At 36.9% G+C, this 144179-nt stretch overlaps 1 pseudogene across 1 annotated transcript; it reads left to right on the top strand.

Moving 5' to 3' along the window:
* Nucleotides 1–20537: 20537 nt before the first annotated feature.
* Nucleotides 20538–23162, top strand: LOC306641006 (UDP-glucose 6-dehydrogenase-like; annotated as a pseudogene). The gene has a single exon. The product of its transcript is annotated as a UDP-glucose 6-dehydrogenase-like (transcript).
* Nucleotides 23163–144179: the final 121017 nt, after the last annotated feature.

A 144179-nucleotide genomic window follows, 5' to 3' on the forward strand; every position in this document is an offset into this window, starting at 1 on the left:
ACCAAGGTAATTTACAAAGAAAAGGGGTTCCCTGGCAAGAACTGACTTAATTACATTCATTGCCTAAGAATTTTTTCTGGGCAATAACTTTTTTCATCTAAAAGACAATTTTGAAAACTAACATGACCCCTATCACCTTCAATTCATTCATTGGTTTATGAATTTAAATTTAACTCGTCAAAAGTTTTATTCTTAATATTTAAAACATATTTAGTTAGCAGAAGTTTAAATAAATCTAATGAGAATTCTAAGCATATAAGCTATTTAATTTTTTAACCCAATATTTGTCTTTACTGGAGGGATTATGGAAAGAAAAACTGATATGAGAAAAAGAATGTTAAGAAACTCTATATGTCAGTCATTCTTGTCATTAGTCATAGTCCTTGTTTTCTTTGACTATGCATAATGAAGAACACACTTTTAAGACTCTATATTTTATTTGTTGGGAATAATGAAATAACTCTCAAAGAACCATATGTAAAAGGTACTGACATAACTTCCCTGAAGAAATTGAGTGTTGTCACCATTTAAGTACAGAATTACATGATCCAAAGAACACTAAATTACAACTTATCTTCTTCCACATTCCTGAGCTCTCTCCAGTGGGGTTGAAATTTTATTAATTTCTTTAAATCTCTTAAGTATTAGTTTTAGGAGGGTATAAACTCTGAGTCTGATGATTTGAGAAATGACACTGGCAAGATCAGATAGAACCTTTCCTTTTTGGATACTAGAAGCATCCTTATTGTGCACTGGAGAAATATTCTTAGTCATACAGTCCTGGATCCTACCTCATTTTCACGGACATTCAAATCATCCAACCATGAAATCGCAAGTGGTATGAACTACATGGTGCAGGTTATTCAAAGTGTCCCTGCTACCTTTTGCCCAATTCTTTTAGCATTCTCAAATCCTCCATATTTTGAGCAGTAGATGGACTATCTGAACTAATCATTCATTCAGAAGGAATATTTATTCCCATGGCCTGCTCAACTTGAATGAGTTTCAAGCTATTTGCCTGGTGTGGTGATATGTATCAGAAATTTATGAGAAATTATTTCTTTAATTTTTGTAAGATACAATGAAGCAATCTCACTTCCTGAGAAACTTAATGGCTAAAACATTTTAATTTGCTTTAGTCAAGCTTCCAATGACTTGGAGAAATTTACTGAAAACCCTGTTTCAAGGGAATTTTGCCACATTCAATTTAATAAAAGTTTTTCATTTGTCTCAACACTGCAATATTACTAGTAACTGCACATAGGCAGCAATGCCTTTATTAGATTATGGATTCTTTTTGGAAAGTTAAAATCTGTGAACAATTCCTGATGGTGCCTAGTGTTAAGGGAACTATAGTAGATGGGAAAACTTGTGTGGCATCACATTTGCCTCATGAACTCAAGATGAAGTAAATTCTCTCAGTAGATAAATGCCAGGAAGCAAAAGGATTGATAGCTGCCTCCCCCTGTAATAGTCACAGCAGTAAGATAAATTATATGTCTCAGCAATCTTTTAGAATGACAACTATATTCAAGTGCTTTCTAGTAAATGCTGAGAGAGGATTTACATTGTCCACTATTGCCAATATTTCTGAAAACAATTAATCAGGGCTCTCTAGAGAAACAGAACCAAGAGGATGATTTCTTATTTATGAATTTATTTATATAAGGAATTGGTTTATGTGAAGTTAAATCCACACCCAGGAGAACTGACGGTATAATTTTAGAACACCAATGACATAAATAATTGAAATTCTCAGATACAGAACATTAAAACAAAGTATGAAATGCTTAAAGGGTTAAACTATGGAATTAAAATGAAAAGACAGTGACTACAAAAGACTAAACTTGAAAAGGAACCAAATAAAACTCTAGAAATGAAAAATACAAATCTGAATTCAATATATAAAGAAACTGCCCAAAAAGACAGGGAAAAAGAAATCATGAGGTATTAAAGAAATAATGAATAGATAAGATTTTATCAGAATCCCCAAAAGAGACAATGCAGGAATGACAATATTTAAACAGATAATGACTATGATTTCCACAGAAAGACAGATGAATGAAGAACAACAGAGACAGGAAGTCCCACAGGTTGGTGAAACCACTGGTATTCTGGTAAACTGACTCTGAAAACTGAAGTTCATATTTGTAGCAGTGCTTTACTAAACAAAATTCTAAACTACACAATAACGGACTGGATGATTATGTTCCCCCAAAGTTCATATGTGGAAATCTTGACACCCAATGTGATGGCATTAGAAAATAAGGTTTGTGAGATGTAATTAGGTCATGATGATGAAACCTTCATGTTTGAGATTGGAACCCTCATGTTTGAGATTAGTGCCCTTGTAAAAGGGACCCCTTATTCACCAGTTGAGTATAGGAGGAAATTGACTGTAATGAAATGGAAGAGGGCCCTCACCAAAACCCAGCTCTGGGACTTCCAGCCTCATTATCTGTTGATTTTGTGTGATACCATCAAAAACTAAGACATGTATGCCAAAAGAGGAGAAAATATTCCAGAAGAAATGCCTAAGTGAAAATAATTGGTGAAGATAGAGATAATTCTAACAAACATTATTTGTATAAAATAATAAATGTTGTATAATTTATGGAGAAATTGAAGGAAAATATCAAGATATTGGGCAAAAAATTGCTTATAATTCAGTAGAATTATTGGAATCAAACTATTCTGAAGTATTATATGGCATAGTAAGAGAATAAAAATGAAAATCTACTACAGTTTTGAAAAAAATGGAATAAGAAAACAGGCAAACTAACCTTAATCAATTTAAGAGGAAGCAAGGAAGAAGGAAAAAATGGGGGACAAATAAAGAGCACAAAGTAAAAAACGATAGAATGCAGTCTATAGGTATCAATAAAAACAATGCTCCAAACTCGTCAGTTAAAAATAAGATTATCGGAGATCCAAGATGGCGGACTAGAGGGTGACTACGTCTCCCGTTGCTCCAGAACTAAGGATTCAAGAAAGGGAGGTAGTGAGAGATTCGAACCAACATAGAGCCGCATGGTGAGTATCTCCAACCAGGTGAAGCTCGGCCCAGGCCACAGGCCCGGACAGGCGGCAGCTTCTCAGAGCAGGGCAGGACAGCAAGAGTCTTCCCCAAACAGACCTGCTCCCTCCTGCAGCAGGTGCGATCCACAGCCAGCTTCTTGGAGCAGACCCGCCAAGTGAGAGCTTTTCCACACAGAGCCAACTCCAAGCCCGGGACCCAGCAGTGGGCCCCGGCCCGCAGGCAGCTTCTGGGACCAGGGCAGGGCAGCCAGAGACTTCCCCAAGCAGTCTTGCTCTCTCTGGAGCAGGCGGGGTCCACAGCCAGCTTCTAGGAACAGGACAGCCAAGTGAAAACTTTTCTGCACAGAGCCAACCCCCAAGACCCAGACCCAGCGGTAGGCTCAGGCCCGCAGGTGGCTTCTGGGACCAAGGCAGGACAGGGAGAGGCTTTCCCCTAGCAGCCTGGCTCCCTCAGGCAGAGGCAGGCCCTGTCTATAGCCAGCTTCTAGGAGCAGGACCACCCAGTGAGAGGATTTCCACGCAGAACCAGCCTCAAGCCCTGGACCCAGTAGCAGGCTAGGGGCAGCTTTCTTCAGAAGCACTGCATTATCAAGTTCCTCCAAGACTTCAGGCTACTGAAGACTGGAAGGTGATATACTGGAAATCTACAGGGACACTATAAGACAATAGAGGAAATATGCAATATCTCAGAGTCCCTCTGATATCTGACCAATAAGAGAAAACAAGGAAATAATGTCCCCAAAAAACCTAGATACTATATCAATATAAAAACCAATAACAGCACAGCAGAAGAAATGTCAGAAAGGGAGTTCAGAATGTACATAATTAAAACAATCAGGGAGCAAACGAAGAGATGAAAGAGCAAATGCAGGCATTGAAGGAAGAGATGAAAAAGCAAATGCAGGCATTAAATGATTGCACCAATCAACCGTTAAAAGAGCAAATACAGGAAGCAAAAGATCATTTCAATAAAGAATTAGAGATATTGAAAAAAAAAACAAAACAGAAATCCTTGAAATGAAGGAAACAATAAACCAAGTTAAAACTCCATAGAAAGCATAAACAATTGGATAGAATACCTGGAAGACAGAACCTCAGACATCGAAAACAAAATATTTAATCTTGAAAACAAAGTTGACCAAACAGAGAAGATGGTAAGAAATCATGAATAGAATCTACAAGAATTATGGGATATCATAAAAAGGCCAAATTTAAGAATTATTGGGACTGAGGAAGGCTTAGAGAAACAAACGAAAGGAATGAACAATCTATTCAACGAAATATCAGAAAATTTCCCAAATCTGAAGAATGAAATGGAAAACCAAGTACAAGAGGCTTATAGGACTCCAAATATACAAAATTACAACAGACCCACACCAAGGCATATTATAATAAAAATACCTAACATACAAAATAAAGACAGAATTTTAAAGGCCGCAAGAGAAAAGAATCAAATTACATTGAGGGGGAAACCAATAAGAATATCAGCAGATTTTTCAATCCAGACCCTAAAAGCTAGAAGGGCCTGGAACAACATTTACCAAGCCCTGAAAGAAAACTAATGCCAACCAAGAATTTTATACCCAGCAAAACTTACTTTCAGATTTGATGATGAAATAAGATCCTTCCATGATAAAGAAAAGCTAAAAGAATTTACAAAAAGAAAGCCAGCATTGCAGAACATTCTCAGCAAAATATTCCATGAGGAAGAGATGAAAAACAACAATGCAAATCAGCAACGGGAGGAACAAGCCTAAAGGAATAGCCAAATAAAGGAGAAACCAAATCATGTCAAAAAACAAAAATAGGTCAAATGACTGGGAATACAAATCATATCCAAATAATAACCCTGAATGTTCATTAACCTGAACTCATCATTCAAAAGACATAGACTGGCAGATTGGATTAAAAAGAAAAATCAAACAATATGCTGCCTGCAAGAGACTCATCTCATAGAAAAAGATACCCAGAGACTAAAGGTGAAAGGATGGGAAAAAACATACCATGCACATGGAAACAGCAAAAAAAGCTGGAGTATTCATCCTCATTTCAGATAATGTGGACTTCAAGCCACAACTAGTCAGAAGGGATAAAGAAGGACATTACATACTGCTTAAGGGAAGCATAAATCAGCAAGACATAACAATCATAAACATCTATGCCCCAAACATTGGCTCATCCATATACGTCAAACAAATCCTTCTCAATTCCAGAGAATTAACCACAATACAATAATACTAGGCAATTTTAACACACCTCTCTCACCACTGGATAGATTTTTCAAACAAAAATTGAATACAGAAACCATAGAGCTCAATAACACAATCAACAATTTAGACTTAATGGACATATAGAGAATATACCATCCAACAAAGAATGAATACACGTTCTTCTCAGCAGCACATGGATCCTTCTCTAAAATAGACCATATTTTATGCCAAAAAGCTACTGTGAGTAAAGACAAGTAGATAGAGATACTACCTTGTATTCTCTCAGATCATAATGGATTGAAATTAGAAATAAATGACAGAATAAAAAACAGAAACTTCTCCAATACCTGGAGATTAAATAATATGCTATTATATGATGAATGGATAACAGAAGACATCAGGAGAGAAATTTCAAAAATTCTTAGAAGTAAACGAGAACGAAGACACATCATACCAAAATCTCTGGGACATTATGAAAGCAGTATTTAGAGGAAGATTTATTTCATGGGGCACATTCAACAAAAGAAGAAAAATCAACAAAAAAACGACTTACCACTATGGCTCAAAGCCCTAGAAAAAGAAGAGCAGACCAACACCAAAAGTAGTAGAAGACAGGAAATAGTTAAAATCAGAGCCAAAATCAATGAAATTGAAACAAAAGGAACAATCAGAAAAATTAACAAAATAAAGAGTTGGTTTTTTGAAAAAATAAACAAAACTGATAAACCCTTAGCCACACTAACGAAGAGAAAGAGGGAGAAAACTCAAATTATTAAAATTCAGAATGAACAAGGAAATATCACAACAGACACAAGTGAAATACAAAACATAATTAGAAGGTGTTTTGAAAATCTATACTCCAACAAAACAGAAAACCTCAAAGACATCAATAAGTTTCTAGAGACATATGAAGTACCTAAACTGAACGAGGAGGACATACACAACTTAAACAAATCAATTTCAAGCAATGAAATAGAAGAGGTCTTCAAAAGCCTACCAACAAAGAAAAGTCCAGGACCAGATGGGTTCTCAGCCGAGTTTTACAAAACCTTTAAAGAAGAGCTCATTCCAATACTCCTCAAAGTATTCCATGAAATAGAACAGGAGGGAACCATCCTAAACTCATTCTATGAAGCTGATATCACCCTGATACCTAAAGCAGACAGAGACACATCGAAGAAAGAAAATTTCAGACCAATGTCCTTAATGAACATTGACACAAAAATTCTCAACAAAATTTTAGCAAATCGCATACAAAAATATATTAAAAAGATAGTGCACCATGATCAAGTGGGTTTTATCCCAGGGATGCAAGGTTGGTTCAACATCCGGAAATCAATAAATGTCATTCACCATATCAACAGACTAAAAGTTAAGAATCACATGATTATTTCAATAGATGTAGAAAAAGCATTTGATAATATACAGCATCCCTTCATTCTCAAAACACTAGAGAAAATTGGGGTAGTGGGAACATTCCTTAACATTGTAAAGGCCATCTACGCCAAGCCCATGGCCAATATCATTCTAAATGGTGAAAAACTGAAAGCACTCCCCCTAAAAACTGGAACAAGGCAGGGATGCCCTCTTTCACCACTTCTATTCAACATTGTTCTTGAGACTCTAGCCAGAGCAATTAGACAAACTAAAGAAATTAAAGGGATACGAATTGGAAAAGAGGAACTCAAACTATCCCTGTTCACTGATGACATGATTATATATTTAGAGGAACCTGGAAATTCCACCAGAAAACTCTTAGAACTCATAAGTGAATTCAGTAAAGTAGCAGGTTACAAGACCAATGCTCATAAATCCAATGCATTTTTATACATAAGTGATGAATCTTCAGAAAGAGAAATTAGGAAAACTATCCCATTCACAATAGCCTCGAAAAAAATAAAATACTTGGGAATCAATCTCACAAAAGAGGTGAAAGACCTCTACAATGAGAACTACAGAACACTAAAGAAAGAAATTAAAGAAAACCTTAGAAGATGGAAAGATCTTCCATGTTCTTGGTTAGGCAGAATTAATATTGTCAAAATGGCCATACTACCAAAAGTGCTATACAGATACAATGCAATTCCAATTAAAATCCCAATGGTGTACCTTACAGAAATCGAGCAAGCAATAATGAAATTCATCCGGAAGAATAAGAAATCCAGAATAGCTAAAGCAATCCTCAGTAGAAACAGCGAAGCAGGGAGTATTGCAATACCAGATCTTCAACTCTGTTACAAAGCAATAGTAACAAAAATGGCATGGTATTGGTACCAAAATAGACAGGTAGATCAATGGTACAGAATAGAGGACATGGACACAAACCCAAATAAATACAATTTTCTCATACTAGACAAAGGGGCCAAAAATATGCAATGGAGAAAAGATAGCCTCTTCAACAAATGGTGCTTGGAAAACTGGAAATCCATATGTAACAGAATGAGACTAAATCCCTATCTCTCACCCTGCATGAAATTCAACTGAAAATGGATCAAGGACCTCAGAATCAGACCAGAGACCCTGCATATTATGGAAGAAAAAGTAGGTCCAAACCTTCAACTTGTTGGCTTAGGATCAGACTTCCTTAACAGGACTCCCATAGCACAAGAAATAAAAGCTAGAATCAACCACTGGGATAGATTCAAACTAAAAAGCTTTCTCTCAGTAATGGAAACTATCAGTAATGTGAAGAGAGAGCCTACAGAGTGGGAGAATATTTTTGCCAATCATACTTCAGATAGAGCGCTAATTTCCAGAATCTATAAAGAACTCAAAAAACTCTACACCAAGAATACAAATAATCCAATCAACAAATGGTCTAGGGAAATGAACAGACACTTCACAGAAGAAGATGTACAAGCAATCAACAGATATATGAAAAAATGTTCAACGTCTCTAGTAATAAGCGAAATGCAAATCAATACTACCCTAAGATTCCATCTCACCCCAATTAGAATGGCGATTATCAAGAATACAAGCAACAATAGGTGTTGGTGAGGATGTGGGGAAAAAGGTACACTCATAGATTGCTGATGGGGTTGCAAATTAGTGCAGCCACTCTGGAAAGCAGTGTGGACATTCCTCAGAAAGCTTGGAATGGAACCACCATTTGACCCAGCTATCCCACTCCTTGACCTATACCCAAAGAATTTAAAATCAGCATACTACAGAGATACAGCCACATCAATGTTCATAGCTGCTCAATTCACAATAGCCAGATTGTGGAACCAACCTAGATGCCCTTCAATTGATGAGTGGATAAAGAAACTGTGGTATATATACACAATGGAATATTACTCTGCCATAAAGAATGATAAAATTATGGCATTTGCAGGCAAATGGATGAAATTGGAGAATATGCTAAGTGAGATAAGTCAATCTCAAAAAACCAAAGGATGAATAATCTCGCTGATAAGCGGATCATTCCGGGGTGACAGGGGTCATTGTTAGGCTTAGAGTTAGGTTTAGGGTTAGGGTTAGGGAGGGTGGCAAGAATGGAGGAAGGAAGGACTGTATAGAGGGAAAAGAGGGTTGGGAAAGGTGGGGCGGATGGGAAAAAATAACAGAATGAATCAAACAACAATACCCTATGTAAATTTATGATTACACAAATGGTATGCCTTTACTCCATGTACAAACAGAGAAACAACATCTATCCCATTTGTTTACAATTAAAAAAATAAGGAAAAAAAATGAGATTATCTGGGGCATGGTGGTACATCTGCAGTCCCAGCAACTCAGGAGGCTGAAGCAAGAGGATCACTTAAACCCAGGAGTTCAAAGCCAGGCTGGGTAACACAGCAAGACCCCACTCAAAAATAAATAAATAAAGACTGTCAATTTGGATTTTTAAAAATCCAGCTGTATCCTCTTTACAAGACACGTGCTGAGAACATAAGGACATTGAATATAAAATGATGGAATATGTGCTCTCGAGTACAGAATGAAGCAAAGCTAGTATGGCAATATTATTGTAAGTTAAAATATATTTTATGTAGAAGCCTCTACGTCTCTAATAATTTGGTGCAAACTCTTTAGAAAGTAATTTAGCATTATCATATACATTTGAATATGCTTTTACCTTATGACTCAGAAATTTCACTCCATTTTCTAGAGGAATTCTTGCTATGTACCTGGTAGAAAAGTATAGAATGTTCATAGCAGCACTTCTCATAAAAGCAACAAACAATAACAAAAACTACCCGAGTGCCCAAATATAAAGGACTGGAGAAATGATACAGCATAGTCAACCAATTACTGTACAAAATAACAATAAACCTCAACTATATGCCACAATACAGATGGATCGCGAAAAAGATTTGGTGTGAAATGAAAAGTCCCTGAAGACTTTATATAAGACAACACCACATTTACAGAGCTCAAAGCAAACTGAACAATATGTTGTTTAGGGCTACATACATATGCAGTAAAATATGTTTTTTAAGAGCACTCATTTTAACTACAAGATTCTGAAGAGTAGTAATTTTAGGGAATGAGTCAGTGGTTTGGGATCTAGAAGATGACAATGGGTAATCAGTGAAGGCAATAATGTTCTATCTGTTAAATAGACAGTGGTTTCAGGAGTGTTCACTTGTTTTGCTTCATAACTTAAATACATTAAACATATTCCCTTATATCAACAGTACATAATAATAAGGGTAGACATTCAGGCATACACTCTTGCTAAAACTCTCTTAAGTACCAACACTCTCAAATACTAGAACAAAATTCAATTGAACCTCAAAAATGGAACACATCAGATATTGAACAATCACTCTCACATAACAGCACTCAAATAGCAGATCTCAACGTGACAACATCTCAGACCTCTTGCTCTTTTCCTTGCTTGGGAATATATCATGTCAAAGGCAAAGTTTCTACCGTAAAGTTTTACTTTCATCTGAAAATCCATTATCCCCATGTTCTAGGTAGAATCATAAAGCTAGATAATTACAGGTGTAGGGAAAATGTGGAACACTCCTCACACACTGGGGGAAATGTGAAGTGATGCAGAAACTTAGGAGAACAATCTGGTGGTTCCTTCAATAATTAAATAGACTTTACACATGACCTGGCAGTCTCTCAGGTGTATACCCAAGAGAAATGAAAATGTGTGTCTACATCAAACTTCTATATGAAAATTTATAGCAACATTATTCATAATAGCCAAAGGTTAAAATTATCCACATGCCAAATCAACAGACTAACAAATAAATACAATGTGAAATACCCATTAATATAATGGAACAGTATTTGGTCATAAAAGGAATGAAATCCTGATACGTACTATAATGTGGATGTACCTCATAAACATTATTTTAAATGAAGAAAGACATTACAGAAGACTGCATATTATGTGAATTTATCCATATGAAAATCCAGAATAGGATGGATCAAGGACCTCAAAATCAGACCAGAGACCTTGCATCTTATAGAAGAAAAAGTAGGTCCGAATCTTCACCTTGTGGGGTTAGGATCAGACTTCCTCAACAGGACTCCCATAGCACAAAAAATAAAAGCAAGAATCAACAACTGGGATAGATTCAAACTAAAAAGCTTTCTCTCAGCAAAGGAAACTATCAGCAATGCAAAGAGAGAGCCTACAGAGTGGGAGAATATCTTTGCCACTCATACTTCAGATAGAGTGCTAATTTCCAGAATCTATAAAGAACTCAAAAAACTCTACACCAAGAATACAAATAATCCAATCAACAAATGGGCTAAGGATATGAACAGACACTTCACAGAAGAAGATCTACAAGCAATCAACAAACATATGAAAAAATGTTCACCATCTTTAGTAATAAGAGAAATGCAAATCAAAACTACACTAAGATTCCATCTCACCCCAATTAGAATGGCGATTATCAAGAATACAAGCAACAATAGGTGTTGGAGAAGATGTGGGGGAAAAGGTACACTCATACATTGCTGGAGGGGCTGCAAATTAGTGCAGCCACTCTGGAAAGCAGTGTGGAGGTTCCTTAGAAAACTTGGAATGGACCCACCATTTGACGCAGCTATCCCACTCCTCAGCCTATACCCAAAGGACTTAAAAGCAGCATACTACAGAGATACAGCCACATCAATGTTCATAGCTGTTCAATTCACAATAGCCAGACTGTGGAACCAACCTAGATGTCCTTCAATTGATGAATGGATAAATAAACTGTGGTATATATGTACAGTGGAATATTACTCAGCTATAAAGAATGATAAAATTATGGCATTTGCAGGCAAATGGATGAAATCGGAGAATATCATGCTAAGCGAGTTAAGCCAATCTCAAAAATCCAAAAGGCAAATGATCTCACTGATAAGTGGATGATGACACATAATGGGGGGTGGGAGGGCGGCAAGAATGGAGGAAGGAGGGACTGTATAGAGGGAAAAGAGGGGTGGGAGTGGTGGGGGTGAAGGAAAAAATAACAGAATGAATCAAACATCATTACCCTATATAAATGTATGATTATGCAAATGGTATGCTGTTACTCCATGTACAAACAGAAACAACATGTATCCCATTTGTTTACAATAAAAATAAATTTAAAAAAAAAAGAAAATCCAGAATAGGAAAATTGATAGAAATAGAAAGTAGATTAGAGCTTCCTAGGGCTGCAGGATAGACTGGAAGGAAGTGATAAAGAGGTGATAGCTAAAGAGTACAGGGTTTCTTTTTGAGGTGATGAAAATGTTCTAAAATCTGTGGTGATAATTGCACATATCTGTGAATATGCAAAAGAATATTATATTGCACAGTTTAAATGGGTGCATTATGTGGCATGTGGATTATATCACAATGAAACTCTTTTTAAAATCCATTATTTACAACTTCCTAAAGGCTACTGGAAAACAAGACTAAAACACAACACAATATCATTATAACTGTTAGACTTTAGCAAACAGCTAATCCATTATCTCAACCAATCACAGTTCCTGCCTCCAAAAATCCCAATCTGAAATGACCCATAAGATGTTAGGAGCATGTAGATTAAGTTTCCAACTAGTAAATAATGTGGGTGCCAATTCTTTGCCTATTTGATCCCATGTTCATTTTGTTCCTTTTCCCTTCTCTTCATTGCAAAGGTCACACCTACGGAATCTATTTTCTAGCATTCAACTGAGTTTGGATGCTGGGAATCACTGTCAAAAGATAGGAAGGTGAAAGAAAGAAAGAACCCAGGATTTTTTTTTTTTTTTTTTTTTTTTTTGCCTCTCTTCTCTGCCTCCATCTGTGTCCACTCTGTAGCTCCGCCTCATTAGACAGACTACATAGTTCAAGTGTTTGCTGCAAACCCTATCCCTGGTTCCCCATAACACATCTCCTCCTTTTGTCCCCTAGCCAAAGAGTAACAGATAGGCTTATGTACTTGCTAATTTCTGGGTTCTTCATCATCACTTTCGTAACTTTTCAGTTTCATGCCTGTGTAACTAATGCTTTATTCTGTTCTCTTGGTTTAAGTTTGTAAGGGAATTTTTTGTTTCCCTGGTTGAGTTTGATATTGCTTGATTCAATACTTCACACGTGTGGTGAAGGAATAATGCACTGGTTTAACTCTGATCATCTCTAGTCCACTGCTTTTACTCTGCAAAACCAAACACTTTCATGGTTGTGGCATTTGGTGGCAATTCTAATTTGGTAAACTTACTGTGAAAAGAGAACTAATATAAAAAACGTAAGTAAAATTTGAAACACTGGATAGGAAAAAAGAATTGGAAGAACAGATGAATTGACCTAGTTTCAGAAAATTCAACAACAAAAAGTCATGGGGGATAAGTTCCATTCTATGTTCACTCAGATGGAAAAGATATATGAAAAGGAATTGTGAAGTATTATGATAGACATGTATGAAATGCCAAGAATTAACATTAAGGAAACTTTTTCTAAATATAATGGAATTTATCCTCAAAAATAGTTGCGATATAATAAATACATAAATTTTAAGCAAAGTCATTAAAGTAACAAATCTTAATTAATTTATATTCTAAATTTTTATCATCTAATAAAAAAGAAAACACTCAATAATAAACTAAATTGCACTTATTTATAAAGATATAAACTCAAGACTAGCAGTTTTCCAGAGGCAAATATAAAGCAAAAACAATCTGTCAGGAAACAAGATTAAATAAGAGAGCAAAGAAAGTTCAAGCAAGTTAACAGTTGATGAGCAGTGTTGTTTGTAAGTGGTACCCCTCATCATCAGTTAATTTGACAGACATCATTGGAGCAGTGGACCCTGCCAGGGATAAGGCTAAGTACTAAAAATACAAAGATGAAGAAGACATCATCTTTGCCCTCAAGGAATTATATTTAACTAGGACGAGAAACACCAAAATGACTATGAAACAATGTGATAAGGGCTGTGACACATTCCATAAGGTGCGAGAGTTTAGTAGAGAGAGCAATTTGTTCTGCTGAGGTCAGTCAAGGAAAGCTACTGAAAAGAGGTGACACTTGAGTCCATTCTTGGGTTCATTAGGCCAAGTAAATGAAGAAAGTTATTCTCTCTTACAACAAGAGGAAGATCAAAAGCACAGCAAAATTAAATTGTATCCTGTGTTTGGGAAACTGTCTAGTGTGTTTAAACTCTAGTGTGTTTGGAGACAAAATAACTGGAAATGAGTCAGAAAAGTAGGCAGAAGATAGATAACAAAGAGCTCTGGATTCTGTTCTGTGCCTCAGCAGTTAAAATTCATGTCAGAGTAGGATCTTCGCAACATGAACAGACTTGTAATTGTTAAATGGTTAGAGAATATTTTCAACAATACTTAGATAGTAAATGTGTTCTTTCTTCAGTCATATATGTACCTATTTATGAGGTAATGTCAGTTGATTATATTAAAGACCTTTTGTATAATGGAACTACATTAGATTCTGAAAAATTTAGGATCAAGACCACTAATTTCTATACAAATAATGTTGGTCAAGGGATTTATACTCCCTGAACTTCACTTTTGTCATACGTAGAGACATAATACCTACTCTTTCTATCTCACAGGATTATCACAATAACCGAATCTAGTTGTGATCATAATTGTAAAACTGTAAAGCAACTGTGAGTCATTGTTATTTTCAAAGCAATATTTCCATTTAACACCTTCAGCAGATGAGTCCTCCTGAAATAATATATTAAAGAGATGACATTTAAAAGTGCAAACACACAGAAAAGCTTTTACACAGAATTTCATGTATTCCTCAAATATTCACAATCACAAACAAGACCTCTTCTCAGTGGACACAAATTTTTGAGAGTTCATGCTAACTGCCTTCATTGTGCCTGATAAATATTTGTGGAAATGAAATAAATGAATAAATAACATTGTTATTTGGGGACTTGATTTCATTGAATCTCCCAAATAAGGAGGAAATCCAGTAGCTGAACCAATAGGAAACACCTTCAGATGTCAAAAGATGGTCCCCATCCTAACCTCCATGGACAGGTTGCAATCTCCTCTCTCCCTGACCCAGGGACTTCTGATTGATTTGAACTTCTGACAACACTCACATCAGTCATTCTTCTACCTAGCCACCTTTTAGAATGTGATGTATCATGTGGCAGCTGCCGTCCTGAGTGCTGGGAATGTAGAAGTGACTACAAACTACTTACTTTTGTTCTAGTTGGGGAGGTAGACAGGAAAATAAAGGGAAATAGTAAAGTATAACGTAGCAGACCAGCAACAAATATTGCCATTTCCTAAAGGTTTCCTGCAGGGTGTAGGACCCACTGATCCCCTGCTGTTAAGCGTGCACTCTTTATGTCTGATTTCTTTCCCTGTGTCACTTCCTCACTCCTCTCTCAGGGTCCCCGGCACATCTCAAATAAACTACTGTACTTACACTTGAATCCATCTTTCAGAGGTCTGCTTTTGAGGAATGCAAATGAAATAATGTCATTCCTAAAAATGGAAACAAGCACAGGGTTTCAGGGGATAAAATGAAATTATCTAAATAAAAGAATGATCAGGGAAGACCTCTTAGAGAAAGTGACATGAGCAACTCTTGAAGAAATAGGCCTGGCAGAGAGTGAAGGGGCTGACCCAGATAGACTAAAAGCAATTCCAAAAGCTCTGAAGTACTAAACAGATGTATTCGGAGAATTACAGGTTGTTTCTGTGACTGGAATGAAGTGTGTTTGTTGTTGGTGAAATGACGAATGATGAAGCCAGAGAGGCAAACTCAGGTCACAGTCTGAGGTCACCTCATGAATTATCTTGTGTGCTAAGCCAAGAAGTCTGGTTATTATCTTAGAATACAAGGGAGAGACACTGGAGGATTTTAAGGATGGGAGTCATACAATCAGATTTGTGTTTGAGAAAGATTACTTTGGCAGCAAAGTAGAAGTGAGATTAGAAGAAAGACAGGAGGAGGCAGGGAAACTAGGAAAGTACTTTCAACAATTCTCATGTTGAGAATTGAGGATAAAGTTGAAAATAGAGAATATTGTTTAATGGTGAACAGAGTTTCAATCCTGGCTCCATCTATTGCCTGCTATGTGACCTTTGAAGAATTGTTTTACTTACTTGTGCCTTAGTTTCTTCATAGGTAACATAAGAATAATATAATTTTCCTTCAGTGTTTTGTGAAAACTAAATAAAAATATATGTGAGAAGTCTAGCATAGTTCCTGGAAAACAGTAGCTCTTATTTTCTGAACATCATTATTACTAAGGCACTGCAATTCATGTTGGAGAAAGCAGGGCAACCAACAGATTTTCAACAGGATTTACTAATAAAGGATGTACATTGTGAGTTTGAGAAGATCCATACAATTTGTAGGATTTGGGCCTGGGATGACTAAATAGATGATGAAATAATTCATCAAGTTAAAAAATAACTAGGTTTTGAGCACGCATTCCTCACTTATCCAGGTGAACAGTAGATAAAAAGAGAGCAATCTGATCAGGATATATCCACTCAGGGGTCATCATTGTGCTGGTAGTTGGTGAAATCATGGCTATGGATGGGTAAGGAATGAGGGCTGAAGAGGGAGGTTGGGTAAATAGGATAATTAGGAGGTAAGAGAAGAAAGAACAGCTTGAAATTCAGGCTCTCATTTTGTGTTGGTGCCCTAGGAAAAGTAACACCGAATAATATTCAACTGGAGGAAAGTTCTGTGGTTTCACATGTAGGGGAGTCACAAGAAATAGATGTACAAGAAGTAGGAAGAAGTAGCTTGAAAGATGCTGTTTGCATAAAACCACTCATTTGTCTGACTCTCCAGAACATGAATAATAACCTAAATAAGGTCAATGAAATAAGCCATGTTCTAGAAAGCAAAAGAATATAGCCAGGAAGCACTGTAGATTAACTAGTTTCCTTATGCCCTGTACCTGGACACTCCGGGAAGACTTGTGTTCACTCCACGAAAGTACTTTCTAAAAGTATAAGTCTGTAACAATGAATGGATTGCCTTTTAAGATAGTGAGCCAGTAGTCTTTGGAAAAAGTATGGACTGAAAAGTCTTTCTCAAGGAGATAGGTAAAGGTGCTGTGTTCAACCCAATTAGGAGTTAGATCACAACTACTAATTAAAAGATTGCAAGAGATCTTTGAGATGATTTTTCTATCAAAGTATTTAAATTTGCAATCAACTAGAACACTTTATTTCAATAACCCCAAATCTATCTTTCTCAATACTTTGAAAATGTTGTAATAATGTTATTATTGCGAACAATCCAAGGGCATGATGCTGCTTCCAAGGGGGACGTTTTAGAAATTTGTATGGTGTTTTTGCACATCACAAAGTTTGGAAAGGCGCTACTGGCTTTAGTCATTAGGTGCCATGGATGTGTGAAGTCTTACACTGCATAATAGCTCAAGTGGTTGCAAAATGTGGTAAAGAATATGATTTTGTAGAAAAATCATCATATCAACTTTAAGAGAAGTAGTGGGAACGATTATGTAAAAACATAAATAACATGTCTTTTCTATACCAATGAACAATGATGACAGTATTTCAAAAAGAATCAATCATTTGGTAAACAGAAAATGAGCAACCAATTAAATTTTCATTTCAACAGGATAAATATGTGTTTGTAATAATAAAACTTTACTCCTCACATGTTGGTTTTCTTCAAGGAATAAAGAACTATTGAGGTGGTGCTATTTTCAAAATTACTGGAAACGGATACATAAAAAAGTCATCAAAAACAAGATGCTTGGGCTGGGGTTGTGGCTCAGTGGTAGAGCACTTGCCTAGCAAGTGTGAGGCACTGGGTTTGATCATGAGCACCACATAAAAATAAATGAATAAAATAAATGTCTATCAGCATTTTAAAAAATGTATTAAAAAAACCAAGATGCTTGAAACTCTTAACAGTTCTTCCATAGAAAAAATTCTTTATCTAATTCCTGTATAAAAGAAAAGTATATGGAGTGCCAGCAATAGTTAGCAATGTAGGTGTATTGCCAACTTTGAAGAAGTAGCACTAAGCATCTTAGAAATTCAGTGCATTATTCTTTGATCACATTTTAGTCACCAAATATCTTAATTGAAACTTTTGCAAATTAGTGCTATTCAGTGCTATTAGTTCAGTTAAGGGTAGGCTCTAAAACTATGCAAGAACAATGAAGACTTTGAATATTACATCTAAAGGAAATTATTTAAAAATATTTTGTTTACTATTTGATACTACTGTGTGTTTATGTTTGAACAATGAAAATTCTTTAAAATTGAGATAGTATAACATAATATGCATCTTTCATACATATTTGAAAAGTTAATATGGTTCTTATTAAGATGAAAGGATCAAATCAATCTCTATAAAGTTATCAGCATTATGGGATTTAATCACAGACATTATTTATTACTTTATATAGAATTCTTTTCCATCCTTGTAGTTATTAAATTTAAAAAACAAAGCTTAAAGAAACTTATTTGAAAATATATTCCTTTTGCAATGATCAGAAGATTTGTTCCCTCCCTGCCCTGGCTCTCCCTCCCTGCAAACACGTATGCTAAAATCCTAATGCCCCATGTAATGGCATGGTGGGGGAGGTTTGAGAGGTAATTAGGTCATGCAGGCTGAGCCCTCATGAGTTGTTTATAAGCCACCCAGCCTATGGTATTTTGCCATAGTATCCTGAACTAAGACAGCTCTCATTTGAATAGTTTTAAAAGTCATTATATAGTCCCTGTCACCTATAACAAATATAGTCTCTCCTGCCAGGGTCCCAACCAGTCTAAATAGATGGCACACTCAAATTGAGTAATATAAAAATCTTTCAAGAAACTATTTTTTTTCTCTCATAAAACTTCTGTTTTAATGTGTCTCGAAATTCTGTGACAGATTTTTGGTCAAGTTGTTTCCACTAAAAAGTACTGGTTTTAAAAACTAATAACGTAAAACTGCCACACACAAAAAACAATGGTCCACAAAACATTCTCCTTTCCTTCTGAAGTTTTTACGATGCACTGTTATCATTAACCAGTCTTTGACTATTAAACTTAAATGGCCAATTTAGACAAACAGTACTGAGATCGTTCTTCCACCACTGATTAAGACTGGGGTGGCAGGTGTTAGGGGTAATATTCATTTAGCCTTCTGAGCTTCATGGGCAGATTTGGTGACCTTCCAGTCTCCAGCATCCTTCTTGTCTACTGCCTTGATGCCACCCACAGCAATTGTCTGCCTCATATCACGAACAGCAAAACAACCCAGAGGTAGATAGTCAGAAACTCTCAACACACATGGGCTTCCTGGAACCATATCAACAATGGAAGCATCACCAGATTTCAATAATTTAGGACCATCTTCCTGCTTCTTATCAGAACAGTGATCAATCTTTTCTTTCAGCTCAGCAAACTTGCAAGCAATGTGAACTGTGTGACAATTCAGTACAGGAGCCTGCACTGATTTGGTCTGTGTGGTTCAGAATAATCACCTGAGCAGTGAAACCAGATGCTTCCATTGGTGGGTTGTTTTTGCTGTTACCAGCAACTTTGCCACTACAAACATCTATGACAGACACGTTCTTGACATTGAAGCCCACATTGTCTCCGGGAAGAGCTTCACTCAGAGATTCATGGTGCATTTCAATGGACTTTACTTCAGTTGTGACATTGACTGGAGCAAAGGTGACCACCATGCCAGGCTTGAGAACTCCAGTCTCCACTTGACCCACAGGGACAGTACCAATATCACTAATTACCACTGGAGGGGTAAATGCAAAGGCTTGTCAGTTGGACAAGTTGGTGGCAGGATGCAACTAAAGCTTCGAGCAGTGTGGTTCCACTGGCACTGCCATCTTTACGGGTGACTTTCCATCCCTTGAACAAAGATTAGCGCTTGGCTCTAATCAGAAATTGGCACAAATACTACTCTGTCAGGGTTGTAGCCAATTTTCTTTTCTCAGTGTGAGATGTGCCTGTAATCATGTTTTTGATGAAGTCTTTTCCTGGGGCATCAGTGATAGTCACATAATACTTTCTGGTCTCAAATTTCCACAGGGAGATGTCAATGATGATGCCAGGCTCACGCTCAGCTTTCAGTTTAATCCAAGACCCAGGCATAGTTGAAGAAGACCTTACCCATCTCAGCAGCTTCCTTCTCAAATTTTTCAATGGTTCATTTGTCTATCTCACCACATTTGTAGATCAGACAACCAGTAGGAGTAGTCTTGCACAAATCTACATGTCCAATGACAACAATGTTGATATGAGTTTTTCCTCTCCCATTTTGGCTTTGATTTAGCAGTGGTTTTTATGACACCTGTGTGATGGTGGCAAACCCATTGCAAAAAAGCAAGAAACTATTTTCTAAGACATGAGAGCACCAGCAACTAACCCCATAATCATTGCCATTGCAGTTGTTGACTTAGTGATTAAGGGACTTAGTGACTAAGTCAACCCTGCCTTGCCTTCCATCCCATGCCCCACCAATGACAATGAAGTGAACATGACATCCCAAGACCACATTACCCCACGTAGGGAGATTTTCTCTGAGTTCTTAAAGGTATGAGCAATCCACTGCCAGGATCCCGTTTTGAAGGTGTGCTTCATAAACCCATTTTGAGTATCAAATATTCCATTATTCAGTGCCCCATTGAAGAATAAATAGTGTCCTCAGATTGGATACTTGAGGAGAAGGTAGAGGAATGATTCTTAAAGACTTGGGGCGGCGGGAGGTGGAGCAGACGAGCGGCTGAGGGTAGAGTCCAGTAGGGCCTGGCTCCGGGGGAATGAAGCCTCCGCCTTCTTGGGCAGAAGCCTTTAAATACGGGCCCTGGCCCGGGACTCTGGGTGCAGCGGCTGGCAGCCTGAGGGAGGGGTGTGCGGTGGAAGGAGATCAGGCGGAGTAGGGCACCGTGCAGAAGCTGCTGCAGCGGGGTCGGGAGGAAGGTGCTGTCCGAGCGTTCGGAATAGAAGCGTCCGCGGAGCTCGGGGCTTGGAAGCGAACAGTCATGTTTCAAATTAAGAAGATCTGCTGCATCGGTGCTGGCTATGTTGGAGGACCCACATGTAGTGTCATTGCTCACATGTGCCCCGAAAACAGGGTAACAGTTGTTGATGTCAATGAATCAAGAATCAACGCATGGAATTCTCCTACTCTTCCTATTTATGAGCCAGGACTAAAAGAAGTGGTAGAATCCTGTCGAGGAAAAAATCTATTTTTTTCTACAAACATCGATGATGCCATCAAAGAAGCTGATCTGGTATTCATATCTGTGAACACGCCAACAAAAACCTATGGAATGGGGCAAGGCCGGGCAGCAGATCTGAAGTATATTGAGGCTTGTGCTAGACGCATTGTGTAAAACTCAAATGGGTACAAAATTGTGACTGAGAAAAGCACAGTCCCAGTGCGAGCAGCAGAAAGTATTCGTCGCATCTTTGACGCGAACACAAAACCCAACCTGAATTTACAGGTGCTGTCCAACCCCGAGTTCTTGGCAGAAGGAACCGCAATCAAGGACCTAAAGAACCCAGATAGAGTACTAATCGGAGGGGATGAGACCCCAGAAGGCCAGAGAGCTGTGCAGGCGCTGTGTGCTGTGTATGAGCACTGGGTTCCCAGGGAAAAGATTCTCACCACCAATACTTGGTCTTCAGAGCTTTCGAAGCTGGCAGCAAATGCTTTTCTTGCTCAGAGAATCAGCAGCATTAACTCCATAAGAGCTCTGTGTGAAGCAACAGGAGCTGATGTGAAAGAGGTAGCAACAGCCATTGGAATGGACCAGCGAATTGGAAATAAGTTTCTAAAAGCCAGTGTTGGTTTTGGTGGGAGCTGCTTCCAAAAGGATGTTCTAAATTTGGTTTATCTCTGTGAGGCTCTGAATTTGCCAGAAGTAGCTCGTTATTGGCAGCAGGTCATAGACATGAATGACTACCAGAGGAGGAGGTTTGCTTCTCGGATCATAGTCTGTTTAATACAGTGACTGATAAGAAGATAGCAATTTTGGGGTTTGCATTCAAAAAGGACATTGGTGATACAAGAGAATCCTCCAGTATATATATTAGTAAATATCTGATGGATGAAGGTGCACATCTCCATATCTATGATCCAAAAGTACCCAGGGAACAAATAGTTGTGGATCTTTCTCACCCAGGTGTTTCAGAGGATGATCAAGTGTCTCGACTTGTGACCATTTCCAAGGATCCATATGAAGCGTGTGATGGTGCCCATGCTGTTGTTATTTGCACTGAGTGGGACATGTTTAAGGAATTGGATTATGAACGCATTCATAAAAAAAATGCTGAAGCCTGCCTTTATCTTTGATGGACGACGTGATGGACGACGTGTCCTGGATGGGCTGCACAATGAACTACAAACCATTGGCTTCCAGATTGAAACAATTGGCAAGAAGGTATCTTCAAAGAGAATTCCATATGCTCCTTCTGGTGAAATTCCAAAGTTTAGTCTTCAGGATCCACCTAACAAGAAACCTAAAGTGTAGACATTGCCATTTTTATTTGTGATTATTTTGGTACTTCAGGATAGCAAATATCTGATATTAAATGGTAAATGAATCAAGTGTTTTTAGGGAAACAAACTTATTTTTTTAATCATCAAATTTATACTAGTCGTATGAGTATTAGCATATCTGGTAATTATGAATCTATAATATTTTTTACATATTTTTATATTGTTAGCTCAGTTATTGGATGAATGGAGAATAATCATGTTGGTTTTAATGGTGTCAATTTTTGTAAAATAAAAATTAAACTTCAAACACCTTTTATTTTACAGATTGTCCACAGGCATTGTAAAGGGAAAGACACCCTAGTTTTCCTGGGCATTGGTTTATGTGCTTATCATTGTGTATTGTGAAGCCATGAAATTACTGTGCTAAGCAGCCTTGATGATTATGGTCTGTTTTAAAGTTCTTTGTTCCTTTTGTTTTAATGAGACATGTCATTTTTTTTTTCACCCAATGCTATTCATTTCCATACACTCTTTAACTCGAGGAGGTCTCTCTCTCTCTTTTAAATTTAACATGATGAGAAAATCAGTAGTATGGTCTATTCCTATTTGTCAGATTGCCTCATTGATATTACTTTGGTAGTATAAAAGTCAAAAGTGTTTGTTACCTTTATTTTTGCATTTTTCTATTCTTAATTCTAATTTCCCTTTTTTCCTTTAAGAAAACCAGTATAATCTCATATATAAATGAAAAGATTTTACAAATTACAAATAGCATCATTCAAAAACAAGAATTTTTGTATGTATTCCTGTCCGATTTTATCCTCTGTCTCTTGATGACTTTTATATTTGCAATGGTTGTTTTGGCTTATGTTTGATCATTATTGAAGTGTGTCATATGTCCATTTGATGCTCATGCTCTGCTGAGAGTGTACAAACTGTGTTAAACATAATAGGTCTCAACCATTTTGTAATTCGATAAGAGGGAGTCAAATATAAAGATGAGGACAGAGACATCTGTACAGATAATAAATATATAAATCAGACATTCTACATCCAAAAAAAAAAAAAAAAGACTTGGGAAAGATGCAGAAAACCAGAACAAATAGAGTAGTACTTGAGATTTTATAACTTATTCCCCAGGCCTGAAGTAGGAAAGGTAAGAAAAAACCAATCTCACTTATGGGACTAGTAAACATACCTTTTATTCTCCCACTTTGAAATCTGTAATTAGTTTTGGCCTATGATTTTCTTTTCATCCTATGTACAAATAAATCTGGCCAATTACAAACCCAGTTTCATTTTCTTCTCCCCATGTGTCTATGTTCTTCTTGCCTGAATTTCTTTGGTATGACTTCTGATCTTTCTATTCTCTGAAGTTCACAAGTAAGTAAAAGCATTTGACCACTTCATTGTAGTTCAGATCTGCCTAAACATTAAAATCACCACTTTAACTTAGACATTTTAAAGTCTATAAGTATATGATTATGATTTTCATTTATGTGTATATGGTTTTCATTTCAAGACTACAGTATTATAAAGGACTCATGAATGACCTGGTAATGTTGAGATTCAGTGTTATGATCTACCAGCAATCAGATACAATGTGGCTTAGAAACTGAGGGGATTGTGAGAAGGTACATATCTTGCACTTCTCTGGGCAAATGAAATCAGTATAGGCAAGGTATCTATTAAATTTGCCTGTCGGACATTCCTTTTTCGATTCTTAACACTTTTTATTAATCCACCTTTGACTGAAATAAACAATCATTTTAAGCCTTTTAAAAACCAACAAATTAAGAAACTCAAAACCAAGAACAGAGTGCAACAGTTCACAATTTAGCAGATCAGAATGTAAGAGTAAAGGAAGTTCTTCTTTATAATAATCACAAAATCATAAATACACAGACGTAAACTGAAGGAGAAATATGTATATTATTTATATTAAAGAGACCACAGAACTTCAAGGGGGGGGGCTAAAACCAAACCTAAATAAATGGAAAATTAAAATGTGTTGCTTGATGGTAGGACTCAATGTAGTACATCTGACAATGTTATTTCCTGTCAAATATATTTATGATAATGCAAATCCAATCCATACACTTAGTGTATGATTGAGAAAAATATAAACACAAACAAAGAGAAATGTCTTTAAAACATAGGGAGGCAGAGGGATTTGCACTACCAGGCATTTATTCCCAATACTTTGAGTTACCTACTACGTATCATGTTCTATAATTAGTAGGTGCCAACTACAACGTTCATATTTTCATTCACTCTTGCACACTTCTCCTTTAGAAGTATAGAAAAGGTTTAGAAATAATCAAACATACAATAATATGCAATTGGGTAAATGATTTTAGTGAATTCATAAGATATATTGCTGTGAAACCATGAATAATGAACATTTTGAAAGAATTTTAAATGTGGGAAATATTCATGGGACAATGGGCGTTAAAATGTACAAAAAGTAAACTTTATGTCTAATATGATCCCAGGTCTATAAATACAAATGACTAGGTGAACCTATATCAAATCATTTAAAATGATGTGATCTCAGAGAAGCATATTTATTTCTCTTCTTTAATCTTTTTTTAAAAATGACATTTTTGCCATCAGAAACATGTTAAAGCTATTTAAAAGCATCACTTGGGTACTGTTGTTACAACACTGAGCAAAAGCTGTCTTAATAGACCCTCCAGTCTCTCTCCAAACAGTCAGCTGCTCCCACTCATACTGAGGACTCAATCTCCAAGACCTCCAGCATCAGTGCTCCAACAGTGGAGTAATGTTTACCAAGCCTGTTTACGCCAGTCAAATTTATTATTGTTAGTCTGTAATTTGATTGACTAGTATGTAAATAGATGGAAGAGGAGCAGGGAAACAAAGAGAGCTGTTGTTTCTAAGAACCAGTTGAGGATTTTGAAGACTCCATGAAGTCCAGCCAATTAATAAGAAAGAGATGAGAGACAGACACAGGAGAGCAAGAGGGGTGGGGAGGATAAGAAGGGGGGGGGGGAGAGAAGAAAAATGGAGTGGGGGAGGAGAAAAAAGGCAAGGAGGGAGGAAGACTGAAAGAAAGATTTGCCTGAGTATGTGTGGGCCTAAGCAATGTTTAAATGAAGAAGGGGAATGATAAAAATCTAAAAAAGTTCAGCACTCAGATTACTTAGCAAGTATGCTGAAATCTCTAATAAGCTAAAGAAATTGACACTGGCAAGAGTAAGTAATATGCATTAGTGTAGTTTATGCAAAATAATAACAATGATAATATTTAAGCCAATCAATGGGCACATTTAAAATCATTGTTCGATTTTTGAGAATCTTATCTACTCTAAGTTAAATCTGATCTGAAACTATTTTATTTTTAAAGAGTTTAACACAAATGAAATCCAAATCCAGATATGTTACCAAATTGCTTTGGTATACTAAAAAAGTCTTCCAGGCATAACTTACCAAGAAAAAAGATGTTATCACTTTTTCCCCACCCAATCCAACACGAGGGACATGAAACCAGCAAAATTCTGAACAATTAAGGAGTCTGCAGGAACATTTTTCATAAATCAACAATTAACTATTATAAACCTGACAAGGAAGTCATAATGCCTATAGTGACCTCTCTGTTCACAGGCCCACAAGTCACAGAGAACTGCAATTAAAATTCCTGACTTGTTTTTAAGAACTCTACATCCTGCTGAGTTGTACATTCACAGCAACAGAGGATTAAAAGATCCATCCTTAATTAGTTTAAATATTCTGGAGGGAAAAAATTATCCAAATATCTCTACAATATCCAAATATCTCTACAACCAAGTCATATCCCATATAAGAAGTCAAGCAAAAGGAAGTTACTCAACCAACTGATCTGCAACTTTATTCAGAGTCAAGTTTAGACTTACAACTGAAGAGGCAAAGAAAAACATATTGTATGTAAAATCATATCCGAACATTTTGATAAATTCAGCTTATCAGGATCCTTAAAGTAGGAACCAGTGAAAATATTATATGGAAAGACACATAAAATGATATGCATTTCTTTTCATGCCTGAACTTTTTGTTGGCTTTTTATTTATACATAACATAAGAATTCATGTTAACATAATTATAAAAGCATGGAATATAATTTGTTCTAATTCAGTCCCCAGTACTTCCCGTTTCCCCCCTCCTCCCTCCCCCTTTCCCTACCCTCTCCTCTACTGATATTTCTGCTATTTATTTGTAGTTTTATTTTTTAAATTCACATTTTTGAACATACATGATAGTGAGAGTCACTGTAGTATATTCGTATATGCACGTGAGAAAGTTAGGTCAGATTCATTCCACTGTTCTTCAGTACCATCCCTCCTCCCTTCCCCTCAATCCCCTTCATCTAATCCACTGATCTTTATTCTACTTTTATGAAATCCCCCATGCTCCTCTTCTCTCTCTCTCTCTCTCTCTCTCTCTCTCTCTCTCTCTCTCTCTCTCTCTCTCTCTCTCTCTCTCTCTCCCTTTCATTTCTTTTTCTCCTTATTTTGGACTAGCTTTCATATATTAGAGAAAACATTCAACCTTTGACTTTTGGGGTCTGGCTTATTTCAGTTACCACGATAGTCTACAGTTTCATCTATTTACTGGCAAATGCCATAATATCATTCTTCTTTATGACTGAGTAATATTCCATTATGTGTATATATATACTATGAAGAAATCCAAATGGCCAACAAATACATGAAAAATGTTCTAAATTTTCAAAATAGTTTTTAATGATTCTCTGGATTTCAAGAGGCAAAGAAAACATATTGCATGTAAAATCAAATCCAAACATTTTGATAAATTCAGTTTATCAGGATCCTTAAAGTAGGAACCGATGAAAATATTATATGAAAAGAGACATAAAATGATATGGATGATTCTCTGGATTCTCTAGATTTCAGAGAATCATTAAAATCATTGTGGTGATATTCATCTCTAATTCTGTTAATTTGAGTCTTCTTTCTTTTTCTTTTGGCTAGTTTGGCTAAGGGTTTATTAATCTTGTTTTTCCTTTCAAAAAACTAACTGTTTCATTGATCTTTTGTATTTTTTTTAAAATCTCAATTTCATTGATTTTGGCTCTGATTTTAAATATTCCTGTTTTCTACTGATTTTGTTGTTTGTTTTTTTCCTAGGGCCTTGAGATATACTGTTAGATTATTTACTTGGTATTTTTTTTTTTACAGAATGCATTTTGATTCATTGTACACAAATGAGGTACATCATTTTGTCTCTATGGTTGTACACAATATGGATTCATACCATTTGTGTAATCATACATGTACATAGGGTAATGATGTCTGTCTCGTTCCACCATTTTTCATATCCCCCTCCCTCTCATTTTCCTCTACATAATCTAAAGTTCCTCCATTCTTCTCTCGCCCCCGATCCCATCATATATCATCATCCACTTACCAGGGAAAACATTCAGTCTTTGGTTTTTTGGGATGTGGGCACACTTACATTGCTGGTAGAGTTGCAAATCGGTGCAGTCACTTTGGAAAGCAGTGTGGAGAATCCTCAGAACACTTGGAATGGACCCACCTTTTGACCCAGTTATCCCATTCCTTGGTTTATACCCAAAGGACTTAAAATTAGCTCACTACAGTAATGCAGCCACATCAATGTTTATAGCGGCTCAAGTAGGTAGATTGTGGAACCAAGCTAGATGCCCTTCAACAAATCAACGGATAAAGAAACTGTGGTATCTATCCATGGAATATTATTCAGCTATAAAGATGAATAATATTATGGCATTTGCAGAGAAATGAATGGAATTAGAGATTATCATGCTAAGTGAAATATTTAGTATCTTTCTATTCTTTTAATGTAGGAGCTCAATGCTATGAACTTTCTTCTTAGAACTGCCTTCATACTGTCCCAGATATTTTGATACATTGTATTACTATTCTCATTTACTTAGGAGTTTGTTTTTTTTTTTTTTCATTTCTCCCCTGATTTCTTCTGCTATCCATTCATCATTCAAAAGTGTATTATTTAGGGCTGGGATTGTGGCTCAGTGTTAGAGCTCTTGCCTCACACATGTGAGGCACTGGGTTCAATCCTGAGCACCACATAAAAATAAATAAAGGTATTGTGTCCATCTACAACTAAAAGTATTTTTTAAAGTGTATTATTTAATCTCCAGGTGTTAGAATAGTTTATATATTTTATCTTATCGTTGATTTCTAATTTCATTCTTCTATTATGATCTGATAGAATGCAAGGGATTATCTCCACTTTTTATATTTGCTAAGATTTGCTTTACGACCTAAAATATGATCTATTTTAGAAAATGTTCCATGCTTTGCTGAGAAGAAAGTGAATTTAGCCACTGGCGAATGAAATATTCTATAGATGTCTGTTAGGTTCATTTGATTAATAATATTTTTTTAGATCTGAAAAATCTTTACTTAATTTATGTTTGGATGACCTACCTAGTAGTGAGAGGTGTGTTGAAGTCACCCAGTATTGTTGTACTGTCATCTATTTGATTCGTTTTTTTTTTATTGTAAACAAATGGGATACATGTTGTTTCTCTGTTTGTACATGGAGTAAAGGCATACCATTTGTGTAATCATACATTTACATAGGGCAATGTTGTTTGATTCATTCTGTTATTTTTTCACTTCCCCCCACCCCTCCCACCCCTCTTTTCCCTCTATACAGTTCTTCCTTCCTCCATTCTTGCCCCCCTCCCTAACCCTAACCCTAACACTAACCCCTCCCACCCCCCATGATGATTCTTTTTTTTTTTACAATTATATGCATTTTTTATTAAAAATCATAAATTTACATAGGGCAATATTGCTTGATTCATTCTGTTATTTTTTCCCTTCCCCCCACCCCTCACACCCCTCTTTTCCCTCTATACAGTCCTTCCTTCTTCCATTCTTACCACCTTCCTTATCCCTAACCCTAACCCTAACGCTAAACCCTCCTATCCCCCATTATATGTCCTCATCCGCTTATCAGCGAGATCATTCGTCCTTTGGTTTTTTGAGATTGGCTTATCTCACTTAGCATGATATTCTCCCATTTCATCCATTTGCAGGCAAATGCCATAATTTTATTATTCTTCATGGCGGAGTAATATTCCACTGTATATATATGCCACAGTTTCTTTATCCATTCATCAACTTAAGGGCAAGTAGGTTGGTTCCACAATCTGGCTATGGTGAATTGAGCAGCTATGAACATTGATGTGGCTGCATCTCTGTAGTATGCTGCTTTTAAGTCCTTTGGGTATAGACCAAGGAGTGGGATAGCTGGGTCAAATGGTGGTTCCATTCCAAGCTTTCTGAGGAATCTCCATACTGCTTTCCAGAGTGGCTGCACTAATTTGCATCCCCACCAGCAATGTATGAGTGTACCTTTTTCCCCACATCCTCGCCAACACCTAGTGTTGCTTGTGTTCTTGATAATCGCCATTCTAATTGGGGTGAGATGAAATCTTAGGGTAGTTTTGATTTGCATTTCTCTTATTACTAGAGATGTTGAACATTTTTTCATATATCTGTTGATTGCTTGTAGATCTTCTTCTGTGAAGTGTCTGTTCATTTCCTTAGCCCATTTGTTGATTGGATTATTTGTATTCTTGGTGTAGAATTTTTTGAGTTCTTTATATATTTTGGAAATTAGTGCTCTATCTGAAGTATGAGTGGCAAAGATATTCTCCCACTCTGTAGGCTCTCTCTTCACATTACTTATAGTTTCCTTTGCTGAGAGAAAGCTTTTTAGTTTGAATCTATCCCAGTGGTTGATTCTTGCTTCTTAATATTGAGAGTGTTAATCCTAACTTTTTTTTATTTTCACATATCTCTTTAATCATCTTTGTACCCTGTATTTGGAAGAGATGGCAGCCACAGTGGAAAAACATGGGGATAACAAAGTAAGGGTTTGAGTATTGTTTATTTATTTTGGGTAAATTACTTAACCTATCAGAATTCCACTTGCTTATAAAGAAAATGGATATTTTTGGTCCATATTTTGCCAATGTTATAGCAAGGACTGAAGAATTCACATGAGATTTGTGCTATGTAATTTGTAATTTTCAAGATTATAACCCTGCCATCTTATATATCTTAGTATCATTTAGAGAAGAAACAGTTTCCTATCATTTGTGCCTCCATTTGATTGTGTACTTACCAACATGGTGAATCTGCACTTTGATAGATTTATTAGCGCATAAACACTCGCTCCATCTGGATTAGCCCCATTCTATGTCTCCTCGTCTCCCCACCAAAACTTAACTCTTGCCTGAAACTGGTGATACTTATCTCTTCCTTTCTATTTTTAACGTCATTTTAATCAAGTATATATTTCATGGAAGGATATTGTTTAAGGCTTCAAAATGATGGATTAGAGAAGATCATGTTACAGGTCGCTCTATGATATGAAGCCAAGAATTCAGACACAGCTTCTCAGCAAGGTGAGAGAGGGGAACTTTTCTGGAAATTGACTCTGGACATTCGAAACAGATGGGGGAATTAGGCTATTGAATATAACAAAATAAAGAAATCCTCAGCACTGCTGAGGTCGGCAGGTGTGAGCGTCCCTGCCCTGAAATAGTGGAGCAATACATCAGTTAAAGGAACCCCCAATTTAGGAGGTCTAAAGTATGTATGGATACAGAGAAACCAGAGATCAATGACACTGAAGGAAAGGTGTCATTGCACAATAATACTGTACAGAGGGATAGAAAAAAAGAAATCACCTCTATCCCAGGAAATATTTTGCACTTCCAGCATGGGGGAAAGGCAGCCAGGTTATCCAAATAGTGACAAATGTGCCTAACCTGAAAAACAAGTTTGGCAAACACACAACACATGGCATAGTGTGTGTTTAAGACACCAGAGGAAGCAAAAGTGGAGCAGAGTTTATAGGAAAACCAGCCGGGAAAATACACCTGGCTTCCCCCTTCCCCTCCAGAACCGCCGCTTGTAAGATCAGCCACTTGAGAGTCGGCTGGGAAAGTTGCACCCAGTTAAGAATTCGAAAGAGCAGGAGAGGAATTGAGTGAGTTCAAGACTGAACCTGAGAGTCCTAAAAAACCCAAAGGCCACACATGTTTGAAGGGAAAAAGAATTGGCCCCTCCACCACCTGAGAGAAACCCAGGAGTTTTTTCTCAGGAACAGTCTCCCAGCATAGCCCAGCAACTGCCTGGCCTAGGAGGTGCACTGACTTAGAATCTTCAGACCAATCCAAGGAAGAACTTGGGGACTAACCAAGCCCTAACCAAACCCAAACCCCACCCCAGGAGTCCTGCATATGGGTCTCCCGTCACTCCAGCAACTCCACCAAACATACCTGAGAAGAATATTTGGAACTCCAATAAAACGATTCCCTAACTTTTCATCAACATCCTCTGCTTTATTTGAGTTTTGTTTCTATTTTCTATTCACTATTTGTGAACGGAATGGCTCGTGGACATTCGTACATACTCATACCAGGTTTTTATTTGGGTTTTTTTGTTTGTTTCTTCATCATTGCTAGCATTTTAAGGCTATTTCTTGTTGGTCAATATTTTGATGACAAGATGTATGATTAGAATATATGTTTTGTACTTTTACTCTTATTTTTTATATTGATTTATTATATTTATTTAGTTTTATTTTCACTATTAATTTTTATTTATTTTTATTAAAAATCATAAATTTACATAGGGCAATCTTCTTTGATTCATTCTGTTATTTTTTTCCCTTCCCCCCCACCCCTCCCACAGTCCTTCCTTCCTCCATTCTTATCACCCTCCTTATCCCTAACCCTAACACTAACCCCTACTACCCCCCATTATATGTCCTCATCGGCTTATCAGCGAGATCATTCGTCCTTTAGTTTTTTTGAGATTGGCTTATCTCACTTAGCATGATATTCTCCAATTTCATCCATTTGCAGGCAAATGCCATAATTTTATCATTCTTCATGGCGGAGTAATATTCCATTGTATATATATATGCCACAGTTTCTTTATCCATTCATCAACTGAAGGGCAAGTAGGTTGGTTTCACAATCTGGCTCTAGTGAACTGAGCAGCTATGAACATTGATGTGGCTGTATCTCTGTAGTATGCTGCTTTTAAGTCCTTTGGGTATAGGCCAAGGAGTGGGATAGCTGGGTCAAATGGTGGTTCCATTCCAAGCTTTCTGAGGAATCTCCATACTGCTTTCCAGAGTGGCTGCACTAATTTGCATCCCCACCAGCAATGTATAAGTGCACCTTTTCCCCCACATCCTCGCCAACACCTATTGTTGCTTGTGTTCTTGAAAATCGCCATTCTAATTGGGGTGAGATGAAATCTTAGGGTAGTATTGATTTGCATTTCTCTTATTACTAGAGATGTTGAACATTTTTTCATATATCTGTTGATTGCTTGTACAACTTCTTCTGTGAAGTGTCTGTTCATTTCCTTAGCCCATTTGTTGATTGCATTATTTGTATTCTTGGTGGAGAGTTTTTTTGAGTTCTTTATATATTCTGGAAATTAGCGCTCTATCTGAAGTATGAGTGGCAAAGATTTTCTCCCACTCTGTAGGCTCTCTCTTCACATTACGGATAGTTTCCTTTGCTGAGAGAAAGCTTTTTAGTTTGAATCTATCCCAGTGGTTGATTCTTGCTTTTATTTCTTGTGCTATGGGAGTCCTGTTAAGGAAGTCTGATCCTAAGCCAACAAGTTGAAGATTTGGACCTACTTTTTCTTCTATAAGATGCAGGGTCTCTGGTCTGATTCCGAGGTCCTTGATCCATTGTGAGTTGAGTTTTGTGCAGGGTAGAGATAGGGGTTTATTTTCATTCTGTTGCATATGGATTTCCAGTTTTCCCAGCACCATTTGTTGAAGAGGCTATCTTTTTTCCATTGCATATTTTTGGCACCTTTGTCCAGTATGAGAAAATTGTATTTATTTGGGTTTGTGTCCATGTCCTCCATTCTGTACCATTGATCTACCTGTCTATTTTGGTACCAATACCATGCCATTTTTGTTACTATTGCTTTGTAACAGAGTTGAAGATCTGGTATTGCGATACTCCCTGCTTCGCTCTTTCTACTGAGAATTGCTTTAGCTATTCTGGGTTTTTTATTCTTCCAGATGAATTTCATAATTGCTTGCTCTATTTCTCTAAGGTACATCATTGGGATTTTAATTGGAATTGCATTGAATCTGTATAGCACATTTGGTAGTATGGCCATTTTGACAATATTAATTCTGCCTATCCAAGAACATGGGAGATCTTTCCATCTTCTAAGGTTTTCTGTAATTTCTTTCTTTAGTGTTCTGTAGTTCTCATTGTAGAGGTCTTTCACCTCTTTTGTGAGATTGATTCCCAAGTATTTTATTTTTTTCGAGGCTATTGTGAATGGGGTAGTTTTCCTAATTTCTCTTTCTGAAGATTCATCACTTATGTATAAAAACGCATTGGATTTATGAGCATTTATCTAGTAACCTGCTACTTTACTGAATTCACTTATGAGTTCTAAGAGTTTTCTGGTGGAATTTCCGGGTTCCTCTAAATATATAATCATGTCATCAGCGAATAGGGATATTTTGAGTTCCTCTTTTCCAATTCGTATCCCTTTAATTTCTTTGGTTTGTCTAATTGCTCTGGCTAGAGTCTCAAGAACGATGTTGAATAGAAGTGGTGAAAGAGGGCATCCCTGTCTTGTTCCAGTTTTTAGGGGGAATGCTTTCAGTTTTTCACCATTGAGAATGATATTGGCCATGGGCTTGGCGTAGATGGCCTTTACAATGTTAAGGAATGTTCCCACTACCCCAATTTTCTCTAGTGTTTTGAGAATGAAGGGATGCTGTATATTATCAAATGCTTTTTCTACATCTATTGAAATAATCATGTGATTCTTAACTTTTAGTCTGTTGATATGGTGAATGACATTTATTGATTTCCGGATGTTGAACCAACCTTGCATCCCTGGGATAAAACCCACTTGATCGTGGTGCACTATCTTTTTAATATATTTTTGTATGCGATTTGCTAAAATTTTGTTGAGAATTTTTGCGTCGATGTTCATTAAGGGCATTGGTCTGAAATTTTCTTTCTTTGATATGTCTCTGTCTGTTTTAGGTATCAGGGTGATATTGGCTTCATAGAATGAGTTTGGGAGGGTTCCCTCCTCTTCTATTTCATGGAATACTTTGAGGAGTATTGGAATGAGCTCTTCTTTAAAAGTTTTGTAGAACTCGGCTGAGAACCCATCTGGTCCCAGACTTTTCTTTGTTGGTAGGCTTATGATGACCTCTTCTATTTCATTGCTTGAAATTTATTTATTTAAGTTGTGTATGTCCTCCTGGTTCAGTTTAGGTAATTCATATGTCTCTAGAAACTTGTTGATGTCCTCAAGGTTTTCTGTTTTGTTGGAGTATAGATTTTCAAAATAGCTTCTAATTATGTTTTGTATTTCACTCGTGTCTGTTGTGATATTTCCTTGTTCCTTCCGAAATTTAGTAATTTGAGTTTTCTCCCTCTTTCTCTTTGTTAGTGTGGCTAAGGGTTTAACAATTTTTTTTATTTTTTCAAAGAACCAATTATTTATTTTGTTAATTTTTCTGATTGTTTCTTTTGTTTCAATTCCATTGATTTCAGCTATGATTTTAACTATTTCCTGTCTTCTACTACTTTTGGTGTTGGTCTGCTCTTCTTTTTCTAGGGCTTTGAGCCATAGTGTTAAGTCGTTTATTTGTTGATTTCTACTTCTTTTGTTGAATGCGCCCCATGAAATAAGTTTTCCTCTAAGTACTGCTTTCATAGTGTCCCAGAGATTTTGATATGATGTGTCTTTGTTCTCATTTACTTCTAAAAATTTTTTTATTTCCCTCCTGACATTTTCTTTTATCCATTCATCATATAATAGTGTATTACTTAATCTCCAGGTACTGGAGAAGTTTCTGTTTTTTATTCTGTCATTTATTTCTAATTTCAATCCATTATGGTCTGATGGAGTACAAGGTAGTATCTCTATGTTCTTGTATTTGCTAACAGTAGCTTTGTGGCATAAGACATGGTCTATTTTAGAGAAGGATCCATGTGCTGCTGAGAAGAAAGTGTATTTGTTCTTTTTTTGGATGGTATATTCTATATCAGTCGGTTAAGTCTAAATTGTTGATTGTGTTATTGAGATCTATGGTTTCTTTATTCAATTTTTGTTTGGATGATCTATACAGCGGTGAGAGAGGTGTCTTAAAATCGCCTAGTATTATTGTGTTGTGGTCTATTTGATTTCTGGAACTGAGAAGGATTTGTTTGATGTACATGGATGAGCCAATGTTCGGGGCATAGATATTTATGATTGTTATGTCTTGCTGATTTATGCTTCCCTTAAGCAGTATGTAATGTCCTTCTTTATTCCTTCTGACTAGTTTTGGCTTGAAGTCCACTTTATCTGAAATGAGGATGGATACTCCAGCCTTTTTGCTGTGTCTGTGTGCATGGTATGTTTTTTCCCATCCTTTCACCTTTAGTCTATGGGTATCTCTTTCTATGAGATGAGTCTCTTGCAGGCAGCATATTGTTGGATTTTTCTTTTTAATCCATTCTGCCAGTCTATGTCTTTTGATTGATGAGTTCAGGCCATTAACATTCAGGGTTATTATTTGGATATGATTTTTATTCCCAGTCATTTGACCCATTTTTGTTTTTTGACATGATTTGGTTTCCCTTTTATTTGGCTATTCCTTTAGGCTAGTTCCTCCCGTTGCTGATTTGCATCATTGTTTTTCATCTGTTCCTCATGGAATATTTTGCTGAGAATGTTCTCCAATGCCGGCTTTCTTTTTGTAAATTCTTTTAGCTTTTGTTTATCATGGAAGGATCTTATTTTGTCTTCAAATCTGAAAGTAAGTTTTGCTGGGAATAAGATTCTTGGTTGGCATCCATTTTCTTTCAGGGCTTGGTAAATGTTGTTCCAGGCCCTTCTAGCTTTTAGGGTCTGGATTGAAAAATCTGCTGATATTCTTATTGGTTTGCCCCTGAATGTAATTTGATTCTTTTCTCTCACAGCCTTTAAAATTCTGTCTTTATTTTGTATGTTAGGTATTTTCATTATAATGTGCCTTTGTGTGGGTCTGTTGTAATTTTGTATATTTAGAGTCCTATAAGCCTCTTGTACTTGGTTTTCCATTTCATTCTTCAGATTTGGGAAATTTTCTGATATTATTTCATTGAATAGATTGTTCATTCCTTTGGTTTGTTTCTCTAAGCCTTCCTCAGTCCCAATAATTCTTAAATTTGACCTTTTCATGATATCCCATAATTCTTGTAGATTCTGTTCATGATTTCTTACCATCTTCTCTGTTTGGTCAACTTTGTTTTCAAGATTAAATATTTTGTCTTCAGTATCTGAGGGTCTGTCTTCCAGGTGTTCTATCCTATTGGTTATGCTTTCTATGGAGTTTTTATCTTGGTTTATTGTTTCCTTCATTTCAAGGATTTCTGTTTGGTTTTCTTTCAGTATCTCTAACTCTTTATTGAAATGACCTTTTGCTTCCTGTGTTTGCTCTTTTAACTGTTGATTGTTGCGATCATTTAATGCCTGCATTTGCTCTTTCATCTCCTCCTTCAATGCCTGCATTTGCTCTTTCATCTATCGTTTGCTTCCCTGATTGTTTTAATTGTGTACATTCTGAACTCCCTTTCTGACATTACTTTTGCTGTGCTGTCATTGGGTTTTATTGATATAGTATCTAGGTTTCGGACATTTTCTTCCCTTGTTTTCTCATATTGGTCAGATGTCAGTGGGACTTTGTGATATTGCAGAATTCTTCTATTGGCTTATATTGTCCCTGTAGATTTCCAGTGTATCACCTCCCAGCCTTCAGTAGCCTGAAGTCTTGGAGTAACTTGATAATGCAGTGCTTCCAAGGAAAGCTGCCCCTAGCCCGCTTCTGGTTCCAGGACTTGGAGCTGGCTCTGTGTGGATAGGCTCTCACTGGAGGGTCTGTCCAGATTCTAGCCTGGAAAGGTGCTTCCCGCCAGAAGGGGCCGGGCTGCGGGCTGCTTGCGGAAGTCCCTGGCTGCCCTGTCCTGGTCCTTGAAGCAACCTGCGGGCTGGAACTCACCGCCCTGGTTCAGCGACTTGAAGCTTGGTTCTGTGCCGAAAGGCTCTCACTGGGGGGCCTGCTCCGAGATGCTGGAGAATCTGGCCCTGTGGGAGGAGCCCACTCCCAGAGTGCTCAGGGCTGCCTGGGGAAGACTTTAGCTGCCCTACCCTATTCTAATAAGCCACCCGAATCTGGGCCTGCCGGCCGGGGCAGTGCTTCACCGGGTGGGGGAGACTCACCCCGAGGCTCTATTTTAATCTGAGTCTCTCAATGCCTCCCCTTCTTGAATCCTGGGTTTCGGAGCGACTGGAGATGCAGTCACCCTCTAGTCCGCCATCTTGGATCACCCCATGGAAAAATCCTGCGGCAAGGGGGGCTGGGGGGAAGGTCCGCCTGTAGAGGTCTCTGGCTGCCTTGCCCTGGTCCCAGAGGCTGCTTGCAGGCCGGAGGTCACCGCTGGCTTGGGGACTTGTGGCTGGCTCTGTGTGGAAAGACTCTCACTGGGCGCTCTGCTCTGAGAAGCTAGCCTGGAAAGGCGCTTCCCTCCGGAGGGGGCTGGGCTGCGGGCTGCTTGGGGAAGTCCCTGGCTGCCCTTTCCTGGTCCCTGAAGCAAACTGCGGGCAGGAACTCACCGCCCTGGTTCAGGGACTTTAAGCTTGGTTCTGTGCAGAAAGGCTCTCACTGGGGGGCCTGCTCCAAGATGCTGGAGAATTTGGCTCTGTGGGAAGAGCCACCGCTGGAGTGGGCAGGGCTGCCTGGGGAGTACTCTAGCTGCTCTGCCCTACTCTAATAAGCCACCTGAATCCAGGTGTGCTGCCCAGGCAGCGCTTCACCGGGTGGGGGAGACTCACCCCGTGGCTCTATTTTAGTCCGAGTCTCTCAATGCCTCCCCTTCTTGAATCCTGGGTTCTGGAATGACTGGAGATGCAGTCACCCTCTAGTCCGCCATCTTGGATCGCTCCACTATTAAATTTTTAATTTTTATTCTATGTACTCTTCTCTCACTTATCTGTTTTCCCAGATGCTTTCTCTCATCCTCTGCTTAACAGCCAACCTTTATTGATCTCCCTATCACTCATCCTGTTTTCTACTTCTATTTTCTCTCCTCTTCCCACACAAATAACACATCCTACATTACTTCTTTTCTATACCTGTTCACAACTTAAAATTATAAATCCATATGTAAACTTACTGTTTTGACTGTGGGTAATAACTAATCATATCATATCAGTTTATTGTGATGATTAACAAAGCAGATGCCAAAACTGAATGCATTCAGTTAAGAGAGAAATTAATTTTCTTAAAATGACTTAATAAACCAATTTTACAAGAAAATTTTAGAGTTATTTCTATTAAATTTAAAAATAAGACAAGAATGCCATTATCTTCACTGCTACTGTAAGCATGGTTTTGGAAATACAAACAATAAAATTAGACAAAGAGGGTAACTAGTCTTGTAAAAATTGATGCTGTAAATTGTTTGCACTGGATGTTATTACTATCTCTCTTCCCCTAAACTGTGAAGGACTGGAAACCTTCAGAGTCCCTAGAAGTTCACAGGGTAGAATCTCTACTGCCTCAAAACCATACTGTCATATGGGCAGATACACAAACAACATGAAAAAGCAAGGGAACAAATCACCTCAAAGAAACCAATATAATACAACAGAATCCATCAGTGGAAGAAATGACAGAGAAGAAGTTTAGAATGTTCATAGTTAAATTGATCTATGAGGTAAAAGACAATGTAAAGGAGAAAACACAGGAAGCAAAAATCGCTTCAATAATAAAAGATGGTGACTCTAAAGTAAAAAAAGCAGAAGTCCTCAAAATGAAGGAATCAATAAAGCAAATTAAAAATTCATTGGAAGGCATCACCAGCAGACTAGACTAATTGGAAGATGGAATTTCAGGCAATGAAGACAAAGTATATTTATAAATGCAGACAAAAATTAACTCCTCAATGGACAGCTTACTCCCCCAAATTATTACAATTTTCATTTAGTATTTGATGTTCTACCATAAGAAGTTCATCAGTTATTATATTTATTACAAAGTAAATTTCACCCCTTTCTCCACAGGGCAGGGCAGGTATTTTCTTCGGCTGGCTCCCATAGTATACAGGACATTGCACATTGGTAGATGCTCAAAAAACATTATTTTGCAAACTTGGTAATCTCCATTCACTCAGCCCTGTTGCCTTTTCCAAATGATGAGAACATGGAATTTAAAAACTTAAATTTCAAACAAAGAACAATGACTCAACAGTTCAAATGCATAGACACAGCACACAAGGGAGTAATCTTTGAACAAAGGCAGAATACCCAAGCTTCCCTACGAGTAGGTTTATTTTCTGGTAGTATTTACACCATGTGGCTTTTTTAAAAATCGCTCTTTTTACATATACATGACAGTAGAGTGTGTTTGGGCATATTATACATATTTAGAGTATAACTTCTCCATGTAGCTTTTTGTCTGAATATGAACAGTATGGGTAACTTGAGAATCTGAATTACAACTGGAATCTATTGGGAAGTAATCTGCCAAATGGATCAGAATATTTTTAGATTAAATGAAAGCTAACTGAAAGTACATGGATTCTTCTCTAGCCAATAATTGTTATTATGAAAAAATTCCAAAAGGCAGCAGATGTATCAAGATGCCTAGTAAAGATATGCCCATGTATTCATAATTAACTATATGGATACTTTTTTTCCTTAGAGTAGAAGTAGATAAAATAAACTTTTAACAAATCACCTTAAAGGGATAATTCTTTTGTATTTTCTGCAATGTAAGTATAAACCAGTCTATAACCTCCAGAGGGATAAATAATACAAAAGAAATAGCCCTAGAATTAACCAACTAGACACATCCAGTTCATCCTGTATTGAGGTGTTCTTGATATCACAGAAAGGGTAGAAATACTGCTTCCATTTTATTTTAGATAAAGTCATTTTGGGGAATTACAAGTCTTTGGGACCATTCTAATTATAACATTCTCTAGTTACAAACAGAATTGAGACAGAGATATCATTCAAAGACCTGGCCCAGGAAGCATCCTTTGTAGATCATAGACTTTTTAAGAACACTCACTTCTGACTAGTCAGATGTTGTATTAACTAGAATTTTCTCTTTTAATTAGATATATGGCTGCTGCGACATAACACTGAATAGAAAGTAAGTTAAGTAGTTTTTATTAGATCAATTTTGGGTTCTCAATTCTGATTCACCCAAGGAAATAGGCTATTGCCTTCTTAAATTATTGGACATCCTCTCATAATGATGAACAATCACACCCCTTTATCCCAGCACACCCAAATCTAAGTATATGCCTGAGGGAAATTCTAGCACACATGCAAGATGTGTCCAAAATGCTGCTAACAACACTTTTCATGCTAGTAAAAAGGTGAAAACTCATGTTGCAAAAGTCTATTGACAGAAGAAGAAATAAATAAGTTGTGGCTTATTGGGCCAGGGGAATATTACACAATGAATTACTGCTGCAGGCTGTAACATAGATTAATGCTGAGTGAAAAAAAAGCACATTTTTGCAGACTTTATATAGCATGGTCCACCTTTTATAAAGCTCAAAAGCAAGCAAAGCTAAACACCATATCCTTTACACGTGCATATGTATAAAATGAGAATATAAATGATAAAAGGAGGCTGGTAGGTGAGTGAAGAGTAGGTAGGAGTTATTAGTAATGATCTAAAATCTGATTTGGATGGCATGTCATGATTAGTTATTATACCATGCTTTGTTTAACTTAACAATACTTTAGTATCTATCAATATTATATTAAAAAGAAAAATAAATATAATTTTAAAATGTGATCAAAAATTTACTAAGCACTATGAATGATCCAGTAAATATTATTTTTTTCTAACATTTTAAGCATGTCCCACTCACTCATTCATTTACTCATTCTTAACCTAGTGAGGATATACAATGCATCTGACACTAGCCAGGTACTAGAGATGAACGAGATAACCCTTAAAGAGTTTACAATCTAGGAATAATTTTAATGTGATCATAATTCTCTATTGAGAAATAGGAAAGAAAAATAACTAAAATGTTATATTAAAAACACCTAGCACACAGCAAGCACTTGAAAAGCATGCTTATTATTATTATTATTATTATTATTATTATTATTATCATCACTATTGTTATTTGAACTGGGGAAAAAATAGCCTTGAGATTGTAGACACTGAGCTCCAAGGGAGCATTTTCTTTCTTCTTAAACCATTGTGTACACAATAATGGATGTTTCTGTTTCACATGGCGCCTCTGGGTAAGTAGAGCTTGAAAGGTAAGAGAACAAAGCAAACCAAATACTATTTAATCTAAGCTCTACACCATACTGCCTGTTCTTTTAATATTTACTCTCTTTATAAATGTTTGCCCTTCACTTCAGTCTAATAATTCTAAGAATGCAATTTCCTCACAGCGTTCAACTTATCTTTAGAAAATGAAAACTAGGAATATTTAACGGGACAAACAGAAAAGCTAAAAAGCAACACATAACATAAGAGACTTGCAACTCTGCTAATTGAGTCAAATGGCCATTGAAATTCAAGGGTCCACCTTTGAAAATTGGGGGTAAAGTGAGATAACCTATGAAAAGATAGTAACAAATCAATTGGTGATGCTTCAGTCTCAAATTAAAATCAAGATATAAGTACAATCTGTTAACTACAAAGTATTAAAGCTAAAAAGAAATTAAATTTAGCAGAGCGAACAACACATTTCTATACCTGTCAGCAGAAAAATCACTATTGTATAGACAAACTTCAAAGTAACTTCTGGAATCTTCATTCATGGCCAAAAATATTTTATTCAGAGCTTGATGGAATAATACACAAAGCCTAAAATTGTATAAAGCCAAGACTTGAGATGCAAAATGCCCCACACAAGCCATGCAGTTTTCAAATTAAATCCTCAACCTAGTAATGCTCACCACAGGAAATTCCAAAAATATCTCCACCAAATGGGTAATTAGAAAAGAGAAACAAACGCAGCCCTTGGCATAGGTTCCCCCATGAACAGAACCCTGTGGGCACACTTCACACCAGGCCATCTGCTGTTGCATGATGGCATGTTAATGGATGGTTGAGACAAGTGACTAATTTCACTGTGGAGAGCAACTCGTTAATCAAAGCACCCTCACAGAGTGAATTTCTAACTGAACTGTGCATTTTATTAGAGTCAGGGGAGAGGAAGGACTTATTTAATCATTTGCTTTGCTTATTACAAATTGCCAAAAATTAAAGTGAATCCTTCTAATCCTTCTAGTGGTAAAAATAGATCAATAGCAAAGCACAGATCAAGATGGCCAGGCTAAAGTTATTTGATATGGATTTGAAAAAGGTAGGAAACTTTCAAAACCATGAGATGAACAAGCAGGAAATTCATGCTAGTAATTATAATTGCCAGATAAAATGGAGAGGTCCATTAATTATGAATTTCAGATCAACAGTGATTTTTTTTCTTTTCTTTCTCCAATACTTAGTTAGCCTAAAAATTTTCCATTAGGGAACACCAAGAGGATGGATTACCATACCAGTTGAGATGTTAAGATAGGGTTCTCCATCAAGCATATGCAGTACTGACTTTGGATAGATGAGAAAATAGCACTCAGTCATCAAAATATTTCATTGCCTTATGCCAAAACTCATCATAACATTGAGTGCCGGCCTCTAAAGTTGTGCAGTATACAATCTGGCTATCTCTGTGTGGTAGTACTGCTGGTCTCCTTTATATTCCAAATATTGTATGATCGATGAAATATTTTAGATGTACTAAAATATTAGTTCTTATTTATCTGAAACTCAAAAGTAACTGGGCATCCTTTGTTTTATCTGCTAAATCTGCAGACCTACTAGTAATGGATCTCAAAAATTCTAGCAGCAGTGACTAGACTCAAAATAGAAATATAATGATCACCACACAGTGAACAGCAACCTATGCCTCCCAAAAATAATACAGTACACAATAATATACAGTGGATATGACCATGAAGACATGGTCTAAATTCATGGACCATAGAATTTATTTGGTTAAATTATAGGTTGAAACTTGGAAAGTTATAGGATAAGCTTATATATTGAAATATTCCATCATTTCACTTGCTAACATATTCAAATAACTTTTCAACATATAGCCGTTAGCCACGTGCCATTTATTATTTTCACTAATGTATTCATTTTAATGCACTATTCCAGGTACTTTTTTCAGCACTGGAAAAATAAAACTAAACAAAATAAGACTATACCCTCAAGGAGATTACCTTTTGAGGGAAGAAGACCATATTAGTCTTCCTCTGCAGAAGGACAGAATCAGAATACATATAATTTTATATATATATAATTTTTATATGTGTATAATTTTATATATATATATATAATTATAAGAGGAAATGTCTTAGATCATCTCAGACAATCAAAGGCTGGATAGTTTCATGATGAACATCTGCAGACTGGAGAGCTGGGGAAACCAGTAGCTGTTCATCCAAGAAGTTGAAAGCTTCAGAAAAAGAAGGACCAATGATGCAGCCTCAGTTCAAGGTGGAAGACCTGGGAGTCTGCTGAGGAGTCACAAGTGTAAGTCTGTGTTCAAAGGCTAAAAGGTCCTGAAATGCAATGTCTATGGATGGCATCAGTAGCAAAAATGTAGCCGCCCTAGAAGGGTCAAGCTTGAGCACACATGAGCCTCCCCCTTCTTCACATTTCATCTCCTCTGGACCCCCAGTCTGTCGGATGGTGATGCCCACATTCAGGGTGAATCTTCTCCACTCAGTTTACTGACCCTCATGCCCATCTCCTCTGGAAGCACCCTCATGGACACACCCAAAAGTGTGCTTTACCAATTTTCTAGGCATTTCTCAATCCCGCCAAACTGACAACCAAGATTAACCAGCACAAAAACAGAAAATGAATTAACAGATGGAAATATGATGCATCAGATATTAAGTGAAGTAATAAAAATAAAGCCAAGTAAGGAAGACAGAAGGTGTTGGGAAATGGGGTGAATAATAGTATTTACATAGGGTAGAAGGGAAAACCCTTTCTGATAAGGTGACAATTTGAGCAGAGATCTGAAAAATACGAGGGAGCAAGTTCTATAAGTAAAAACATCCCAAGAATGATAAATTTCTGGTGCAGCTCACACACAGCAGGAGACCAGTGTGGTCAGAGTTGAGTGACTGAGGGAAAGTGGTAGGAAATGAGGTCAGGAGGCTGATGTCAGAAGCAGTCCTTAAAATGACTTGGAATTTTATATGAAGGGAAAAAATAATTACTGAAGTTTGGAATTCTGTCCAGAATTCCATCACTCTTCAGTTTGATATTGTCCCCTAGCCTCTGTGCAGGATAAACTACAGGCTGGCAAGAAGAGAGAGAGCTGTCGGGAGGTAGTGCCATTATCCAGGCAACAGAAAATGGAATCAGGTGGAGGATGGTAGCAGTGAGATCATGACAAGTAATTGGATATGAATACACTTGGAATGTAGCATCAAAAAAGAAGGAAAAGGAACATAATTCCTGCCCTCAAGGATTTTTCTCTACCAATAGCTGACATTCATTGAGTATCTGTGTGTCATCAATTATAGATACACAAGTCAAATTCTTTACATGCGTAATCTCACTAGTCTTTTCAACAATTCCATGAGGAAACTGAGGCTAAGGGAAGTTATTTTCCCCAGGCCATATAGTTAATAAGTAAAAACAGAGGAAGAACTCAATTTTAAAAAATCTTCATTATTCTAAATGTTAACTTATATTAATTGCATAAATTAATGAGTTTAACTGTGACATGTCCATATACACATACACCATGCTTTAATGGAAATCTATACTCCCTCCTAACCTTTCTTACTCTGCCCTCTCTTTCTCCTCAAGTCCCCTCCCCCTTCCCTAATAGTCTTACCTACTTTTCAGTAATCTTTTTTTTCCTTCAGTTTCCACATATGAGATAAAGCACATAATACTTGACTTTCTGTGTCTGACTTTATTTCACTTAACATGATGTCCACCAATTCCACCCATTTCCTGCAAGTGACATGATTTCTTCTTTACAATGGAATAATATTCCACTGTGTTTATGTACCGTATTTCCTTATACATTCACAATGATGGGCACTTAGGCTGATTCTATAACTTAAGCATTGTGACTAGTGCTGCAGTAAAGATAGGCATGCAGATATCTCTTATATACACTGAACATCATTTCCTTTGACTATACCTCCAGGACTGTATGGCTATATCATATATTTGTTCTATTCTTAGTTTTTTGAGAAACCTCCATACTGTGTTCCATAGTGGGTATTCTATACATACATAGCAATAGTGTATAAGTGTTCCTTTTTCTCCACATCCTCACCAACATTTTTCTTTTTGTTTTTGCTTGTTTTATTTTGTTTTGTTTTGGTAATAGCCATTTTGACTGGGGAGAGGTGTAATCTCAATGTGGTTTTTATTTGCATTTCCCTGATGGTTAAAAATATTTCATATTTTTTGCAAATATTTACTGGCCATTTGTACTTCTTTTAAAAGTGTGTCTTCAAATCATTTGTCCTTTTATTTATTGGATTACTTATTCTTTTGATGTTGTTTTTTGAGTTTTTAAGATATATTTTGGATATTAATCCTTTGTCAGCTAAACAGCCTACAAAGATTTTCTTTCATTCTGCAGATTGTCTCTTTACTCTGTTCATTGTTTCTTATGCTGCGCAGGAGCTTCTTAATTTGATGTAATCCCATTTGTCAATTCTTGCTGTTATCTCCCAAGTTGTTGGAGTCCTATTGCATTCTATTCAGGAATTTGTTGCCTGTGCCTATATCTTGAAGTATTTCCCCCTAATAGACTCAAAGTTTCAGGTCTTACAGTAAGTTCTTTGATCTATTTTGAGTTGATTTTTATACCAGGTAAGAGATAGGAACCTAATTCTAATCTTCTACATGTGGATATTGAATTTTCCTCACAACACTTATTCCTGGGGGTTGCCTTTTCTCCAACAGTGTTCTTGGCACCTTTGTTGAGGATCTGATAGCTATAGATGCACAGATTTATTTCTGAGTCCTCGGTTCTAGTCCATTGGTCTATATGTCTGTACTTATGACAATGCCATGCTGAATTTGTTAATTTAGTTCTGTAGTATGTTTTGAAATCAGGTACTATGAGGGCTCCAGCATTGCTTTCTTTTTTCTCAGAATTGCTTTGTCTACTTGGGGGTCTTAGTGCTTCCATAACACTTTTATGATTGTTTTCTCTAGTTCAGTGAAAAATGATGTCCCTTTGAAGGCAAGTGCATTCAATCTGTACATTAGTTTCAGTATTATTTCTTCCAAATCATTAGCATGGCAGGTCTTACCATCTTCCTATGTCTAAGCTTTCTTTTTTCAGCATTCTGTAATTTTCACTGTAGAGGTCGTTTACCTCCTTGTTTAGGTTTATTCTTGAGGTTGGTTGGATGGTTGTTTTGTTTAGGCTATTGTGAATGGGATTATTTTCCTGATTTCTTTATCAGCACGTTCATTATTGGTGTGTAAAAAAATTAGTGATTTTGTACATTAATTTTGTATTTTACTACTTTGCTGATTTGTTTATCAATTCTAAGAGTCTTCTGGTGGAGTCTTCAGGGTCTTCTAAATATAGAATCTTATCATCTGCAAACAGGGATAATATGACTTCTTCATTTCCTATTTCTATCCCCTTTATTTTTTTTTATTTTGTCTAACAGCTCTGGCAAAATTTCAAATTCTGTATAGAATAAAAGTGTTAGGAATGAATGATATACTGAATAAGAGGGTTGAATATGAACACCCTTGTCTCATTCCTGATATTAGAAGAAATGCTTGAAGCAGCTTCTGGGACCAGGGCAAGGCAGCCAGAGACCTCTCCAGGTGGCCCTGCCACCTCCGGCCGCAGGCTTTTTCCACAGGGCAATCCAAGATGGCGGACTAGAGGGTGACTGCATCTCCAGTCGCTCCAGAACCCAGGATTCAAGAAGAGGAGGCATTGAGAGACTCGACTAAAATATAGCCACAGGGTGAGTGTCCCCCACCCGGTGAAGCTCAGCCTGGGTAGCAGGCCCGGATAGGGGCAGCTTATCAGAGTAGGGCAGGGCAGCTAGAGTCTTCCCCAGGCAGCCCTGAGCACTCCAGCAGTGGGCTCCTCCCACATGGCCAGCTTCCGGAAGCAGGCCAACCAGTGAGAGCCTTTCCACACAGAGCCAAATCCAAGCCCTGGAACCAGTAGCGGGCTAGGGGCAGCTTTCTTCAGAAGCACTGCATTATCAAGTTCCTCCAAGACTTCAGGCAACTGAAGTTGGGGAGTTGATACACCAGAAATCTACAGGGACACTATAAGCCAATAGAGGAAATCTGCAATATCACAGAGTCCCACTGACACCTGACCAATATGAGAAAACAAGGGAAGAAAATGTCCCAAACAAACCTAGATACTATATCAATAAAACCCAATGACACCACAGCAGAAGAAATGTTAGAAAGGGAGTTCAGAATGTACATAATTAAAACAATCAGGGAAGCCAACGAGGAGATGAAAGAGCAAATGCAGGCATTAAATGATCACACCAATCAACAGTTAGAAGACCAAATATGGAAGCAAGAGATCATTTCAATAAAGAGTTAGAGATACTGAAAGAAAGCCAAACAAAAATCCTTGAAATGAAGGAAACAATAACCCAAGTTAAAAACTCCATAGAAAGCATAACCAGTAGGACAGAATACCTGGAAGACAAAACCTCAGACATAGAAGACAAAATATTTAATCTTGGAAACAAAGTTGACAAACAGAAAAGATGGTAAGAAATCATGAACAGAATCTACAAGAATTATGGGATATCATGAAAAGGCCAAATTTAAGAATTATTGGGATTGAGGAAGGCTTAGGGAAACAAACCAAAGGAATGAACAATCGATTCAATGAAATAATATCAGAAAATTTCCCAAATCTGAAGAATGAAATGGAAAACCAAGTACAAGAGGCTTATAGGACTCTAAATATACAAAATTACAACAGACCCACACCAAGGCACATTATTATGAAAATACTTAACATACAAAATAAAGACAGAATTTTAAAGGCTGTGAGAGAAAAGAAAGAAATTACATTCAGGGGGAAATCAATACGGATATCAGCAGATTTTTCAATCCAGACCCTAAAAGCCAGAAGGGCCTGGAACAACATTTTTCAAACCCTGAAAGAAAACAGATGCCAACCAAGAATTTTATACCCAGCAAAACTTACTTTCAGATTTGAAGACAAAATAAGATCCTTCCATGATAAACAAAAGCTAAAAGAATTTACAAAAGAAAGCCAGCATTACAGAACATTCTCAGCAAAATATTCCATGAGGAAGAGATGAAAAACAACAATGCAAATCAGGAACAGGAGGAACTACCCTAAAGGAATAGCCAAATAAAGGAGAAACCAAATCATGTCAAAAAACAAAAATGAGTCAAATGACTGGGAATAAAAATCATATCCAAATAATAACCCTGAATGTTAATGGCCTGAACTCATCAATCAAAAGACATAGACTGGCAGAATGGATTAAAAAGAAAAATCCAACAATATGCTTCCTGCAAGAGACTCATCTCACAGAAAGAGATACCCATAGACTAAAGGTGAAAGGATGGGAAAAAACATACCATGCACACAGACACAGCAAAAAGGCTGGAGTATCCATCCTCATTTCAGATAAAGTGGACTTCAAGCCAAAACTAGTCAGAAGGAATAAAGAAGGACATTACATACTGCTTAAGGGAAGCATAAATCAGCAAGACATAACAATCATAAATATCTATGCCCCGAACATTGGCTCATCCATGTACATCAAACAAATCCTTCTCAGTTCCAGAAATCAAATAGACCACAACACAATAATACTAGGCAATTTTAAGACACCTCTCTCACCGCTGTATAGATCATCCAGACAAAAATTAAATAAAGAAACCATAGATCTCAATAACACAAACAACAATTTAGACTTAACCGACTGATATAGAATATACCATCCAAAAAAGAACAAATACACTTTCTTCTCAGCAGCACATGGATCCTTCTCTAAAATAGACCATGTCTTATGCCACAAAGCTACTGTTAGCAAATACAAGAAGATAGAGATACTACCTTGTACTCTATCAGATCATAATGGATTGAAATTAGAAATAAATGACAGAATAAAAAACAGAAACTTCTCCAATACCTGAAGATTAAATAATACACTATTATAAGATGAATGGATAACAGAAGACATCAGGAGGGAAATAAAAAAATTCTTAGAAGTAAACGAGAACAAAGACACATCATATCAAAATCTCTGGGACACAATGAAAGTAATACTTAGAGGAAGATTTATTTCATGGGGCGCATTCAACAAAAGAAGTAGAAATCAACAAATAAATATCTTAACACTACCGCTCAAAGCCCTAAAAAAAGAAGAGCAGACCAACACCAAAAGTAGAAGAAGACAGGAAATAGTTAAAATCAGAGCTGAAATCAACAAAATCGAAACAAAAAAGAAACAATGGGAAATATTAACAAAATAAATAGTTGGTTCTTTGAAAAAATAAACAAAATTGATAAACCCTTAGCGACACTAACAAAGAGAAAACTCAAATTACTAAAATTCAGAATGAACAAGGAAATATCAAAACAGACACGAGTGAAATACAAAACATAATTAGAAGCTATTTTGAAAATCTATACTCCAACAAAACAGAAAACCTTGAGGACATCAACAAGTTTCTGGAGACATATGAATTACCTAAACTGAACCAGGAGGACATACACAACTTAAATAAATCAATTCCAAGGAATGAAATAGAAGAGGTCATCAAAAGCCTACCAACAAAGAAAAGTCTGGAACCAGATGGGTTCTCAGCCGAGTTCTACAAAACCTTTAAAGAAGAGCTCATTCCAATACTCCTCAAAGTATTCCATGAAATAGAAGAGGAGGGAACCCTCCCAAACTCATTCTATGAAGCCAATATCACCCTGATACCTAACCAAGACAGAGACACACTGAAGAAAGAAAATTTCAGACCAATGCCCTTAATGAACATCGACGCAAAAATTTTCAACAAAATTTTAGCAAATCGCATACAAAAATATAATAAAAAGATAGTGCACCACGATCAAGTGGGTTTTATCCCAGGGATGGAAGGTTGGTTCAACATCCGGAAATCAATAAATGTCATTCACCATATCAACAGACTAAAAGTTAAGAATCACATGATTATTTCAATACATGCAGAAAAAGCATTCGATAAAATACAGCATCCCTTCATGTTCAAAACACTAGAGAAAATTGGGGTAGTGGGAACATTCCTTAACATTGTAAAGGCCATCTACGCTAAGCCCATGGCCAATATCATTCTCAATGGTGAAAAACTGAAAGCATTCCCCTTAAAAACTGGAATAAAGCAGGGATGCCCTCTTTCACCACTTCTATTCAACATCGTTCTTGAGACTCTAGCCAGAGCAATTAGACAAACCAAAGAAATTAAAGGGATATGCATTGGAAAAGAGGAACTCAAACTATCCCTGTTCGCTGATGACATGATTATATATTTAGAGGAACCTGGAAATTCCACCAGAAAACTCTTAGAACTCATGAGTGAATTCAGTAAAGTAGCAGGTTACAAGATCAATGCTCATAAATCCAATGCATTTTTATACATAAGTGATGAATCTTTGGAAAGAGAAATTAGGAAAACTACCCCATTCACAATAGCATTGAAAAAAATAAAATACTTGGGAATCAATCTCACAAAAGAGGTGAAAGACCTCGACGATGAGAACTACAGAACACTAAAGAAAGAAATTGAAGAAAACCTTAGAAGATGGAAAGATCTCCCATGTTCCTGGATATGCAGAATTAATATTGTCAAAATGGCCATACTACCTAAAGTGCTATTTAGATTCAATGCAATTCCAATTAAAATCACAATGATGTACCTTACAGAAATAGAGCAAGCAATTATGAAATTCATCTGGAAGAATAAAAAACCCAGAATAGCTAAAGCAATCCTCAGCAGAAAGAGGGAAGCAGGGGATATCGCAATACCAGATCTTCAACTCTACTGCAAAGCAATAGTAACAAAAACGGCATGGTATTGGTACCAAAATGGACAGGTAGATCAATGGTACAGAATGGAGGACATGGACACAAACCCAAATAAATACAATTTTCTCATACTGTACAAAGGTGCCAAAAATATGCAATGGAAAAAAGATAGCCTCTTCAACAAATGGTGCTGGGAAAACTGGAAATCCATATGCAACAGAATGAAAATAAACCCCTATCTCTACCCTGCACAAAACTCAACTCAAAATGGATCAAGGACCTCAGAATCAGACCAGAGACCCTGCATCTTATAGAAGAAAAAGTAGGTCCAAATCTTCAACTTGTTGGCTTAGGATCAGACTTCCTTAACAGGACTCCCATAGCACAAGAAATAAAAGCAAGAATCAACAACTGGGATAGATGCAAACTAAAAAGCTTTCTCTCAGCAAAGGAAACTATCCGTAATGTGAAGAGAGAGCCTACAGAGTGGGAGAATATCTTTGCCACTCATACTTCAGTTAGAGCACTAATTTCCAGAATATATAAAGAACTCAAAAAACTCTACTCCAAGAATACAAATAATCCAACCAACAAATGGGCTAAGGAAATGAACAGACAATTGACAGAAGAAGATGTACAAGCAATCAACAGATATGAAAGAATGTTCAACATCTCAGTAATAAGAGAAATGCAAATCAAAACCACCCTAAGATTCCATCTCACCCCAATTAGAATGGCAGTTATCAAGAACACAAGCAACAATAGGTGTTGGCAAAGATGTGGGGAGAAAGGTACACTCATACATTGCTGGTGGGGCTGCAAATTAGTGCAGCCACTCTGGAAAGCAGTGTGGAGATTCCTCAGAAAGCTTGGAATGGAACCACCATTTGACCCAGCTATCCCACTCCTTGGCCTGTACCCAAAGGACTTAAAATCAGCATACTACAGAGATACAGCCACATCAATGTCCATAGCTGCTCAATTCACAATAGCCAGATTGTGGAACCAACCTAGATGCCCTTCAGTTGATGAATGGATAAAGAAACTGTGGTATATATATACAATGGAATATTACTCAGCCATAAAGAATGATAAAATTATGGCATTTGCAGGCAAATGGATGAAATTGGAGAATATCATGCTAAGTGAGATAAGCCAATCTCAAAAAACTAAAGGATAAATGATCTCGCTGATAAGCCGATGAGGACATATAATGCAGGGTAGGAGGGGTTAGTGTTAGGGTTAGGGTTAGGTTTAGGGTTAGGGATAAGGAGGGTGGTAAGAATGGAGGAAGGAAGGACTGTATAGAGGGAAAAGAGGGGTGTGAGGGGTGGGGGGGGAAGGGAAAAAAATAACAGAATGAATCAAACAACATTGCCCTATGTAAATTTATGATTATACAAATGGTATGCCTTTACTCCATGTACAAATAGAGAAAAAACATGTATCCCATTTGTTTAAATTATTAAAAAAAATGTAAAAAAATTAAATAAAAAAAAGAAGAAAGGCTTTCAGTTTTTCCCCATTCTATATGATATTGGCTATGGGCTTGTCATATATAGATTCTATTATGTAGAGGTATATTTCCTCTATACCTAATTTATTCAGGGCTTTTATCATGTAAGAATGTTGAATTTAATCACAGACTTTTGCTTTATCTATTGAGGTGATCACATGATTTTTTTTTATCCTTGATTCGGTTTTTGTTCTGTGTTGCATTTTTCAATTTCCATATGTTGAACCACCCTGGCATCCCTGGAATGAAAATAATGAAAGTAACTTGATCATGGTGCATGATCTTTTTTTTTTTTTAATTTTTTTTATTGTAAACAAATGGGATACATGTTGTTTCTCTGTACATGGCGTAAAGGCATACCATTTGTGTAATCATAAATTTACATAGGGTAATGTTGTTTGATTCATTCTGTTATTTTTTTCCCTTTCCCCCACCCCTCCCACCCCTCTTTACCCTCTACACAGTACTTCCTTCCTCCATACTTGCCCCCTCCCTAACCCTAACTCTAACCCTAACACTAACCCTTCCCTCCCCCCCATTATGTGTCATCCTCCACTTATTAGCGATATCATTCTTCCTTTGGGTTTTTGAGATTGGCTTATCTCACTTAGCATGATATTCTCCAATTTCATCCATTTGCCTGCAAATGCCATAATTTTATCATTCTTTATGGCTGAGTAATATTCCATTGTATATATGTACCACAGTTTCTTTATCCACTCATCAATTGAAGGGAATCTAGGTTGGTTCCACAGTCTGCCTATTGTGAATTGAGCAGCTATGAACATTGATGTGGCTGTATCTCTGTAGTATGCTGATTTGAAGTCCTTTGGGTACAGGCCAAGGAGTGGGATAGCTGGGTCAAATGGAGGGTCCATTCCAAGTTTTCTAAGGAATCTCCACACTGCTTTCCAGAGTGGCTGCACTAATTTGGAGCCCCACCAGCAATGTATGAGTGTACCTTTCTCCCCACATCCTCGCCAACACCTGTTGTTGCTCGTATTCTTGATAATCGCCATTCTAATTGGGGTGAGATGGAATCTTAGGGTGGTTTTGATTTGCATTTCTCTTATTACTAGAGATGTTGAACATTTTTCCATATGTTTGTTGATTGCTTGTAGATCTTCTTCTGTGAAGTGTCTATTCATTTCCTTAGCCCATTTGTTGACTGGATTATTTGAATTCTTGGAGTAGAGTTTTTTGAGTTCTTTATAGATTCTGGAGATTAGTGCTCTATCTGAAGTATGATTGGCAAAATATTCTCCCACTCTGTAGGCTCTTTCTTCACATTGCTGATAGTTTCCTATGCTGAGAGAAAGCTTTTTAGTTTGAATCTATCCCAGTGGTTGATTCTAGCTTTTATTTCTTGTGCTATGGGAGTCCTGTTAAGGAAGTCTGATCCTAAGCCAACAAGGTGAAGATTTGGACCTACTTTTTCTTCTATAATCTGCAGGGTCTCTCGTCTGATTCCGAGGTCCTTAATCCATTTTGAGTTTAGTTTCGTGCATGGTGATAGATATGGGTTTATTTTCATTCTGTTGCATATGGATTTCCAATTCTCCCAGCACCATTTGTTGAAGAGGCTATCTTTTCTCCATTGCATATTTTTGGCCCCTTTGTCTAGTATGAGAAAATTGTATTTATTTTGGTTTGTGTCCGTGTCCTCTATTCTGTACCATTGATCTACCTTTCTATTTTGGTACCAATACCATGCCGTTTTTGTTACTATTGCTTTGTAGTAGAGTTGAAGATCTGGTATTGCAATACCCCCTGTTTCACTCTTCCTCCTAAGGATTGCTTTAGTTATTCTGGGTTTCTTATTCTTCCAGATGAATTTCATAATTGCTTGCTCTATTTCTGTAAGGTATGTCATTGGGATTTTGGTTGGAATTGCATTGAATTTGTATAGCACTTTAGGTAGTATAGCCATTTTGACAATATTAATTCTGCCTATCCAAGAACATGGAAGATCTTTCCATCTTCTAAGGTGTTCTTTAATTTCTTTCTTTAGTGTTCTGTAGTTCTCATTGTAGAGGTCTTTCACCTCTTTTGTGAGATTGATTCCCAAGTATTTTATTTTTTTCGAGGCTATTGTGAATGGGGTAGTTTTCCTAATTTCTCTTTCTGAAGATTCATCACTTATGTATAAAAATGTGTTGGATTTATGGGCATTGATCTTGTAACCTGCTACTTTACTGAATTCACTTATGAGTTCTAAGAGTTTTCTGGTGGAATTTCCAGGTTCCTCTAAATATATAATCATGTCATCAGCGAACAGGGATAGTTTGAGTTCCTCTTTTCCAATTCGTATCCCTTTAATTTCTTTGGTTTGTCTAATTGCTCTGGCCAGAGTCTCAAGAACGATGTTGAATAGAAGTGGTGAAAGAGGGCATCCCTGCCTTGTTCCAGTTTTTAGGGGGGATGCTTTCAGTTTTTCACCATTGAGAATGATATTAGCCGTGGGCTTAGCATAAATGGCCTTTACAATGTTAAGGAATGTTCCCACTATCCCTATTTTTTCTAGTGTTTTGAGCATGAAGGGGTGCTGTATTTTATCAAATGCTTTTTCTGCATCTATTGAAATAATCATGTGATTCTTGACTTTAAGTCTATTAATATGGTGAATTACGTTTATTGATTTCCTGATGTTGAACCAACCTTGCATCCCTGGGATGAAACCCACTTGATCATGGTGCACTATCTTTTTAATATGTTTTTGTATGCGATTTGCTAAAATTTTGTTGAGAATTTTTGCATCGATGTTCATTAAGGATATTGGTCTGAAATTTTCTTTCCTTGATGAGTCTCTGTCTGGTTTAGGTATCAGTGTGATATTGGCTTCATAGAATGAGTTTGGGAAGGTTCCTTCCTCTTCTATTTTATGGAATACTTTGAGAAGTATTGGAATGAGCTCTTCTTTAAAGGTTTTGTAGAACTCGGCTGAGAACCCATCTGGTCCTGGAATTTTCTTTGTTGGTAGGCTTTTGATGACTTCTTCTATTTCAGTACTTGAAATTGGTCTATTTAAATTGTGTATGTCCTCCTCGTTCAGTTTAGGCAATTCATATGTCTCTAGAAACCTGTTGATGGCTTTGAAATTTTCTATTTTGTTGGAATATAGATTTTCAAAATAGCTTCTAATTATGTTTTGTATTTCACTCGTGTCTGTTGTGATATTTCCTTGTTCATTCCGAATTTTAGTGATTTGGGTTTTCTCTCGTCTTCTCTTTGTTAGTGTGGCTAAAGGTTTATCAATTTTGTTTATTTTTTCGAAGAACCAACTATTTATTTTGTCAGTTTTTTGTATTGTTTCTTTTGTTTCAATTTCATTGATTTCAGCTCTGAGTTTAACTATTTCCTGTCTTCTACTACTTTTGGTGCTGTTCTGTTCTTCTTTTTCTAGGGCTTTGAGCTGTAGTGTTAGGTCGTTTATTTGTTGAGTTTTACTTCTTTTATTAAATGCGCTCCATGAAATAAATTTCCCTCTAAGTACTGCTTTCATAGTGTCCCAGAGATTTTGATATGATGTTTCTTTGTTCTCATTTACCTCTAAGAATTTTTTAATTTCCTTCCTAATATCTTCTGTTATCCATTCATCATATAATAGCATATTCTTTAATCTCCAGATGTTGGAATAGTTTCTCTGTTTTACTCTTTCATTTATTTCTAACTTCAATCCATTATGATCTGATAGAATACATGGTAGTGTCTCTATCTTCTTGTATTTGCTAACATTAGCTTTGTGGCATAATATTTGGTCTATTTTAGAGAAGGATCCATGTGCTGCTGAGAAGAAAGTGTATTCGCTCTTGGTTGGATGGTATATTCTATAAATGTCCGTTAAGTCTAAATTATTGATTGTGTTATTGAGATCTATGGTTTCTTTGTTCAATTTTTGTCTGGAAGATCTGTCCAGTAGTGATAGAGGCGTGCTAAAATCACCTAGTATTATTGTGTTATGGTCTATTTGGTTTCTGAAATTGAGAAGGATTTGTTTGACATATATGGATGAGCCACTGTTTGGGGCATAGATGTTTATGATTGTTATATCTTGCTGCTTTATGCTTCCCTTAAGCAGTATGAGATGACCTTCTTTATCCCTTCTGACTAACTTTGGCTTGAAGTCCACATTATTGGAAATGAGGATGGATACTCCAGCTTTTTTGCTGAGTCCATGTGCATGGTATGTTTTTCCCCATCCTTTCACCTTTAGTCTATGGGTATCTTTTTCTATGAGGTGAGTCTCTTGCAGGCAACATATTGTTGGATCTTTCTTTTTAATCCAATCTGCCAGTCTATGTCTTTTGATTGATGAATTCAGGCCATTAACATTCAGGGTTATTATAGAGAAATGATTTGGTTTCCCGGTCATTTGGTTCATTTTTTAAATTTTATTTATTTGTTTGACACAACTTGTTTCCTACTTTATTTGACATTTCCTTTAGGATAATTCCTCCCTTTGCTGATTTGCTTCTTTGTTTTTCATCTCTTCCTCATGGAATATTTTGCTGAGAATGTTCTGTAATGCTGGCTTTCTTTTTGTAAATTCTTTTAGCTTTTGTTTATCATGGAAGGATTTTATTTCATCGTCAAATTTGAAGGTAAGTTTTGCTGGGTATAAGATTCTTGGTTGGCATCTATTTTCTTTCAGGGCTTGAAAAATGTTGTTCCAGGCCCTTCTGGCTTTTAGGGTCTGGATTGAAAATCTGCTGATATCCGTATTGGTTTCCCCCTGAATGTAATTTGGTTCTTTTCTCTCACAGCCTTTAAAATTCTGTCTTTATTTTGTATGTTAGGTATTTTCATTATAATGTGCCTTGGTGTGGGTCTGTTGTAATTTTGTGTATTTGGCGTCCTATAAGTCTCTTGAACTTGATTTTCCATTTCATTCTTCAGATTTGCGAAATTTTCTGATATTATTTCATTGAATAAATTGTTCATTCCTTTGGCTTGTTTCTCTAGGCCTTCCTCAATCCCAATAATTCTTAAATTTGGCCTTTTCATGATATCCCATAGTTCTTGTAGATTCTGTTCATGATTTCTTACCATCTTCTCTGTTTGTTCAACTTTGTTTTCAAGGTTAAATATTTTGTCTTCAGTGTATGAGGTTCTGTCTTCCAGGTGTTCTATCCTACTGGATATGCTTTCTATGGAGTTCTTAATTTGGTTTATTGTTTCCTTCATGTCAAGGATTTCTGTTTGGTTTTTTTTTCAATATCCCTAACTCTTTATTGAAATGATCTTTTGCTTCCTGTATTTGCTCTTTTAATTGTCTATTGGTGTAATCATTCAATGCCTGCATTTGCTCTTTTATCTCATCATTCAGTGCGTGTATTTGCTCTTTCATCTCATTGTTTGATTCTCTGATCATTTTAATTATGTACATTCTGAACTCCTTTTCTGTCATTTCTTCTGCCATGCTGTCATTGGGTTTTATTGATGTAACATCTAGATTTGTTTGCAGCATTTTCTTTCCTTGTTTTCTCATATTGTTCAGGTATCAGTGGACTGCTGAGATATTGCAGATTTCCTCTATTGACTTACAATGTCCCTGAAGATTTCTATATATATCCCCCCTTAGCCTTCAGTAGGCTGAAGTCTTGGAGGAAGTTGATAATGCGGTGCTCCACAAGGAAGCTGCCTCTCTAGGAGTGGTGGCCTTCAGGTTGGGTATAATCCCTGCTAGTGGGCAGAGGTGCCTCCACTTGTTGACCAGTGGTCATCCAAAGCGGACCTAGGCTGTGGGCTGAGGCAAGGCCTGTTTGGGCCTGAGTCTCTGGTTTTACCGTCCTTGTGGGGAAACCTCACCCGGCAGGGAAGACTCACCCGGTGGGGAGGTCTCACTGGTCAGTTCCCTCCTAGAGGTTCCCCTCAATTTATAGCTACCGCCTGGGCTGGGCTGCCTTCCTCTGCAAAGTTCCCAGGGGCCCGGCCCTACCTCCTGGGCCTGGGAGCCTCACCCTTCGCAGATGAATCTCCTTAGGCTGCCCCTCCTCAGAGAATCTGCCCGCAGGCCTGGAACCTTCGCTCCTCCCTAAGCCTGTCTCTGTGCGGCTCTTCCACCAAGAAGCCTCCTAGATCCTGGGACCCTGCTCTGCACCTAATCGCCTGGCTATGCGGCCCCTCCTCTGAGCAGCCACCTGGGGCCCTATACAATCGCTCTGAGTCCCAGAGACTGCCACACGCCTCTTCCTCCAGACAGCTGCCCAGTATTCCAGTGCGGTCACTAGGAGTCCAAGAAACTCACTGCGTGCCTCCACCTCCCACCAACCACCCGTAGCCCTGGGCAATCAATCACTCCAAGTCGAAGTGACCCTCCATGTTCCTCCTCCTTCTCCAGATAACCCCCCAGGTGTTCAGGAGCGGTCGCTCTGAGTGGTTCTGAATCCACGTGACCCGCTGCACGCGTCCTCTGGGCAACCGCCCAGAGCTCTGGTGCGGCCACTCGAGACCAAGGGACCCACCATGCTTCCCCTCCAGGCAGCCCCCCTGTGTTCAGGAGCTGTCACTTTAAGTCCAAACAACTCACCACTCGCCTTCTCCTCTGAGCAGCGCCTGGAGCGCTAATGCAGTCACTGCGAGTCCGAACGACCTGCCCGCTCCTCCTCCTCCTCCTCCTACTCCTCCGGGCAGGCCCCGGTGTTCAGAAGTGGTCTGAGTCCAAACAGCTCGCCGCCCAGCTTCTCCTCTGGCAACCGCCTGTAGCTCTGGTGCAGTCACTCCGAATCAAGCGGCCACGCTCCTCCTCCTCCTCCTCAGGGCAGGCCCTGGTGTTCTGAGTCCACACAGCTCTCCTCGCCACTCCTCCCCTGGGCAGCCGCCGGAGCCCCAGTGGTTGCTCCGAGTCCCAACGCTGTGTCGAGCGGCCTCCTTTACGGCGCTCCCAGTTGTCCGAGTTCACTGCTCCAGCGGGGGGAGGGGCGTCTCACCGGCAGCTCTACTTCACAAAGTTCCCTGCGTTCCGGGACTACTGTCCCATCCAGGACGCCTCCCCAACAGGAGAGAGTCACTCGGCTGCTTTGAGTTGGTCCCAAGTGTCTCAATATCTCCTCTTTTGAATCCTGAGTCCTGGAGCAACATGAAATGCAGCCACCCTCTAGGCCACCATCTTGAAACCTCTCACATGATCTTTTAAATGTGTTGTTGAATTCGATTTGCAAATATTTTATGAAGGATTTTTTAAATCTATGTTCATTGAGGATATTGGTCTATAGTTTATTATTATTGTCCTGTCCTTATCAGGTTTTGGTAGGAGGGTAATACTGGCTTCATAGAATGAGTTTGGAAGGGTTCCTTCACTTTCTATTTTGTGGAATAATTTATAGATCATAAGTGTTAGTTTGTAAAGTCTGGAAAAATTCAGTAGTGAATGTGTTTAGTCCTAGGCTTTTCTTTGTTGGGAGACTTATTATTGCTTCGGTCTAATTGCTTGTTTTTTATCATTTTAGGGTTTTTATATCCCATTGTTTAAATTTTGGTAGCTCATATGTTCCTAGAAATTTTTCCATTTCTTCTGGATTGTCTATTTTATTGAAATATAACTTCAATAAAATTAGATGAGCCTCTGGATTTCAATGATATTTGTTGTAATATCCCATTTTCATCCCTTATTTTATTTATTTGAGTTTTCTCTTTTTTCGGTTCATTTTTCTAAGGAATTATCAATCTTGTTTATCTTTTCAAATAACCAACTCTTTCACTGATATTTTTAGTCTCTATTTCATTTAGTTCGGCTCTGATCTTTATTATTTCTTTTCTTCAACAGATTTTGGTTCTGCTTTGTTCTTGTTTCTCTAGAACCTTGAGATGCTTTATTAAGTTGTTTATTTGAGACCTCTCAGTTGTTTTAATGCAGGCATTCGTAGCTATAAACGTCCCTCTTGGTACTGCTTTCACTGTATCCCACAGTTTCTCCTAAGTTCTGTTTCCATTTTTATTTGATTCTAGAAGATTTTTAATCTCCTCCCTCATTTCTTTAATTACCTACTGTTCATTCAAAAGTGTATTTTTCATTCTCCACATGTTTGTGTGGTTTCTGTAGTTGTTCTTCCTGTTGATTCCTAGTTTCACTCCATTAAGATCTGATAAAATACAAGAAATTATTTCAATTATTTTTGTATTTGTTGAGATTTGCTTTATGGCCAAAAATAGGAAGTTAAATTTTACTGATGCCAAATAATGGGCTATACACTAGGACTATAAAGAAATATATGCTGTAGGTTCTAACCTCATGGAGCTTAGGAGAGATTTTAGATAAATACATGAAATGCTGTTAAATTACCATCCTACGCAGCCTGTTTCTTTCTAAGATTGAGAGCCAAGTGAGTGGTATTCATTTAAATACTTTGCAAGTCCAAAGGAGCAGAGAAAGTATATGATTTAAAGAGCTTAAAGAAGAATTCATGGGGAGCAAGTCCAAGCTGGGCCTAGTAGAAAGGGGAGCATTTGGACCAGCTGGGAAGGGGAAAGGGGAGAGGATATAAAGCAGTAGCAACAACAGAAATAGGCCTTAGAACTTTAGAAATGAGCATCTTTCCAGGACAAAAAGTTAGCCAACATGACCGAAACAGGGGAAAATAGAAACAGTACCACGCCATTGAATATCCATACTATTTTAATCCATTTTGTCCAATGACCTCTTTTAAGCAGAGGTGACATATACTGGTATTGAAAAAGGAAACAAACAGACTCTAAATTATCACAAAGAGCCATGAGGCTTTCTCATCGCAGTCAATTCTCAGTTTGTGTGCATATTATTTGAAGCCGCCCACCCACACAAAGAGAGAAATTCTAAGATTTGGTCATCAACCAGTCACTGATGCAGTGAGGGGGTGACATGTCAAAATCTACACACTACAGCAAACATGCATAACAAACGCAGAGTCTTCATTTCTCTACAAAAGCACTGAGCTTCCTGCCAAACACCCATTCTAGCATATGGCTGGGGGTGGGGTGGGAGCAGAACGTTAAAATGCCAATAAGAGGTGAATCATTCTCTTCTGACTCAAAATGGCCTTTTTTAAATTTTAAAGTCCATTTCAGGAAAATATTCAGCCAATTCAAAGTTCAAACCTTCTATCAGGGCTGTCATTCTCTCTCAAAGGACTATCTCTCTTTTGAGAGACAGTTTCTGGGAACGGGGTAAAGCTCTTGTATGCCCAGGGAGCTGGAAGGGCAGGAGCTGATCCATCTGTGGGTGAGGTCCAGATGGAGAGGAGGTGTAGGATACATACCACAGTAACTTGATCTTGCCAGGTCTGTCAGCTACTGTCCGTACTGCTTTCTGCTTTTAGAATGTTCAGCTTGTGTAGTTCATGGTCTGTTCTCTCAGTATGTCATGTGGTAGATTGTTGCCCTTCACCCCTAAATCTCCCTACCTCAGCCCTGGCAGGTGCTTCAGCTGCTCTGGATCTCCTTCGCCCTCTCCAGCTGACCACACTCTTTGGCCTGCCTGTAAGGGCAACTTCATCCTCTCCCCAGCCACACCACTGGTTCTTACTGGGCTACTTTCTGAGTCTCCACAAGAAGCATGTGTGAAACTCTAGATCACTCTCCATGCCACCCAGCTAAAGACAGTAATTTAGAGATAAAAGCAATCTCTGGCACTGTCTCTGCCCAAATATGCCAGAGCCTCATTTCTCCTCTGCTGTGGTCACTCCACATTGGCCCTGGACAGGGGTGAGGACGTCTCTGTGAAGTGGCATCTCTCTGAAAATCAAACAGGAAATAAGGGTCTAAGCTATCTCTAGTTTCAATTTGCCCCTCAATCTAGCTGAGATTTCCTACATTCTCTAATAAGTACCTTCTGAGAGTCTTTTTGTTTGTTTGTTTGTTTACAGAAAAAGTTTATTTTTTACTTCATAAAACAGGAAATCCAAAGGTAGGCAACTTATCCTCATTTTTTCCCCTTTTTTGTCCATTTTGAGTGTCTTCTTTAAACAGCTTTATTGTGGTATAATTCACATGGCACAAAACTTACCCATCTTAAGTATACACACCAGTGCATTTTAGTAAAATTATACAGTTGTACAACCAGGACCACTCATCACTCTAAAATTTTCCTGCATATCCATTTGCAATCAATGTTCATTCTTACCCCAAATTCCAGCAACCCTTGCTCTACCATCTGTGTGGGGAGAAAGGACTTCCACTCCTGGTATATTGGACCAGATTATGAAAACCAATTCTTCTGCCAGTCACAGCAGTTCTTGCCTATAATCCCAGCAGTTTGGAAGGCTGAGGCAGGAGGAGCCCAAGTTCAAAGCAAACCTCAGCAACTTAATGAAACCCTAAGCAATTTAGGAGACTTCGTTTCAAAATAAAGAATAAAAAAGGACTGTGATTGTGACTCAGTGGTTAAGAGCACACAAGTTCAATTCCTGGTACCAAAAACAACAACAAAAATCTGTTTAGGACAGCTGAAAATCTACATCATATGCAATGATGAACAATCAATTGGTATGAAATTACCAGACTACAATCTTGGAAGATGTGGAAATTTACAAAGGTAAGATCAGCCTGAAAAACTGTTTTTTCCCTGGGAGTCTTTGTTCATGTGAAGAAATAGCTGTGAACACAACTAGGTTATAGTGATTTCTTGGAATGAGAACAACTAAAGTAAAAGCCAGCACAGGATGCCTGACAAATGCCACCACCCCTTTTTTAAGTTACCATCCTCAGAGAAGACTGACCTGGAGGTAAGGTGACATTTGTTCCAGATTTGCAATCCAAGGATTATAATAAAATAATCTTTGAACTTGGCTAATCAGACATATAAGATCACCAACATACAAAGAAACAAGACACTCAGAGCCTAAAGCAGGAGAAAAAAGGTAATTGATACACTCACAAAGACTTCTTATACTAGAATCATCATAAAAAATCATGCATACTATGAAATAATTGTGTATTTTTAAATAATTTTTTAAATTTTGAAAATATAACAATGGAGTTTTATTCAGCCATAAAGGAAGATAAAATTATGTTATTTTCAGGAAAATAGATGGAACTTGAGACTGTTATATTAAGCAAAATAGCCAAACTCAGAATGTCAAGGGGCATGAGGAAGCTAGGGAGGAAAAAGGAAAAGGTGAGGTTTGATCTTAAATAGCAAAGGGATATCAATAGAATGGAGGAATGGGACATGGGGTGGGAGGAAGACCAGGAAGAAGGAATGATATTGGCCAAATTATATTGTTATATTGTGTGCATGTACTAATATGTAACAACAAATCCCACCATTGTGTACAACTATAATGCACCAATAAAAAATGTAGAGGAAAAAGAGAGATAATATCAGAAAAAAACTAGAAACTGTAATGTTACAAATTTTAAGAAACTAACTAGCACTTCCAAAGCAAAAAAAAAAAAAAAACACAATAAAATTTTAAATCCAACTGTATACTTTCCAGTGTTTTAGGCGACCTTTAGCAAATTCTTTTCTTCCTCCCTATTATTCTGTCCCCTAATCTTCCCTCAACTATATTAAACTTTCTAATATGGAAACAGAAGGAACATCTCATTAACAAATTTGTCTGCATATAGCTTCTTATTCAGTGGTCTGTTAATGATACTCTTTTTGGAAGAATAGATAAGATACTCTATCTCAAAATTGGGCAGGGATTCGGTACTCATTAGATACTTTTTGCTACATGTCACAGAAATCCATCTTGAGCTAGCTGAAACATAGAAGAAAATCATCCTAACAACATCATGTTCTCATAGAACTCAAGTAGAGAATTGTTATCCGGCCTTAGGATGAAACTTGAAAAATAAGCTCGAACATTATTCCCTCTTTCAATCTCCCTTCCTCCTGCCCACATTTGTTTGTCTCAGCTTCTTGACTGCCTTTTCAACCACTGTAAGAAAAATGACCTCATATTCTCATTTCCTGGCCTACCACTACAATTCTTTGTGGCCAACGGGCAGGGATTTTACTATTTCTGAGACTTGGAGATGTGCAAACAAAATATTAACTGTTCACTACACAGACAACACTGGTTAAACTGATAGATTTACCTATAGGTTCTGTAGGTCTGGCAATCATTTCTACATAAAGACAAAATACAGTAACAAAAAAGGAATGAAAAACGTATGCTTCTGGTCACAGCAAATAAGTTGATTTGGATAACCCTTCCACTTCAGACAACTGAAAAAGTAAGAATAATTTTTTTAATCATCTTTAAAACCTTTTTACCTAAGTGGATACCTGTATTTAATCATAATCTGATATATTTCTGTGGCACAATAAATGAGAGAATGTAAAAATATCAAAGAACAAATTAATTCCATGATACAAAAGTCTTTTAAAATAACATCAAAAATATAAAAATGAGCAGGGAATCATAGAGGAAATGTCACAAGAAACACAAATAGTCAATAAACAGATGAAAACATGGTCACCTTCATGAATAATCAAAATATGCCATTTTAAGCAAGTTTTTTCTCCATCATACACCTGGTAAAAATTAAGGAGATTAATTATAGCCAGAGGTGATAAAGTTATGAGAAAACAGATACTCTTAAATATAATGGGTGAAATGTTAAACTAACACAACTATATTAGTAGACCATTGGTTAAAAGTAATTAAAATTTCTAAAGTATTTTTTAATTTTTTAATGAGTGCTTATAATAATACAAACTGGTGAGATTTGCTATGATATATTCATACATGACATAAAATAATGTGGTCAATTTCATTGCCCAGTACTAATACCTTTTGACACTATTCAAATTTATGTATCCATTCCACAATTGTGTATTTTTTTGGTTCTTTTTTAAAAATTTTTATTTGTTCTAATTAGTTATACATGACAGTAGAATGTATTCATGCGGTTTTGATAACTCATACATAAATGGAGTCTACTTTCTCATTTTTCTGATTGTGCATGTTGTAGGATCACATCAGTCACACAGTCATATATGTACATGAGATAATAAGGTCTGTTGTATTTTTTAACACATGAACAAAAATGTGTCTAAGGATTGTCACCATAGCATTTTTTTAATTAAAAATCATAAATTTACACAGGGCAATGTTGTTTGATTCATTGTTATTTTTTCCCTTCCCCCCCACCCCTCCCACCCCTTTTTTCCCTCTATACAGTCCTTCCTTCCTCCATTCTTACCACCCTCCTTATCCCTAACCCTAAACCTAACCCTAACCCTAACACTAACCCCTCCTACCCCCCTTATATGTCCTCATCCGCTTATCAGCGAGATCATTCTTCCTTTAGTTTTTTGAGATTGGCTTATCTCACTTAGCATGATATTCTCCAATTTCATCCATTTGCCTGCATATGCCATAATTTTATCATTCTTCATGGCGGAGTAATATTCCATTGTATATATATGCCACAGTTTCTTTATCCATTCATCAACTGAAGGGCATCTAGGTTGGTTCCACAATCTGGCTATTGTGAATTGAGCAACTATGAACATTGATGTGGCTGTATCTCTGTAGTATGCTGATTTTAAGTCCTTTGGGTATAGGCCAAGGAGTGGGATAACTGGATCAAATGGTGGTTCCATTCCAAGCTTTCTGAGGAATCTCCATACTGCTTTCCAGAGTGGCTGCACACAGTCATATATGTACATGAGATAATAATGTCTGTTGTATTTTTTAACACATGAACAAAAATGTGTGTCTAAGGATTTTCACCATAGCATTATTTTTTATAACAACAACAACAACAACAAAAAACAGAAACCTGCTATTTATCATTAATAGGAGAACAGCTGAAAAAATTCTGTGATATATTGTGATGCTACTCTGCAATAATTCAAAAAATAATGTCTCTGTATATGCATCCATTTGGAAATATCACCATATTGTACTTTTAGGTATAAAACATAAATTAAAAAATTAAGATCTTGCCATTTACATGGAAAACCAAAATTGTATTATTACATGGAACAAATAACAAGAAGTTGCCCTTGAAATAAGTGTTATAATTATCTGAGAACAAGGCATATTTCAGGGTTCTGGGACAGGTAAAAGGATTAGAGATATCTCAGTGGGGCCAGGAGTAGGAAAAAGCCCAAAGTCTGGAAGCAAAGGGAACAAGCTAGTCAGCAAACTATCATCATCAAAAGTATGCTGAAGGTCTAGGACCCCAAAAAACACAAAAAAGTTTCTGGAATTCAAACTGGAATTGAAACTACGTCAGAGAAAGGAACACAGAAAAGACAAGGGAAATCCTGCTAAGTAATTTGCGAAAGTTAATTGAACATGGGGAATTGTGAATGCATTTGTATTCCGATCCTTGTGAAGATGGGAAAATAGCAATAGTCTGTGGGCTACACAAACAGGAAAAGAAAAAAAATGTTCATTCTGAGTATCTTCATGACAAAACAACATAACTATACCGGATGTTACATGCTGTGTTGTGCTATCCCATGGCCTCTATCTCAGGCAAGACTAAACTAAGTTATTGGCTTCCTCTTTGCTCCCCACAATTGTGCATGAGAACAAAAAGTTCTATTAAGCAAATGTCTCATATTCAAAGTTTTGAGAATTCTCAAAGCATAAGTGAATATAAAGAGTACATCCTCAGCAAGCAGATGAAACAGTAATTGAAATGACAACAAAAACTGATGTTCCAATTTTATTCTAAGGGGAGAAAGAAAGAACAGAGTCCCTGGTCCCAAAGAGTTGCATTGATTCATCCCCTTTGCTTTCTCAGATGCTAGCTGAGTTAGTTGTTGGTTTTCATTTATCAGGCCATATTTATCAATCTTTGGAACTGAATGTTTTAGATATAAGGTATAAAAATCTATCAAGACAAAAAATATAAAATGCCAGATATAAAACAGCAATAGCATTTTCTTTCCGTTGTACTTTGATAGAAATGTTTGGCAAAAATTAAATATTGTCTTCTTTTTTATTAAAATAAATAATTTCTATACATGTATGGATAATGTTGATAGATCATCTCACATCTCAATAATGTATATGGATCACAAATTCACATATTTAGCTATTTTTCTTCTATTTTTCTTTCATTCATACCTCCTGCCAAGAAAACATGGTATGAGGTACTTTTTTAAATTATAAAGCAAAGAAACCCTTTTTTTGCATCCTCTCTTTTCTATCCTTGCTGCACCTCCCTTCTCCTCCTTACTTTTTAATTAAAATTGAACTTTCACTGCCCCCAGCAGATCATGAGAGTATATATGGATTTCGTCTTTCCAGCACTGGATATTATACCTTTTTAAACTTTAGGCTAATTCAACAATAAAAATATGGTAAGATTATTAAAGTTCTATTACTTAAATTATTAATAAGGTTGGATTATATTTTTGAAGACTTACAGTGAAGTACTCAAGTTTTTATAAGAATATATATTAACTTAGTTTTTATTATAGTGTCCTTTTCCTATTTTGTAGTTCATATCTTGATGAAACAAAATTCATTTTATATACAGAAATACTTGTTATATGTAAATTGTTATATAATTATTATTATTATATATCATTTTAATTAATTTAAGCACATATTAATATTGAGCTTATTTATCTGATATCCATAAGGAATTGGAGGGGGGGTTAAAAAACTATGACCCAATAACTATTACTTGGACAAAGCCTAAATATTTTGAATGTATCATTATTTCACATTCTTTTTAAACAGAAATTGTCTTTTATTTTGGATCACATTGTGAAACACCCTGCCCCAAAAAAGTACAATTTAGAAGACAATAATCATAATCTCAGAAAACATAGTAAAGTTATCTGAGCTCTTGAAAGTTGCAATTATTTCAAATTTGGTAGTTTTCAACTCATTGTTGTACCCTTTTAACTACAATTGCTATTTTGTCAGAAGAAACAATATCAGGAGGTTTTCAAGATGGCGGCCTAGAGGGTGGCTGCATTACGTGTTGCTCCAGAACTCAGGATTCAAGAGAGGAGATATTGAGACGCTTGGGACCAACTCAAAGTAGCCGGGTGACTCTCACCCCCTGGGGGGGCATCCCGGATGGGACGGGGGTCCCAGAACGCAGGAAACTTTGCGAAGTAGAACTGCCGGCGAGACGCCCCTCCCCCCGCTGGAGCGCCGTAGAGGAGGCCAGTCGGCACAGCGCTGGGACTCGGAGCAGCCACTGGGGCTCCGGCGGCTGCCCGGGGGAGGAGTGGCGGGGAGAACTGTGTGGACTCAGGACACCGGGGCCTGCCCTGAGGAGGAGGAGAGGAGCGTGGCCACTTGGATTCGGAGAGACTGCGCCAGAGCTGCAGGCGGTTGCCAGAGGAGAAGCCGCGCAGCGAGCTGTTTGGAATCAGAACAACGCTTCTGAACACCGGGGCCTGCCCTGAGGACGACGAGGAAGAGGAGCGGCCGCTTGGATTCGGGTGACCATACGGGAACTACAGGCGGTTGCCAGAGAAGGGGCTGCGTGGCGAGCTGTTTGGACTCTGACCACTTCTGAACCCCGGGGCCTGCCCGGAGGAGGGAGAAGGAGGAGAAGGAGCGCGGCGGGTCCTTTGGACTCGCAGTGACTGCATTAGCGCTCCAGGCGGCTGCTCAGAGGAGAAGGCGAGTGGTGAGTTGTTTGGTCTTAAAGTGACAGCGCCTGAACACAGGGGGGCTGCCTGGAGGAGAAGCGTGGTGGGACGCTTGGTCTTGAGGGACCACACCAGAGCTCCGGGCGGTGCCCAGAGGACCCGTGCAGCGGGTCACGTGGATTCAGAGCCACTCAGAGGGACTGCTCCTGAACACCCGGGGGGTTATCTGGAGAAGGAGGAGGAACGGGGAGGGTCACTTCGACTCGGAGTGATTGATTGCCCCAGGCTACGGGTGGTTGGTGGGAGGAGGAGGCACGAAGTGAGTTTCTTGGACTCCTAGTGACCGCACCGGCATACTGGGCGGCTGTCTGGAGGAAGAGGCCTGTGGCGGGTCTCTGGGACTCAGAGCGATTGTTCGGGGCCACAGGTGGCTGCTCAGAGGAGGGGCCACGCAGCCAGGCGATTAGGTGCAGAACAGGGTCCCAGGATCTAGGAGGCTTCTGGGTGGAAGAGCCGCACAGAGACAGGCTTAGGGCGGAGCGAAGGCTCCAGGCCTATGGGCAAATTCTCTGAGGAGGGGCAGCCTAAGGAGATTCATCTGCGAAGGGTGAGGCTCCCAGGCCCAGGAGGTAGGGCCGGGCCCCTGGAAACTTTGCAGAGGAAGGCAGCCCAGCCCAGGCAGTAGCTGTAAATTGAAGGGAACCTCTAGGAGGAAACTGACCAGCGAGACCTCCCCACCGGGTGAGTCTTCCCTACTGGGTGAGGTTTCCCACAAGGACGGTAAAACCAGAGACTCAGGCCCAAACAGGCCTTGCCTCAGCCCACAGCCTAGGTCCCCTTTGGATGACCATTGGTCAACAAGTGGAGGCACCTCTGCCCACTAGCAGGGAATATACCCCACCTGAAGGCCACCACTCCTAGAGAGGCAGCTTCCTTGTGGAGCACCGCATTATCAACCTCCTCCAAGACTTCAGCCTACTGAAGGCTAAGAGGGGATATATATAGAAATCTTCAGGGTCATTGTAAATCAACAGAGGAAATCTGCAATATCTCAGCGGTCCACTGATATCTGAACAACATGAGAAAACAAGGAAAGAAAATGCTGCAAACAAATCTAGATGTTACATCAATAAAACCCAATGACAGCATGGCAGAAGAAATGACAGAAAAGGAGTTCAGAATGTACATAATTAAAATGATCAGAGAAGCAAACGAGGAGATGAAAGAGCAAATGCAAGCATTGAATGATGAGATGAAAGAGCAAATGCAAGCATTGATTGATCGCACCAATCGACAGTTAAAAGAGCAAATACAGGAAGCAAAAGATCATTTCAATAAAGAGTTAGAGATATTGAAAAAAAACCAAACAGAAATCCTTGACATGAAGGAAACAATAAACCAAATTAAGAACTCCATAGAAAGCATATCCAATAGGATAGAACACCTGGAAGACAGAACCTCAGACATTGAAGACAAAATATTTAACCTTGAAAACAAAGCTGAACAAACAGAGAAGATGGTAAGAAATCATGAACAGAATCTACAAGAACTATGGGATATCATGAAAAGGCCAAATTTAAGAATTATTGGGATTGAGGAAGGCCTAGAGAAACAAGCCAAAGGAATGAACAACCTATTCAATGAAATAATATCAGAAAATTTCCCAAATCTGAAGAATGAAATGGAAAATCAAGTTCAAGAGGCTTACAGGACTCCAAATACACAAAATTACAACAGACCCACACCAAGGCACATTATAATGAAAATACCTAACATACAAAATAAAGACAGAATTTTAAAGGCTGTGAGAGAAAAGAACCAAATTACATTCAGGGGGAAACCAATACGCATATCAGCAGATTTTTCAATCCAGACCCTAAAAGCTAGAAGGTCCTGGAACAACATTTTTCAAGCCCTGAAAGAAAATGGATGCCAACCAAGAATCTTATACCCAGCAAAACTTACCTTCAAATTTGACGATGAAATAAAATCCTTCCATGATAAACAAAAGCTAAAAGAATTTACAAAAAGAAAGCCAGCATTACAGAACATTCTCAACAAAATATTCCATGAGGAAGAGATGAAAAACAAAGAAGCAAATCAGCAAAGGGAGGAATTATCCTAAAGGAATTGTCAAATAAAGGAGGAAACAAGTTGTGTCAAACAAATAAATAAACAAAACTTTAAAAATGAACCAAATGACCGGGAAACCAAATCATTTCTCTATAATAACCCTGAATGTTAATGGCCTGAATTCATCAATCAAAAGACATAGACTGGCAGACTGGATTAAAAAGAAAGATCCAACAATATGTTGCCTGCAAGAGACTCACCTCATAGAAAAAGATACCCATAGATTAAAGGTGAAAGGATGGGGAAAAACATACCATGCACATGGACTCAGCAAAAAAGCTGGAGTATCCATCCTCATTTCCGATAATGTGGACTTCAAGCCAAAGTTAGTCAGAAGGGATAAAGAAGGTCATTTCATACTGCTTAAGGGAAACATAAATCAGCAAGATATAACAATCATAAACATCTATGCCCCAAACAGTGGCTCATCTATGTATGTCAAACAAATCCTTCTCAATTTCAGAAACCAAATAGACCACAACACAATAATACTAGGTGATTTTAACACGCCGCTCTCACCACTGGACAGATCTTCCAGACAAAAATTGAGCAAAGAAACCATAGATCTCAACAACACAATCAATAATTTAGACTTAACGGACATTTATAGAATATTCCATCCAACCAAGAGTGAATACACTTTCTTCTCAGCAGCACATGGATCCTTCTCTAAAATAGACCATATATTATGCCACAAAGCTAATGTTAGCAAATACAAGAAGATAGAGACACTAGCATGTATTCTATCAGATCATAATGGATTGAAGTTAGAAATAAATGAAAGAGTAAAACACAGAAACTATTCCAACATCTGGAGATTAAACAATATGCTATTATATGATGAATGGATAACAGAAGATATTAGGAAGGAAATTAAAAAATTCTTAGAGGTAAATGAGAACAAAGAAACATCATATCAAACTCTCTGGGACACTATGAAAGCAGTACTTAGAGGGAAATTTATTTCATGGAGCGCATTTAATAAAAGAAGTAAAACTCAACAAATAAACAACCTAACACTACAGCTCAAAGCCTTAGAAAAAGAAGAACAGAACAGCACCAAAAGTAGTAGAAGACAGGAAATAGTTAAACTCAGAGCTGAAATCAATGAAATTGAAACAAAAGAAACAATACAAAAAATTGACAAAATAAATAGTTGGTTCTTCGAAAAAATAAACAAAATTGATAAACCCTTAGCCACACTAACAAAGAGAAGACGAGAGAAAACACAAATCACTAAAATTCGGAATGAACAAGGAAATATCACAACAGACAGGATGGAAATACAAAACATAATTAGAAGCTATTTTGAAAATCTATACGCCAACAAAATAGAAAATTTCGAAGACATCAACAGGTTTCTAGAGACATATGAATTGCCTAAACTGAATGAGGAGGACATAAACAATTTAAATAGACCAATTTCAAGTACTGAAATAGAAGAAGTCATCAAAAGCCTACCAACAAAGAAAAGTCCGGGACCAGATGGGTTCTCAGCCGAGTTCTACAAAACCTTTAAGGAAGAGCTCATTCCAATACTTCTCAAAGTATTCCATAAAATAGAAGAGGAGGGAACCCTCCCAAACTCATTCTATGAAGCCAATATCACACTGATACCTAAACCAGACAGAGACTCATCAAGGAAAGAAAATTTCAGACCAATATCCTTAATGAACATCGACGCAAAAATTCTCAACAAAATTTTAGCAAATCGCATACAAAAACATATTAAAAAGATAGTGCACCATGATCAAGTGGGTTTCATCCCAGGGATGCAAGGTTGGTTCAACATCAGGAAATCAATAAACGTAATTCACCATATTAATAGACTTAAAGTCAAGAATCACATGATTATTTCAATAGATGCAGAAAAAGCATTTGATAAAATACAGCACCCCTTCATGCTCAAAACACTAGAAAAAATAGGGATAGTGGGAACATTCCTTAATATTGTAAAGGCCATTTATGCTAAGCCCATGGCTAATATCATTCTCAATGGTGAAAAACTGAAAGCATTCCCCCTGAAAACTGGAACAAGGCAGGGATGCCCTCTTTCACCACTTCTATTCAACATCGTTCTTGAGACTCTGGCCAGAGCAATTAGACAAACCAAAGAAATTAAAGGGATACGAATTGGAAAAGAAGAACTCAAACTATCCCTGTTCGCTGATGACATGATTATGTATTTAGAGGAACCTGGAAATTCCACCAGAAAACTCTTAGAACTCATAAGTGATTTCAGTAAAGTAGCAGGTTACAAGATCAATGCCCATAAATCCAACGCATTTTTATACATAAGTGATGAATCTTCAGAAAGAGAAATTAGGAAAACTACCCCATTCACAATAGCCTCGAAAAAAATAAAATACTTGGGAATCAATCTCACAAAAGAGGTGAAAGACCTCTACAATGAGAACTATACAACACTAAAGAAAGAAATTAAAGAACACCTTAGAAGATGGAAAGATCTTCCATGTTCTTGGATAGGAAGAATTAATATTGTCAAAATGGCCATACTACCTAAAGTGCTATACAAATTCAATGCAATTCCAATTAAAATCCCAATGACGTACCTTACAGAAATAGAGCAGGCAATTATGAAATTCATCTGGAAGAATAAGAAACCCAGAATAGCTAAAGCAATCCTTAGCAGGAAGAGTGAAACAGGGGGTATTGCAATACCAGATCTTCAACTCTACTACAAAGCAATAGTAACAAAAACGGCATGGTATTGGTACCAAAATAGAAAGGTAGATCAATGGTACAGAATAGAGGACACGGACACAAACCCAAATAAATACAATTTTCTCATACTAGACAAAGGGGCCAAAAATATGCAATGGAGAAAAGATAGCCTCTTCAACAAATGGTGCTGGGAGAATTGGAAATCCATATGCAACAGAATGAAACTAAACCCATATCTCTCACCATGCACGAAACTAAACTCAAAATGGATTAAGGACCTCGGAATCAGACCAGAGACCCTGCAGATTATAGAAGAAAAAGTAGGTCCAAATCTTCACCTTGTTGGTCTAGGACCAGACTTCCTTAACAGGACTCCCATAGCACAAGAAATAAAAGCTAGAATCAACCACTGGGATAGATTCAAACTAAAAAGCTTTCTCTCAGCAAAGGAAACTATCAGCAATGCGAAGAAAGAGCCTACAGAGTGGGAGAATATCTTTGCCAATCATACTTCAGATAGAGCACTAATCTCCAGAATCTATAAAGAACTCAAAAAACTCTACTCCAAGAATTCAAACAGTCCAGTCAACAAATGGGCTAAGGAAATGAATAGACACTTCACAGAAGAAGATCTACAAGCAATCAACAAACATATGGAAAAATGTTCAACATCTCTAGTAATAAGAGAAATGCAAATCAAAACCACCCTAAGATTCCATCTCACCCCAATTAGAATGGCAATTATCAAGAATACGAGCAACAACAGATGTTGGCGAGGATGTGGGGAGAAAGGTACACTCATACACTGCTGGTGGGGCTGCAAATTAGTGCAGCCACTATGGAAAGCAGTGTGGAGATTCCTTAGAAAACTTGGAATGGAACCACCATTTGACCCAGCTATCCCACTCCTTGGCCTATACCCAAAGGACTTAAAATCTGCATACTACAGAAATACAGCCACATCAATGTTCATAGCTGCTCAATTCACAATAGCCAGACTGTGGAACCAACCTAGAGGCCCTTCAATTGATGAGTGGATAAAGAAACTGTGGTATATATATACTATGGAATATTACTCAGCCATAAAGAATGATAAAATTATGACATTTGCAGGCAAATGGATGAAATTGGAGAATATCATGCTAAGTGAGATAAGCCAATCTCAAAAAGCCAAAGGACGAATGATATCGCTAATAAGTGGAGGTTGACACATAATGGGGGGGAGGGAAGGGTTAGAGTTAGGGTTAGGGAGGGGGGCAAGTATGGAGGAAGGAACTACTGTATAGAGGGTAAAGAGGGGTGGGAAGGGTGGGGGGGAAGGGAAAAAAATAACAGAATGAATCAAACAACATTGCTCTATGTAAATTTATGATTACACAAAGGGTATGCCTTTACGCCATGTACAAACAGAGAAACAACATGTATCCCATTTGTTTAAAATAAAAAAAAAAAAAAAAAAAAAAAAGAAACAATATCAGTCAGGTTAATATTAGGAATATTGTACTGTCTGATCATACCTGGATATTGCCAATGTCAGATCAAATTACCAACAGGCATATACATGACATTGACACAAAAGAACTATGAGGAGAAACATGCTAGACAACATTTGAAGAAAAAGACTGAAGTAAAATGCAGAAACAGTTATTCTCATTTAGTGGAAGCAGAGATCTATATAAGTATTCTAATTAGACATCTGCTCCATTCTCATTTTTGTGTTCTTGAGAAACTGTCAAACCACTTTCCTCTAATATTATGGACAAGATACTTGGATGAATTTCTCTAGTGCAACACAAGTTCCTGTCCTCAGTAAATTACAACGATCATGCTTTTGGATGTACTGCTGAGAAAGTAAATGAAATCTCTAAGAGCAAGAGAGAAAAAGAACCAAAGAAGAAAAACTGTGAGGCAAAACCTGCAAAAGTCATGTTTGCATTTCCATAGGCAAATAACCTTAGAAATAGGTCTGTGGACTAAACTCCCAGCTCTCCAAGCCTGAGGCCCCTGAATGTGGCCAAGATGACTCAGGAGGGAAAGTGGTCTCAGGTCAGTAGTAACTCCTGGCTGCTGGTCAAATCAAATAGCTTTCATATATATTTCACTGTCTGCCTCTGCTTCAGCTTACAGTCTTTTCTTTTTCTTTTTCTTTTTTTTATTTTTTTTTTAATTTTTATTTTTTGTCTTTTTTTTTTTTTTTTTTTAATTGAAGACCAAAAAAAAATATTCATGCTGGGCCACAAAGCTAAAGCTAATTTGTCCTTTTAAATTCAGTTTCCTTCTTCATCCTTCAAAATATATTCTACTTTCTCTTTGCCTTATCTATATCACCAAGTTCTCTTCAACTTTTCTCACTGACACATATTCCAGTCTTTTGGATAGACTTTTGAATCAATTACTATCACATCTTCTGTCTTTGTTTGTTTGGTTTTTCTTTTTTCATAGATTTTTTTCAATTTAGTTTATGCACTATTAGCCATGTGATATCTATGAATCTATCTATCCTACATGTGGGGCTTAGCATATGGGATATTTTGGTTTGCCATATAACCTAGTTGTTTTATGAACAAAATCCCAAGGTTGCAAAGCTACTGAAAACTCAAGACAACTGATTTTTTTTCATTTATTTCAGTTTCACTTTGAAAGTTGAAACAGTATTTATTGAGTACCAAAATTGAAGTGGCATTTTTTTTGAAAAGTAGGAACATTCAGATAAAAACTGAAATATTCAATCATTAGAATTATGCCTTTGCAAGCTAAAACATCTGGATGACTGATGTTGATTTACAATTTTGTTCTGAATGTGTAGTATTGCATAAAAGTAGACACATTTCATATTTATATTCACTTTATATTTTCTGTGAGAGAAAGCCATGTAATAGTCTATAATTCAGTTTGTATAAGTTCTTTTAATCAACTTCTACTTAACTGACTCACTGGACTAATCAAAAGTTTCCTTTCCTGCTTTAAAGCTTATTGAGACCAGCTGTGTTAGTAGACACTCCCCGATGTGTGCTTGTTCTTCTGCCCCCACCCTACTGAGATGAACACCAAAGTAGTGTTTCTTCCCATAACTGCTTATGTCAGTTGTATTTATTGTGTAAAATACATGTAATCTAATTAAATTGCATGTAAAATTAAGAAATATGAATGTTAAAAAGGAACTAGTTTTTCTGAACAACTCATTAACTACCTTGGAAAAGTTCAATAAGATTGAATGTAAAATTGCTATGGAATTGGTTATGGGAAAGACCAATTTAAAGACAGGGAACAAAAATCATAAAAATCTATGATTTTTTATATATATATATATATATATAGCACAGTAGTTGAATTCTTACTACTTATAAGAAAGCAGAAACAGCAGGTGGCAAATGCTGCATTGTGGGTAGGATTTGCAGAAGAAACTGAAGAAAGAACGCCAGTCAGTCAAACCCACGTGCTCTTTACACTGGATTTAGAAGAAACTGGCAAACTTCTCAGTATGCCTCCATCAGTACCAGTAAATTGAAACTGATTTACCACCCTGATGCCATATTACCTTTTCCAATAGGTAATGTTAGACCATCCCTAAATGACTGTTCTCCAGAGGGACAGAACCAGTAGAAAAAAAAAAAAAAAAAAAATATATATATATATATAAAATTATAAGAGGAAATTTCTTAGGTCCAGTCAGACAATCAGAGGCTGGATAGTTTCACAATGGCCATCTGCAGACTAGAGAGCTGGGAAAATACTGTCACAAGTGAGAAGAGGAATAAGAGGCCAAAAGTAGGTTTTTTTTTTTCCTTGAGAACCAGCAAAATTTCAGAAACTGCTAAATTTTTTTGCATCCAGTCCAATTTAACCCTCACAATAATGCCAACATAGGAGTATTATTCTAATTTTTCTACTGAGTAAAAAATGACAATGAGAAAATACACAACATAGCCAAGCACTCCTAGCTGAGAAGTGGTAGGAATAGGACTTCTGTCTATGACTTCTTAACTCCAGAATCTGACTCTTTCCATTCCCCATATCTTTAGCAATCAAATCTATTTCCTATTATAAAATTCCAATTTAGAGAAAATTTGTTTTCCCGCCAAACTCAACCATTAAGAGTGATACAATGAATTTTAGACTAAGTTCATTAGTTCATAAAAGTTAATAAAGTGTCTATAAGTTCATTCAAAGAAATATTTTTCAATAGCTTATTGCTTCAAAACATCTATATTTTAAATCTGCAAAATTTACCAGAGGAATCTTATAAGCAATATAATTTTCTTTAACATTTTTCAAAGTAAATTTTTCCTAAATAAGAACTTTTTTAATACTACATTCTGTTGAAAAGACAGGTTTTAAATAATTCTATATGCTATAATATTGAATGCATTGTCTCACTATATTTTCTGAGACTGTGTCCTTTAAAAAAATTAGCCATTTGAAAAAGGCTTCTAAATAACTCTTCCTCCTCTGTCTTCCCAAAGAAGCACTAGGTCTAGAACTCATGCTTTGTCTTTGGTTAAACGTGTTAACACTGAACTTACATATGCCCATGAACTTCAGTGCTTGTAACTCCCTAATTGAACAAGGACTAACTAAATAAATAAATAAATAACGTGGACTAATTCATCCTTTCACACACTCATCCATCCATTCACTCACTTATTCACTTAGAAAATCACTTATTTAGCAAATATTTATTAACCTCCAACTATGTGCCTATCACTGTTGTAGACATTGAGGGTACAGTGACAAACAATAGTCTCTCTCAGTGCATGCAGCTCACTTTTTTGTTTGCTTGTTCATTTTTGTTGTTGTTTTGTTTTTTGCATTTTGCAAAATTTTCATTATTCATTTTTTAAACTTTTATTTATTTTCATTAACTTTTTTTGACAGTGATAAATTTTTTAAATTCTTTTTATACATGTATGTAGGGTAATAATGTCTGTCTCACAATCTACTGTCCTTCCCCTCTCCACAAACCCCACACTTTCCCTCACTCCCCTCTGTACAATCCAAAGTTCCTTCATTCTTTCCTAACCACTCCCCACTATGGATCAGCATCCACTTATCAGAGAAAACATTTGGCCTTTGGTTTTTTTGGAATTGACTTATTTCACAAAGCATGATACCCTCCAGTTCCTTCTATTTACCTGCAAATACCATAATTTCATTCATCTTTAAGGCTGAAAAATATTCCATTGTGTATATGTACCACATTTTCTTTATCCATTCATCAGTGGAAGGGCATCTAGGTTGGTTCCATAGTTTTGCTATTGTGAATTGAGCTCCTATAAACATTGATGTGACTGCATCACTGTAGTATGCTGATTATAAGTCCTTTGGGCTTATACCAGAGAGTGGGATATCTGGGTCAAATGGTGGTTTCATTTCAAGTTCTGAGGAATCCTCATACTGCTTTACAAAGTGGTTGCACCAATCTGCAGTCCCACCAACAATGTATGAGTGTACCTTTTGCTCCATATCCTTGCCAATACTTATTGTTGCTTATATTCTTGATAATTGCCATTCTGACTGGAGTGAGATGAAATCTTAGAGCAGTTTTGATTTGTATTTCTCTAATTACAAGAGATGATGAACATTTTTTCATAAGTTTGTTGATTGATTATATTTCTTCTTCTGTAAAGTGTCTGTTCAGTTCCTTAGCCCATTTATTGATTGAGTTATTTGGTTTTTTGATGTTAAGTTTTTTGAGTTCTTTATAAATACTGCAGATTAGTGCTCTATCTGAGGTGCATATGGTAAAGATTTTTTTCCCATTCTGTAGACTCTCTCTTCAAATTATTGATCATTTCCTTTGCTGAGAAGAAGCTTTTTAGTTTGAATCCATCCCATTTATTGAGTCTTGCTTTTATTTGTTGTGTTTTAGGAGTCTTGTTAAGGAAGTCAGGTCCTAAGCCCACATGATGAAGATTTCGGCCTACTTTTTCTTCTATTAGGCACAGGGTCTCTGTTTCAGTGCCTAAGTTTTTCATCCACTTTGAGTTGACTTTTGTGCCAGGTGAGAGATAGAGGTTTAATTTCATTTTGTTACATAAGGATTTCCAGTTTTCCCAGCACCATTTGTTGGATAGGCTATCTTTTCTCTAATGTGTACTTTTTGGCACCTTTGTCTAGTATGAGATAACTGTATTTATGTGGGTCTGTCTCTGTGTCTTTTATTTTGTACCATTGGTCTATATATCTATTATGATGCCAATACCATGTCATTTTTGTTACTATTACTCTGTAGTATAGTTTAAGGTCTGGTATTGTGATGCCTCCTGCTTCTCATGGAGCTCACTTTATAATGGGGGAAATTAGTACTCATTCAATAAATGAATAAATAACCCATGTTGAAAGTACCAGAGGACATAGGAGTTCACCAATACCCATGTTTTTCCTCTTCTTAGTAAGTCTTACTTAATAATGGCTCTAAAGTTCAAGATTTTATTACACTATAGTTATTCTATTTTTAGTTATTATTGTTAATCTCTTACTAAACCTAATTTACAAGTTAAATTTTACCATAGGTATGTATGTTTAGGGGAAAATATAGTATTCATAGGGTTTGTTACTATCCATAGTTTCAAGCATTCAGCAGAGGTCTTGTAACATATCTCCTGTGGGTGAGAATAGGGGTAGAGTACTAGTCTGTATTTCTAGCCCCCTTGCTGCAAGGCAGAGACAAATAACTGAGCACTGGCCAATGAAATAGGGACAGAATAAATTTAAACTATTTTTAAGCCTGACATCAAAAACTTCCCAATGATCCTCCATTTGCCTCTTCTTCCCTACCTTTCAACTAGACACAGGGACCCAATGAAGCATTCCTAAAAGATGATGAAGTCACCAGGTGGAAAGATCCTGAGGTCCTAAAGCATATGGAAGACCATCTTTTATAGTTTGGATGTGAGGTAGCCCCAAAAGCTCATGTGTGAGACAATGCAAGAAGGTTTAGAGGAGAAATGAATGGGGTCTAAGAGTCTTAACCCAATCAGAGAATTAATCCCCTGATGGGATCAACCGAGTGGTAACTGAAGGCAGGTAGAGTGTGGCTGGAGGAGGTGGGTATTGGGAGCATGACTTTGGGGTATATACTTTGTATCGGGCAAGTGAGTTTCTCTCTCTGCTTCCTGAACATCATATGAGCCACTTCCCTCTGCCATATTCTTCCACCATGATGTCCTGCCTCACCTCAAGCCCTAAGGAATGCAGTCAGTATCTGTGGCCTGAGACATCTGAAATCATGAGCCCCCAAATAAACTTTCCTCCTCTACAATTGTTCTTGTCAGGTCTTTCAGTTACAGCAGCAAAAAAGCTCACTAAAACACCATCCATCCAGCTACTATACCAGATTAAAAAGTACCAGTATTCTGCTAAACCACTGAGATTTTGGAAGTCATATTTTCTCATGACAGCATCCACTGTCTTGTGCCATATTTAATAAATTTTTTGTGATAGTAGTACCCAAGTTTGATCATGATTGCTTCATATATTAAAGTAAGAAAATAGGCTAGATGGATGGAAAGCCACATGTATGATGGCAAAACACCAAATAACGGTTGCCTGAGATAACTTGAAAGCTGTGTAACGTGCCTACCAAACTTACAGGCTAAATTGAAAAAAATTAAAAAGAAGAACCTTAATAGTGTTTGCTCATGATTGCTGGTTGCATTTTTGACAAGAACTTATTTTTGTTAAAAAAAAAAAAATATATGATCTCACAAGTGAATTGGCCAGCTTGCAAGTACAAATGTGAAGAAATATGGAGAATTCAAATATGGAGGTTCCCTGCTTCATCCTCATTGACATCAGGGAGATTCAAATGACCAGCCCTGACCTACAGAAGAGAATCACCACTTCACTTCCTAGCAGTGCTGTTGCACTTCTCACCAGACAATTTCTTAAGGCACTAGCTAATGATACATCTTCAGGACCTTCCTATAAAATGCAGGCATTTGGTGTGTCTCCAGCACTCAAGAAGTATTTCCATTCAGGGATCCCCACTCCTCTGACCTTCATTGCCTTCTTTCACTGTCTACTGTGGCAATCCACTTATCACTTCTTTTGTTTCAAGGAGCATCTTGGCCTGAAATCTTTTGTTTTCCCTTTCATATCTATCGTGTTTGCCCTGTAAGGTTTAATCTTTCTTCTAAGGAAATACTTTATTTCTCCACTTTACCCAAACTATCTGTCTTAAGTTTCTCCAGAAGCATACCTTGAGACAAAGAGGATGTAAGCTCTTTTGGCAGACAATCACAGGAAGAAGCAGTGGGAAGAAATTGCAAAAGTAAGACAAGGAAGGGGAGGAATCCATCATGAAGTTCAATAATGAGTATGATCTCTGTGGGTACTTGGGGCTCATTCCAACTTAGCACTTTGGGTAGTCCTTGTAAGTGCTTCTCAGTAATGTCTCACTGAAAAGTGAGAGAAGTAGGTGTTTATCTTCCAACTCCTGTTCATCATTGTTTGTGAGAGCTACTCCTAGAAGAGTCATTCACCAGCCTTTCCTACCTGTTCTACTTCAACCATCAGAGAAAGCCCTCAGAGAGAGTTACAGGGTTTTTCAGAAAGAAAGCCTGATGTTCAAGAGGACAGGGGGTGCTCCAGTACAGGAGTAGGGTACTGAGAGAGGCTGTTGTAATCTACTCCATGCACTATTCAGCTCCACCCATGACGATATCGGAGAGAAAAGCATTCCAACCAAGGAAGAAGTATGAAGGCCCTAAGTAAGGTTTCACCCTCTCTGTTTGCTTCTTCTTTACCAATTAGACTCTAGCCACGCTTCCACTTTCATTCATCATCCCATCTGGACCATTTCTAGGTTTTCCTTTTCCACTACTATCTAGGTCCTGATGACTCACAGAGACTTTAACATTAATCTTTGAAGATAAGTTATAACTTCAAATTCAAAGAAAGTCAAAGTATGACAAAGTTTGAGAAGCAAACATAGGCTCATCTAATGAGCCTACAAATTCTACAGAAAAAAACACCAATTGTCATAGAAATGTTCTACCCATGTACTGAAAGTTTTTAGAATTCTCAACTGAATTCTGTTATTTTATTATTAATTCTCACTCTCTCTATTATTAATGCCATTACTGACTTTTGATTCTTATTATTTGCTTATATTAATTCTCACTCTCTCTATTATTAATGCCATTACTGACTTTTGATTCTTATCATTTGCTTATAAAAGTTGTCACAGTCTTTTCAGATAGCTGCTCCATGCTCCAGCCAGGCCTGCAAATGACACTTCAATGATTAAGGCTAATCCTGTCAATACTAGAGACTACACGGCCTAACATATAAAGACACTGAATTTAAAACACTTTTAGGTTCTTCCTCCTCTTCCAATCCCTAAATGTTTTCCTAAGTATGCCAGATACCTACTGATACACTGGCTTCAGGCAGACTCATCTGTACCCATAGCTTTGGCCATCCTCCAAATGTGAATGATTTCCAAATTACTAATCTCTACTTCCACCTCTCTCATGTATAACGACTTCCAGATAGATGCCTCCTTGTCATCTCAAATTAATGTGTGCAAAATGAAATGCTTCATCTCTCCCAGTATCCTTATATGACTTTTTAAATGAAATTGTATGACGATTAAAGCATTTATGACAAAGAAAAATGAAAGGCAGGAAAGAGAAAAACAAATGTATCACGGAGAAAGAAAAGAACACAATACCATATCTCACAGAGTATTGTTTTGGGCTTTCAAAAGCCCATAAATAAACCTAAGCTCAGAGCTAACAGGATAGATTTAGGAGTTAGACCTCTGAGATCAAAATGTCTATTTTATTATTTATTTAAAGTATAAAACTAGAATAGAGAACATTGTTCAAGTATTCAATAAAATGAACATGCTAATATTTCTCTAAATAGAAATTACCCTCCTAACCTGTCCCTTTATCCTTAACTTTTCTTGCACAAAAGCAAATAAACCCTAAAAAACAAAAAGACTCAATCCAACGGACGCATTTGGAAGAAGAATATGGGAATGCTCAGTAAGTCCTTCCCCTCCCTTACAGGATCTGAGTCTCCATAAGACCATAGGAAGAACATTCTGGAGCACTGTGTTCTGTAGTCATGTGTTAATTTATCATTCAGACCTGAAAGTTAACTAAAGAGGGATAAAAATGGTTTACCACTAACTTGAATCTTAACATTAGGGCTTACCACTGGAAAATCCAGTGTTAACTGTGGAAAGTTGAGGGAGCAGATTAGCAATACTGCTCCCATCTTCAGAAGATTATTTTCCTAATTCTTTCAGTTACTCCAAAATCATTCATAGGTCATGTTGATGCTACCACATCCCTCCAACCCTGGTAAATGTTCTGAGATGTATTAGTATATTATATAACAATAGGCCTGTTCTCATGACTGAAAACTTAGTCATTATTTTCCATTCCAAGTTTTCTTCCCAAAACATTCATTTGAATTTCTCCAATGAGATTAATTGACAATATCCAGATACTCCGATAATAAACTTTTATAATGCCAACAAGATACATAATTTAAATGCAAACTCTCCTCCATTATGCAGTTCTGAGAAAAATTGAAGTTCAAAGATTAAATCCATTTATGTTACGCTTCAATGAAATTAACATCCAAAATTAGATTACCTTGCCCCATAAATTAAATGCCAAAGAATTAAAGTAAAATATAATTGTTTAACAAGTTAGAAAACAATAAATAAGAAATGTTTTGAAATCCTCAGTTCATTTTTTTTCAATCCTAGGGAATGATAAATGGTATTGAATTTTTTTTACAGGAGAATTTTAACTGATAACTATACAAGGAATGCCAGAATTGGAGGAAGATCACTATTTTATAATTGCCAATGACATAAAATAATTGATTCTGAAAATAATTATTAATGAATGAAACCAATTCAAACTTAGCAGATGAACAGTCTTAGTATGAAGGACTGTACTATGTTGTAATAATAAACACAGCCAAAATCTCAGTGGCTTAAAACAAATAAAAGTTTTTTTCTTACTCATGTTATAGTCCAAGTCTAGTCTTCAAAACCAAAGAGTCCTTCTATCCAGAGTCACTCAGGGATCCATCTTGGAACATTCTTCCTTAATTCTGAGGCAGAAAAAAGAAATGTAATGATTTGTACACTGGTTCCAAAAACCGTCCACCAGTACATGCCATATTTCATTAGGCTTATAAAGTCACATAGAAACATCTGATTTCAAGGGAGATTTGGAGGTTCGATTTTATTTGTGCTCAAAAAGAGGAAAAAAAGGAATATTTATGAACAACACTAATAAAGGAGGTTTCAAAGGAGAGGTTAGACAGTCATCACCTTGCCCAACTGATCATTAGTAGGAAAAAAATACTGTATACTTGCTACCATAATGCAAGATGAGGGACAAAACGTCTTGTATGAAAAATCAAAAACAAAACAAAACTACATGGAAAACCCTTTATATGTAAACCAGACACTAGAGTTAACCCTCAGTTAACAGGAAAAAAAGAAAATAAAGAAGCAAATTAAAAGATAAGACTAGGAAACAAGAAGACAACCCAAAATTTGAGGGATTTTACAAGCAGCAATTTCTTCAGTGACTCAATGGCATTTAAAAATGGTTAGACACAAATATGTGAGACTAGTTTAGGTCCTAATTTAAACAAACCACTATAAAAAATTTTGTGGGAATATCTTAATTTAGAAAGAATATTAGATGATACCCAGCATTTTGTTCTGATTATGTTAGAAGTTACCTAAGAACATTTTCATATTTTTAGAGATGCATCTCTATAAATGTATATTTTTAGAGATGCAGAGATGAAATGATGTGATGTCTGAGTTTTCTTTAAAACACTTTGTCAAGATATGAAAAGAGGATATATGAAGTAAGTGTGGCAAAATATTGATAATTGTACCAGTCAAGGTACAATCAGGAAAACAAAAGCTACTCTAGGTATTTAAACAATAGAAATATAATACAAAAATAAAAATAATAAAAGGTTACATAATGCATTCAAAGAACTAAGAAACCAAACAAGGGATAATGAATCTGGCAATAACAAACAGATGCTACCACCATTTGAGTTGGACAGAAACAGTGAAGAAAGTAGTGACAGAACTTAGAAGCCTAAGCAGGGACCTGAGGATGGACTGTCTGATAAGAGCAGGTGGTACAGAGGGATAAGAGCAGGTGGTACAGAGGTGACTCAGAGGTTGCTTGAGTCTGGGAGAGGGCGTGCCAGAATAACCTGGTGTGTTTTGGTTTGAATGTGAGGTGTCCCCCAAAAGGTCAAGTGTAAGAATGCAAGAAAGTTTAAAGGAGAAATGATTGGATTATTAAAGCCTGTTTAAGTCAGCTTTTTCACTTCTGTGACTAAAAGACTGAAAAGAGCAATTATAGAGGAGAAAAAGTTTATTTGGGGGCTCACAGTTTCAGAGGTCTTAGTTCATAGACAGCTGGATGCATTCCTCAGGGCTCAAGGCGAAGCAGGATATCATGACAGAAAAGTTTGGTGGTGGGAAGTGGCTCACGTGATGATCAGAAATCAGACAGAGAGAGAGAGGAGAGAGAGAGAGAGAGAGAGAGAGAGAGAATCTACTCACCAGATACAAAATATATACCCACAGCCACTCCCCCAATGACCTGCCTCCTCCAGCCATACCCTACCTGCCTTCAGTTACCACTCAGTTAATCCCATCAGGGGGATTAAGTCACTGATTGGGTTAAGGTTATCATGACCCAAACATTTCACCTCTGAACTCTCTTGCATTGTCTCACACAGGAGCTTAAGGGAGAACCTCACATCCAAAATATAACATGGTGTTTCTCTCCCTTTCTCTGTTTTTTTCCAAAACGGCTTTCCTTGAGCTGGAACTACTGGAAGCCAGAAAGCAAGGAAGGCTGGGGAAGGGGTCTCCTGCATACACTTTAAGAAAATTTTAAATTTATTTGGTTTTTTTTTAATTATCTTTATGTGTGTAGCCTGACCCAGAGACATTCACAATGTTCACGTCCCATGAATCCCCATTTTAAAGAGTTGAAAATGTTAATAGGGCATTCAGGGTTATCCTTCCCTGTTCCCATAACTATGAAACTGAGCAAATGTGATTGCCCAGACCCTAGAGCAGTTATTCAAAGCAAAATTATGTTCTCAGTTTCTAACCTTGACAGAGACTTTAGCAGAAACCCCTAGTGGCACTTGAAGAAAGAATACAAACACATAGACAAAGACATTTTTTTCTTTTAACCTTGCCAATATGCATTTTGGATTCTATGACTTGTGAACTTGATAAGAACCTTCACTCACTGGTTAAAAAAAAAAAAAAAAAAAAACTTGGCATTGTGCATATAAATCGTCTGGAGGGAAAATCTGCTCCTGGAGCTTGTCTCATCTCTCATAGAATGGCACTCAGACCATCTTCCCTTCTTCATATATTTAAAAACTAAAGTTAAGATCCAATTATCTCATTTGAAGTGATTTTTTTACTGTCTTTCTACACATTCAAAACTATCATCTCGAGAGCTACAGGCGGTTGCCAGAGAAGGGGCTGCGTGGCGAGCTGTTTGGACTCTGACCACTTCTGAACCCCGGGGCCTGCCCGGAGGAGTAGGAGGAGGAGGAGGAGGAGCGTGGCGGGTCCTTTGGACTCGCAGTGACTGCATTAGTGCTCCAGGCGGCTGCTCAGAGGAGAAGGCGAGCGGTGAGTTGTTTGGTCTTAAAGTGACAGCTCCTGAACACAGGGGGGCTGCCTGGAGGAGAAGCGTGGTGGGACGCTTGGTCATGAGTGGCCGCACCAGAGCTCCGGGCGGTTGCCCAGAGGACCCGTGCAGTGGGTCACGTGGGTTCAGAGCCACTCAGAGGAACTGCTCCTGAACACCCGGGGGGTTATCTGGAGAAGGAGGAGGAACGGGGAGGGTCACTTCGACTCGGAGTGATTGATTGCCCCGGGCTATGGGTGGTTGGTGGGAGGAGGAGGCACGAAGTGAGTTTCTTGGACTCCTAGTGACCGCACCGGAATACTGGGCGGCTGTCTGGAGGAAGAGGCCTGTGGTGGGTCTCTGGGACTCAGAGCGATTGTTCGGGGCCACAGGTGGCTGCTCAGAGGAGGGGCCACACAGCCAGGCGATTAGGTGCAGAGCAGGGTCCCAGGATCTAGGAGGCTTCTGGGTGGAAGAGCCGCACAGAGACAGGCTTAGGGCGGAGCGAAGGTTCCAGGCCTGTGGGCAAATTCTCTGAGGAGGGGCAGCCTAAGGAGATTCATCTGCCAAGGGTGAGGCTCCCAGGCCCAGGAGGTAGGGCCGGGCCCCTGGGAACTTTGCAGAGGAAGGCAGCCCAGCCCAGGCGGTAGCTGTAAATTGAGGGGAACCTCTAGGAGGGAACTGACCAGCGAGACCTCCCCACCGGGTGAGTCTTCCCTGCCGGGTGAGGTTTCCCCACAAGGACGGTAAAACCAGAGACTCAGGCCCAAACAGGCCTTGCCTCAGCCCGCAGCCTAGGTCCCCTTTGGATGACCATTGGTTAACAAGTGGAAGCACCTCTGCCCACTAGCAGGGATTATACCCCACCTGAAGGCCACCACTACTAGAGAGGCAGCTTCCTTGTGGAGCACCGCATTATCAACTTCCTCCATGACTTCAGCCTACTGAAGGCTAAGAGGGGATATATATAGAAATCTTCAGGGACATTGTAAGTCAATAGAGGAAATCTGCAATATCTCAGTGGTCCACTGATACCTGAACAATATGAGAAAACAAGGAAAGAAAATGCTGCAAACAAATCTAGATGTTACATCAATAAAACCCAAAGACAGCATGGCAGAAGAAATGACAGAAAAGGAGTTCAGAATGTACATAATTAAAATGATCAGAGAAGCAAACGATGAGATGAAAGAGCAAATGCAAGCATTGAATGATCGCACCAATCGACAGTTAAAAGAGCAAATACAGGAAGCAAAAGATCATTTCAATAAAGAGTTAGAGATATTGAAAAAAAACCAAACAGAAATCCTTGACATGAAGGAAACAATAAACCAAATTAAGAACTCCATAGAAAGCATATCCAATAGGATAGAACACCTGGAAGACAGAACCTCAGACATTGAAGACAAAATATTTAACCTTGAAAACAAAGTTGAACAAACAGAGAAGATGGTAAGAAATCATGAACAGAATCTACAAGAACTATGGGATATCATGAAAAGGCCAAATTTAAGAATTATTGGGATTGAGGAAGGCCTAGAGAAACAAGCCAAAGGAATGAACAATTTATTCAATGAAATAATATCAGAAAATTTCCCAAATCTGAAGAATGAAATGGAAAATCAAGTTCAAGAGGCTTATAGGACTCCAAATACACAAAATTACAACAGACCCACACCAAGGCACATTATAATGAAAATACCTAACATACAAAATAAAGACAGAATTTTAAAGGCTGTGAGAGAAAAGAACCAAATTACATTCAGGGGGAAAACAATACGCATATCAGCAGATTTTTCAATCCAGACCCTAAAAGCTAGAAGGGCCTGGAACAACATTTTTCAAGCCCTGAAAGAAAATGGATGCCAACCAAGAATCTTATACCCAGCAAAACTTACCTTCAAATTTGACGATGAAATAAAATCCTTCCATGATAAACAAAAGCTAAAAGAATTTACAAAAAGAAAGCCAGCATTACAGAACATTCTCAACAAAATATTCCATGAGGAAGAGATGAAAAACAAAGAAGCAAATCAGCAAAGGGAGGAATTATCCTAAAGGAATTGTCAAATAAAGGAGGAAACAAGTTGTGTCAAACAAATAAATAAACAAAATTTTAAAAATGAACCAAATGGCTGGGAAACCAAATCATTTCTCTATAATAACCCTGAATGTTAATGGCCTGAATTCATCAATCAAAAGACATAGACTGGCAGACTGGATTAAAAAGAAAGATCCAACAATATGTTGCCTGCAGGAGACTCACCTCATAGAAAAAGATACCCATAGACTAAAGGTGAAAGGATGGGGAAAAACATGCCATGCACATCGACTCAGCAAAAAAGCTGGAGTATCCATCCTCATTTCCGATAATGTGGACTTCAAGCCAAAGTTAGTCAGAAGGGATAAAGAAGGTCATTTCATACTGCTTAAGGGAAGCATAAATCAGCAAGATATAACAATCATAAACATCTATGCCCCAAACAGTGGCTCATCCATGTATGTCAAACAAATCCTTCTCAATTTCGGAAACCAAATAGACCACAACACAATAATACTAGGTGATTTTAACACGCCTCTCTCACCACTGGACAGATCTTCCAAACAAAAATTGAACAAAGAAACCATAGATCTCAATAACACAATCAACAATTTAGACTTAACGGACATTTATAGAATATACCATCCAACCAAGAGCGAATACACTTTCTTCTCAACAGCACATGGATCCTTCTCTAAAATAGACCATATATTATGCCACAAAGCTAATATTAGCAAATACAAGAAGATAGAGACACTACCATGTATTCTATCAGACCATAATGGATTGAAGTTAGAAATAAATGAAAGAGTAAAACACAGAAACTATTCCAACATCTGGAGATTAAACAATATGCTATTATATGATGAATGGATAACAGAAGATATTAGGAAGGAAATTAAAAAATTCTTAGAGGTAAATGAGAACAAAGAAACATCATATCAAAATCTCTGGGACACTATGAAAGCAGTACTTAGAGGGAAATTTATTTCATGGAGCGCATTTAATAAAAGAAGTAAAACTCAACAAATAAACGACCTAACATTACAGCTCAAAGCCCTAGAAAAAGAACAGAACAGCACCAAAAGTAGTAGAAGACAGGAAATAGTTAAACTCAGAGCTGAAATCAATGAAATTGAAACAAAAGAAACAATACAAAAAACTGACAAAATAAATAGTTGGTTCTTAGAAAAAATAAACAAAATTGATAAACCTTTAGCCACACTAACAAAGAGAAGACGAGAGAAAACCCAAATCACTAAAATTCGGAATGAACAAGGAAATATCACAACAGACAGGATTGAAATACAAAACATAATTAGAAGGTATTTTGAAAATCTATACTCCAACAAAATAGAAAATTTCGAAGACATCAACAGGTTTCTAGAGACATATGAATTGCCTAAACTGAACGAGGAGGACATAAACAATTTAAATAGACCAATTTCAAGTACTGAAATAGAAGAAGTCATCAAAAGCCTACCAACAAAGAAAAGTCCGGGACCAGATGGGTTCTCACCCGAGTTCTACAAAACCTTTAAAGAAGAGCTCATTCCAATACTTCTCAAAGTATTCCATAAAATAGAAGAGGAGGGAACCCTCCCAAACTCATTCTATGAAGCCAATATCACACTGATACCTAAACCAGACAGAGACTCATCAAGGAAAGAAAATTTCAGACCAATATCCTTAATGAACATCGACGCAAAAATTCTCAACAAAATTTTAGCAAATCGCATACAAAAACATATTAAAAAGATAGTGCACCACGATCAAGTGGGTTTCATCCCAGGGATGCAAGGTTGGTTCAACATCAGGAAATCAATAAACGTAATTCACCATATTAATAGACTTAAAGTCAAGAATCACATGATTATTTCAATAGATGCAGAAAAAGCATTTGATAAAATACAGCACCCCTTCATGCTCAAAACACCAGAAAAAATAGGGATAGTGGGAACATTCCTTAACATTGTAAAGGCCATTTATGCTAAGCCCATGGCTAATATCATTCTAAATGGTGAAAAATTGAAAGCATTCCCCCTAAAAATTGGAACAAGGCAGGGATGCCCTCTTTCACCACTTCTATTCAACATCGTTCTTGAGACTCTGGCCAGAGCAATTAGACAAACCAAAGAAATTAAAGGGATACGAATTGGAAAAGAAGAACTCAAACTATCCCTGTTCGCTGATGACATGATTATATATTTAGAGGAACCTGGAAATTCCACCAGAAAACTCTTAGAACTCATAAGTGATTTCAGTAAAGTAGCAGGTTACAAGATCAATGCCCATAAATCCAACGCATTTTTATACATAAGTGATGAATCTTCAGAAAGAGAAATTAGGAAAACTACCCCATTCACTATAGCCTCGAAAAAAATAAAATACTTGGGAATCAATCTCACAAAAGAGGTGAAAGACCTCTACAATGAGAACTATACAACACTAAAGAAAGAAATTAAAGAAAACCTTAGAAGATGGAAAGATCTTCCATGTTCTTGGATAGGAAGAATTAATATTGTCAAAATGGCCATACTACCTAAAGTGCTATACAAAGTCAATGCAATTCCGATTAAAATCCCAATGACGTACCTTACAGAAATAGAGCAAGCAATTATGAAATTCATCTGGAAGAATAAGAAACCCAGAATAGCTAAAGCAATCCTTAGCAGGAAGAGTGAAACAGGGGGTATTGCAATACCAGATCTTCAACTCTTCTACAAAGCAATAGTAACAAAAACGGCATGGTATTGGTACCAAAATAGAAAGGTAGATCAATGGTACAGAATAGAGGACACGGACACAAACCCAAATAAATACAATTTTCTCATACTAGACAAAGGTGCCAAAAATATGCAATGGAGAAAAGATAGCCTCTTCAACAAATGGTGCTGGGTGAATTGGAAATCCATATGCAACAGAATGAAAATAAACCCATATCTCTCACCATGCACGAAACTAAACTCAAAATGGATTAAGGACCTCGGAATCAGACCAGAGACCCTGCAGATTATAGAAGAAAAAGTAGGTCCAAATCTTCACCTTGTTGGTCTAGGACCAGACTTCCTCAACAGGACTCCCATAGCACAAGAAATAAAAGCTAGAATCAACCACTGGGATAGATTCAAACTAAAAAGCTTTCTCTCAGCATAGGAAACTATCAGCAATGCGAAGAAAAAGCCTACAGAGTGGGAGAATATCTTTGCCAATCATACTTCAGATAGAGCACTAATCTCCAGAATCTATAAAGAACTCAAAAAACTCTACTCCAAGAATTCAAATAATCCAGTCAACAAATGGGCTAAGGAAATGAATAGACACTTCACAGAAGAAGATCTACAAGCAATCAACAAACATATGGAAAAATGTTCAACATCTCTAGTAATAAGAGAAATGCAAATCAAAACCACCCTAAGATTCCATCTCATGCCAATTAGAATGGCGATTATCAAGAATACGAGCAACAACAGGTGTTGGCGAGGATGTGGGGAGAAAGGTACACTCATACATTGCTGGTGGGGCTGCAAATTAGTGCAGCCACTCTGGAAAGCAGTGTGGAGATTCCTTAGAAAACTTGGAATGGACCCTCCATTTGACCCAGCTATCCCACTCCTTGGCCTGTACCCAAAGGACTTAAAATCAGCATACTACAGAGATACAGCCACATCAATGTTCATAGCTGCTCAATTCACAATAGCCAGACTGTGGAACCAACCTAGATGCCCTTCAATTGATGAGTGGATAAAGAAACTGTGGTATATATATACAATGGAATATTACTCAGCCATAAGAATGATAAAATTATGGCATTTGCAGGCAAATGGATGAAATTGGAGAATATCATGCTAAGTGAGATAAGCCAATCTCAAAAAGCCAAAGGACGAATGATATCACTAATAAGTGGAGGATGACACATAATGGGGGGGAGGGAAGGGTTAGTGTTAGGGTTGGAGTTAGGGTTAGGGAGGGGGGCAAGTATGGAGGAAGGAACTACTGTATAGAGGGTAAAGAGGGGTGGGAGGGGTGGGGGGAAGGGAAAAAATAACAGAATGAATCAAACAACATTACTCTATGTAAATTTATGATTACACAAATGGTATGCCTTTACGCCATGTACAAACAGAGAAACAACATGTATCCCATTTGTTTACAATAAAAAAAAAAAAAAGAAAAGAAAAAAAAAAAACTTTCATCTCAACCTTGGGATTCTAGAAACAAAAGAATCACATGGAAAGTGGGAACTAAATGAAAGTTCAGTGTAGCAGCAGAGACTCATGACTATCCTGTGCTTAGGCATATTTCCCTCCTGCACCAAAGGGTCTAATGAGGCATTGCTGAGGGCTGAGGAGCCCACATAGCAGGGAGAATCCTGTCCTAGGCCTTAACATTTCTTTCAATTGGAGAATCCTCCTTGTACCACAAATCCCCATACTACTTGCCTCAAGGGAAATTGTGAGGGATAATACCTGGCACGTGCTGCTTGCTGTTTCCTCAGTTCCTGAATATTCCAGGTCTTGAGCAGCAGTTCTTTCTGCTTTGATCACTGAGGATAGCTCAAATGAGTTCATTGCAGTTTTACCTTTCTACATTAAGGCTAGCTATGTCCTGGTTATGAGTATCTTATTTGTTTATATTTTATTTTTGTTTATTCAAACTTCTATTTTTCTAAAATACCCCTTCATAGTTTGCTTTTCAGGGTAGAAGGAGAAATAAATCAATTCATATTCTGTTGATTTAACTTTCTGATTTGAAAAATGAGTGCACATTGTAAATGAACACATACCCCTAGCTTAGATTTGAGTTGTTTTTCAGTAACCCTTGTAACCCAACTTATTGTTTTTGTTCTTTTTTTATTTGATCTTTCTAGATATACTGACAGTAGAGTGTATTTTTTTATATTATACATACATGGAGTATAACTTATTCTAATTAGGATCCCATTCTTTTTTTTTAATTTATTTATTTTGATTCTTTGTAAACAAATGGGGTAAAACTTATTTCTCTGACTGTACATTAATTAGAGTCATACCATTTGTGTAATCATACATGTACATAGGGTAATGATATTTGTCTCAATCTGTTATTTTTTCCCTTCACCCCACCCTTCCCACCCCTCTTTCCTCTGTACAATAGGATCCCATTCTTATGGTTGTACATGATGCAGATTTCACTGGTCATGTATTCATATGTGAACATAGGAAAGTTATGTCCAATTCATTCTACTCTCTTTCCTTACCCCATCCCTTTACCCTCCCCTTCAATCTCTTTTATCTGATCTCTGCTTTTCTGTAAAGTTCTAGTACTACAAATTTCTCAAAAATATTCCATCAGGAAAGTGGGAGTATCTCATTTTATCTTAGACATCAAGTTCTCATTTCCCTTTCATATCTGTCAACTCTCTCCACCAAGGTTTAACTTTTATTCTAAGGATATGTTATTCCTTCAATTTAACCAAGCAATCTGATTCCTCAGGTACAGATACTGGGCCAACGTGCGCACACTTTTGTGGCAGGTGACCCTGGGAAGTGCCAGAAGGGGCATGGGGAATGGGTCAGGGACAGGGAGAATGTTAACCCAGGGCTCCATTATGAGCAGGTGGCCTCTGTGGGTGACAAGGGCTAAGTGTAAGGGTACCCTGGGTTGTCTTTGAAAATATAACTAAGAGATATCCAGCCAAGATTGAGGGGATTTACCCTCTAACACCTGTTCATCATTGATTGAGAGCTACTCGATAGTCCTTACAATTACTGTTCCAATATCATTCATGCTCTAGAGATATTGCATCAGTTAATGTATATCCTTCTACTTATGCCCATTCGTGATTTTTCTACAGGTAAGAGTTTCAATAATAATGATGCTACAGCATGCCTGATGCCTTTACCACCCCACTGACTACCAGCAATGAGGTCCTTCTTTATATTTCAATGATCATTCCATTTCTGAATCCCATTCTTTAGCCTTGCTCTGTAGGAATATACCATAGAACTAATTGTCTTCAGTTGGGCTACTCCTGAAATCAAACTAGATACAAGGATTTGAGTGACAATATTTTATTTGGGAAGTGAACTCAGAAAGCATTAATCAGGGAGTGGAGAAGGAAAGGAATGAAGCCAACATTGTGTGTATTAATGAGGAAGTTACTGATGTGAACTCCTTCACACTAGGGACATTTTGGAGTCTATGCAATCCTCACAGTTCTTATTTCAGGATAAAGAAAGTTACTGGTTTAGTCACAGTCCCTGTCTGTCCATAGTTAAAGATTGCCTCAGGGGTGTTAATTTCTGCATACTTCCAGCTTTCTCTGGTCAGGGGATAACCATGTTTAATTTGGGCTGATATAATAAAATACCATAAACAAAGTAGATTGTAGATTGTAAATAGCAGAAACTTACCTCTTGTAGCTCTGGAGGCTGATAAGCAAGATCAATGCATCAAGAGATTCAGTGTCTGGTGAGGGCCCACTGCCTCGTCAATACAGGGCCATCTTCTCAATTGCACATGGAGGGAGGGATGAGGGAACTCCCTGAGGACTTTTATAAACAGGAACTAATCCAGAGATTTAAGATAACGGATTAGAAGAAGTTTGCATTTCCAGTTGCTTCATGTCTCAAGCAGCAGGAGTACTTTTTCTCAGCAAAGTGGGTAAAAGAGGGAATTTGCTGAAATTCAAAACCAAACAGATTTTCTTAGAGACTCAGAAATTCAGGTGCATCAAACAAAATACAAAAAGAATTCATTGGAGTCAAACTGATTGTGGCATCAGCCAGAACACTGGTTCAACACAAAGGGGAGGAATCTTACACCTCACAGCAAAGATAGCCACTGGTTGAAAATGAAAAGATGAAAATTGATACACCATACAAATGGAGCTCCAAAATAAGCAGTAGCAACTAATCTCATATTCAACAAAGTCAAAGTCAAAATTAATCAGAAGAAACAAAGAAAGTCACTGCACCCTAGTAACGGGAACAATCCAACAAGAAGATATAATAAAAAATACTTACGCTCAAATGTGGGTGCAACTAATTAGATGAAAGAGACACTACTCAAATTGGAGCCTCAGATATATCCCAGTGTAATAATACTGGATGATTTCAAGACACCTCTCACCATTAAATAGGTCATCCAGACATAAATTTAGTAAAGACTTTACAGACATGAAAAATATTATAGATTAAATGGACTTAACAGATAATTATAGAATATTGCATCCAACAGCTGAATATACTTTCTTCTCAGTGACTGATAAACCTTTCTCCAAAATAGATCATAATTTAGATCACAAAGCAATTCTTAGCAATTACAAAATAATTGGCATAATTCCTTACATCTTACCAGATCATATTGAATTGAAATTAAAGAAATCAACACAAAACTACACAGAAACTGCATAAACTAATGGAGACTGAACAATACACTTTTGAATGGGTGATAGAAGAAATCAGGGGAGAAATTTTAAAATTTTTATATTCAAGCAAAAACAATGAAACAATATGCCACAACCTCTGGGACACTATGAAGGCAGTTATAAAAGGACAGTTTATAGCTACAAGTGCCTATAATAAAAAAATTAGAAAGATCCCAAATAAATAAACAGATGATGCATCTCAAGTTCCTTGAAAAAGAAGAACAAACCAATTCCAAAACCAGAAGGAAGGAAATAATCACAATCAGAGCTGAAATCAATGAAATTGAAATTAAAAAATACAACTGATCATTTAAAAAATAGTAGCTTCTTTGAAAAGATAAACAAGGTTGATAACCCTTTAGCCAAACTAACTAAAAGAAAAAGAGAGAAGACACAAATTAATAAAATTAGAAATGAAAATGGAGAAACCACCACAGATATCACAAAGCTCCAGAATAGCCAAAGCAATTCTAAACCAAAAAAGCAATGCCGAAGGCATCACAATTTCTGGCTTCAAATTATACCACAGAACTATAGTAACAAAACCTGCATGGCATTGGTATAAAAGCAGATATACAGACCAATGATACAGTATAGAAGACTCAGAGACAAACCCACACATCTAGAGTCATCCGATCTTTGACAAAGATGCGAAAAACATACACTAGAGAAAAGACAGCCTCTTTAACAAATGGCACTGGGGAAAACTGGTTATTCATATGCAAAAGAATGAAACTAGATCTTTATCTCTTACCCTGCACAAAAGTCAACTCGAAATGGATAAAAAGCCTAGGAATTAGAGCAGAAATTGTACACTAGAAGAAAACAGGGTCAGCACTCCAACATATAGGCACAGCCAATGACTTTCTCAATGGGTTCCCACAAGCTCAGGAAATAATGCCAAAAGTTAATAAATGGGATGGCACCAAATTAAAGTTTCTGCACAGCAAAAGAAACAATTAAGGATATGAAGAAAAAAAGCTCCAGAATGGGAGAAGATCTTTGCTAGCTACTTTTATACCAGGGGATTAATATCCAGAATATACAAAGAACACAAAAAAATGAACATACACACACACAAAAAGAAGTAACCCAATTAATAAATGGGCAAATGAACTAGACAGACATTTCACAAAAGAAGAAATACAAATTGTCAACAAACATATAAAAAAATGCTCAACATCATTAGCAATTATAGAAATGCAAATCCAAACTACACTGAGTTTATCTTATTCCAATTAAAATAACTGTCATCAAGAATACAAACAATTATAAATGCTGAAGCACATGTGAAGAAAAAGGAACACTCTTACACTGTTGATAGGATTAAAAATTAGTACAACCACTTACGGAAATCAATATGGAGTTTCTTCAAAATACTAAGCATGAAACTACCATATGACAAAGTTATATCACTCCTTAATATTTATCCTAAAGAATTAAAGTCATCATACTACACTGATACAGGCATACCCATTCACAATAGCCAAACTACTGAACCAGTCTAGGTATCTACCAATGAATGAATAGATAAAGAAAATGTGATACATAATAAAGTTTCATTCAACCATAAAGAAGAAAGAAATTATGTCATTGCTGGCAAATGGCTTAAACTTGAGTACATTATATTAAATGAAACAAGCCAAACTCAAAAAGTCAAGGGTCATGTATTTTATTTCATCTGGTGGAAGCTTGTATAAGTCAGGATGTTTCTCTAGAGGGACAGAATCAACAGGATAAATATTTATGGTTATATGTATATATATATATATATATATATATGTATGTATAACTTATACATATATATACAGAAGTATATATAACTTTAAAAAGGGATTTATTAGATTGACTTACAGGATCAGAGGTTGTATAGTCCCACAATGACTGTCTCCAGAATGGAAAGCTGGAGAAACCAGTGCTCAGTACAAGAAGCTGGAGCCTCAGAACAAGAGGACCAGTAATGGAGTCCCAATCTGGGGCAAAAGGCCTGGAAACTCCCTGGAGAGTTGCCTGTCAGAATTCACTTTGGAAGAATGAAGGAATTGGAGTATGATGTCCTCAGGTGATCACAGCAGCAACTGAAGCACTCACTCAAGAAGAATCAAGGTTGCATCTGCTTGTTCTTCCTCATTCTTTCACCTTTTGTTCCATCCAGGCTCCCAGCCTATTGAACTGTGCTGCCCACATTTAGGGTGGGTCTCCCTCTCAGTTTTCTGTTCCACAGGCCAATCATTCCTCGAAGCACCCTCATTGATACACACCCAGAAACATTTTAATGTAGGCCTCTCTTAATTCAATCAAGTTAACAGTTCAGATTAACTATCACAAAGGTAGAGAAGAAAAAGGAAAAGAAAGGTAGGGGAGAAATTTAATGAAAATCAAAGGGAAAGCAATAGAGCAGAGGAAAGGGACCGGGGGAGAGAAAAGGAGAAATACTGGGAAATGATATTGACTAAATTGTATAGTTATATCATGTGCCTGAATGAATAAGTAAAAACAAATCCCACATAAGTAGAACTAAAATTTACCAATAAAATTATGAAGGAATAGAAAATGCAGAGACAAACTCACACATTTGCAGTTATTTGATGCTTGACAAAGATGTGAAAAATATGTGCTGGAGAAAAGGTAGCCTTTATAATAAATGGTGCTGGGAAAACTGGATATACATGTGTAGAAGAATGAATTTAAATCACCATCTTTTACCCTGTGTAAAACTCAAATTGAAATGGATCAAGACTTAGGGATTATACCAGAAACACTGCAACTGCTAGAAAAAAAAAAAAAAAATAGGGTCAACACTGCATCATATAGATGCAAGAACCAACTTCCCCAACAAGACCCCTAAAACTCAAGAAATGAAACCAAGAATCAGTAACTGGGATCCCATCAAATGAAAAAACTTCTGCCAGAAGAGGAAAAATTAAGAGAAAATCTTTGGGAGAAAATCTTTGCCAGTTACTCCTCTTGCAGGGGATTAATATCCAGAATATGTAAATAACTCAAAAAACTCAATGTCCAAATAATAAACAGCTCAATCAATAAATGGACCAAATAACTAAACAGAAATTTCTCAAAAGAAGAAACACAAATGGCGAAGAAATATATGAAAAAATGCTCCACATCTCTAGTAGTTAAGAAGATGCAAATCAAAATTACACTAAGATTTCATCTCATGTCATCAGAATGGCAAAGAACATGAATAATAATAAATGCTGGCAAGGATGTGGGGGGAAAGGTATACTCCTATATTGTTGGTGGTACTGAAAATTAATACAAACGCTCTGGAAAGCAGTATAAAAATTCCTCAAAAACTGGGAATGGACCCACGACATGAGCCAGCTATCCCACTCCTCAGTATTTATCCAGAAAATCTAAAATCAGTATGCTATAGCAATACAGCCACTGAAATGTTTATAGTAGCACAATTCACAATAGCCAAATTATGGAATCAACCCAGATGCCTATAAATAGATGAATGAATCCAGAAAATATGGTATATGTACACAATGGAGTTTTGCTCAGTCACAAAGAATAACAAAATAATGATATTTGCCTGTAAATGGATGAAAATGAAGAACATCACACTGAGTAAAATAAGTCAGATTCAGAAAATCAAGGGTCAATGTTTTCTCTCATAGGTAGAAGCTAGAGCAAAGTAAGGGAAATAAAGCAGCTGGGAAAGGGATAGGATATCATAAAGATATAGGGAAGCTTGCTGGAGTAGAAGAAGGAGAACAAGGGAAGAGAAGGAAGGGAAAGGGAAAGAAATATGGAATGAATTTAACAAAATCATCTTACATTTAACAAAATCATCTTACATATATAAAGGTGCCAAAGGGAATTCTACCTTTATGTGTATGTAGAAAATACCAATCAAAAATAAATAAATAAAGGAGTGAAAGGAAGATCAGTAGAGGAGGGAGAATAGTGGGAGGGAGGAGGGGAGGAAAAGGAAATGATGGGGATCGAAATCAAATTTCTTGCATGTATGATTCTGTCAAAATGAATCCAAATACTATGTATAATTAGAAAACTCTAACTTTAAAAAAGGAAAGCATCTGTCTAGATTCTGACAAAAAAAAATATGAAGAAAGAAAGAAAAAAGTAAAGGTACTAATTCTACTCATGAGGGCTCTCCCCTTATGACCTCATCACCTGTCAAAGGCTCCCACTTCCAAATACCAGCACACTGGCTTTAAGGTTTCAACATACGGATTTGGAGGGACATAAACACTAAGTCTACAATAACATGTGACCAGAGAAAGTCCTCAGAACAGAGCATTGCACAGGGGCCTGTGACAGGAAGCTACAACCATGTAGGGAAATACTTAGTACCTTGAGGATCAAGATGGTCACAGCATCTGCCATACAGGCCTCCTTTATTTTGTTTCCATGTTTCTACTTTTACCTTTGTGATAACAGAACTGAGATTTGTTTTTCAATTCAGTCTGGTTCCTGATCTTAGGATGGATATTCCAGGCAAGACCTTCTAAATTGTCAACTTAGACTTTGAATCTGCAACTAGTTCATTTTATTATTTGTTAAACAAAAGAGTTGATATATGTACTTTAGAATAAAGATCTCCATTCTTTTTAATCTGTTCACTAAAAAAAATACCCATCTCCCCTGGGCAAATTGACAGTTTAGAACTCAGAAAACTATAGCAGTGATTAGAAGTAACATAGCTGTAGTGAGCTCCAGGTGAAGGCCAATGAGAAGTAGCTCTTGCACCTATGGGAAAGACACCTAAATCCCCTAATATAAGCCTCTCCAGATCCATCCTGTGTCCCTGAATACAGGTGATGGAATCTGAGCAAGCTAGGTTAGCACTCACTACCCTGGCCTAGCACTAGCAATTTAAACACAAGAGCTGTAAGAACTTTCCATATACAGCATCATGTGTCTATTCCAAATTATATTCCTTGATGTGAAACTCATTTATTCTAATGATTTTGAGTAGTTTTATAGAGACTTTACTGCTCATTTGTGGTGTGTGTGTGTGTGTGTGTGTGTGCGCGCATACATTTATGTAAGATCTTTACATATAGGTTATGAACTATAGTAAATATTCTCTAACAATTTTTGCCTTTTTAAATTTCTTTAGATTATGGAATATCAAGGATGTTTGAGAAATTTAGTTTTTTCTTTAAGATTTTTTTTCATTACTTTTAGAGTCAAAAGTCATTCCCCATCTGTACATTAGAAGCATATACTTAGATTTTCTTCTGTATTTTAATTTAGCATATTAATTTATAAGATTTATTTTAATACATAGATATGATTTTTAAATTGTTATTCAATTGTCCCTGAAATGTTAGTTACTCCTCTTCCCCAATTGCTTGTAATGTATTATCTAACAAAGTCAAACATTTGCAAAAGAGGAGCCTGAGGATAAGCTCATAAGTTATTTTATTGTCCTATTCATCTCTAAATCCTTTGGCTAATATCACATTGTTTTGTTAAATATCTAACACATCAAATACCCCACAATGAAATGCATTTACAGCTAAGTGAGATAAGCCAATCTCAAAAAGCCAAAGGACGAATGATATCGCTAATAAGTGGAGGATGACACATAATGGGGGGGAGGGAAGGGTTAGTGTTAGGGTTAGAGTTAGGGTTAGGGAGGGGGGCAAGTATGGAGGAAGGAACTACTGTATAGAGGGTAAAGAGGGGTGGGAGGGGTGGAGGAAGGGAAAAAAATAACAGAATGAATCAAACAACATTACTCTATGTAAATTTATGATTACACAAATGGAATGCCTCTACGCCATGTAGAAACAGAGAAACAACATGTATCCCATTTGTTTACAATAAAAAAAAAAAAACCTGAAAAAAAAAAAGAAATTCATTTACAAAATTTTATTAACTTCCCTTATTTGCTTATTCTTCAAATGAACTTCAGATTTTTATTAGCTATTCTAGCTTGTTTATTCTTCAAGAGAACTTTAAAATCAACACCAACTTCTAGAAGTACTCTAAAATCTAATGGAATTTTTATAGGCATTTAATTAAAAACTAATTTAGAAATTTGTTTTCAATAATATTTAGTCTTTCAGGAATGTGGTATATAGCATAATTTAGTCATTTCTAATATTCATGTCCCATTGGTAGTTTTTTTTTTCAACTAGATCTTGCTAATATATTACTAAGGAATATATTATAGAAAGCCAGTGTGCAAAAAAATAGATATATATAAATTAACTTGGTGCATTACACAGTGTACACACACCTATATAATAATGAACATTTGCTCTGGTACTTGAGATATCTTTCTGTTTTGACTGCTTATTATTGCTGGTATATGGGAAAACTGTTTGCTTATGCATATTTATTTGTAACTTGTTTCAACAGTTGGGATCCTGGCCCAAAAAAACAAGAGCCAAAAAGAAAAAAAATGACACACTCTAAGGGGTAATTGAGAAGAAATTTACAAAAATTGTATTGACAGAGGCATGACCAGGACTAGAGATCCAACGTGGTGTGAGAAAACAACATGACTCACAAGAGTGGAAAACCATTATCTTGTCTAGCCTGAAGGGCCAAAGATGGTCCTTGTACTGTTTACAGAATCTGTGAGAGCTGTAGCTTATGGGAGAAGACCACCTGGACAAATCTGTGGCCTGACAAGTAATAAACAGTAAATACATACCATTATTGCCTGTCTGTTTCTTAACTTTACTCTTGAGCTGGTAACTCCCATTTACTGAATTCAAACAAAAGGAAAGGAGCAGAGAAACCCAAAGAGTATTTTTTGTTTTTAATTCATACATAATTACACATGTTTATGGGGCATGGTGTGGTATTTCAATACATTTATAATGATGATCAAATCAGGGTAATTAGCATTTCCATCACCTCAAACGTTTATTATTTTTGTACTAGGAACATAAAACTATTTTGAAATTTTCAGTAAGTTATTGTTGACTACAGTCACACTATTTATTTTGAAGGAGTCAACCTCCCTACCAAGGAAAAAAGTAGAAAAAAGAACAAAGGAGAGTACACAAGAGCCAAAGGGTAAAAGGATAGACAAAACATGGCTTTTTAATAGAATAGAAATTTGTGCTTCTGTAAAAAGAAAGGAAAATTTACACAGGTTGATAAAAATAAATATGGGAAGTACTGAGTGAATAAAATCAAGTTAAAAATACAAGTTCCATATAATTTAATCCATGCATGTTTTTGGAACACAGAAAGCAACAATATATAATTTATGCACATGAAACTATTTATTAAAAGTAATATCAAAAACTAAGAAACATAGAAAAGATGTATGCTAATTGCAGGTTGGCATTTCCCTTTGATAACAAAAAGAGTGATCACTATAGGGGTAAGAAAGTTTTCACTTGTATTTCATTTTATTAAATTAAAAAGAGGAATTTGATACCTTTCTTAAAATCCATGTGATGAGTACATGAATTTCTGCTATACTATCTTCTTACTATTCTGTATTCTTTCCTAGATTTTGAAATATTTCATAATTAATCATAAAACAAAGCTGACAGGATGAGAAGAAAAGAGTAGTTTGACCCATCAGAGAAAGCAGCTGCCATATTTACAAATCAAGCTCTCAGAGTTGGTTGACACAAATCAGAGGAGCAAAGTGTCTTTCTGCACTGATTCTTTCAGCAGCCTCCAATCCATAAGCAGCCCTTATGTTTATCTTTCTCAGTCCAGTGCTCGCTCTCGCTCTCGCTCTCTCTCTCTCTCTCTCTCTCTCTCTCTCTCTCTCTCTCTCTCTCTCTGAGTCTGGCATTAAGTTTTCCATAAATACTAATTCTAAGTGGTGTTGCCAGTTTTCCTTCTTGACTGTGACTTGATGGGTATTTTTAAAATAAATCCAAGGTAGTCCACATCAGCTACTGGACCCAGACAGGCCTCATTTCAAACTGGAGTTCACAATACTAAATCAGATTAAATGAATCCATTTGTATAATGTTCACTACATTGTATTGTCATTTGTGTTTTCTATTCTCTTCCTAGTAGCTCATCAGTTCTTGTGAGGCAGGAAAATTTTTTTCATATTTATCTTAGTTTCTTCAGGACCTGGCTCAGTACCTGACATAAATAAAGCCAACACCTGTGTTCCAGATGTAGTGAGAATTTATAAGTGTGGAGAGCTGAACATCATAAAACAAAATCAAAAGACCACAGGAAAAGAATTTTGAGAAACATATCCAATAATGAAATACATTTCCTGAAATTTATGATAATTTGGACAATACATTTATTTGGTCTTTTTTTATTGGTGCATTATATTTATATGTAATATCTGTGCAATAGGTATTTTTGAAGAGTCCATGTAATTTGCCTTGTAATATATATTCATGCATACATATAATTTGGTAAATTTTGTTCCCCAGTACCTCTTCCTCCCTCCCCAGATACATTTTTACTCCTTTTTTCTCTTTAACTTCCACATATGAGAGAAAATAATGACACTTGACTTTCTGAGTCTGGTTTATTTCACTTAACATGATGTTCTCCAGTTTCATTCATTTTGTGCGAATGACATAATTTTGTTCTTCATTATGACTGAGTAAAATCCTAAAAATAAATTTATTTTCAAACATGGATTAATTACAAGGAATAGTACAATTCTAAAATACAAGCATGTATGGAGTTTATAATATATGATGTATTTGAGATGGAATATACTGTGTCCACTGACCTAATCTTTCCCAGTGAAGGCCTCTAACAATTACCTTTCTTCTTGCTTTTAATTTGTTCATATCTCTACTTTCTCAAGTTTTAAACTAACAAAAGAAGCTAATGAAATTATATGATGAGTAACCTTCACCCAGATAAAGGTCCTTTATAGCTGTTTGTTTTCTCTATCCAAGACTCAATCAAGAGATTAAGCATTTCATCCAGCTGTCATGTCACCTTGGTCTTTAGTTGAGAAGAACCTTCCCACAAAAATATATTTTTGATGTTATTCTTCACAACACATTTTTGAAGAGTCTAGGTAATTTGACTTGTAAAATGTATCTCAATTTGATGTGACCACTGGCTTCCTCACTTTCAGATGCAGGTTAAACATAGTTGACAAAAACATTGTTTGGGTCATTCTGTATGTCTCAAAAGATATGTGTACTATCACAGGAATTTCATAATATCAGTTCCATATCAATGATCTAAAGGTGATCACTCAGCTGAAGGAAGTGTCACCAAATTACTAAAGGTACTGTTTTTTCCTTATAACTAATCTGCAATGTGATATTTTGAGACTTATTATCCCATTAACCCAGTAAATTTATTTTCCATGAATGAATCTTGCTTGAATCAGTTATTACATACGTTTTGCAAAATAATGATTTTCTAATTCTATCACACAATCTACATTGCTGTCATCACTCTGCAGAAAAGAGTTTTCCCTCCACATACACCCCCATACACTATTCCATTTTAACCACTTACCCTTATTACAATTTTGATGTTCAAATGGTTCCACATAGCCTATGAGAGCCCCTCTAATCATTTTGATGCACTTCTTTAATTTGGGGGTATTTCTTTCCCTTCTGACCCAATAATAAATGTCAGGTTCTCCCTTTGCTTTCCCTAATATAGAACTGGAAACTCCCCTTACTCAAAGGACCCAATGTCTTACTGAAGATGGTACTTAGATCCCAAGACCTGTGCAATAGGTGTGATTGTTGCTGTATCCTAAATAGTTTTCTAACCCAGCTCAACTACCTTCACCCTACTCCACTGCAGTAACCTCCATTTGGCCTTCTAGCTGGAAGTCTCACTTCCCTTCAACCAGTTCTTCATATTGCAGTTAGGATGGTCTTTCCAAATGCAAATCTGTTCATGCCATTCCCAGGGCAAATGTATGCTTGTGCATGCACACATTCATATAGTTCATGACACTATAAAACCAACCAGTGGTTGCCTTTGATTGTAGGGTAAACACCCAAATTATAAGTATGCATAACCAAAAAGACACATGGTCAACCTTTCCTTATGCCCTTGTCATATTTTGACACTTTACCCCAGTTTCCCATGTTTTATCCTCACTGACCTCTTTTTCAAACATATCATGCTTTCTCCCATCACAGGTTTTTATATGTTCTGCTCCAACTGCCTGAAACAATTTTCTCCTTTTCCTATTCAACCAGAATCAGATACCCATGGTATCCCAGCTATCTCAGATTACAATGGACATTTCTGGAAGTTTCGACTCATTTTCACTCAACAGATTCTTGCCATAGTAATAGAAGTTTTTCAACTTCTCAGATTCCAGGCAAAGGCAGGAGTACACTTCATGCACAAGTGTGACCAGCCCCAGTGGGAGGCAAGGGAACACTAACCCTCCCATGGCCCTTAGCCATGAACAGGGGCAATGGCAAATGATGCAATTTTCCCAAAGAGCTATTTACCAGCATATCATCCCATCTCTCACTATACCCTGTGTGTCTGCTACACTTGAGCACTCTTTGTACCCCAAAGGCCACACAAGTTCTTTCTTTTCTATTCAGTCTCAGCCTTTTCCATGTTTTACATATTATTCTAGGCTTAACTTTGAATGACACTTTCTTCACTGAAGACTTTCCCATTAACTCAGCAAAATTAAGCTCTCATTTCTCCACAGGGCCCAAACAATATAACTCTACCTAGCTTTTTTTCATGTCAAGATATTTTGATAGACTGGTAACTTTTGGTGGAAGGAGGCTACCTGGTACTGAAATATGTCTGCCCCAAAATTTACATTTTGAACTTTTAACCCCCAATACCTCAGAATGTGACTATGTGAGGATAATCTCATCAAGGTAATTAAGTTAAAATGAGGTCTTTAGAGTGGACCCTAAACCAATACGACTAGGTATCTTTATAAGAAGAGGATATTTAGACATAGATACAGAAGTATGGGTACATTGGCAAAGACAACCATCTATCTGGAAGCCCAGCAAAGAGGCTTAAACAGATTCCTCCCTCACAGCCCTCAGAAGCCAACCCTGCTGACACATTGCTCTTGGAATTCTAAGTTCCAAAACTTTGAAAAAATAATTTACTATTGTTTAAGTCACCGAGTCTATCGTGCTTTTTTTCAGCAACCCTAACAAACTAATACACTTTCTTCCTTTTTAGTTCAATAGCATCTACCACAAAGAATTTCATACAACAAACACTTGATTTTTTTTTATATGAATGAAAGTAATCCCATGCTTCAGTGTATGCTTCCCAATTAGAATGTGAATTCCTGGCTCTGGAGTCAAACTGAGTTTAAATTCTGCCATTTTTCTAGCTGAGTGACATCAAGAAAGAATGCAAATCTCAGGTTAAAGATGAAGACAATATGGTTGGTGTTGTGTCTCAGTGGCAGAGCCCTTGCCTAGCAAGTGTGAGGCAATGGGCTTGATCCTCAGCACCACATATAAATAAATAAAATAAAGGTCCATCAACAACTAAAAAAATGTGAATATCTTCATACACATATAGGAGCCATTTGAAAATAAGATGCAGAATGTCTTGCAATTATTTCCTCATTATTAGATTTAAATTGGACTCTCTGAAATGTGCACTGGGATATAAATTTACCCCTAAGGATCATTTTGTCTTCATTTGACAAATTTAGATAATGAAAATATTATTTCTTAAGAAACATTTGTATGTTTCAGAGTGCTCTTCTTTCTCATTAATTATTTTGGATTTTGTTAGTTTCTAACAGGCAATTTCATTTATTTTTTGTTCTTCCTTTTTTTCTAACAAATTTGTTGTAGAATTTGAAACTTACCCCTAAGGATCACTTTAGTTTTCACTTACAAGTCTTGAAAATTAAATTGGTATTATTGTTTAATTCTAAAAAAAAAAAATTAAGAAAAAAAGATGAAGACAACAATCATCTAACTCATGGAAGGATTTTGATAATTATATGAGATGCTGATGGAAGGTATTCAATGTATCTGAAAAATAGTAAGCACTCAATAAGTATTCGCAACTATTTTTCCCATCATTTATTATATGCATAATGAAAATTTTGTGAGGCAGAACGGAGAAATATACTGAAGGACATTTTAATGATCCACTACAGGGTAGATAATGTACAATATATTGCACATTTTTTTCAGAATTCTAATTATACATCTACTGAAGAAAATATACTAATTTCCTTCAAAGAAGATGTCTTTTTTCATTGTGTACTAACATACTTTATGAAACTATTCCCACTTTTTAGCTTTCACAACCAAGATTCATTCCCAAGAGACGTGGAGTCACGTCCACAGTGAGAGACAAGACAAATTTCCCAGGCAATTCCCAGACTGACAGGCTATTATGTTTCAGCCAGAGAAGGAATTTCATCCAGGGATGGGATTTCTGAAAAACTAAAACCATCCTAGATAACATTTTTAGTGCAACTGGGCTGAATTTGGAGAAAGTAGATAACAAACATCTGAACAGTATTGTTACTCCCTTCTAGATAATGGCATTCTTACCTCGAGTCACGTTAGTGCCCAGATGCAGAATTTTATATAAAGTGAAAGCTGTGAAATATGTGTTAGGGTAAAGTTTCAAACTAGAAGAAATACTTTGGAGGCTTTCTTCATTTTTATTAAACACACAGTGCAGAGTAATCACATACACACACACACACACACACACACACACACACACACACGATAATTTAAGGCTCCTGGTCTCTAAGATTACAAGGGAAATACAGGCTGTAGGTAAGAGGTGAAATCAATAAGATTTAAGAAAAAAAATCTACAGAGGGGAGGAGAAGAACAAAGCAGAGTCACCTGTAAATCAGGGTAAAGGAGGGTGGGACATGGGCTTTGGTCGTCTCCTGGGACAAACCAGGACTGTAAAATCCAAATTTAAGAAACACAGTCTGATCCTGCCATCTTGGTTTGAGAAAGTGGATATAAGCAACTTATTAGTTATCTGGCATGCTGCTCTCACATCCATGGAGGTTCTGCTCCACTAGAAATACTACAGACTAAAATTATTCTAACTCCTGGAAATAAGATATATCCCATCTCCAGCCACTATTCCAGTCTCTGGGTACCTAATCTGCAGAGGCTCTGAAGACTGATACATACCTGAATGTGCTTTGCCACACAGAAAGATAAAACTCCAACTGCGGAGAGTATGCTGTATGCCAAATTACTTTACTCAAGATTGCTAAAACCTACTTCCAAACTACCCCCACGATTTTTATCCTCAATTAATCCTAATTCTAACCCTAACCCATACCTGAAATCCATGAGACATTCACCCAAGAAAAAGTGCCATCACATCTTCCTCCTTATTTTCAATAATGTTCTTCCTCAGAAATTTGAGAGATCACCAAGAAGAATGAGAAATATACTCAGATAAATTATTATAAATTATACTTATTATAAGTTACTATAAAATGTTATTACTTGCCACTTGTTCTATTCAGAGAACAATCCTCTGTGACTAAAAGTCAATAAAATATGGCAGATATTTTAAAAATAAAAGCAGCTTTACATCTCCATTGATGTGCTCCTTGATGAATGTTCATTTTCTTTTAATAGTATCACATCCTATGACTGATTTCTGAGAAAATGTTGTATTACAAACACCAGGTGGATCACAGGCCCACTGATGATATCAGAGGATAAACCAGTCATAACTTTTCCCATCAAACTTTGGGCAGTCACAGTCCCCACAACTGATGATGATGAAAGAAAAACATTTTTCTGGAGGAGCCGAAACCATTTATGGGAATGTTTGAATTGCTGTTCAGTAAACACAGACACTTGAGAAGAGTCAGCCATAAACTGGAAATTGAGTATGAGAGAGTGGGAGGAAAAGACAACAAGCAGCAGAAGGTTTCCATGACCCAAGGGTAGACAGTTTGTACATATTGTGTCCATTATCATAAATATTTTCACAATCCATTGAGGCAATGATCTCCTTTCTAAAACTGAACACTGACTTGTACATATTTAATGCCTCCTTTTAATAGCTATATTTATACATTTAATTTATGATGTTTCTTGATTATCATCTTTTAAACATTTGCTAACTTAAAAATTAAATTCATCCATTACAGCAGATACTTTTGCTATTCCACATTTCATTTCCACAGCCCATCTCTGATTTCAGCTGCAGTCGGGATAGACTGGTGTATGCACACTTCCAACATCCCATGTCCAATTTATATGTATCTTCTCCACTTTGATACACAAATGCCCTTTCAAGACCAAGTAACTTGCTCAAACCTGCCAAAGCACAGTCTGGGAGCATGGGGGAATTATAGGAACAGAAGCAACACTCAACCAGTGGGAGATGCAAGCAGATGGAGAGTGCCCCCACCTCCAGTGCCTCAGATGGACAGTCCCAGGAGGCATTCTCCGCTTCTCGGAAGTCCTTGCAGAATTGTGCCACCACAGCTACAACACCCATGACTTCTACCCGTGGCTCTTTCTCTTTCCCTAGCTCCTGTACTACCAGTTCCTGGGTTCCTCTCCCAATGAAAGTACCTATCCCTACTACTAATTTCAGGCTCTACTTACATGAGAACTGAAAAACAAATTACCCTGAAATCCTGGGAAGTCTAGACAGCAGAAATCTGGACAGTGAAATGAAGGCAGTGACAGCAACTTGGAAATATTATTATATAATCATTAAAATTTCTCCATATCCTTGTCCATGCTGTTTAATGCTTACGAAGCACAATGTACTGTTCCAGGGCACTGGAGACACTGCTCCAAGACTGAGCTACATAAATAGTCATTTGCAGAGATAATAAGACTGTGCCTAATACATATTAAGTACTGTGTCTATTAAATAAATAGAAAATAGATAATTATTAAATTCTATCTGCTGAATATATCTCAAAGTTTAATTCTCTCTCAGTTATCACAAACTCTGATAGATTTTAATTAAACTTTTTATTTTTATATAATTTTGGATTTGATGCAGATGTAAGAAATAATAAAAGAGAGATTTCTATGTACCATTTACCCAAATAGCTTAATTTTAATTCTACTACTGATCAAGATAATTAAAATAAATTTTTCTGGTATATTTTTTTTTCTCATTTTTCCTGGAACATAGGTTTCAGGACATCTTAAAAACTGAAGTGAAATTCACATAATATAAAATTTATCACATAACAGCGCATGGTGGCATTTAATATACTCAATGTATCGTGCAACTACCACCCACATCAAGTTCCAAAACTTTTACCAACCCAAAAGATAACCTCATATTCAATAAACAAGCACTAACTGTTCCTCCCTCCCCCAGTTTCTGGCAACCATCACTCTGCTTCCTGTCTGTAGGGATTTACCTATCCTGGATATTTCATAGAAATGGAACTGTATAACATATGATCTTTTATGTCTTCTTTTTGTTTCACCTAATATTTTCAAGATTCAGCCACATTGTAGTACTTGTAGGTACTTTGTTTTTACTACTGAATAATACTCCACAGTATGCATATATTACACATGACTATCCACACCACACCATCTATGTCTATTAATGGGCATTTGTTTGTTTCTATGTGTCGGTGGAGACCTGGGGCCCAGGGTTATACCACATGCATTCAGGATGGCGACTGGCAGAGAGCCACAGGGCATGCTGAATGCGCCTTGAGAAAAACAGGAAGCATTTACCATTGGCTGTATGATAATTAGTTCAGCTGCTTAGCGCGTGGACAGATCTATCTCACATGTATACTTGAGCTCGTGATCGCTTGACCTTTAATAGGATTGGATGGACATATCTGATTACAATTGCTTATGCATGAGACTGCTTATATATTGAGGGTGTTATCCGAATAAAGCAGAAGCTGCTTCATGAACCTCTGAAGAGTACGTGTTGTTTGTCCCGCTGGTCGGCGGCAAGCGGCATTTCTACCTTTTGCCTATTATGAATAATACTGTTGTAAAGATTCCTCTATAAGTACTTGTTTAAATACCTACATTCAATTTTTTAGAGATGTACCTAGGAGCAGAATTTTCAAATGATGTGGTAATTCTATTGCATTCTACCACTAAGCTATAACCTCAGCCCTATATCTGATTTTTTTTTTGTTCTAAAAATATATTTTTTATTGTAAACAAATGGGACACATGTTGTTTCTCTGTTTGTACATGGAGTAAAGGCATACCATTTGTGTAATCGTAAATTTACATAGGGTAATGTTGTTGATTCATTCTGTAATTTTTCCCTTCCCCCCGACCCCCCACCCCTCTTTTCCCTCTATACAGTCCTTCCTTCCCCCATTCTTGCCACCCTCCCTAATCCTAAACCTATACCTAACCCTAACACTACCCCTCCCACCCCCCATTATGTGTCATATCCGCTTATCAGCGAGATCATTCATCCTTTGGATTTTTGAGATTGGCTTATCTCACTTAGCATGATATTCTCCAATTTCATCCATTTGCCTGCAAATGCCATAATTTTATCATTCTTTATGGCTGAGTAATATTCCATTGGATATATATATATCACGGTTTCTTTATCCTTTCATCAATTGAAGGACATCTAGGTTGGTTCCACAATCTGGCTATTGTGAATTGAGCAGCTATGAACATTGATGTGGCTGTATCTCTGTAGTATGCTGCTTTTAAGTCCTTTGGGTATAGGCCAAAGAGTGGAATAGCTGGGTCAAATGGTGGTTCCATTCCAAGCTTTCTGAGGAATCTCCACACTGCTTTCCCAGAGTGGCTGCACTAATTTGCAACCCCACCAGCAATGTATGAGTGTACCTTTCTCCCCACATCCTTGCCAACACCTATTGTTGCTTGTATTCTTGATAATCACCATTCTAATTGGGGTGAGATGGAATCTTAGGGTAGTTTTGATTTGCATTTCTCTTATTACTAAAGATGTTGAACATTTTTTCATATATCTGTTGATTGTTTGTAGATCTTCTGTGAAGTGTCTGTTCATTTCCTTAGCCCATTTGTTGATTGTATTATTTGTATTCTTCATGCAGAGGTTTTGAGTTCTTTATATATTCTGGAAATTAGTACTCTATCTGAAGTATGAGTGGCAAAGATTTTCTCCCACTCTGTAGGCTCTGGATACGAATAGGAAAAGAAGAACTCAAACTATCCCTGTTCGCTGATGACATGATTATATATTTAGAGGAACCCGGAAATTCCACCAGAAAACTTTTAGAACTCATAAGTGAATTCAGTAAAGTAGCAGGTTACAAGATCAATGCTTATAAATCCAATGCATTTTTATACATAAGTGATGAATCTTCAGAAAGAGAAGTTAGGAAAACTACCCCATTCACAATAGCATCGAAAAAAAAAATACTTGGGAATCAATCTCACAATAGAGGTGAAAGACTTCTACAATGAGAACTACAGAACACTAAAGAAAGAAATTGAGGAAAACCTTAGAAGATGGAAAGATCTCCCATGTTCTTGGATAGGCAGAATTAATATTGTCAAAATGGCTATACTACCAAAAGTGCTACACAGATTCAATGCAATTCCAATTAAAATCCCAATGACGTACCTTACAGAAATAGAGCAAGCAATTATGAAATTTATCTGGAAGAATGAGAAACCCAGAATAGCTAAAGCAATCCTTAGCAGAAAGAGCAAAGCAGGGGTTATCACAATACCAAATCTTCAACTCTACTACAAAACAATAGTAACAAAAATGGCATGGTATTGGTACCAAAATAGAAAGGTAGATCAATGGTACAGAATAGAGGACATGGACACAAACCCAAATAAATACAATTTTCTCATACTAGACAAAGGTGCCAAAAATATGCAATGGAGAAAAGATAGCCTCTTCAACAAATGATGCTGGGAAAACTGGAAATCCATATGCAAAAGAATGAAATTAAACCCCTATCTCTCACCCTGCACAAAACTCAACTCACAATGGATCAAGGACCTCAGAATCAGACCAGAGACCCTGCATCTTATAGAGGAAAAAGTAGGTTCAAATCTTCAACATGTTGGCTTAGGATCAAAGTTCCTTAACAGGACTCCCATAGCACCAGAAATAAAAGCAAGAATCAACAACTGGGATAGATTCAAACTAAAATGCTTTCTCTCAGCAAAGGAAACTATCAGTAATGTGAAGAGAGAACCTACACAGTAGGAGAATATCTTTGCCACTCATACTTCAGATAGAGCACTAATTTCCAGAATATATAGAGAACTCAGAAAACTCTACATGAAGAATACAAATAATACAATCAACAAAGGGGCTAAGGAAATGAACAGCCACTTCACAGAAGAAGATGTACAAGCAATCAACAGACATATGAAAAAATGTTCAACATCTCTAGTAATAAGAGAAATGAAAATCAAAACTACCCTAAGATTCTTATCTCACCCCAATTAGAATGATGATTATCAAGAACACAAGCAACAATAGGTGTTGGCGAGGATGTGGGGAAAAAGGTGCACTTATACATTGCTGGTGGGGTTGCAAATTAGTGCAGCCACTCTGGAAAGCAGTGTGGAGATTCCTCAGAAAGCTTGGAATGGAACCACCATTTGACCCAGCTATTCCACTCTTTGGCCTATACCCAAAGGACTTAAAAGCAGCATACTACAGAGATACGGCCATATCAATGTTCATAGCTGCTCAATTCACAATAGCCAGATTGTGGAACCAACCTAGATGTCCTTCAATTGATGAATGGATAAAGAAACTGTGGTATATATATACAATGGAATATACTCAGCCATAAAGAATGATAAAATTATGGCATTTGCAGGCAAATGGATGAAATTGGAGAATATCATGCTAAGTGAGATAAGCCAATCTCAAAAAACCAAAGGACAAATGATCTCACTGATAAGTGTGTGATGACACATAATGGAGGGTGGGAGGGGTCGTGTTAGGGTTAGGGTTAGGGAGGGTGGCAAGAATGGAGGAAGAAAGGACTGTATAGAGGGAAAAGAGGGATAGGAGTGGCGGGGGGGAAGGGAAAAAATAACAGAATGAATCAAACAACATTACCCTATGTAAATTTATGATTACACAAATGATATGCCTTTACTCCATGTACAGAGAAACAACATGTATCCCATTTGCTTACAAGAAAAAAGAAAAAAGAAATAAATTATGTATATCCTTCATAAAAAAAAAAAAAACAGTGACAAAAGGTTTGTGGCTGAGCCTATAACAGAAGGATTATCTTTACAAAGGTTGACTCAGTCTGTGTTATTTTTACTATAAAAAGAGTAAAGAAAGCATTTGTAGAACCAACTATCATAGGAAAGTCATCTCCAATCCAGGCCATACTGAGTGACCTCTGAATTGAGAAGGTAAGCAGAAAAGGCAAAGAGAAAGTCGTGCTGAAGGAAGGGCAGTCTCATGGGATGGCATGTGGCCTTTAAAATGACTCACTCACTGGAACCCGACAGTCTGAATCATTTGACCCACAAAACGAAGTACAGAACTTACATTTCAGGTCAAGCTGTTGCCAGAAGCTTGTGAACCAGATGCCTCTCAACTCCTCACACTTGCTCTCTAAATAAAAAATAATGGAAGTGCCAAGGAGAAAACGAAAATATATTGACATCCTAAAGTACAAAGATTACAGGAGGAATCCTCATGAAGTTGAAAATTCTTACCACATTACAGACTGAATGCTAGCACTAACTACATCCTTGGCCTTGGAGCCAATGCTTAAACATGTGCTTGCATCCATCGTAGCAAATAGAAGCAGAGGGTGATGAAGAACTGCCAATTTGCAAATTGCCCAAATCGAGTCAACAGATGAAAATGTGCAAATAGTGAAGAGTTCCCAGAGCTAAGAGTACAGATTCCGAAAAACAACACAGAAAAAATAAAAGGAATGATTATCAATGAACAGTTGGCAATGGTAAGTGGAAAAATAAGAGGGAAATATTTACATGATGAGTCTAAGCTGCTCTCAATAACTTCAAAACTTTAAGATAAGGATTTCAAGTGTACATAACATCCTTGAGATGGGGCTCAGTGTCTAAACTTTTTAGTAGCCCTAAAACATTCAACCCACTCACAGGTTTGATATTAGCTGAATTTAAAACATTCAATTTTTCCCTGTTTTCCTTATTTATATTTCTGTTCCTTTCATCCATCCCAATTTGGTTATGTTAGTCTTTTAAGTCATTGGTAAATCCCTAAAATAGCACACATCATTTGCCTTATACTTATCACATCTGATACCTAGCAACAAGAAATATATTTTATATGGCACAAGTCAAGCAATCAGCAACTTATTGTTTTTAAGGTCTTATTTATCTACTTTACAGAAAATTATCATTATTATCTATTCAGGAGGAATGGATGCATCTGAGCACTTGAGGCTCTATACTGTAAGTACTTCTAGATATAAAAATAAAATATGCTGCCATTCATCTTTTATTCTGTTTCTGCTTTTTATTCATACACATGTATATGAAATTCATGCAGGTGTTCAGTTCCACATCTTTTCTCTTTCTCCCTTTGACTATTTTCCCTAAACCTAAATAATTCTCAAAAAAAAAAAAAATCAGACATCTTAAAACACCCATCTCCCACAAAAGCATACAAACACACATAAACATGCACACACATATGCATACACACACATAATTCCCTTGACCTTATTCCCAAATCTGTCTACCTCTATGGCTCTACTTCATGTCACAACAAAAGGTGTATATTTGTCTAATTGCCCTGACTTCTGTAACTCTCCTCCCTCTCTTTCCTCTATTCATACTAATCTGATTTTGGCCCCAAGATCACTAGTTATATCCTAATTTCCAAAGCCTAGAAACATTTTTTGACCTTACTTGAACCGCTGTTTAACAATCCATCAGTAAATTACGTGAACCTGAATCTTCGGCATGGTTTCTAAGCCCAAGCCCTCAAGAGGACCCTACAAAAATATAAGGGATGTACGAGAGAAAAGAGTGAGAGAGAAGGGTGGATCCAAGATGGCGGTCTAGAGGGAGGCTGCGTTCCTTGTCGCTCTGCAACGCCGGATTCAAGCAGAGGATATCTGTTTCTCGGTGAGGCAGTTTTTGCTCCTTATTGATCCCCTGCTCTTTACCCCATTTGTTTGCTGTGATCACCTGCAATCTGGCAGCATATCGATGCCTTTTTTGAGAGCAGATTCTCACTGTCAGGCATCTATCATCCGCCATTTGCCTGCCTCTCACCTGTCCACCGCCTGCCTTATCCCTATCCATCACCCAATGCTCGAGGTTCACCTCCCGATCGTCCGACAGCTGCCAGCAGATTGACCACAGACCATCAGTGGAGAACCAGCTGCCTGCTGCTGCCTAGAAGTTCACTGTTACAGTACCTGCAGGTTTGATTACATGTGGCTGCCACCATTTTGAGACAACAGCCAGGCCCTGTAGGACCCCTAGCCAGACTGAGACCCGTCTCCAGGATCCCTCAGCCCAACCGATCACTCCCTGCCTCTGGGGCCCTCACATCAACTGACTGCTCCCTGCCGCCAGGACCCCCAGACCAACTGACTGTGCCCTATCACCGGGAACCCAGACCAACTGATTGCACCCGGCCTCCTGGATCCCACAACCACACCAAACACACCCAAACTCCAGGACCACTGCTGGACCAACTGCATCCTGTCTCCAGGACCTCCAGCTGACCACATCCACCCCTGAGCTACAGCTCCCCATTTGCCAATACATTTGGAAACCAGAGCAGCCATCTTGGATAATCCTGGAAGCCGTAGCTCTGATCTTCAGGTGGGGCAAATCCCATCCTGAGACGCCTGCCAGAGGCTTGAAGCTCATTGTCAGGTACCTCTCATACATCAGGCTACTGAACACTGGGAGGTTTCATTAGTATATGACTATTATACAGTAGATTTTCTTTTTTCTCCTTTTTTAAAAAAAATATTTAAGTTTTTATTTCTTTACGTTTCTTGCTTTCTTTTCCTTCTGTTTACCTGTTCCCTCAGAGTCGCTTTCTCACTTATTTACATGATGCTATTGTCCCCATAGGGGCTATTTGATCTAGGATTGCATAGTGTCTGATTTGGGCACTGCTAATATTGATCTCCCCTTAAAGAAAGGGTTTTGGAAACCTATAGGGCCACTATAAGCCTATAGGGGGAATCTGCAATACCCCAGATCTGCAGCACTAGAGGGGAAGATACATGAACAACATGAAAAAACAAGGGAAGAAAATGATCCAAACAAATCTAGATTCTATAGTAATAGAATCCAATGACAGTATGTTAGAAGAAATGTCAGAAAAGGACTTCAGATTATACATGATTAAGATGATTCATGAAGCAAAGGATGAGATAAGAGAGCAAATGCAGGCAATGAATGATAATACCAATAAGCTAAAAGAGCACCTGCAGGAACAAAAGATCATTTCAACAAAGAGATATAGATTCTCAAAAAAAAAAAAAAAAAAAAAAAAAAAAAAAAAACGGAAATCCTTGAAATGAAGGAGACAATAAACCAAATAAACTCAATGGAAAGCATCACCAACAGACTAGACCACTCGGAAGACCGAACCTCAGACAATGAAGACAAAATATTTAATCTTGAAAATAAAGTTGACCAAACAGAGAAGATGGTACGAAATCATGAACAGAATTTCTAAGAACTATGGGACATCATGAAAAGACCAAATTTAAGAATTATTGGGATTGAGGAAGGCACAGAGATACAAACCAAAGGAATGAACAACCTGTTCAATGAAATAATATCAGAAAATTTCCCAAACCTGAAGAATGAAATGGAAAATCAAATACAAGAGGCTTACAGAACACCAAATGCACAGAATCACAACAGATTCACACCAAGGCACATTATAATGAAAATGTCTAACATTCAAAATAAAGATAGGATTTTGAAGGCCGCGAGAGAAAAGCATCAGATTACATATAGGGGGAGAACAATACAGATAGCAGCAGACTTCTCAACCCAGACTCTAAAAGCTAGAAGGGCCTGGAACAACATATTTCAAGCTCTGAAAGAACATGGTTGCCAACCAAGAATCCTATACCCAGCAAAATTAATCTTCAGATTTGAAGATGAAATAAAATCCTTCCATGATAAACAAAAGTTAAAAGAATTTACAAATAGAAAGCCTGAGCTACAGAATGTTCTCAACAAAATATTCCATGAGGAGGAAATGAAAAACAACAATGGAGGTCAGCAAAGGGAGGAACTACCTTAGAGAAAAACTACTCAAAGGAGAAACCAAGCCAACTTAAAAACCAAAAATAAGCCAAATGACTGGGAATACAAATCATTTCTCAATAATAACCCTGAACGTTAATGGCCTAAACTCATCAATCAAAAGACATAGACTGGCAGAATGGATTAAAAAGAAAGACCCAACAATATGCTGCCTGCAAGAGACTCATCTCATAGAAAAAGACATCCACAGACTAAAAGTGAAAGGATGGAAAAAAAACTACCATGCACATGGACCCAGTAAAAAAGCGGGGTTTCCATCCTTATATCAGATAAAGTGGACTTCAAGCCAAAGTTAGTCAGAAGGGATAAAGAAGGACATTTCATACTGTTTAAGGGAACCATAAATCGGGAAGACATAATGATAGTAAATATTTATGCCCCAAACAATGGTGCATCCCTGTACATCAAACAAATCCTTCTCAATTTCAAGAATCACATGGACCACAACACAATAATTCTGGGCGACTTTAACACACCGCTGTCACCACTAGATAGATCTTCCAAACAAAATCCAACCAAAGAAACCATAGAACTCAATAACACAATCAATAACCTAGACTTAATAGACATATTTAGCATATTCCATCCATCAATGAGCGGATACACTTTCTTCTCAGCAGCACATGGAACCTTCTCGAAAATAGACCATATGTTATGCCACAAAGCAGCCCTTACGAAATGCAAAAAAATAGAGATACTGTCTTGTGTTCTATCAGATCATAATGGACTGAGATAGAAATCAATGACAAAGTAAAAAAAGGAAATTACTCCAAGACTTGGAGACTAAATAATATACTATTGAATGAAACATGGATAACAAAAAACATCAGGGAGGAGATTAAAAAATTCTTAGAGGTCAATGAGAATGATGATACAACATATCAAAATTTCTGGGACACTATGAAAGCGGTACTAGAGGAAAATTCATTGCATGGAGCGCATTCCAGAAAAGAATGAAAAGTCAACAATTAAATGACCTAACATTACAGCTCAAAGCCCTAGAAAAAGAAGAACAGAATAACAGCAAAAGTAGTAGAAGACAGGAAATAATTAAAATCAGAGCTGAAATCAATGAAATTGAAACAAAAGAAACAATTCAAAAAATTGACATAACAAAAAGTTGGTTCTTTGAGAAAGTAAACAAAATAGATAAACCCTTAGCCACACTAACAAAGAGAAGGAGAGAGAAGACTCAAATTACTAAAATACATGATGCAAAAGGAAATATCACGACAGACACCACTGAGATACAGAACATAATGAGAAGTTACTTTGAAAATCTGTATTCCAACAAATTAGAAAGTACTGAAGACATTGACAAATTTCTAGAGACATATGCTCCTCCCAAACTGAACCATACACGATTTAAACAGATCAATATCAAGCAATGAAATAGAAGAAGCCATTAAAAATCTACCATCCAAGAAAAGCCTAGGACCAGACGGATTCTCAGCCGAGTTCTACAAGACCTTCAAAGAAGAACTCATTCCAATACTTCTCAAAGTATTCCAGGAAATAGAAAAGGAGGGTACCCTACCAAACTCATTCTATGAAGCTAATATCACCCTTATACCCAAACCAGGAAAAGACACATCAAGGAAAGAAAATGTTAGACCAATATCCTTGATGAATATAGATGCTAAGATCCTTAACAAAATATTGGCAAACCGTATCCAAAAACATATTAAGAAAATTGTGCACCACGATCAAGTGGGGTTCATTCCTGGAATGCAAGGATGGTTTAACATCCGTAAATCAATAAACATAATCCATCATGTCAATAGACTTAAGGATAAGAATCATATGTTTATTTCAATTGACGCAGAAAAAGCATTTGAAAATATACAACACCCCTTCATGCTGAAAACACTTGAAAAAATAGGGATAGTAGGAACATACCTGAACATTGTAAAGGCTATTTATGCTAAGCCCATGGCCAACATCATTCTTAATGGAGAAAAACTGAAACCATTCCCTTTAAAAATGGGAACAAGACAGGGATGTCCTCTTTCACCACTTCTATTCAACATTGTCCTCCAAAGTCTAGTAGAGCAATTAGACAGACTAAAGAAATTAAAGGGATACGAATAGGAAAAGAGGAACTTAAGCTCTCACTATTTGCGGATGACATGATTCTATATTTAGAGAATCCAAAAACCTCCTCCAGAAAACTTCTAGACCTCATCAATGAATTCAGCAAAATAGCAGGCTATAAAATCAATACGCATAAATCTACAGCATTTTTATACGCAAGCGATGAAACAGCTGAAAGGGAAATGAGGAAAGCAACTCCATTTGCAATAGCCTCAAAAAAAATAAAATACTTGGGTATCAATCTAACCAAAGAGGTAAAAGATCTCTACCATGAAAACTACAAAACACTGAAGAAAGAAATTAAGGAAGACCTTAGAAGATGGAAAGATCTCCCATGTTCTTGGATAGGCAGAACTAATATTGTCAAAATGGCCATACTACCAAAAGTGCTATACAGATTCAATGCAATTCCAATTAAAATCACAATGACGTACCTCACAGAAATAGAGCAAGCAATCATGAAATTCATCTGGAAGAATAAGAAACCCAGAATAGCTAAAGCAATCCTTAGCAGGAAGAATGAAACAGGGGGGATTGCAATACCAGAACTTCAACTCTACTACAAAGCAATAGTAACAAAAACAGCATGGTATTGGCACCAAAATAGACAGGCAGATCAATGGTACAGAATGGAGGACATGGACACAAACCCAAATAAATACAATTTTCTCATACTAGACAAAGGGGCCAAAAATATGCAATGGAGAAAAGATAGCCTCTTCAACAAATGGTGCTGGGAAAACTGGAAATCCATATGCAACAGAATGAAATTAAACCCCTATCTCTCACCCTGCACAAAACTCAACTCACAATGGATCAAGGACCTTGAAATCAGACCAGAGACCCTGCATCTTATAGAAGAAAAAGTAGGTCCAAATCTTCACCTTGTTGACTTAGGATCAGACTTCCTTAACAGGACTCCCATAGCACAAGAAATAAAAGCTAGAATCAACCACTGGGAAGATTCAAACTAAAAAGCATTCTCTCAGCAAAGGAAACTATCAGCAATGCGAAGAAAGAGCCTACAGAGTGGGAGAATATCTTTGCCAATCATACTTCAGATAGAGCACTAATCTCCAGAATCTATAAAGAACTCAAAAAACTCTACTCCAAGAATTCAAATAATCCAGTCAACAAATGGGCTAAGGAAATGAATAGACACTTCACAGAAGAAGATCTACAAGCAATCAACAAACATATGGAAAAATGTTCAACATCTCTAGTAATAAGAGAAATGCAAATCAAAACCACCCTAAGATTCCATCTCATGCCAATTAGAATGGCGATTATCAAGAATACGAGCAACAATAGGTGTTGGCAAGGATGTGGGGAGAAAGATACACTCATACATTGCTGGTGGGGCTGCAAATTAGTGCAGCCACTCTGGAAAGCAGTGTGGAGATTCCTTAGAAAACTTGGAATGGACCTACCATTTGACCCAGCTATCCCACTCCTCAGCCTATACCCAAAGGACTTAAAATCAGCACACTACAGAGATACAGCCACATCAATGTTCATAGCGGCTCAATTCACAATAGCCAGACTATGGAACCAACCTAGATGCCCTTCAATTGATAAATGGATAAAGAAACTGTGGTATATATATATATATATATATATATATATATATATATATATATACACACACAATGGAATATTACTCAGCTATAAAGAATAATAAAATTATGGCATCTGCAGGCAAATGGATGAAATTGGAGAATATCATGTTAAGTGAGATAAGCCAATCTCAAAAATCCAAAAGAGGATTGATCTCACCGATAAGCGGATGATGACACTTAATGGGGGGAGGGAGTGGTACAAGAATGGAGGAAGGAGGGACTGTATAGAGGGAAAAGAGAGGTGGGAGGGGTGGGGGGGAAGGAAAAAATAATGGAATGAATCAAACATCATTACTCTATGTGAATTTATGAACATGCAAATGGTATGCTGTTACTCCATGTACAAACAGAAACAACATGTATCCCATTTGTTTACAATAAAAATAAATTTAAAAAAAAAAGAAAAGAGTGAGAGATTAATCAAGATTGTGTTTTCAGGTAAAAAGCAGTCTGATTCCAAAGGAAACCTTGGAAATCAAATTGTACTACAGCGTTTGTTCTAACCTAAAGGGAAGAATTGTAGTTTTTGTACCTACCCACAAAGAAGATGCCTTCTATGCTCAAGGGCCAAAAGACACTGGAGTACCAGACACAGCAGAAATGGGCCTCTAATTGCCCCAGGGCAAACCTCTAAAGTGAAGGAAAACTCAAGAAATCTGGTAGAGAATGAACAGCATCTGCTACAGTTTCTTCCCACTTGACATTTGACTTCCTTTCTGGACATACTCTTTCTGACTTCTGCAATATTCATGACTGATTTCCTACTCAGCATCTTGTTCTTCCTATTCCTGCCCTTTAACCATTTAAAATTTCCCAGATCGGTTCTCACTCTACACTCATCTTAGGTGATCCCATTACATGCAAGCCTTCAAATTCCACCATTATGCCAACAATTCCTGTCAGGTCAGGATCCAAAAACAACTTGAGATGAGGATCCTTGTAAAAATTATTCATTTCTGTCAGGAGTAGGGAGATAAAGAAAGTAAGATAAGCTACCTTTAGTTTGATGCCATGGAGAAATTCTAGAATGTAAACTACACCACAGACTTGGTCTCATTTCAAGGGAAGTAAGCTGTATTTTACACCTTCACGTCAGTCAATCATACATCTGCAGACAATCTCTTGAGGGAATCAGATCCTGACTGCTAGTTGTCTCTGTTTGACAACTGGTGAGATGCCCAGTTTTTCTCAGAGCCAATAGCATGCCGAGAGACTTGTGAGTAGTGCATAGCAGTTGTAAGCGGCATGAAGCTTGTCCTTACTCCAGAACTCTAAGTGCACTCTTTCTCCTATTTAGTCAGAAACTTTAAACAGTATCTTTCTTTATTAGAAGGGCTGTTTCTACTGCAAACCACACCTGTTGTAGTGTCTTTTCTTCCTCTTGATCTGAGCCCCTCTCAAAATGAAAAGCCTTTTATCAAATAGTGGAGCATCAAAGTAATCCTTAGAATATGTTGAGTCCAAATCTGAAAGAGCCCTAACAAGTTTTATGCTTCTTAGCCAGGGGTTAAAAATGCAAGGTGCAATAATTGTCCTGTATTCTGGTGGGGATGAATAGGTGTACACCAGATCACTAGATCCCTAAACACTTCAATCATGTGGCGTATTACTGAATTTTTGTAAGGCTTGTGTCCTACCTTGTGGAATACAAGTGTTTTATCAAAGCATCCCTAAAACTCTTCAGTTCAATAGATCTCATTTACATGATATCATTGATACATGGGAGAAATGATCTATGTGCATAGACAATCCTGGTCCCTTTGGATTAAATTATGACAAAGAGAATTAATACAGCCTTGAGATAACATGTGGGTATAAAGTGTTGACCCTCCTTTATGAATACAATTTGTTTCTCATCTTCCTTCTTTGTGAGCAAGTAAGGAATGCATTTACCAAATTAACAAATTACGTAGGTTAAGTAATTTCAATCTGCTCCAGCAAAAATACTGCATCCAGGATTACATTAGGTATCCTACTTGGTTAGGTTTATGGAGTTTATCATCAATGAAGTTATAAATGAGATGTTAATCAATCCTTCCAGGAGTTCTGAAACTGGTCACTCTCTTCAAAATTGTCCCAAATTCAGGCAAGGCACTTAGGTTCTCCTGTTAGCCATTGGCAGAATGCTGTTTCCTGGAAAGGAGTGTAATCTTGTATGCTCCAGTTCCTTAAGACCAGTAGCCACCAATATTCCAAGAAACTGGGGTGCAAGTAACCCCTAAAGAAGAGAACATCTGGATAAAATATGATAGTAACTATTGTACTTTCTCACCTTGCCCTTGATGGTAAATATTGCCACTTGACCTCAGCTATTTCAGGATCCTATAATCCTCAGAGCTACCAGGAGAAAAAAAAATATGAGAAGATCTCTGAGTGCTCCTTTATTCTGGAGTTCCCTCACCAGCACATTCTTTATTGCCTTGGTAAATGGAGTATTCTAAGGAATATAGTAAGATAGTGATTTTTCTTATATAGAAAACCACTCTAGAATCCCCTCTTTTCTCATTTATTTAAGGAGGAAGTTCTAACATCTTTGTTTTGCTTAATGAGAAATATTTTTTCCTCTAAGCTTTCAAATAGAATAACAGCACCATACAAGTCCATTTCCCATGGCCATGAGTGAAACAGGAAAACACCTTCCTCTTAACAAATTCTTCTTAATCCCACTCAAGATTTCTTCCCAGTCTTATTCTTGTAAGTAGATATAAGCAAAGCCCAACTTCCCCATTAACTGACACTATTTAACCTCCCTTAGCAAGTCAATATTTCCCCCAGTTAAATTATGTGCATATCCGACTCCAATTATAGAATTGGCCAGGAGAAAATATGGAAAAGGAGTCTGAAAAGGGAAATGTCCTGTCTTAGAAGGAACTGACTCATTTGAGTCCTTCACATAATATTTAAAGCAGGGAGGGAGGCTTCCATCTTCTAGCAGTAAATTATTAGTTTCTTCTGCACACACAGATGGTTCAGAAAATTAGATGGTTCAAAAATCACAAGTGCATCTATCCAGGTATCCCCATCCCAAGTTTCAGAGTACTGCTTCTCCCCTATCTAGGTTGACCTTGGGGTAAAAGACTTACCTCGGCTGAGAATTCAATCTCCTGTGATTTTCTACCTTTTGTGCCTGATCTTCATCTATGTCTGTTTTCTAACTTCAGGAGATAAGAGTCTCTTTAGAAAATGTGTTGGAGGCCCTCTGACTCTCACACTTTAATAGATACGAAACTATCATTTCTTTTTTTCAAAAAGTCACTTGTGCTTATTAGCAAGCCTCCATGTCTCTGGTCCATTTAGGTACACTTTTTCCCAGATCTCTTAAATGTGAGACACTGCACTATCAGCATTTTCCTTTCTACATGCAACTCTTAGCTTTAGCTCTACTCGCACATGCCAATAAACATCAATACCCTGATTGCCTCCAGTGACAGTATCCACACTGCCATCCAACTGGTAACTGGTCCAATTCCAGAATTCCTTCTGTTTCTTAGTTCGATACAGGGATCTTTGTTCAAATTACCTATTGGTGCACATGTTGGAAAATCAGTAGTGTTTACAAATTCAATGTTTTTCACTGGGCTTATCTATTAAAAACTATCTCGGGCACATTTTTGAGGTTTTACAAACTGATCAAAGATTGTATGTAATCTCTGATTTTGCTTTCAGAAAATTTCCAAGTTCTAACATTTTTACAAATATTTATTTTTATAAACTCATAAAATAATACTGACAGGAGTGCATATAAAGAATACATATAAAGATTGAATAATTCAGTAAGAAAACTAACAAAGCAATTACTTGCAAGTATGTGTTGTCTCATAACTCATAACCAAAAATATTCTGTCATCCAGTATTTAGCAGAATTTTGTAAAATTCAGGAACTAATTTGCTAAAAGTATATTCTCAAAATCATTCACAAATAAATCTCTAAAGACTACAAATAAATATATGTTGTAATAGTTTGGTGTAAATCTGTTTAATACAAAATATTGAACTCCTGGTTGTCAAAATTAAGTTTTATAATACAGATAACAATACATAATGTTAATCATTATTATATTAAGAAATATAATGTATGAATCAGAATTATATGCACAATATTAGGGTATGTGTTAATTTTTATTAAATCATTAATCATTAAATCATACTCGACTTTCACCTTTAGACAGTCTGAACTACTATCATATTTAATAGCATTACAAATAGGTCAAAAAACACATCACATATGATCAAAGTATGTTATTTGGATTTACAAATATGTCACAATGAAACTCATTGTTCTGTATATTTAAATGTACTAAAAAAATCACATACATACTTATTACATGATTGACAACCTATAATACTTGTTACTTAATCTTTCTGACACTCAGTTTTCTGTGGAATGGAAATTATCATACTGCTCTATTCTTGGGGGTGTGTTTAATATTCACTGGGTAACATAACCATCTATCATATAGGAGGTACTCCATAGTTTCCTATGTTTTCTGTGAAAAAAAAAAAGACATATTCAAGGATCCTTCAGGAAAGGGTTATGGAAATTTATCTTCAACATTAATATGTGTCTCACAGGGAAGCTGTAATATGCCAATAACTAAAGTGAATGACTACTTATGATAAGCAGTGTGTGGTAGGTTTATTTCTGTTTTTACAAATTTTTTAAAGTCTGGGAAAACAAATTTTCCAATAATATTTTTGTATGATTTGATAAACTTTAGAATATATGATGCTTAAAAGTACAAGGGAGTCCTCTATACTTCAAAAAAATATGTCAAGAGGCCCTGGGAAAAGAACATTAGTACTAAGGATCATCCGACATTTAAAAAACTATTTTAGATTTCTTATTAAACATGAGTATCTTTAGATAGAGATTTTCCAGCAATGATGACAATTTTACTTCCTTCCACTCTACTTTCCTTTTAAGAAAAGTTAACCACAATATAATCTAGAAAGTGATAAATAATACAAGAGAAAACAGGAGACAGATGTGGGAATTAGTCAAGGTAAGTTGACATGGGAATCAAACTATAATTGTAGGAAAAGGAAATTTTGAGTTTTAAAAAATTCAACGACTTCTATTTTTTCCCCCCAGAATCTCTGGAAGTTTTATTTGAGATGCTGGAGAGACCTCTGGAATCCCCTCCAAGTGTTCTTCTGTCCATGTGCACCATTCATGGATTCCAAGGGTACAGCAACCTCAGCCATCTGTGAGTTATCATTATTGGCACTAGCTTCTGGGAGCAGCACCTTCCAATAACTATTCCTGAGAAATTTTATCCAATGATGGCAGGAGTTTTCATCCTTCTTTCCCACCACCTGAATCCCCATGTCTAAATAGTGTTTGGCACACGGTAGATATTTAGAAAATGTTTTTGAATAAATTAATTAAATAAAGGGCAAGATCCTAGCAACTGCTGTGACTTTATTTGGCAGCAACCAGTAATGAAAATTACCTTCAGCATCTGCTTTGCCTTAATCACTTTAAAGTATTTCTTGTCTCTGGATCAGCTTTTAGATTTTCACATGCTGGCGGGCTCAAGATTAATTTCTGAACATGACTTCTGTTGAGCAATTCAGGGTATGGTCCCTGTCAAATCCTTTAGGTAAAAGCCCATATAGTTCTTTCATGTAACAACTCTCTTAGGGAACTGGTCCTTAACTCTAGAATTGGAATCTGTGCACAAATCCAACAGCCATCTGAAGGTTCCACAGCTAGCTTTGCCTTTTTTTCAGTCATTATGGTGGAGCATTTGATTCAGTTCCTTACCATGTCTTCTCACAAGACTTTTAGGATCAAGCAATTCTTGGCCAGGAAACAAAAGCAAAATTGTCCCATTCCCCAAGTAGATTCAAACGAATACTGGGAATAAAATCAGGTACAATTCCAAGAGCAGCCATTGGAGAAGAACCAAACTGGGTCTATAAGGAATTACATATAAAATGGTACATGCCTATGTTGTATCAAGGTTATGACCATCTTGTCACGTCAAGCTGAAAATGTCACCCTTGTCTGGACAGTTGAAAACATTTAACTGGAAAAGTGAGCTTTCTTTAGTTGCAAAGATCCTGTAGTACTGGTGTGAGTTGGTTCAATAATAAATATGTGAAACTTGAAGAAGAAGAAGGAGGAGGAGGAGAAGGAGAAGGAGTAGAAAAAGAGGAAAGAAAGGCACACAACTAACTGCTAATTTTTTCTTCCTGTGTACCAAGTTAAGACACAATTCCATTGACTAAGGGAACCCTTTTGATAAAATTATCAATAATTCAGTGTATCAAATACATATTGAGTACCTACTATGAGACAGACACTCTTCCAGATAACTTACTGAACTCATAAATTTCTACTAAGGCCTTCAAACTCAGTTAAACATGGGAACCAGCAAAGGCTCAGATTTTCCCTTCATATATGGTTGGATTGACATCTATATAGCACCTTTAGTTCACAAAACACCCATACTTATATTTCCTAACTTCAAGCATCACATCAGTTCTGTGGCAGAGACATAAATCATTTCCATTCCACAAATGAAAAGACAAGAATGATTATTATCTGTTGATTAAAAACAAAAGAAAAGAAACAATTTAGGTTTACAACACAAAAATTGCCTAAGATCACCCCAACTCTTAGACTCTTTGGTAATAAGAAAATAACAGAGCTCATTCTTTTACCCTCATCAGGATCATTTTCCACTGGATACATGTGTTCATTCTCAAGGCCCATAGTTTAGGAGTTTTTCGCTGTTGTTTTTCTTGTTCTTTCTTTCTTTGTTTTGTTTCATTTGCTATTATTATTCAAAGCAAAATAGGTGTGTATGTGTTTATTTATTTATTCTTTTTAGCATCAAATATATTTAAGCACTAGAATGTGGTATACAAAACACCTTTTTCTCAAGGTCATTTTGTATTCTAATGGGAAAAATCAGACACATATAGTTATCTATAAGCTAAAAGAGGAAATGGTGACACATACCATAAAGATCCAAAAATAAAATATACAAGAGATCACTTCCAGATGGGGAAAGAACAAGACTTCCTGCAAGCAAGACTTTAGGAATATGTGACTAAATCAAAAGAAAAGAAAATTCCATTTAATGATCTTTGCAAAACAGCTCACTATTTTGGTAAATTACAAGCTAAAGAAAAAAACAGAAGAAAACTATGACCCATTTAAAGTTCATGACATTATTCTTCCATCAAAAAATGAATATAAAATACATTCACATAAATTCCCACACTGGTAAGTTGTGGGTGCTCAGTTAATAGAGGATCTCCACCCACCCACCCCCAACTCACTTTCCATTGGAGGAAATTTAGAGCCTAAATTGAAAGAAAATTTTAAGCTTCCCACTTTAGCAGACTGAAAACTCATCAGAGATAAATCTTAGTCATGCTGGCAGAATTATCTTCCTCCTGGTTAAGCTGCATGTGTTAAGTAGATTTCATATTCTGTTCATTCACTTGATTATACATAACACAAAAAAGTGGCAGTTGTGTACAATCCAAATTTGAATTAACTATAAGCATGTCCTCAGTGCCAATGCAATTACAGTTGGCTTAGACACCCAGGTGGAAACTCATCAGCCAATATTGTCCTCTTATAGCCAAGCGTATTCACAAATACACTGGCATCAACAACTAGTCTATCTATCTTATTTTCACATCAATTTTTATCTAATTTTAAAGGATTATACTGGAACCATGAAGAGACATGGTTTTGTTTTTAAAGAGGTAATGCTTACAGCTAATATCTAAATTTGATTGTTTTTCTAGTCACATGTCTCTAAGGTCAGTTAATGTTTATTTTTATTTTTCTTTCAATCTGCCATTAAGAAAGAAAGAAAAATCATTTTTTTCTCAAAAGATCTGAAACTTTGAGATTAAAACCCCAGAACCATAGAAGTAGAGAAATAAGAGCAACCACAAGCTTGAAAAGAGAAGCCCAGATCAAGAGAGTACAGGAAGCTACCACAGTACAGCCAAGTGAACTGGGAAGCGCACAAACTCTACTGCGGCAAGGAAGAAAATTTAGATCACTGAGATACTAAAGGACATTGTAAATAAAGCAGTTGAGCAATGTTTCATATTTATATAATACTTTATAAATTTGTATTCTTTGAATCTTTCACTGTCATTTTGAGGGCTTTTATGTGCTTTTACACTTACAGCAAATATTTTCATTTTTTAGTTACAGAAACTAAAACTCAGGAGGGTAAGTTTTGATCAAAGTCCTAAGATATGTTGATGAAGGAGCCGGAACATGAATCTTGGGCTTCTGACGCCCAGTCCCCATGCCTCTTCACCATTCTACGCTTCCAAAACTCCAGAAGTGAGAATAAAACTGGCTTCTCTATTAGGTATGTGGTAGAGTGGAGGGAGGCACTTCACTCAGCAGGAGGGCTTCTTAGTGACAGAATTAGGAACTGTGTGAGCACATGTGCTCAAATTATCTAAATCTTTAAAAAAAAAAAAAAAACAAGCTATGTAATAATTGTTAAGTTGAAAAATCATGGTGTCCCAGAATAAAAAATAAAAAGTAAAGTCTGGTTAAAGGACATTTTATGGCCAAATTGAGAGTAATAAAATAAGATTTATTTTATTTACAACTAATAATAATCAAGGACTTACCATTTATCAGACTCTAAGTAGCATCATATTACACCATTAAATCTTCACAGCCCTATGGAGTACTTTTATGGACTCCATCTTTCAGATGAGAAAATGAAGAAGCAGAGAGGTTGAAGAGGTTTATCAAAGTCCCAAAGCTGAGAAAATGAAGAAGCAGAGAAGTTGAAGAGGTTTATCAAAGTCCCAAAGCTGAAAACTGACAAGGACGGGATTTGAATGTAGGAAGTCCCAGAGTCTAGAACCTAAAGTCCCAATGACCATCCTACCTCCTCAAGCTACTAATCATTCAAACTGTCAAGATGCTGTGACATGTATATTACATACAATTCTCATTATTTCTAAGAATCCTAAAATTGGCATGATCCTCATTTTATGTACTTTATATGTGGGGAAAACAAGTTTTAGAGACTAAGTGGAAAATAAAAGAGCCTGAGAAAGATCCTCTTATGAGACAGGAAGAAAATAATGTCATGAAAAATGAACTTCAGGTCAAGTAATCTACGATACTGAAATGTCCATTTCATTTAAGGCCATTGGTAACTTAGCAAAAGTCATTTCAAGAAGGGGCTGGAAACCAGCTTGCAGTGTGTTGGCAAAGGAATGGGAGGTGAGGTGAGGCAATTATAAAGGGAAGAGGGGGCAGTAGCTAGAGGGGAACATAGGTCAAGCGATCATGTCTAACATGAAAGACATCTGAGCATGAGATGGAGGCCACAATGAAGACAGTCAAGAGCCTTGATGCAGATAAAAATTTAAGATTCAAGAAGGGGATGAAGTAATCAAAGAAACCAAATCTCGAAAAGGGAGTAAGAAACATGGAATTCATAGTGCCCTTAGAGGATTTGCCGTAGGCAGAGGGAAGGTCAGACATTTTAAGACATTTTAAGAGTGGCATTGAAAAAGTGTAATAAAATCCAAAACACTAAAATGTCGGTTTACTTCAATAGGTGAAGAGAAGGAGAGATGAGTGGTGGAGAGTCATCTAAGCATGCAAGGTCATGGGAAGACTTTGGAGTTCAAAGGATGAGAAAGTATCAACAAAATGGGATCAAAAGCTCAACTTTCAGAGCGCTGAACATATGGAATAGAAATAGTAACAGCTTGTCATTTGGGGAAGTATAACACGTAAACACTACTCTATCCCACAGAACACTAATGTATTTTCAGAAATAAATTTACTAACCCTCATCAGGTTATTTTAGGACCAACAAATTTATTTGTGAGTCATTGGTTATGTGGATCTGCTCCCACCATGATATTTTAATGATTTTTTTCCAAATTAAGTTTTCTTCGGATGTGCCCTGCCTGCCTTTTTGCCTATGCTTCCTGCCAGTCCAGCCCCACCTCACAGGAAGTCCAGTGTGGCCTGCTGGTCCACTCAGGGAAGGTCCCCATGAGCCAGCCCATGACCCTTCCTGCCAGAACTGATTTCTCTGCTTGGGCCTTCCAGGCTATGGCCCCTCACTACTAAGAGATAGTCTGCAGACGAGCAGCTTAGGTGCCCAGGAGATTATTAGGAATGCAAAGTCTTGGGCCCACCCCAGACTTGTATCAAGATCCTCAGGCCAGTTGTGCACATACTAGAATTTGGGAAGTTCAGGCTTCTCATCAGTCTGTCTAACTTTAATTAGGTCCCCTTGTTTGTTTCTACCTCATCCAATTTCCATTTTAAATTTCCAAAAGAAAAGGAATCATTTCTCATTTGTATGCTTTACTGGACATTTACCTATGGAATATAGTTCCAAACTACCTTAGCCTAGTGTAGACAGCTCTTCAATTCATTTTCAGGGTCATCTTTTTCTGTTACAACCCTCTGGACCCAACCTACTTGATCAATCTGCACTCATGCACCTCCCCACAAAAACAAACCAAAAAACCAAAGACCAAGTGTTCTCTCTGATATGCAGATGCTAACACAAAATACAGGGGAGAGGGAAGAATATAAATTCATTGAATTAAGCAAAGAAGAATGAGGGGAAGGGAGACAGGATTAGGAAAAACAGTAGAGTGAATTGGATATAACTTTCTATGTTCATATATGAATACATGACCAGTATAACTCCACATCATGTACAACCACAAGAATAGGATCTTAATTAGAATAAGTTATACTCCATGTATATACAGTATGTCAAAATACATCTACTGTCATGTATATATAAAAAGAACAAATAAAAAATATATTTTTTTTTTATTTTTACAGACTGCATCTTGTTTCATTGTACACAAATGGGGTACATTTTTTCGTTTATGGTTGTGCAAAACATAGATTCATACCATTCGTGTAATCACACATGTACATAGGGTAGTGATGTCTGTCTCATTCCACCATTTTTCATATCCCCACCCCCCTCATTTCCCTCTATGTAATCTAAAGTTCCTACATTCTTCTCTCACCTCCACCCTTCATCCCCAATATGTATCATCATCCACTTATCAGGAAAAACATTCAGCCTTTGGTTTTGGGGAATTGGCTTATTTCACTTACCATGATATTCTCCAATTCCATCCATTTATCTGCAAATACCATAATATTATTCTTCCTTATAGCCTAATAATATTTCATTGTGTATATATACCACAGTTCCTTGATCCATTCATCTGTTGAAGGGCATCTAGGTTGGTTCCACAATCTGGCTATTGTGAATTCAGCTGCTATGAACATTGATGTGGCTGCTTTACTGTAGTATGCTGATTTTAAGTCCTTGGGGTATAAACCGAGCAGCGGGATAACTGGGTCAAAAGGTGGGCCCATTCCACGTTTTCTGAGGAATCTGCAGAAATTGGAGTGGATGTAATTGGCTGCACCAATTTGTAACTCCACCAGCAATGTACAAATGTACCTTTTTACCCACATCCACACCAACATCTATTATTGTGTTCTTGATAATAGCAATTCTAATTGGAGTAAGATGAAATCTTAGAGTTGTTTTAATTTTCATTTCTCTAATTACTAGAGATGTTGAGCACTTTTTCATATATTTATTAAGGACTTAGGAATTAGACCAGAGACCTGCACCAAATAGAAGAAAAAGTAGGCCTGAATCTTCATCATGTTGGCTTAGGATCAGACTTCCTTAACAAGGCTCCCAACGCACAAGAAATTAAAGCAAGGATCAATAAATGGGATGGATTCAAACTAAAAAGCTTTTTCTCAGCAAAGGAAACAATCAATAATGTGAAAAGAGAGCCTACTGAGTGGGAGAAAATCTTTTCCACATGAACTTCAGATAGAGCACTAATCTCCAAAATTTATAAAGAACTTACAAAACTTTACACCAAAAATATAAAGAACCCAATCAATAAAAGGGCCAAGGAACTTGACAGATATTTTGCAGAAGAAAATATACAAGCGATTAATACGTATATAAAAAATATTTTTTTAAAAAAACAAGCCATGTACTTTCATGTTGCTAGACTTTTGTCATGCTGTTCCTTTGATCCCTTCCGATCCTTTTTCTCTTGATGAAATACCAATCATCATAAAAGTCAATTGTCAGCTATCCTAGAAAAGCTTATCCAAGGATTTCTAACCATACATGTGGATGACACTTTTTGGAGAGCTGCTCTCTGCTCTACCATTATTTCTTTTTGTTAGACTTATTGTCATTTGTGAGATGTAAATACTATAATAATTATTTCTTCATGTATTTCCCCAAATAAAATATGAAGTCCATAATGACAGAGACTATTTTATTCATCTTATATACCCAGCACTATTTCTAGCACCTAGTAAGTAGTCAGGGGGCATGGTTATAAATTTTCGCTAAATATAAGTAAATATGTGTATGGATATAGATATTGATTGAAGTTATTTTATTTTTATATTATGTATTTAGATATATTAGATGTTATATACATAGTTTATGTAAGTAATTTTTATATACTTAATTTATGTTATTTAATTGCACATGATTTATATGTTTAGTATGTATTAGTCATATACAGCTAGCTTATATACATATAATTCATAAATATATTTAGCTTCTATGTGTGTGTTTGTATATGTATGTCTTTAGGGTATTTGGATTAACTGAGTTTTCTCAGGAGAACATATGAAGGGAAGAACATGAGAAAATATTTAAAATGAGGGATCTGAGGGAAATGTTTTCTTTCCTCAGCCCCTGAAATGACTAATGAAACCACATAAATCCCCATGAGCTTATAGGATTTGTTTTTGGCAAAAACACACATGCTAAATAGCTACTCACATGCCTAAATCATCTAGGTTGCCAAATCTATATTTACAATTGTCTTACTGTGGGCTCTGCTGGACTTTAGGCTCTTCTTATTCCTATTTGAACCACTTTTAAAATGAAATTCCCTTTGTGTTACAGTTTTAAGCTCAAGAAATAAGCACATTTTCATAGAACATGCACAATAGCAGAGTCACAGAAGTGGCCCTTGTCCCCTGGGCAAAGTTAACAAAGGATGTGAGAAAGAAATGATTTATTAAACCCTTATTGTATGCCAAACATTATTCTAAATGATTTACATGCATTCTCACTTTTATCCTCATGACAACTCTAAAAGGGAACCATCAATTCTCCTGGTTCTCAGGCCTTTGGACTCAGACTGGAGTTACACCACCAACTCTTCTGAGTCCCCAGCGCACCAACCTCAGATTTTGGGATGTGTTATCCCGCTCGGTCATGTGAGCCAATTCCTTACGATAAACCTCTCTCCCTTCTCTTGACTGAGGAGGAAGGGTAGGGAGGGACAACACAATAAATAGTTGGGTTTCTCTGGAGAACCGCAATACAATAACTTATGTTTACAAGTCAACACCTGCTTAAAATAAAGGACAACACTGGAAGCAGCTCCTTTGAAAATACTAGGATCATCTATATTTCTCAACAGAGTTCCTGTAATATTTTGATGATACACATTCAGCATAAATATCAAGAATTAAAAGTTGAAGTCTGCTTCTGTCGCAGCCTAAAGAGAATAAGGATGGTGACAGAGAACTATGGGGTAAGTATCAGACCACAATTTAACAGTACTTCCTTAAGGCCTTTATATATATCAGCTCGTCCAATCCTTTCTTTTTTTTTTTTTTTTTTTTAGAAGACAGATAAAAGTTTATTATTCACAATATTCCAAGTGTTCCATTATAAGTATATTATTTTCTTCATGGCACTTACTATGATCTGCAATTTTATCATTTAGTTATTTGCTTATTATCTGTTTTCTCTGAGGTACAAATTATCCTTACTTTATGAGCTAAGAGAAATTAAACTAACTCCACTTACTAGCTGACTGACTTTGGTCAACTCAAGACAATGTTTCTTAAGTATTATGTCTTCATCTTTAAGTAGGGAACCGGATTGCTGTGTTCACAGGGCCGTTCCAATAACTGATTATTTACTTTGTGCATCTGAAGTATAACAGATGCTCAATAAATATTCATTTCCTTTCCCTTTACTGCAGGCATGCAAAATTCCAATAAATAATTACCCAAATCACAACCTAGAACTTCATATAACTATTACAGGTTGCTATTCAAAAAAGAAATAATTTTAAAGGATCAAATACAAGCTGCATATTTTATACTCTATATTATATATGTGTGTGTGTATATATACACACACAAACATATAACTAAACTGAGCATTTCAGGATTTTAGCTTTTCAAAACTGTAACAAATATCCAAGATAATCAACTTATATAGAGGAAATTTTTATTTTGGCTTACAGTTTTGGAAATTCCAGTCTATTATCAATTAGACCTATTGCTTTGGGGCCTATATCAAGGCAGCATATCATAGCAGGAACATGTAGGAGAGCAAAACCATTTCTCCTGTGGATGGGAGAGAAAAGAGAGAAAGAGGAAGAGTCTGGTGTCCCACAATCTCTCCAACGACCTAAAGATCTCCACCCAGGCCCCACATTTTAAAGGCTTCACCACATCTCAAAAACACCATCCTAAAGATCAAGCATGTAACTCATGAACCTTTAGAGTACACTTAAGATTCAGACTATAACATTCATCAGTAGACAGCATTTATTAATTTTGTATATTTCTAATTTTATATCACCCAGTCAATTCCAGTATTAGGCTTTCTCTTTTGAATGCTGTCATGACTGGGCTTTTACAAATTATCATTTTCTCTTAAGATTATTTTCAAGTGTGGTTTCCTGTTCACTTAAGGATAATGCCTGATGTAGCCTTTTCATCATATGGTTTCCATGAGATTGTTTCAATCATATTTCACAGAGCAGATTATGCTTAAAATGAGTTTCAGTGCTGATAACAAAGAAAGATCTGTCATACAGACCTGCTGCTCATCCTTAACAAACTTTACCTAAGACCTTTATCATTAGAGGTTTACTACAGTGTGAATGGCTTAAATAATTTGGTTTCAGTTCTTTCTTGACGGGTAAAATTAATGCAAATCTTGAGATTCATAATTTTTGGAACTAGAACTTTCTCCTTTTTCAGTAGAATAGTTAAATATTGTAAAGGATTCTTAGTTTTAAATTCACTTTTCTCGTTGAATGTCTACATTTGTTTCATTTTTATAGGAGATATGACTTTGCACTATGATGTACTTATAAAAGTCAGCCTGAATGGTCTGGGAAAACAGCTCAGTGGTGGAGTCCTTTTCTAGCATCCCAAAACTCTGGGTTCAATCCCCAGAAACCCCAAAGCGAAAAAATCAGCCCTAATAATGGAACCCATGCTTGACTATGACAAAGTAAACACAAGACATAATCCAAAAATTTGTTTAAGTTTTTTTCCCACAACTTCTATTATAGGAGTGCTGTTTTTGTAGAATGACTATAAGTTCCTTACCTAATCATTTGTTTTCGACTACAACCAACTGTGCAGTGGGTCTTCCATACTACTCCACTCATCCCATGCTTCCTTCCTGGACACAGTTCTTTGGAATTTGTTTTCCTTACTTAAATTTATCATATTATCTGTAACTGAGAGAGCTTGTTAATATGATTTTATATAGTTTGACTTATTCTTTACCCACTTTACACAAAATTTTACTCTAATATTTGTGTATAGGTCAAGGCAAATTTAGCTTAAGAATATTATGGACAAAATACTCGTGGCAAAAGTCAAATGATAACACGACGAACTGAATTATCTTATGCTTTCTATTTCATTCACTTACAGTTGGCAATCTTATAAACAACAGAAAAGTAAAACATCAAGAGGAAGTTGAAGCAATAAATCATGCTTTCTGAATCTCTCAACTGTTCTTCCCTTTCTTCCCACTCCCTCTTCCCCTAGAGACCATGTGTTTTCCTGTCCTCAGTTCACAGTGGTTGGGAGAAGACCACACCCCAGAGAGGTGAAAAGTAAAGAGCAATTTTACAAAACAGTCCCAGGACCCAGTGAAATTCAGGAAGCTAAGAGCTCTCTGGTCTTCCTCATTTAACTGGTCTTCATGTGTCTGCCGGGGGGCCTGTATTTCCCGTATTTTCTTCGGAATGATTTTTCTCCTTTACTGAAAAAGGAGAAAGGTCTATTTCCCCATAGGATCTTCCCTAATTAGGGAAGTTGACTGATGTATGAGGTTCTCACTCTCACTGGATAGCTGGCCTTTACTGGGATTCTTTCACCTGATTCATGAGTAAAATGAAGCACTCACATCCATCTCACATTTACTTATTGTCTTTACAATCTGTAAGCCCCATCAAACCCTCTAAGTTAGGGCTTAACATCACTTTTCCAAGGGCTAGTTAACCTTGTCTCTTGATGCAAGCAAAGATTCTCTCCTAAATCAAAAAATCATTCCACTGGCTCAATTGGATATACTTATGAAAAAAATGCTAATGAGCTACTTTTTCTCATGGATCTCTATGTTTTTGCAAGTGAAAATAGCTGAATGAGAGATGACATTGAAGTTTTTACTCAGCACCACCAGAAATCCGGTCCAAAGGGTACATCTAATCCACAGAGGGAAGAAGTAATGAGAAACATGCCTTCAGCTGTACACAGCTAAGGAGGACTGTACATCAAAACATCCCTAAGGGACGTGACTTACTAGTCTCAGTAATTTCAGAAGTAATGCTTTCCCTAATATTTTCCTGGGAGAAGTTGTTGCCCCTCCATATATATTAAAGTTATCTTTGAAATTTTAATGTATACCACAAAAAATCCAAATAAGTGGAAAGATGAAGGAGAAATCTTTACTATAAATCACATTCTCCCCAAATCACACTGAGTTAAGAAAAACTCCAAAAACGTCAGAATATTTTCTTAGATGGGTGGTTTTCCAACTTTAGCATGCATCAGAATCCCCTGGAGAGCTTGTAAAATAGAATGCTGAGCCCCATCCCCAGAATTTCCAATTCAGTAGGAGTGGGGTAAGTCCTGAGTACTTTCCTAAGAAGTTCTGGTGATGCCAATGCTACTTGTCCAGGGACCACACTTACAGAGTTATAAGAGGCTTAAATAAACTACTGTATTTATAATATTCATCTCTAATATCAACATTTTTTAAAATATTTTTATTAGGGATCGTAATTATACATAGCAATTGGGTTCATTTGAACAAAATCATACATGCAAGGAATTTGATTTCAAGCCCCACTGAGCTACATCCTCACACGACCACTAGACCACTGAGCCACATCCCCAGCTCTATTTTGTATTTTTTATTTAGAGGCAGGCTCTCTCTGAGTTGTTTAGCACCTCACTTTTGCTGAGGCTGGCTTTGAACTCGAGAACCTCCTGTCTCCGCCTCCGGAGTCTCTGGGATTACACGCGTGCACCACCATGCCCAGGCACATACCAACTTTTGATGGTTCTCAAAACACCAGTGGTAGATTCTTCTTGATTTAAAGACTGCCTCAGAACTAAATCGTTTTAAACCTTCCACTCACTGATCTGTGATTGTAGTTTGATTATTGAAACCATTCTAGATTCTCAGATTCCTCATTTATACTACTCAAAAGTTGGGGGTGGGGGAAGGGACCTCTAAACTGCAAAAGTTTAATTCTGCCTCTCTTTTATTCTAAGAACTCCTTCTTGTTTGTTAAATATTTTTCACCTTGCACAAATTCCAAAGGCATGAAAAAAATTATACAAATAATTCTCATTATTCTAGAGTACCCTTTTAGAAAATATAAACTGGAAACAATTATAAAGTTATTTATAAAGACTCACTATCGGAAGTGGAATTTTCTGTTTGTTCAAAGTAAGCAATGAAAGACAACTTCCTATTGAGAAATCAAAAACTAAGTGAACTGCCACAGAAGTGACTACAAACATAAATTACAACTTTCATCTATTTTTAAAGTTTAATGACTCATTTTTGCTATTTGACTATACATTGCATTTAATTTTATATTCACATGTAACTAAATTGAATCCTTAATTTTGAGTATTCAGATTAATTTTATTCTTGACTGGATTCAATTTTTTTAAAAAAGAATACTACTTCTGAAATTTTCTGGGCCCTTCTTGTTTATATACTACCTTGAATAGTTGATATCTATACCACAAGTGTTTGTGAAACTCAATTAATTTACACAATTTATTACAGGCATCAAATCAGATAATGTTACACACCAAAAAATAATTATTCTCATTTTCCAAATGAAGGAATGGATAAATAAATAAATATTAGAGATTCACAACTATAATAGTCCCTTAATGAGCTTTTTTAATTAAAATTCTTCCTTAAACTTCCATGATTAAAAGATACAAATATTCTCTAGATGATAAAATAGAAGCTCAAGAATCTTTAAAAACTGTTCCAAAACTAAGTAATAAAAAAAAAATGGGTTTGGGATAATAATCCATTAAATGTAAGAAAACATCTCTAATCTATTTCTCTTCATTATTTGGGCATTTCTAAATTTCAAATCAAAATGTATTATAACTTATACTTTAGATATTTGGAAAGTTCACAATTAATATTCTGAAAATAAATATCCTAATCCTCAAAATAATTCCAGTAAAACTGTGAACCCTTGCAGACTGAAGAGTCTTAAATAAAACTCTTTCAATAAAACTCATTTATTAAAATAATTATCTATTCAATATGGAAACTGCAGCATGAAAAGCATTACATACTAGCATACCAATTAACAAAATAAGGTACTCTGAAAATTAATTTTAAGTAGATCAATTTTTCCTTCCTACCCCTCATATCCTTCATTCTTGTATTCGTATACTTATCCCTACTATATGCAATGATCGTGTCAGGGGCTAGGATAACAGAGATACTGGAAGAGACACGGAAAACTCATGTAACTTGGAAAGAAATTATAAAATGTTGACAAATATTTTTGAGACTACATAAAGAATAAGCTATAAAAATAATTATGTACATCTTTAATGCTTCTTTGCCAATTCTTTGTCATTTTGAATTCGAACTTTGAAGTAATATTGTTTAAAACCCGTGACAAAGCACAAATATTCCTGTGGCAAATTTTATTTAGAGGGTCAACAAGAATTTGAAAAATGCTCTCTAATCATTAAAGAAATGCAAATGACCAAGGAATCATCAGGGAAATGCAAATCAAACCCACAATGAGAAAAGAATGTCTTGAAAAAAAACAGGAAGACTGTTAGAGAAGAGGAAAGGGAATAGTGGGGAAGGGGTGGGTATTATCAAAGTATGTTATTTGCATGTTGAAATATGCTATATAATTAAATACACTAATTAAGAAAACATAAGATATCATCTCATCCATGAATGGCTTTTAGAATGGCTTTTATCAAAAAGACAAAAAAATTAAAAATGCTGGCAAGGATGTGAAGAAGGAGGAACTCTCATATAATGTTGTGGGAATGGAAGTTAGGATAGAGATTACGGAAACAGAACTACCACATGAGCCAGCAATCCCACTGCTAGGTATATATATCCAAAGGAAATGCAATCAGAATATCCAAGATACTTTTAGTCTCATGTTTACTGCAGCACTTATACGCAATAGTCATGATATGGAGTCAAACAAAGTGTCCATCAATGAATGAATGGATAAAGAAAATGTATAGGTACACAATGGAAAGTTATTCAGCCATAAAATGGAAACCCCCTCATTTGCAGCAACATGAATGAAATTGGAAGACATTATGTTAATTTAAATAAGCGAGGCTCAGAAAGACAAATTCTGCATGTTCTAATTCATTTGCAGAAACCAAAATAAAGTTGATCTCATAGTATAAGTAGGATAGTAGGCATTAGAGACTAGAAATATTAGGGAACAGACAGATGAGGATGGTGGGAACGTGAGATTAAGAGAATAATTCTATAAAATGGACCCACTACACTGACCCCCACATGCTTTCTTTTCCAAGAAGCAATTTACCTGTAGCCTTGCCTGGCCTAAGTGAACAGGATATGTCCCATTCCTCATAAATTACCTGTACACTGCAGGAGAAATGCAGGCCCAAAATAATGTTGATAAGAGGAACCCAAGTTACCCTGAAGGAGGAGAGTTTTGTGACCAGATCCTGAAACTCTGGGAGATAAGGATAGTTCCTCCTAACCACAAAATCTGTA

Source organism: Sciurus vulgaris (genome assembly GCF_902686455.1).
Source record: "Sciurus vulgaris genome assembly, chromosome: 11".
NCBI lineage: Eukaryota > Metazoa > Chordata > Mammalia > Rodentia > Sciuridae > Sciurus > Sciurus vulgaris.